Source organism: Meles meles, chromosome 8 (genome assembly GCF_922984935.1).
Source record: "Meles meles chromosome 8, mMelMel3.1 paternal haplotype, whole genome shotgun sequence".
Lineage (NCBI taxonomy): Eukaryota > Metazoa > Chordata > Mammalia > Carnivora > Mustelidae > Meles > Meles meles.
This window is the reverse complement of record NC_060073.1, coordinates 104,388,385-104,527,106: the sequence shown is the minus strand read 5'-3', so window position 1 is coordinate 104,527,106 and position 138,722 is coordinate 104,388,385. Positions and strand designations below refer to the sequence as shown.

At 57.1% G+C, this 138,722-nt stretch overlaps 3 protein-coding genes and 1 long non-coding RNA gene across 4 annotated transcripts; 2 read left to right on the top strand and 2 right to left on the bottom strand.

Moving 5' to 3' along the window:
* Positions 1-20,001: 20,001 nt before the first annotated feature.
* On the bottom strand, positions 20,002-40,374 carry LOC123948845. The gene is made up of 8 exons (XM_046015974.1): positions 40,275-40,374; positions 38,901-39,122; positions 37,603-37,668; positions 35,922-36,042; positions 34,954-35,029; positions 34,364-34,480; positions 26,488-26,669; positions 20,002-20,127 (listed from the first exon to the last, which is right to left on the bottom strand). The coding sequence occupies exons 1-7, from the start codon at positions 40,372-40,374 to the stop codon at positions 26,529-26,531; spliced, it is 843 nt and encodes a 280-aa protein (XP_045871930.1). The 3' UTR covers positions 20,002-20,127; positions 26,488-26,528.
* Positions 40,375-47,444: 7,070 nt separating this feature from the next.
* LOC123948304 lies at positions 47,445-53,414 on the top strand. Its single transcript, XR_006819960.1, has 5 exons — positions 47,445-47,478; positions 48,598-48,688; positions 50,679-50,804; positions 51,185-51,287; positions 52,893-53,414. It is a non-coding gene; the product is annotated as an uncharacterized LOC123948304 (long non-coding RNA).
* Positions 53,415-54,745: 1,331 nt separating this feature from the next.
* On the bottom strand, positions 54,746-117,933 carry NECTIN1 (nectin cell adhesion molecule 1). Its single transcript, XM_046015046.1, has 6 exons — positions 117,187-117,933; positions 70,296-70,646; positions 69,495-69,797; positions 68,953-69,070; positions 67,492-67,643; positions 54,746-59,047 (listed from the first exon to the last, which is right to left on the bottom strand). The coding sequence occupies exons 1-6, from the start codon at positions 117,263-117,265 to the stop codon at positions 58,500-58,502; spliced, it is 1,551 nt and encodes a 516-aa protein (XP_045871002.1). The 5' UTR covers positions 117,266-117,933; the 3' UTR covers positions 54,746-58,499.
* LOC123948844 lies at positions 117,504-124,359 on the top strand. The gene is made up of 4 exons (XM_046015972.1): positions 117,504-117,998; positions 118,320-118,629; positions 122,773-122,867; positions 123,956-124,359. The coding sequence occupies exons 1-4, from the start codon at positions 117,504-117,506 to the stop codon at positions 124,271-124,273; spliced, it is 1,218 nt and encodes a 405-aa protein (XP_045871928.1). The 3' UTR covers positions 124,274-124,359.
* Positions 124,360-138,722: the final 14,363 nt, after the last annotated feature.

Sequence of the window (138,722 nt, the reverse complement as noted above, 5' to 3'; positions counted from 1 at the left end):
GTGTGACTGTGTGCGGGCCTTGTTTGGGATTATGAGCTGCGTGTCTGTGGACAGACAGTTGTGCATGTGGTGCCTGTCACTCAATGTGTGGGTGCAGGTGTGTGTGTTCGCAGGTGTGTGTGTTCATGTGTAGACGTGTGTGAGTTTGCATGTCGATGAAAGTGTGGGAGGTCTGTTTTGTGATTGTGAGTCACTCGTGAGAGAGCAGATTTATATAAACACGTGTGTAAGTTATGTGGATTTGTCCGTGGATGGAAGTGTGTGGTGGTGTGTGTGGGTATGAATCTTGTGTCGCGCAGGTAGATTTGTGTGTGTTTGTGTAATGCTACCTGGGAATGAATGAGTGCATGGGTCCAGGTGTGTATGTGTGTTCTGTATGTTCTGGGAAGGAGGCACATCAGGGATTTGGGCCATTTTCTATCCCCTCCCCCAAGCCGTCAGGTCCTGCTCTCATTTGGTTCTAGAACAGCAAGTTAGAGAGGGAGGAGAACATGCTTTCAGCTGCCTGTCACCTGCCGAGGGAACAGTGACAAGAAAATGTGCTTGTTTATATCCAAATACCTTAATAACCATCAATTTCACATGTGTCAGGGGGAGGGGCGGGGACAGGCAGCGTTCAAGTTGAAGGACACACGGATATTAAACCCAGTGTGCCAGTTAATTCAGGAGTCCCCAGGCCAGTGCCTGCTGGAGCCAGACTCCCAGGCCGCCCAGAGATCTCGGAGCACCATCTCCATTTTCACTCCTTTCTCCCTTACATGCCTTTTAGCAGAGGCTTGGAATAACATTAATTTATCCAAGGCGTGCATGCCATAAGTTACTTTTTTAATTATTATGATCAAAATATTGCTTAAAATTGACGCCAGCTGCATGTGTTTCTGTCGGAGATCATAATTGCGATTGTAAATTGGGGAGCAGCTCGGAGCCGGGAGCTTCCCTGAGTAACGGCCCCGATACCATTATAGAGAGGTGGATAAAAATAAACCGGCAGATCGCGCGGCAAAAATACGCCAGTGCGAGTTAAAAGGATAATTAGCAGAGCAGAAAGGGAAGATGCCAGGCTCCCCGATCAGAGGCTCCCTGTCTGAAACTGGGTACTGTGTGGGGGTGGCGAGGGTCAGGGACAGGGGTGGTGGGGAATGGGGAATGGGGGTGGTGCAGAGCTGGGGTCTGAAGGGCAGGTGGGGAGTGGGGTCTTGGGGGAAGGGTAGCTGTGGGAGACTGGGATCTGGGGGGGAAGGGGTTGGAGGAGGGAGAGACAGATCGGCGGGGTTCCCTCTCCGGACCCCAGTTTCTCCTGTAAACTAGAGATGATAAAAACACTTATAGTGGTTCAAACCAGATGAGGCACGTGACAAATTTCCAGAACCCACAAATTCGGTATCTGGTTATAGGGTTTGTTACTGATGCGACGGGAGAGACTGGGTGTTTTTTGTTTGTTTGTTTGTTTGTTTTTACGCTCTGGGTCAGGAACTAGTTAGGTTGCCTTTTAAAAGAGGCTGCAGGGCTGAGACCAGAAGAAGGTTGCTGAGAGCACAATGACTAGGAGCACAAGCCTTGGGTTTCTTTCATTCCTTCATCCATTCAACAATATTGACTCTGTTCTGGACCCAATCTAGGCATTTGGCGAAGGTATAGCAGGGAGGGAGCCCCACGGCTGTCCCCACCCTCGTGGCATTCACATTCTAGTTGCCCATAAACAAGGAACATAATAAGTACACAGTGTGATTTTATAGAAGTGCGTTCTGAGGGCCAGTTACTTAACCCTGCACTATACAACCTGCCTGACTTCGTGGCACGTGCCATTGTCCCTGTAGTAGTACTAGAAATCACAATAGCTCCCATTGATGTCGCACCTGCCATGCGCCAGACACTGTTATTCTAAGCACTTGTGGGTATAGTAAGCTATTTAATCCTCAGAATGAACCTGCGAGGCAAGGAGAAAATGATATTTTAAGGCCTGTGGGGTGGACCCATGAAGCTGCCATCCTTCTGTCCCCGCTTCTGCGCCGTCCGTATCAGCTCTGTGTCTCTCTGAGCGTGAATTTCCATAGCTGAGAACGTGCCCAGCACACGAGAAACTGCCTGGGAGGTACTCAGTACTCAGTACTCAGTACTCAGTACAGAGCGTGGCTGGTAAGCAATGTTCACGATATGCTTGCTTTTGTTGGGGAGCAATAAGCCTTGACAGGGGCATGTCTGGAGACTGGCTGGGAGCCGAGAGAGGGGAGTTCCCACCCATGAACCATTAACCAGGCTCCTCATAGAGGGGCTCAGGCGTGTGAGTCACTGGAGGTCACTGGGAACACATGGCCTCTGAAAGGGGGCATGTGTTTTTTCCTGGGCTGTTATCAAATAAAGACCAAATCAGACTGAATCGAGGAAACACTTTATTTGAAAAGACAACCGCAGTGGGAGGAAGGGGCCTCTGCATCGCAAGGGTCAGACAGAAAGGGCTTTTTTTCTTTTAAATAGAGGAATGTAAACAAGACCCAAGAACCAGACAAGGGATGGGACAGCAGGTGGTCTGGATGGGAAGGTTCTTCTCTGAGGTCAGCCAATTCCTGGGAGAGGTGGTTAAACAGAGGGTTTGTTCCCAGGTGCTGAGGCTGACTCAGGCTGTGGGGGGTGGGCAGGGGGTCAAAGTCTGGGGGAGAGCTGTGGATCTGGTCAGGCCAGGTGAACAGGCATTTTGTTCAGATTGGCCAGTGGGCACAGATAGTTTGGTATATCATTTATGAAGCAGAAAGAGGCAGTTTGCAGGTGTTGTGTTTGGCGTTGACCTAGGTAAATAAGGGGTCATCTTTGAGTCTGATCTAAGTCATGGGGGAAGCATGGTTTCCTGCAGTGAGCCTTTTCTGGGAACCCAAAAAGGTGGGGATTTCTGTACAATTGCTGTTTTCCAGGAACGTAGAACTCAGTCAAAACACTCACTGACCACGGCAGGTCAGGGTGGGTGATGGAGAGAGGAGGCTGGTTGGTTGGTTCCTGATTGCCCTGGTCCCCACTTTGGATGGGGTCCCAGGTGGGGGACACGATGGAGGGCGGGAAACCATGGTGCTGGGCAGTTCACGGCCTGCTTGGCCTCCCCATCCTACCGTGCTTTGGCCCAGGTAGATGACAGTGGGGGGCTGGGAACTCAGGGGTCTGGGCCGCTCTGAACCACCCTCCCTATTTGTCACATGAGCTTCCCTGTATAACAGGAAGAGGAGGAGCTCTGCCCCCCAGGTCTGAGCAGAAGGCGAAGGTGAGAGCCCAGGTCCTACCAGGTCAATGGACACCGGCTCCGGGCCTTTTCCCTCCCGCATCCCTTCCCAGCAGCTGCCCCGAGTGCCAGGAGTCTGCCCTGCACTTGTCTGTGGTGCAGGGTGCAGGAAAGCCGAGCTGGTGCCTGGAGGACAGATGGAGGGGCGTCCCTTTGTCTGCAGAGCCCCCTGCGCTGGGCTGGCTGCCTCTCCGCCCCGTCCTCATCATGCGTATCTGGCTGTGCCAACTGTGGGCTGTTTTAGGGAGAGATGGATGCCTCCCCGCAGAGAGAGGGCAGGAGAGGAGCCTCGCCCCCTGCTCTTTCTTCAGGTTCCGCTCTCCAGCCTGAGCTGGCCCTGTCTCAGCTGCAGCCGCCTCCCCCTTCCAGGCCACCGTGGTACCAGCCGCCTGTCTTCCTGTCGCTCCCGGTGACTCCCTAATGACTATAATCAGGGTGTGCGCTGAGAAGCAGGGGGGACAGCGAATGGAGAGTGCTTCCCAGCCACCCAGTCCATTAGCGGGGTGGCCCTGGAGGCAGAGGACCGGGAGGGGCTGGGCAGGAGCCCCTGTTTCCTCTCCCCTTCTTCCCATCCCTCTCCCAGCCTCCTGCTCAGAGCTCTGCTCTAATTATAAATGGTTTGACAACTTTAGGCCAGGCCCTGTAATTAAAAATAAAGAGGAAGACAGGCAGCATTGTCTTCTAACGACGCCTTTAATTGGTGGAGTTAATTTTAACGGGGTGGCTTGGAGGAGGGAATTCCAGAGTTGGGGCTCTTGCTGATATCCCCATAACGCTCATGCAACCCACTTACCCATCTGTCTCCCCGCCGGAAGGGAGCTCCGCAGGGCAGGGGCTGTGTCTTTATTCGTTTTTATGCCTGGTGCCTGGCACACAGTAAGCACTTAATAGATATTTGTGGAATGAACAAAGGAGTGAATGGCCTGCTGCGAGGAAGACAAGCATCACGAGTGTCTAAGGGTGGTTTTTATCCCCCTCTCTGCCCAGAATTCTTACTCTTAGAATCATGCCTTTGGGTTAAGACATTCTTCTAGTCAGGGATGGTGACTTGGAACCAACAGAAAGAAAGCCAGTCAGACCAGCTCAAGGGACAGGGGAGGTGTTGGAAGGGCAAGGAGGGGGCGCCTGGGTGGCTCAGTCAGTTCAGCATCTGACTCTTGATTTCTGCCCAGGTTATGATCTCAGGGTCCTGGCATCAAGTCCCGCGTTGAGCTCTATGCTCATCGTGGAGTCTGCTTGAGATTCTCTCTCTCTCCCCCTCTGCCCTCCCCACCCTTTAAAAAAAAGAGGGGGACACAGCGGGGGCTGTCATAGGTGCCCCAGGGCAGGAAGGGAGCTGCGCGATTGGAACAGGGGAAATCAGGAGAATCAGGAACCCAGTCTCACCCCATCTCCTGAGGCCTCCCCACCAGCCAAGACTCCTCCCCAGGGTTTCCTATCAACCTGGGGACCAGACCCTCAGAGGGAGGGGACAGCTTTTCTCTTTTAACTTCAGCTCAGGCTGAAGTTAAATCTTTTCTTTTGTTCTCCAAACACGGCCAAGGACAGGCTGCTATTTTCAAATTTAACTGCATTTTTTGAAAAGATGGAGGGTAGGAATAGAAATACAACCAGCAGAATCCGTTTACTTGAATGCTAGGAATCCTGCTTGCATTCAAGTAACGGGCTAGTATGGGCTCACGTTTCTAAATTCCAAATCACATGAGGACCTCACCGAAGCCTCCCGAAAGCCTGGACCATTCTAAACTCCATCCCTCAGGTGAGGTCCCCACGAGGTGCTTTGGGCGGAAGTCACAAAAGCAAAACTGCCCCACTGTTTGGGAGAACCCCTTAGAACAGAGCAGTCACAGCGTAGACGCTCTGTTAATACACGCCATCCGATTTCCCACCAAGTGGAAACAGTTCAGCAGGCTGGCTTAGTTTCTCCTAGGAGGAACAAAGAAGTTCCCCCAAAGACAAACCTTTCTATAAATCAAGCCCTTGGATCTAATCCTCCTCTCATGCCCCATCCCTCAAGCCTCATCCCTAAATCCTGCCGGTATCCTAAGAGGCTGAATAATGTTTTTGAGATATTAAGCTGAAGTGCAAGGCAGGGCGCCCTGTACCCACTGCGTCAATGGCACCCATGCCTCCGGGGAGAGCAGCTAGAGCCCAGAACAAAGAAGTTAGTTGAGTTGTGCGATGGATTTGCCGACTTGAGGCAGACGCAGCTACAATAGCCTATGAGCAGAATGACTTTGATTGGCAAGATCTAGAGCTTAAGAGAGAAACAGTTTGGCTTTAAATTCCAAGAAGGCTTAGCTGATCACTGAATTTTAAAAACTTAACCATAGGGTGTTTAGGGAGGTGGTAGGTGCTTATGCACCGATTGAATTAACCTTTCTCCATGTGCAAACATCTGTAGGACTGAACCTTTATTCTCATTCGGGGCTTTTGACATTAGATTGAAGATTTAATGTGGGATAGTAGTTAACATTGTGCTTACACAGTAGCTCACTGCAAATGAGGCACCGGGTTGAGTGTTTGATGTATCTCATTTAATACACTCAGCAGCCTCTTACAGGGGCCTTGGGGCTGTCCCCAGGTTACAGATGTGCTCCTGTGAATTGCCTACCACTGTGCCTTGGAACAGTGCCTCTCTCTCTTTAAATCAGCCTTGTGACTTCTCTCTTTCACTGTGGCTACTCTAGTCCAGGTTCTTTTGTGTGCCGTTCTCTAGGGGAAGCTCTGTTGACATTTTGTGGGCTTGGGGGAGACCTGACCTCCCTCGTCCTGAGGCTTCCCGGGAGAGGTGATGATTCCCTCTTCCCTGCTGTATCCAGGCCTGCACACACTGATTTTTGTGCTTTATATGTAAGACTTTACTATCATTATTTGGGTATGTTGGTCCCTTTTAATTGCTCGCTCCATGAGTAGTGGGTTTTTTTCTGTGTCTCTGGCATCAAGCAAATGCTTGGCACAGAGTAGTGATCAAGGAACGTCTGGAAATAAAGGACTGAATGAATGTGTGAATGAAGACACAGTTATAACCCCAGGGCAAGGACTTGAGGGTAGTTGCCCAACACACAGGATAGCCCTCCTTCCTAGGAAGCTGCAGAGCCCAAAGAGGCGGAGAGCCAGAGTTTAGAAGGAGCGGTTGAGCCTCTTGTCTGTCCCCCTGCCCCCAGATTTCACTTAGGAACCAGAATGCCGGGGGATGATAGAGGCCACGGAGTGAGTCTGCCCTGCCCAAGGCAATTCGTGCCCTCCATCCCTGCCCCTTCGGAACTGCCAGAACATCGTGCACTGGCAGGAGATAGACAACGCAGAGCAGGAGGGGACCTTCTGGACCGAGAGGGCCTGAGATCCCTTCCCGCTGCTGTCCCTGCTGGTTCTGGCCTGTGGCTGGCATCCAGGAAATCCAGAGTGCCCCCAGCCTGCGGGAGGAGGGCTGGTGGGAGAAGTCGGGGCTAGCAGGAGAGGAGCACCTGCGTAATCACAGGTCACCCCACCCGCAGCGACTTCAGTGGCAAAGGTTGGAACGGCTGCCGGAGGACCACGGACAGCGAGCTAGCCCTCAGGGTTCCATAGACTTAGGCATCCCAGGGAGGAGCCAGAAACCCCAATAGGGACGTTGAACTTTGAGTCTGGAACCAACTGCCTGTTGACCCTAAAGAGACTTAACTTTTAAGAGGGAAGCGACTCGATTGCCTTTACTTGGCGGGAGTAGAGCTAGAGCTTCGGAGCTGTGTTAGTTCTCTGCCGCCGCGCAACAGATGATCTCAGCACAGGGTGGCCTGGCGCACCAATGACTTTGGTTGTCTTTCATGGTTTCTGTGCATCAGGAATCCAGGGAAGCCAAGCAGGTGAAGCTTTTCTCTGCTCGGAGACGACTGCAGCCACAGCTGAAAAACCCAGCGGCTGGGGTTACCCGAGGGCCTCACTGGTTCTGCAGCTCCGCTTCTGGAGTGGTGCGCTTCCGTGGCGGGCGAGTTGGTGCTGGCTGTTGATGCGAGGGCTCATGCCTTTCCATGTGCGGTCTTCATGGGCATCCTCGGGTATCTTCATGACACGGCCGTGGGCTTTGTCCGGAGCGAGTAGTTGAGAGGGACAGAGAGAGAGACAGATGTATCTGGTTACCATCTAGCTTTGAAAGTTACCTACACACCTTCACATTCTATTAGTTAGAAGTAAGTCACTAATTTGGTCTACATTTTGAGGACATTTGCTTTTTTTGAAAATTAACGTATTTCTTTTAGCGAGAGAGAGAGAGTTCACACAAGCAGTGGGGGCGTGGGGGCAGAGGGAGAGAGAGAATCTCAAGCAGACTCCCACAGAGCACAGAGCCTGAGGCAGGGCTCTATCCCAGGACGCTGAGATGGAGACCTGAGCCGAAATCAGGAGTCAGAGGCTTAACCAATGGCACTGCCCAGGTGCCCTGAGGACACTTTAAAAAACCACCACAAGAACGGAGTTCAGTTATAGGACTGAGCCACCCGGGCACCCCCATCCTATATGCTGTTTGATCTGACCTTTTCTGTCCACCCCCACTGCCGCTTCCTTTGGGTGGCAGGATCTCTCACCAAGACTATCACCGTCAGGGTCTCTCTGCCTCCAGCCTGTTTTCCACCCAGGGCCCAGAGCATATTCTTTCTAAAATGCAGACAAACCACATCACTCTCCAACTTAAAACTGCTCAGTGGCTTGCTTTTTGTTTTTATTGACATATAATTCACAAACCATAAAACTCACCATTTTAAAGTACACAATTCGGTGTGTTTTTGTATTGTCACAGAATTATGCAGCTATCAGCAGAATCCATTTTAGAAGATGTTCATCACCCCTGAAGGAGACCAGGTGCCCATTTGAAGTCACCTCTTTGGCCCCCAACGCCCGTAGTCCTTGGCCACCACTAGTCAACTCTGTCTCTGTAGATTTGCCGATTCTGGGCATTTCATCTAAATGCTCTCTTATACATGGCCTTATCTGTGAGTTCCTTCACTTCGCCTATTTTCAGGGTTCATCTGTATTGTAGCATGAAATGAGGACGTCATTCCTTTTTATGGCTGAATAAAATAAAATAGGCATGGTACGGATGAACCATATTTGGTTTATCTATTCATTAACTGAGGGACATTTGGGTTGTTTCCATTCTTTGACTATTATGAGTAATGCTGCTATGAATATTAGTGAACAGTTATATATGGACACATCTTTTCAGTTCTCTGAGGCATATATGTAGGAGTGGAATTGCTGAGTCATATGGGAACTCTACGGTCCTAGTGGGTGTAAAGTGGTGTCTCTGTGCTTTTGATTTGCATTTCTCTCATGGCTAATAATGTTGAGTATCTTTTCATGGGCTTATTGGCCATTTATATTTTTTCTTTGTTTATTCAAATCCCTTGCCCATTTTTAAATTGGTCTTTATGTCTTTTTACTGCTGAGTTGTAAGGGTTTACATCTCTATTTATATATGTAAGGGGTTTTATGTATGTATTTTCTGTATCCTAGAGCCTTACCAATGGCTTTCTTTTGTCCCATACGATGAACTTCAGTGCCCTTAGTCTGTCTGCGAGGGCCTTGCTGATCTAATCTGGTTTCTTTCCTGTGGTTCCATCTCCTTCCACTCCATTCCTTTCACTGATAATCTTTTTTCACTTCTTCCGAGAAATCTCTGTCGCAACTGGCTCTTTGCAGATACTGTTCCCTCTACCAGAACACTGTTCCCCCTTCTTGTCTGGCTAATATCTATTCATTCTCTACTTCAGGTTCCTCCCTGAGAGCTAAAAAGATGGGGATGGCAGGCAGGTTCTGCTGCTGAGGGTCAGTCTGTATATAGGTCCCAGCCTCGAGGGGACCCCTGGACCCTGGAGCTTTGGCAATAATAGTGAGGGCCAGGGCTCTGACAGGAGAGCTGTTCATTTCCTAGGGCTTCAGTAACATAGCACCACAAGCTGGGCAGCCTAACACAACAGAAATTCATTCTGTCACAATTCTGGAAGCCAGAAGTCCAAAATCAAGGTGGCAGCAGGGTCATGCTCTCTCTGAGTTTCAAGGCAATTGGTTCCATGATACTGTCTTAGCTTCTGGTGGCATCTGGAAGTTACTGGTGTTCCTTGGCTTGCAGAGTCATCATTCCAATCTGCTCTGTCTTCACATGGCATTCTGTCCTGTGTGTTTCTATTTCCAGATTTCCTTCTTCTTCAAAGGACACCACACATATTGGATTTAGGAACTACCTAACCCCGTGTAAGTTCATCTTGACACAGTTCCAACTGCAAAGACTTTATTTCCAAATAAAGTTCACATTCACAGGTTCTGGGTAGATGTTAATTTTGGAGGGTGGGGTACAATATTCAATCCAAAACATTCTACCCTGTGGTCTCCCCAGATTTGTATCTGTCTCCTATGCAAAATACATTCACCTGATCTCAACATCCTCAAAAGTTTTAACTATTATAGGATTAGCTCTAAAATCTCATCTAAATATTATCAAGTTGCAGAGCTCATCACATAAGTCATTGACATTGGGTATAGATGGGGCTCTGAGGATGAGACTTCCTGGGGCAGACTTTCCCTCCATTTGTGGAGACTAGAACACAAGTTATCTATGTCCAAAGTCCAATGGTGGGCCAGGCATAAGATGGACATTCCCATTCTGAAGGGGAAAAAATGGAACGTATAAGGGGTGGGGGATTACTAGTTTAAAGCAAGTTTGCCATCTAGCAAGGAAAGTTTCATTAGGATTCAAGGCCCAAGAATAATTTTCTGTGGCTTGATCCTTGCTCTGGGCCCTCAGGACTGGCTTTCCCCTTCAGGCCTAGGCCTCTGTGACTCTGCCTTCCAGGCCATTCTTCCTTCATTTTGTCCCCTCCTTATTCCTTCCGATCTAGACTTCTAGCATTTCTAGTGATATAAGATTCTTTAAAATCTGTGGGTCTCCAATGTATGTCAAAAGGATCCCTACCATTAGCCATGAGGGGTCTCCACAGATCCTTTCTAGATAATCACACCTCTATTCCTGGACTTCCTGCTGAGGTCGTCGATTGAATCCCTAGGTCACATGCCTAAAGTCTTTAGCAAAAGTCCTCCCGTCATACCCTTGGCCCTGTATCCAGAGTACACTGTTTGGATAGGCTGAGAATTTTCCACATCAGATGCTGGGAACAATTCATTCTTCCATTTATCTCTTTCCTCTTACGTTTTCCTATAAATGGCAAGGAGAAACCAGGCTGTGGCTCCACACTTTGTTTGGAAATCTCTCCACTAACTATCCAAGTTCTACTTCTCCATCCAGTGGTAGAATGCAATTTGACAAAGATTTCTTTATAACAAGGGTTGTCTTTCTTCCAGTGTTCAGTAACGTGTTCCTTCTTTCTTTCTGAGATCTCACCAGAAGTACCATTAACGTCCATATTTCTACCAACGATCTTCTCCGGCCACTCTAATTTTTTTTTTCTTACCTTAAGCCTCAACATTCTTCCAGCTTCTACCCATTACCCAATTCCAGAACCACTGCCGCATTTTTAGGTGTTGGTTCAAACAGCACACCACTCCCTCATCCCAAATGTCTCTTAGCTTCCCAGGGCTGTAGTAACAAAGTATCACAAGCTCCTTGGTTTAAAACGACAGAAATTTATCCCCTCACAGTTCTGAAGGCCAGAGGCCCCCAACCAGGGTGACAGCAGAATCATGTTCCCTCTCAGGTTCTAGAGAAGAATCTGCGACATGTTCCTCTCCTAGCTTTTGGTGGTAACCAGCAATCCCCGGTTTGCTGGCTTGTAAAGTCATCTCCCCAGTCTCTCTGTCTCTCCACACGGCCTTCTCTCCTGTAGGTCTTGGCTTCCAAATTTCCTTTTTCTTTTTTTTCAATATTTTATTTATTTATTTGACAGAGAGAGAGGTCACAAGAAGGCAGAGAGGCAAGCAGAGAGAGAGGGAGAAACAGGCTCCCCACTGAGCAGAGAGCCCGATGCGGGGCTCGATCCCAGGACCCTGAGATCATGACCTGAGCCGAAGGCAGAGAGAGGCTTAAACCACTGAGCCACCCAGGCGCCCCCCAAATTTCCTTTTTCTTAAAAGAACGCCAGTCATATTGGATTCAGGGCCCATCCTGTTTCAGTATGATTCCATCTTCACTCATTACATCTGCAAAGAACTTATTTCCAAATAAGGTCATATTCATAGGTACAGGTGTGCATGAATTTGGACACTATTCAGCCTCGTACGGGAGACCATTCCTGCTCTCAGGGAGCCCACGGTTGAGTGGAAGGGGGTGCAGACATAATGGGGAGAAGGCCATGCTGGAGCAGAGAGCCTTTGTGTGTGGGGGGGGAAGGAGGGTGTTGGAGGAGGGGGATAGAGGATTCTGAAAGGAATCTCCTCAGGCATGAGTTAGTAAGTTGTAAGGGAAAGGATGTGAAACCGACTTTCCAGGTGTGAAAAGAGCGTGAGTAGAGGCGTGGAGAAATGGCCCAACGTGGACAGAGAACGACCGAGAGTTGGTGGTGTTGGAGCACAAAGTGGGGGTCAGGGAGTGAAGAGAGGAGCCAGGGGCTGTGAGCTGTGCTGGTGTGGCATGTCTTGTACATCATGGGCCTTGCCCTGCAGGGGACGGGAGGTCAGAAGGTTTTAGGCAGGAAAGTGATCAAGCTAACATGTCTAGAGAGATGATTCGCACCTGCGTGGGATGGGTGGGAGCTGGCCAGCTGCAATGGACCCAGTATCTTGTGTCCCCCTCAGATTCCTGTGTTGAAATCTTAGCCCCATCCCCACAGTGTGATGGCCTTTGGAGGTGGGGCCTTTGGGAGATGATGAGGTCATGGGGATGGAGCCCTCATGATGGGATTGGTGCCCTCATAAACGACCCTAGAGATGTCTCTTGTTCTCTTTTCTGTCTGACTATGCTGCTCCAGCCTCCAGAAGGATGAGAAATAAATTTCTATTGTTTGTAAGCCACCCCGTTGTGGCACTCTGTTCCAGCAGCCTCGGCAGACTGAGACACCGGCCAGATGGTTCAAGGTTATTGCTAGTTCAGGCTAGAGATGGGAGCAGCCCCTTGTTGATGTGGATCTTGACCAGTCTGCATGGACTGTTTTTCCAGAGATAAACACTGTGGATCTGTACCACAAACTGCATTTTGCGGGTAGAACTTAGCCTTCATAAAAGGAAGGCAGAGAAAGACACCAGAAATTGTTTCCCAAGAGCAAAGGTTGGGTTTCCAGAGGATCTGAAGTCAGGATTGAATTTCCCAATGAGCTAGCTGGGCTCTACCTTGCATTGAGACATCCCAGGGTTCCCTTTCCATGGATTTTTCCAGTGGGAACCTCCTCCACACTCCTGTGCTTGCTCTTGCCTTCTCTGTCCTCTGTCAGGTGCAGTTTGTGGCAAGGGCTGAAACTTTCCAATAGCACCCACTCCGTAAGGAGCCCTTGGGGTCCAACCAGCCTGGGGATGCCCCTTTCTAGCAGGACTGTAGAGTGCGCCCTCGTTCCTAAGCTAAGCACATCCTCCGTGGGCCAGTGCCAGTTGGGAGCGGCTGGCCCCAAGCACCGCGGGGCTCTCTTCTCCCCTGTCCCCCTGTACCCTGGCTGTCAGCCAGCCGCTCAGCAGTCAAGGACCGCCTCCTTTTGGGACATGTTCAAGCAACCTGCTTCTCCAGTCTAGACAGAGAAGATACTCCATTCCAAAGGCAGCTGTAAATGCGAATTTTGGCTCTTAGTATCACTGTGGGTGGGAGTCGGAAGACCTAGGGGCCGGACAGTAGGACCGTCCCTGGGAGGTGGAGATGGAGGGAAGCACGGAAAGGCGCTGTCCAAGGCAGGTGGCGTTAGGGACGGCTGGGGAGTGGGCATTTCCTGCCTCTGGGCCCTGACACCAGTTTTCATTGATCACTCTATGGGGGAGACTTTGCAAAAGGTCCCCGCATTCTTGTTTTATTTCATTTTCTTTCAACCTTTCATTGTCTTTGAGGTGTTTTACAGCTCTGGAAATTGTAATGCAAATACTTGTTGTCTTCAAAAATGCCCCCTGGGTTCCCTGGAATGCAAGCTACAGTTAGCCACGGAATGCTTGAATCCCTCTCCCCTCAAATTCGTGTGTTGATGCCCTGGCTGAATTAGGAGCTGGAAACTGCCTGGAGGCAGGTAGGGGAAGGGAAATGAGGTCATAGGGTGGGGCTCTGATCGGGTAGGATTAGTGTCCTCGTAAACCGCCAAACCAGAGAGCCACTGCGCTCCCCTCCTTGCACACCCCGAGCCGAGGCCTGGGAGTATGGAGCCAGAATGTAGTCATCCATGAGCCAGAGAGACAGAGGGAGAGCTTTCCTCAGACACCTACTGTGCTTACCCTGGCTTTGGACTCCCAGCCTCCAGAACCATGAGCAGTAAATTCTGTTGTTTAGGCCACCCAGCCCGAGGTATTTTGGTGTGACAGCCTGAGCAGACAAGGACATTTATATTTGAGGTTCTTTTGAGTTTTTCTTTGAACCAATCTCAACACCTCCCTGATTCCCCCATTAACTAGGGAGTAAAATAAGATTTTGGAAACAGGTTGAGTTTCTATTTGTATATGAGAGCCATGATTTTATCCTTAAGACAAAACTTATCTTTGACAGCTGATGTTTGCCGATGCCTTCCATGGCCCAGGCGCTGTGCTGTTGGCTGGGGACACAAGGAGGAATTTAATAGGGTCTGTGTCCTCGAAGAGCAGGTGCCCCAGCGCAGAGGCAGCCGGGGAGGGAAAGCAGCGACTACTGGGAGCCCCAGGGCCAAGGCCGTGGTCGGGGGGCATGACTTTCAGGAGGACTTTAGGCAGGTTTGAGGTTTTCTTCATGTGAGAAGCATGAGTTTTGGGATCAGACAGGGCCAGGTCCAAGTCCTAAATCCACAACCTCCAAGTTTTGTTACTTCGGATGAACTAATTCTCTTCTCTGTAAAGTAAGAACGTGGTGTTTTAGTCTGAAACCTCTGTGAAGAATAAATGAGGTCCCGGGCGCACAGTGCTCAGCCGAGCGTCTCGTGCGTGCGTAATAAGTGCTCAATAAACACGAGTCTTGTCATCTTTTCTTGGCTGGGATTTCAGAAGTGCAAGGAAGGCCTCCGGCTCCTTTTTCTCCCTGTCAGAGGACACCTGACATTCCCTGGGAAGAGGAAAACCCTTTCATGACCCAGCTAGCGAAGGGCTTGCTGGGGGAACAGCTGGGGCCAGGGAACTCGGTGGCTGTGGCCCACGCGAGCATGTCATTTGCTGATGCCGGTACTTCGCGTGGAGAAGGTTCTGATAAGAGACACCCCTTGCCCGCGAGAGCCTTCGAAAGCCCTTTCACATCACCGACCTTCTGGTAAAATCCTTCCGGTGCCTTCTGGAGAGGGCAGAGCCCAGACCGGCACCCTCAGTTCGCCGAGGAGAGGACCTGGGTCCTGAGCAGCCACTCGGACAGCCTGCTGCAGGCTGCCTGGCTGGTCAGGGAGCCAGCCTCAGACCTGGGGCCCTGGACTCAACATGCCCTTCCCTCCGAAGGTCGGTTGAGGGGCGGGAGAGAAGGAAGGAGGGAGGAAAGAGAGGGAGGGGAAGGGGTGGCTCTCAAGACAGGAACACAGAGACCCTGCGCTAAGAGAAGCAGAGGGTGGGCTCTACCGGCAGGCGGTGGAGACTCTGAAGGGAGGAGGGCAAGGTTCTGCCATTGATAAACTGGGGGGCCGTTAACCATGTTGTGCCTTGGTTTTTTTCTTTTCAAAAAAGGAGATGGTGATGCCTATTTCACAGGGTTGTCATTAGAATAAATGAGATAAAAGAAGCCAAGTTGGCAGGCGCAGTTCTGGAGGAGGTCGCAGACTGCACAGGGGCAGGGACAGGTCTGTTGGTGAGGGGCTGGGCGTGGGGTGGGTGGTCTGCGTGGTGCGCTCCATGGAAAAATGAGGAAGCGGCGTGGGTCACGAACGCTGCTGTAATCACGGCGTAGAAACGGGTTTGCTGGTGGAACTGAGCCAGCTGGGGACGTGGAAGGGAGGCCAGAGGAGCTGGGTCTAAGCCGTCTTTCAGGAGGCTGTGGGGAGGACAGGCTCAAGGAAGAGCTTGAGCTCTTTGGGCACCAGGGCTCTGCTTTGAGTCAAGGAGCAGGGAGCCAGGATGCTGTGCACCGGGTGGGAGCTGTAGGCACACAGGTTAGTCCCAGAGGGTGGAGGGACCCAGAAGCCCAGGTCCATGCAGGCCAGCGGGGCAGCTCCAGGAGGCCCGCGCAGGGAGGGCAGGCAGGGGAAGCTTTGATGTGGGGGGTTCTGGGCGGCCCAGGAGGACCCGAGCTGGCACAGCATTTCCCGAGCACTGCTTCCCCATCCTCATCCTCCGTCTGGCTCTTGGTCTTGCTGTGGGGCCGGGACGGTCCATCGGGAGTCATCTCTGCTCCTTCTGTGACCCTCCTGGGACCACGGCTGGTGCCCAGGCCCAGCTTTCCTAATGGATTTCTGTCGGTTCAGATGTTTCTGACAGAGGCTGTCTTTAGGAGACGCTGGTGGGAGCCTCTGTCCCTGAGCTGCAGAGGTCTCTGGTCTGTCTCCATCTGAGCCTTCCCTTCTGCCTTCCGCAGTGCCTCTGCCCACCGTTGCTGGCTCCTTCCCATGATCCCCTATGCTTGTTTGACCCTCTCCCTTCCTCCAACCAAACCCTCTCTCCCTCACCCTCCCGTCCCTTCAGACCACGTCTTATCTTCCCCTTCCCACTCATCTCTTGCTGTCCTATGTTCCTCCTTCTCATTTACTTTTCAAGCCAATAAAAAATCGGCTTCCAGGTGTTAAGCCTCTGACTCAGGCTTTTGACACCATGGAAGTCCTCCTGTTGGATTCTCTGTCCCTCCTTCCTCCCCGCTGACCTGAATGGCTGCTCTCCATCCCCCCCCCCCCGCCCGTCCCCCCCCCCCCCCGCCCTGTCCCCCGCCACGGTCTGGTTGCTCTCCTGGGCCCCTTACTTCCCCAGGAGTGCTTGTGGGCTGTATCTGAGGCCCCCCTCCTCCCCCTCCCCAGGCTGCCCTGCATGAGTTCATCCTCCCCTTGACTTTAATTACCATCCATAGGCCCTTGACCTCAGGGCTGCTTTCCTCAGCAACAGCAGCGCCATACCCCGACATACATACGCTTAAGGACGTCTCTGCCTGGGTGTCTCCCAGGCACCTCCATCTCCCCGTGTAACAACTGGGACACACTGTAAACACTGCCCCCCCTTCCTGCCATGGTCACTACCTCAGTGAAGAAAGACCCAGTTGCCTGTCAGAAATCTGGGCGATTCCTGCCGCCTCTCTCTCCCACCCTCCAAGGTCAGTCCTCCTGTTGGATTTGACCCACTTGTCTATTTTTTCCCTCCTCCTTAGGCTACTGGTCTACCCCTGATCTCTTTCCCCGGGGCCCCCAGGCTAAGGTGGGGGGGGGGTCTGCCTCTGTTCCAGCCTCCTTCCAGGCTCCCTGCCTCCGGCCGTGCTCTGGCCTGCTGGTCGGCGCGGCTGGTCTGGGCTCCACGAGTGCCTCTGCTTTCCCTCCTGCAGGCTCCCTGACCTCCAAGGTTCCCTCAGCCTCGCCTCTTTGCAGATGAGGTCGTGGTTAAAAGGGGCGGGTCTGGGGCCAGCAGAACTGTTTCAAATGCACAGGAACTCTGTGATTTCTCTTAGTGTGCACACACTAAGCCTCAGTTCCTTCCCGTGTAAACGGTGGTCACTGTGTCGCAGATTGTTGTGAATCAAGCGTGTGTCTCTAGCTGCTTTTGCATTCTAGAGAAAGGCGCTAATGGCTGGCAGGGAGACAGGGATCCTTGTTTTGGAAAAGGACCCTTTTGAGGGTGACAGATAAAGCTCTCCAGGCAGCCCTCGCCCCCAGAGGAAGATGCGGGCAGAGAGAGCCAAACTGGTGTGGGGCAGGTGTGAGGGGCCCAACAGCCAGACTGGAGGCTAGAGGCTGAAGAGACAGCTCAGGAGGTGTGGGCGGGCAGAGGAGAGACTCGCAGGGACAGGAGGTCGGTGTTTAAATTTCAAGCTGTTTGCTAGCCTCCGAAAACGTCTAGCTCTTCTCCAGTTACTCCCATCTTTCAGTAAAATTCTCTTATAGGTTCTGCCTTCTGTCAGTAATATTTGGGGTTGGGGGGAGGGGGATGAAGGAAAAGGCAGAACCTCCCCCACCCTCTTCCAGGCAGCCTTCCTGGATTCTCCCTGCCCCCACCCCAGGTCTGGTTTCAGAATCCCCACTTCTGCAAGTCAGTGTATAGACAAAAAGACATGGACTCTGGAATTCAGAGCAAAATTGAGAAAGAAGAGGAAACCAGAGTGTGTGGGGGGGAGCGGGGGAGTGGGGGGGATTAAGAAAATGCCAGGTAATTCCTGGCAATTCTCAGGAATCTTGGAGAGCAGGCAGAGTGGAGCCATGTTAGAATATTAAAGGAAAGAGTGACTCAAGAGAGGGCTTCAGGAGCACGTGGCTCATTCTAAAGCTCCCGGCGCTGGGTCCAACACATAGGGCACTCTTAGAAATTTAGGAGTTACTATTCCTTTTTTTTTTTTTTAAGATTTTATTTATTTGTCAGAGAGAGTGAGCACAGGCAGACAGAGTGGCAGGCAGAGGCAGAGGGAGAAGCAGGCTCCCTGCTGAGCAAGGAGCCCAATATGGGACTCGATCCCAGGACGCTGGGATCATGACCTGAGCCGAAGGCAGCCGCTTAACCAACTGAGCCACCCAGGCGTCCCAGGAGTTACTATTCTTAAACAAACAAACAAACAATCAAACACCCCACATTATCTAATGTCCTAATTTACAGGTAGCGAGGATAGAAAGATCTCAGAAGTGCGGCGGGCACCAATCTGCTAGGGGAAGGTCATCTCCTTGCGCCTTCTCTTGCCGCCCAGTCTCCCTGGTGACTCTCCCCAAGCAAGGGATGGTCTTCCTCTCTCCGGAAATAGCCATTTTTGTTGTTGTTACTGCCAGCTCTAACTATTAACCAAATGTAGTTACAGTAATAACACTGCTTTTCTCCCTTGTGTCCCCACTCTTGTGCTGCTGAGCGCCAATCTTAAATGACTATTTTTCTACTTCAGCATGAGAAAGCTGGCTGATTTTCATGTGTGGTTTATGAAAATGGAATTACTATTTTTTGGTTCCATCATGTATTCCTGTCTCCTTCCTCCAATTATACTGTAAGCGCTTTGAATCAGGAATCAAACGGACAGTTCTCTTTGGATCCTTTTGTTTTAGGCACAATAGTGGCTCCGTAGTCGTCTGTTGCAACAGCGGGTGTTAATTCCATCCCAGGCTGGGCTGAGAGCCCACACTTGGGCAGAAGGAGGCTGCGATTGGCCCAGGAGCCCCTGCTCTGGCCTTGCCTGTGTTTTCAGGCCAGTATCCTGAGAGAGTCTTTGCTGCCCAGATGTGGTGGTGAAGAGGAAACTAATCATCTCTCTTCTGTCACCCCCTTTCCTCCTTCCTAACTCAAAACCTAATTTTAAGCAAGTACCCACCCCCCTCCATGTGCCAAAGGGAGAATCATAACTGGTCTATGGAGTCATAGGGAGCCCATTTCCCCTCCCAATGAATGATTTAGGCAATGGCCTAAATGTGGCCTAAATATGGCCAGGTGACATAATTCTGGCTCTGGAAGTGGAGGAGAAGACTGGGGCTTCTGGGAAAGATTCTCTCCCTTTTAAAAAGACAGAAGAAGAGTTGGCCTCTTTTTCTTTTAGAAATCTGAACCTAGATGTGATGGTTGGAACCGTGGCAGCCATGCTGTGACCACAAGGAGAACTGACTTGAAGGCAAGGTGCATAGACTAAGGCTAATGGGGGAGAAATATATAAAAACAAAACAAAACAAATAAACATACCTGCAAGCAAGCAAGCAAGCAAGCAAACAAACAGGACATTGATGTGGTCACATCACTGATGTGAGCTGAGTTAACCATCTACCAACTTAAGCAAATCCCCAAAGCTGTTAACCTCATTTTAAGTAGGCTGTCGATGAAATGGTTTACATGACCTACAACTAAAGGAGGAATTTCTAATCCCAAATGCATGTGACTGAGTTTTGAACCTAAATAAAGGATTTTATATTCATCTCTATTAAATTTAAATTTGGGGTTCTGATTTCACCTTACATCTTTTACAGACCTTTAGGATTACCAGTTTAGCTACAGAATACCTCTAAATTCCTTTCAACTCTGTCCCTTTTGATGAGCACAATTTCTTCATTCAAAGAATCGATGAAGAAGTTGGAACTAGGCCAACGACAGAGTTCTGTAAAACAACACTGCAAAGCTCAGGGCACCACGGTCCAGACCTTTGGAGCCCTCCTAGCGGCACCACACAGCCCATTGCCTCTCTGTCCCATTCACTTTTGGACAAATGTCTCATTGAAATCAGGATAGAGTGATTAATGATACAGTGACCCACCCTGTCTTATAATAAAAGACAGAACCCAGGTTAGCAGGCCGAGGCTGGGTCTGCATGTTTGCAGGTTTAGGACCTTCTCTGTACAAGTCTGTGTGTGTGGGGACACCTAGTCTGTTTGTGGCCCTTCTGCACACCTCTTGCAGCTGCACAGTTCTGGGTTGGGGGTGAGGACTGAGCTCTGGTTGGTGGGGGCAAGGCTTGGGGATGGGACGCTGGCTAGAAATATGAGTGATGGCACGAACTGCTTTTCTTGTCCAAGGCCAGAAAGGTTATATGGGTCCCAGATCCTTCTTAGGCCTCTTCATCCACACATTCCCTTCCGCTGCCCTGGCCCTCTGCTGGGCCATTCTCCTCCAGAGCTCCCTGAGCCTCTGTCAGGGTTGGCTTCATCTTCAATGGATCCCCGTAATGGATCTTTGGTGGGAGGGGAAGTGTTGGTGGGGAAGCCTTTTCAGCCCAGGGAGGCCTAGAAGAGATGGGGAATTGTAGGAGAGGAGGAGTTTATCCTATCTAGAAGATGGAGGCTTTCCTAAGCTGCTGGGGCTGACCCATTCCTGCCCCCTTTCCATCACTGTTCCCATGAGCCAGTCTGATCTGGTGTCCCTTGGCCCTCATTGGCCCAGGGGTAAGGAGAAGGTGGACTCGGAGCTTGGAGATGGCTGCCTCCCGGTCAGGGCTCTGGGGACTGTGGCAGTCAGGCCCCACTGCTCCCCCATACCCCCTGCCCTTCCAGGGTTTGGTAGCCTGTAGGCAGAGATGGCAGCCTTGGTCCTGCCCAAATGTCCCCAGGGCCCTCTCCGTCAGTGGCACAGGAGCATGCTCTAGAGATGGAGCCTGTGCCAGGCCAGGAGTCTAGAAGGTGGGAGCCTCTCTCTGTGGCTTCCTGGGCTGCCTCTCCCCCAGTGCAGGCAGGACCTGATAGGCACGGGACTGGCCTAGAGGCATTGTGAGCTTCCTGCCCGAGGAAGATCTCGTGGTCGAGGAGCCCCCAGGCCTCTTAGACTTCCTTGTTTATGACAGTGGGCAAGGGGAGCTAACGAGACAGAGGTGACCCAGGCTCTGAGTGGCCAGCGGAAGCTACGATCTGGTCTGAATTGCTTGACTCGTTTAGGGGATCTGCCCATATGCCTGAGGCGGTGAGGAGGAGGAAGCAGGAGCTTGCTATTTGAGTTTGGAGGCGATTCGAGCAGTTCTGGAAAGCTGGGGGAACTGCCTCATGGGGCAGGAGATGAGGGGCAGTGGTCTCGCCCTAGAGGCCTGGATGCTGCTCAGCTTGGGAGGCCAAGGGGGGATCAGGGCTGCAGCTCTGTCTGGAAGCTTCTGTGAGAGGATGGAGAGTGTGTGGTGGTAGGAGGCACACACACCTGCACACACTTGTCCTTGGAGGCGGGGGGTGGGAGGGTGTGGGTCACAGTCCTTCACTCATAAATTCAGCCCTGTCCCTTCAAGTGTGGGGCTGGAGGGAAGTGGAATCTCAGGGTTCTGTGGGTCTGGGTGGAGGGGACTGGGGTGCAGGATGAGGCTTCTGTCCTGGGCTGGCCTCGAGTAGCAGCTGGGGGCCAGGGTGAATATGTGAGAGGGGCCAGAGTCTTCTATGTGGATGGCCATTAGAGGCAGGTATGGAGCTCAGGGAGGTCAGTGAAGAGGCTGGAGGAAGTGGCCCCAGGGGTGACGGAGCGGGGGCAGGGGGGCAAGCAGCAACAGGAAGTGGTCTTCCCAGATGTGAGGATGGCTCTGGAGTGTTAGGGGCCTGGCAGATCTCATCCCAGAGTTCCAGGGAAAGAGGGGAGAGGCAGAGGGAGGGTGGAGGAAGGGGACTAGTGAGAAAGATACATACCGCATCTCCTCCCCCCTGCCCCCTTCCCCCGTAACCGTCTGTTGGGAGGTGGGTTAGGAGGTGGGTTAGCCCACATCCCTGAGCCTGGCTGGGACATCTCAGGTTCCCCAGGTCCCTGAGACCCCATATCCTACAGCGGCTACCCTAGTGGAGTTCACGCTGGGGGAGGCTGAAGTACATTTCCAGGGCTTTCCAGCAGGGGGAGCCCTGCCCCACCAACCCCGTTTCTTAGGGTCCACCAAGGACCAGGGCAGCAGAGACAGGGGAGGCCAGAGTGCCTCTGCCTAATGAGCGGTGGAGCCTGGCCGGCTCTGGGGAAGGCTTCCCTGCCCTCTCTGCCCCTGGCCGGCCCGGCCTGTCTAGTCTGGTTGGCCTGGGCGGCTCGTGGCCTCCCACTGTGTTGAACATAAGACTTGGGCCATTTGGCTCCCAAGCCCCTTCCAGGTGTGAGCCTGGGTCACCTGCTCTCCCAGGTCTAGAGAGGAGGAGGAACACCTGAGGTGCCGAGGGGTCCCTGGAGCAAAGGCTGTCCCCGGGAAGGGAAGGGAAAACTCATCAGAAGGCCTGGGAGCGGGGCTCAGTCTTGGGGGCTCCCAGTCCACACAGCACCACGAAGGGGTTTGTGGTGTGAAGTGGCAACTTGCTGCTCAGGGCGGCGCCCCGCCCTCCACTCGACTGCCCTGCCCTGGGCCTGGTCACCACTGGGCAGTGGCTGCTCGGGGCTGCCCTAGCATGTGGAGCTCAGGGGGCAGGAACTTCTCTTGCCCAGCCTCCCACCATCCCACAAGCCTGCTTTGGACAGTGCCCACTGCTGAGTGTGTCTGCTGAGGAGAGGGCCAGAGGCCTGACGTTTCGGGGGCCGCTCTGTGCAGTTCAGTATGGCGGCGCCTTGCCTTTTGCCGCTGTGTAAGTTAAAATGAAGATGAGGTAACATTATATTGAGTAACAGTACAGGGCTCGTGCCCTGAAGGGCACAGACGTGGAACTCATTTGTTATCACGGGCAACTGGGCAGCTCTGGTGTGGGCCCTCAGCACCTAGGGGACCCTGGTGTGTGTGTGTTTTGGGGGGTGGGGTGCTTACTGAGCCAGGAAGCTGGGAGGGAGCAGGTTGCTTTTCTCGGTGTGTGGGGGCAGGTGATCTGGAGGGTGGGATGCTGCCGTGGGGAGCCTGGGGACAGGGGGGGTCAGGGAGGGAATTCGGGGGAAGGGGGGCAGTTGTCCAGGATGGGGCCGGTGCTGGGCCGGGGGTGAGGAGGTGCCAGGGTCCCAGGCTGTGGGGTGGCCTGGCGGCTCCCAGCCCGGCCTGTGTGCCTCTGCTCTCAGCTTCCATATGCCCCCATCACATCCCTGAGCCTCTGTCACTTGCTGGTGTGACTGGGAGGCTCTGGGAGAGGCAGCCAGTGGCCCCGGCTGCCGGCTGCGGGAAGCCGTGTAGACTGCAGATCAGCTTCTAGCCTCCTGGTCCTGAGGGGCTCCGAAAGCCTCCAGCTCTGCCTTCTTGGTTCTTTAAAATTATAATGTATGCACAGCCTGCAGCCAAAGGGGGATTTGAAGCAGCTAACCCCTTATTTTACAAATGAGAAAACAAGCTTCAGGAGGCTTAGGGACTTGCTCAAGTCACGTCCTCCTTGAAGTTCCCTGATGTTCAGAGCCAAGAAAAGTTTCCTAAATGCAGCTTCGGCCTCTCGGCTCCACCTCTCACCCCATCCAGACGCCATCATCCCCTTGAGGGTTGTGGGGCCGGGCTGAGGCTGAGAGTGAGGACCCGGGCCAGAGGCTGGGCTGGGGAGAAGGGGCTGCCGGGCCAGGAGGGCCCAGGCTGGGCCGCAGGGCCAAGTGGCTGGGAGGGGGCGTGGGCTTCCAAGTGATCGCCACAGCCTGGTGAGGCCCCGGGCTGAGAGTGGGTTCAGATGGAGCCGTTCCTTCGGGGCCCAAAACTGAGATGTTTGGATCCCTGCCTTTCAGGGCAGCAGCAGGCCTCACTCCGTGGACACTTCTGCTCTTACCTCGACACATTCTCGTTTCTGGACACTTTCTAAAGCAGTAATATTCAGAGCAACAATTTATGAGCGGCTATTGTAAGACAGGCATAGTACCGGGTACTTGTCCTGCATCCCTTTCCTTAATCCACCTGTCAATTCCATAAGGTGTACAATAGCCCATTCAGCCATAAGGTGGCTATGTGTCAGAGAGGTTCAGTGACCTGCCCAAGGTCACACAGCCAGGACGGGTCTGGCTGTATTAGGTTTCCGGCTAGTTTTTTGAAACCCAAGCACTAGGAACTTTCCAACCAACACAGCAGCCTTTCCAGCCTGGGGCTCTGGCTGAGAACGTGCTTCCTGGGGTGCTGGGATGTGGGACTCTGGCCTGTCAGGGAGAGTTATAGTCTAAGGGGGGGGGGTGTTCCTGGTAGAGCCCAGGCTTTGATGGGGCAACCCAGCTTTGATCTCCTTTTGAAGTCCCGGCCTCTGGAACCGGCAGCTTCAGTAGGGTGAGCTCCAGGAGGGGGGAGATGAAAGGCCAGGAGAAGCCAGGGTGGGAGAGAGAAAGGAGGGGAGAGGGGGAAGAGAGGAGCCCGGAGAGAGCACAGATGTGTGAATGAGAACCGGGAAGCCAGCAGCTGGTGGAAGGGAAAGCGAAAGTCTGGTGGGGAAGAGAGATTGGGGAAACAGAAACCAGAAATGCTGTGGGCAGACAGGAACTGGCCAGGCCAGGGGCAGAGAAAGGGAAAAAGACTGACTTTGGCCGGGGGGGGGGGGGGGGCACGGGGCGGGGAGGAGGAGGGAGGAGGCGTGGGAGAGAGTAGCCTGGGAGGGGGGGCGTGGGCCGTTCTGCCCGGGAATCTGGGCTCTGGGGTGAGCCTACACAGTGAAGCCCACCTTCCCTCACCTACCATCTCCTCTCCCAGCAGAGGCACCTCTGTCTGGCTAGTTGGGCCACTGGCTGATTGTTGGTCAAATGATCTGGAGGCTCCAACAAGTTTCTGGCCAAGGTCTCATTGAAGGCATCAAATGGCCCAAGGGATGGGGTGAGAGGGAGGTGAGGTGCTCACCCCTGGAATTCTGGGGTTCATGGCCCAGGCTTGCCATGACGGGGAGGGTCTGCCCACGTGGCTGTGCACCTGTTCCTATCCGACATCGAAGTTCCTCCTTACTTCCCTGCCACAAGCAGGGAAGTAAGAACGCGTGGTGGGAAGGGGCCAGAGGCTGGGAGCTGGGAGAGGCCAACCCGCCCCGTCCGCCCAGCAGCCTCCTTCTCCTCCCAAACCAGAGGCTCAAGGCCCCGCCCTGCCCTGTGCTTTTGCTCTGCACTCCCACTCCCACTGCCTAGGTACCCGTAACCCAGCCCAGCGCCTTTCAGACCCAAACACAGGGCCTCCCTGGGATTTGACGGCACCCCTTAGCTCTGCTGGCAGTGCGAATGTTTGGGGGGGGGTGCCAGATGAAAGCTGATAAACCCTTCCCTGGCCTGGGTTCCTGCCAGGAGGGCCCAGGATTATACCCGCCCAATTCCCTGCACTTCAGAGAGGCCGGGAGGGCTTCCAAATTGGGATTTATGGGATTAATGCCCTTTTTTCCTGTCCCCTCCCCACCCAAGCCGGTCTCACTGCAAGAGACACACCCTCCTCCCGCTGCGCCTCCCCCGGCCCAGACCTCCCAAGAAGGCTCCGCTGTAGCTCTTCTGTCCAGCCCGTCCTCGGAGAGGGGAACAATGCCAGGTTCCCCAGGGACAGCCGAGCAGGGGCCTTAGGGAGGACCCTGTATCCCTCTGGGTCTTCGCTCCTCCATACCTGATGTGGGCTTTGGGGCTGGGTGAAATTCTGGCTGTAGAGGTGGCTGGCAGTGGACAGGGTGCTGCCCAGATGCAGCGGGGTGAAGAACACCCATGGGATGGTTGGGGAGCAGAGCCCTGGCCCCTCTGGGCCCCGGGACCCAGTGGAGGAAATGTTCTACAGGGGTGACCCGAGAGTGCCTCCTGGGTCCTCCCCGCCATGCCAGCCCTCACTGGCCTCCTGGGACTTTTCTCATGCTCAGCACCACCGTGTTTCTCCCGGCCAGTCCTGACCTTCTCCATCCTGTCCCTTTCTCCATCCTCCACCATCCTGCTCAAGCACAGGGCCTTGAGCTCAGGCTTGCTTACCTGCCGCCAGAGCAGTGCGCCCTCGGACTACAGTCTCCAGCCCTGTGATTCTAGCGTCTTAGTCTGAAGGGCCTTCAGCTTCCTTTAACCCCTCAGAGAGGCTCATATGTTTGCCAAATTCCTGGTGACCTTACTGTGTCCCTGATTCTCTGCTCCGCGGCTTCCATGCCACTCCAGGACCCAGGCTGCAGAGAGAGCCCTGCTCACCCACCCCTGCAGAGCCCAGCAGTTCCCCTTCCTGCCCAGGGGCTCAGGGACCCTCCACCCTGCTGGGAGCCCCTGGGCAGGAACTTGCCTTGTCCCTCTCTGAACCCGGAGCCATTAGCACGGTGCCTGGCACAGAACAGCTGCTCACTAAAGGTTGGTTGAACCAAGCTGCTCAACTGAGCCAAGGGAGATCAAGAGGAGATGGGAGCATGCAGCCTTGACCATGAGGCACCGTGATTAGCAAATAAAGTGGAGCACCCTCGTGCCTGGTGAGGCTAAGAGGCCACCCATGATGCTGGCAGTGAGGCGGCTGCTGGGAGAGGTGTGTGCCCGTGGGAGCCACAGAAGGATAAATGGGGACCACTGGAGGAGGAAGGAGCCCTTCCGGTTGGTTCTAACCTCCTTGTCTCACAGTTGGGGAAACTGAGTCTCCCAGAGGGGAAATGATAAGCTCGAGGTAACGGTAAATTGGTGGCGGAAGTGAGACTGTGTTCCAGCACCCCCGGGGCACCTGGAGGTGGGTACCTTCTCCTCCACATGCCTCGCCCACCTCCCCTGCACCCTCCAGCCCTCCACGCATTTGTCCTGCCGGGGAGGCGAGGAGAGGCCAACAGGGCGGGAGGGTGGTGGGCGGAGTGTACCTGTAGTCCGGAGGTGGGGCTGGGTGGCTAGGGGTCCTGTGCTAGGGTGGGCTCAGCTGGATGGTGGCATATTCCACAACCTCTCCCGGCCCCGGCATGGTGGTCCGTGACTCTGACTCGAGCTCCAGGGCGGAGGTCTCCAGCTCTGCATGGTGGATGTCTGTGTCCGTTAGGTGAGAGTCCTAAAAATGAGGCAGGAGGGGGCGAGGTGGGTAAACCAGGGACAGAGCGCCTCAGAGCCAAGCATCAGGATGAGATGGGGAGGTGTGGGAGTGAGGGAGAAAAGGGAGCCATGGAGAATTACGAGATATGGAGGGAGGGAGAGCGAGAAGCAGAAAAGCAGTCTGTCAGTGGCATTGGAGAAGACAGGGCTTTGGTAAAGGTGTTAACAAAATTGGTCACAAAGCATTTATATGCGCTGCTAAGCTGTGTCCCTGTGGATCGCTGGGGGACTTTGGGGAGGGCCCCCCCAGAGGCAGAGTGAGTCCTGCTCCTGGCCCCACCGTGGTTGGCTCCAAGAGATTATTTCTGCCCACATTCTCATTTTGCAGAGGGCAGAGGCTGAGGCCCGCAGAGGGGAGGTGATGTGCCCGGGGTGCCAGGGAAGATGCTGGCAGAGCAGCGGTGGCATAAAATGCAGCTTAGGGTCGGAAGACCTGGCTTTGAACTTGAGCTGAGCTTCTTGCTGTGGCTGGTGAGATTCGTTGACCCAACTGAGCCTAGTCTTTCATTTGTAAAATGGGGGGAAGCAAACGTACGTGGATTTGCACTATCATGGGAATCTAGGGTTCCAGCTTCTATCCTGAGCTCCTCAGTGGCACGGCATTACTGCTGATTCTTACCTGGATTTGGGAATTATCAGAACAAGAGTCATCTGAGGACAGGGGCTGCTGCTCTAGGGATGACTCACGCTGTGGCTAGGCCAAGCCCCTCTCCCTCACCCGGCCTGTTTCCCACTTAGCGAGGTGAAAGGGTAGCTCAATGACCTCCGAGGCCCTGCCAGCTCTTAGCTCTAGAGCCTTCCTCACCAGCTCCTCCTCCTCAGCTCTGTGAATGTTCAAACAGATGGACAGGTGGTCCTGTCAACAGAGCAGGGGTGGAGGCTCTCCCTGGCCAGGAGGGTGGGAGCCTGGGGGCAAGGCAGAGGGCTCCGCACCATGGGAGGCAGACCCCTATAACCTAGGCTGGTGCCCACTTCCCCTTGGCTGGGCTCCCTGCATAGCAGGGAGGCTGAGTGTCCTGATTTTAGTTCCTTTCAGCAACGCCCATCTCGTGCCCATCGGTGACCAGTCAGGGACACATGGCAGGGCTAAGATTAGAGCAATTAGCTCCTGATTTCCCAGAAGTGAAACTCACACCCTAACGCCTTTCCATCTGCAGCCCCCAGTGCTTCCAGAGCCAGCCTGGAGGCGAGGGGGGAGGTTGAGGGCAGAAGAGACTGGAGCCAAAAGGAAGGGAAAGGGGGCTGAAGAGACAGGAGGTCTGGCTCCTAAGCCCTGATGCGGGGCGCCTAGGAGGGCGGGTGGTGGAGGGATGGGACAGTGGGCTCAAGGAAAGCAGGGCAAGCTGCTGAGAGGAGAAGCTGCTGGAGGCAGTGCAGACCCGCCTCACCCCTGAGAGTCCCTGCAGCAGGAGGAGCTTGGTCTGTATAAGCGGAGACTCCCACTGATGGTGGGGTGGCTCGGCCACTCTGGGATGGGGTGAAGACCATCCCGCAGAGGTGGGGGATAGACACAGCGATCATGTCTATGTGGCAGGCAGACACTATCGTGTCCGTATGTCCACTGTGTCCGGTGGCGCAGCAGGTTGAATGGATGCTGCCTCTTGCCCTTCCCATCATGCGGGTGCCTTGCGACGGTGTTTCCAGTGGCTGGGAGGCTGGGGATGTTTGTACTGAGGTTACTGCTGAGAGGCCATCAGCGTCCAGAAAACTTCTCTATGTGGGCTCTTCCCAACTGAGTGCCATCTGTATGGAGCGGCTTGGTTCTGACCCCCGCTGAGGCCAGAGAGACTGGGGGTGACGGCAAAAGGTGGTTCGGGACCGTCTCACCCAGCTGGGTGGAGGGCAGGTATCCAGTTCATTCTTGAGTTCTGGCAGGGAGGGGTGCCCTGGATGCTTCGCTTTCAGTCTTGATAGAACTGTTTTCAAAGGTAGAGCAGTGACCTGACTCCTGCTTGGGGTGGGGGATGCCTCAGCGACAGGTCAAGGAGGCTTGCAGGCCAGGATCAGCTCTGGGCACTGGCTTCGCTCTGCCTCTGGTCCCCCTCCCATCCCAGAAGGCACATATCTCCCAGCCCAAGTTCGGGCAATGGGTAGCAGCTGCACCCTGAGATGGCCCCTGGGAAACTCAACCACTGGCCCCACCATGAGCTCACGGATGCCTAGGAGTTCCCAGACTCTGTTTTGTCTGAAGTGGTACTGACCATGGAAATCCACCACTCAGCTCTGCTGTGGGGGGCACTGTCTGGGGACACCCCAGCAGCCACCATGACAATGGCCGTGACCACACTTGCCCTGCTGTTCCCGCCACTGAGGAGCGTGGCCGGGCTCTGGTGTGGGCCCATTCCCGAGGGGCAGGACCTCTCTGACTCAGGCTGGAGGTTTCCCCACGGGCTTGGCTGAAGCTCTCACAGCCAGGCTGCAGTCTGAGATTCTCCCCACACGCTCCTCCTTCTTCCCCTCCCCTTTCTTGGGGCCTGACTGTGCCTGATGCCTGTCCTGGCCTTCTGTCCTCTGCCCGTTATCCTTCACAGGCCTTCCCCACCCAGCGAAGCTTTTGGACATCAAATCTTGTCTTGTTGTCCCTTCTGGGAAGTCTTGAGCCAACACAAGGGATGCCGGGAACGGTCTTAGAAAGTAGGAATTTGGGTCTGCCAGCTAGCACCCACTCTGAGGGGAAGGTGGGACGCAGCCCAGTGGTAACACAGTCCCAGTGGAGGCCTGGGAGGGCGTCCTGGCAGAGGGGTCAGCTACCGTGGTTCAGGTGTTTGAGACACACAGGAAACAGTGTCAGAGAAGCCGTGGAGTTGGCTGGTGGTTATTTCTGTGGGCCCTTGTAGAGAGATGATGAGAAACCAAGGGCCCCCGACAGTTAGAGGCTCAGTGTGAGAGCCAGAGGAACATCTTGGGGGGTTACGGAGAGCTCCCACTTCCTCCCACAGTGGAGTGGACCCGGCGGAGGAACAGACCCGGGACTGGAGAAGCAGCCTCACGGAGCTCCAGAGATGCCCAGCCGAGCCAGCTTTGTTGTGCTGAGGTCAGGGCTCTGGCTGGGGAAATCTGGAACTCTGCAGCTGAGGTGAGGGTAAATGGATGTGTCCCTCAGAGCACACAGGTGATCCGCCTGTCCCCCATTTAGGAGTGAACACCATTCCATATGCGGAGACGCTGGGAGGCAGCAGGCACCTTCCCCAGGAGCTGCCCCACCTCTGCTCCTGGCTGCCCAGCTGATGAGGGAAGATAAAGCCCGGCAGGAGCCAGCGGGGGACAGTGGACAGTGGCCTGATGAAGGAGGACGGACCACACCCAAGAGCGCATCGCAGCAGAAGCCTGGCTAGCCCTCCTGGGCTGGACTTTGAGGGTTTTTGACCAAATGGGCCAGAACAAAGACAGCATAAGCAAAAATGCATTCACTTGGCAGCACTTTCTCAGGACATGGGGTTCAACACTCTGGCAAGGACGCCAGGGAATGGTCCAGATCATGGGTAGGGGGCATGGCATTTCCTGTTGCAAGTGCAGAATTGGGATTGCGGTGCTAACACCACATTGGACCCTTGGTCTGTGGGACAAGAGCCAAGTGGAAACTTCTGGAACTGCCCCCACCAGCCAAGAGAGCCAATCAAAAGTGATGTCATATGGAGGCTGGGGAGAGACTAATGCCATCATGACAGCCCTGAAGGATGCAGGGGCGGTCCCTGTCTTAACTCCTCCGTCTGCCTTGCAGAAAGGAGCCCAGAGAATGCTGACTACCGTAGGCTTAGTCAAATGGCAGCCCGTCTGAATGCTGGGAGACATGCTAGTTCGGTGGCAAGACTTGGAAGGGCCCCTCTGGGGTGCTGGGCCCCCAGCAGGAAAATATATAGGTGCAGGGACCCAAGGGAAAACAGGAGCGCCCCCCCCACCCCCTGGCTGACGATCACTCCCAGGGGCCCGGGGAGAATTTCTATTTCCCATCCTCACAACCGTGGGCTCTGCAGGGCAGATGGCCTAGGGGGCTCTTCGTGTTCAGCCAACCCAGAAGGAGCCCTTCTTGGCGGGGCTGCTGTCCCATAGCAGGGAGGAGGCATGGAATGTGTGTGGGGCACAGGTGACCCCTGGGGCTTCTTCTCCTTTAATGGTGAATGGGCACGTGCCGCAGCCTGGCTGAGGAGGGCATGAAGTTTTGGGGCTCAGACCCCGGCAGGAATGAAGATTTGGGTCGTAGCCCTGGGCAAGCCCCCAAGACCTGCCGAGCGAGATGGTAGCCAAGTGAGGGGATGCTCGAGGGGGTGTGGAAAGGAGAGATGAGTGCCAGTTGTGACCTTGAGATCTACTGGGGGTATGGAGGAGCCCGTGGAGCAGGGAGCAGACCCCCGTGGTGCCAAGGTGGACCCCCCCATCCGTGGACACGCGCAGTTCAGGTCCGCTGGGGGCTGATCCACCACCGCGTGTGTGCTGAGCTCACAGTCCCCATCACTGTCCTCAGGCCGCCCCCACCAAGGACGGAGCGTGAGGGGAACTGGGTGCAGGACTCCTCCTGCAGCTGAAGGAATCCTCTCGCAGCCAGCTGCAGCTCTAGGACTCTTTCTCAGGGATCTGCCCCAAGCTTTTGTAGACCACGCTGCAGCCTGAGACGTTCCCGCCCAACGCCCCTTCCTTCCTCTCTCCCTTCCCAGGTGTCAGACCTGCAGCAGGGGCTGCTGGCTCTCCCTGCCTGCTCTCTCCTTGGTCCCTCACTGCCGCCCCCCACCGCAACTCTGCACATCTCATCCCGCCTTGGTGGCTCCGTCTTGAGAGACCTGAACCCACATAATGGTCATAGGACTCCTCGGGTGCCGTCTTCTGCTCCTGCTCCGGGCTTGTCTTCCCAAGGCGGAGGAGATGCGGGGCCCTCTCCACAGTGTCTTCTTCTCCCAGCTCTTCTAGACCTCTGCTTTGGAGCCTCTGGACGTCCTTCCTGAGTTCTAGCCTAGAGCCACCAAGCTCTGCCAATGGCACCTGCCACCTGAGCGGCGTCCTGGCCCAGAAACGCTGATAGAGGTTGAGGGTTATGCGGCAGGCTTGGTCAGCGCCCTAGGGCACGTGTGCAGCATGGCGATGGGGCCACCCAGGGTGGGGGGGGCACACCGAGCTTGGGTGAGGCTCTAGTTCTTGGCCCCCAAACCTCTGGCAGCCCTCCCATGCCCCTCCAGAGCCCTGCCTCCGTGAAGAGTACATGCACGCGGCTGGGCTCCCTCTCACCACTTGTTGGGCAGGAGAATTGATGACAACATCAATAACATGAGTTGTATACAAGCTGCCGTGTCAACAGCCCCGAGTGCTGGGGATAAATCCGCTCCCGGCCCAGCAACTGCTCTGCAGGCCAAAAGGAATTACACTTCTTTTGGCGAGAACACCAGTGTCTCCCCAGGACGCCAGAGCTGATCTCCCTACGCCACCCTACAGGCCACACTCATGCGCACCCATCCGCCTCAGTGCCCTAATTGCGTGGCCTCTGTTCAGGACATAGGGCGTCCCTGGCACCTGGCCCCGCCTGCCCGTGGCTGGTGGGTAGCAGCTGGCTCCCTCTGTTCTTTGTCCCAAGTGGTCTTACTGTGTTTTTCAAACGCACAAGCTTCGTCCGGGTTTCCCTCAATCCAGTATGAGCGCAGGCCAGGGAGGGAGGGCTGTTAGGGAGCGGATGGGGTCAGAGCCATGTGCTGAGGTCGGGGGCTTGTATGAGAGAGAAGGTTGCCAAGGGGAGTGTGTATTAGGGGTGTGGGGCTGAGGTGGGCTGTCCCGGGGTCGGGGGCTTGTAGGAGAAAGTACAAGTGTGCATTGTGGGGGGCTGAGGCGGCGGGACTATCCCTGAGCCTGGCCCCTCCCGTGCCCCCAGGGAGGGCTGTGCATGCCAGGCTGAGAGGGCAGCAGTCAGCGAGCAGGACTGAGAAGTCCTTAGTGGGGATTGGGGCCAGCTGCAGCTGTCCCCTTACATCACAGCGATTTTTATGCCGAGCCTGGCCCCCCTCTTCAGGGGGTCCCACTGGAGTCTTCCCTGATTTTCTGAATCAGTAACTTCCATCACTTACCTCTCCCCCTGTGCCTCAGCACCCCCCTCCCAAGACCTCCCCCACCCCCCAGCCCCCGTGGGCCATTTCTGCTTCTTCCCCTCTCTCCCCCCTTCTCAGGGCTCTGGCAAGTTTATGCACTCTAGGCTAGGGGCTGAGCTGAGGAATGAGGCAGATTTGGAGAATCCTGAACGGGGCATGGCTTTCTCCTTTCTGGAACGCTCGGCGTCTCTGCACTCCCTCCTACCTCGACCACGTTCAGGCCTGGGAACGGGGTTCTTTCTCACCATCCTCAGGAACGGGTGGGTGAGCTGAATCTCTGTACTTATTGTGCGGCCCAAAGTGACAGCCAATACCCAACTCAGGACACCAAACCCAAGCTCTGGGGGCCGCCTTGTGTGCCCTCTGGGCCCCCGGAGCTGAGGGACCGCCAGGCGGCAGAGCTGAGCATTCTGCTGTGGACAGGAAGCCCGAGGTCCTCCTCGGGCTCCACTGTCTTCAGGCAGACGCCCCACAGGTATGCGCGTCCTCGTGGCTGCTGTGTGCTTAGGGCCCGGACTGGGGAGCCGGAGGACCAGGGGTTGGAATAGCACTTTTCCCAGCGCTCGCTGGGTGATATTGGACAAACCCTCTCAATTCCACTGAGCCCCAGTTTCCACCTCTAGAAAATGGGGGCGACAACAGGACTCACAAGATAGGTTGGTGTGAGGGTTGGACAGAAAAGTGCTTGAAACCTCGCTGCAAAGTGCCTGGCATGCAGCAAATGCTCACACTGCCATTGTGGTCTCTTCTGGAATGGGCAGGGCTGCGCGGTGCATCCTGGGACACAGGGGTCGGTGTGCACCCCCACGTGGGAAGAGGTGGTCTAGTGGCTGTCTAAGGACTGGACTCTGTCCACAGTGAGTTCTAGCTCACATTCATGCCTCTAGGTTGGGGGAGGAACAATAAATGGCTGGTGGTCTTCTATGTTGGTCCTCTGGGCTGGGCCTCCTGGGAATGCTCGTTCCCTCCCCAGGGGCAGGATTTGGCATCTCAAGATGGACTCACTTTGGCACTTCTAGCAGAGAGGGAGGATGGCGGTGTTGTATGAAGACAAAGGCCTGGCTCTCCCACGGGTGCCAGGAGAGAATGTGTTATCTTTGGGCCCAGGTGGTCTGGCCTGGGTCTCTGGGCTGGCACCGTACGGGCGCCGCCCCAGCCCCGTGTCTGCTGAAAGGCAGAAGCTGTGGGCAGAGGCGTCAGCCATTCAAGCGGACCCTGGCCCTCTGAGCGGCTGGGAGTGGGGCCAGGGAGAGGGGCTGCTGCGGGTTTTGGGTGGTAGTTGGCAGGACTGGGGACTGGGTGCAGGGCACAGAGCTGGAAGGCAGGGCTTGGGGCGAGTGGGGGGGAGAGCAGGTTGTCAGGTTGGGACACCATACGCTCCTGCCCTGGTCTGTCCAAGCCCCGCTCTGCCCAGGGCACCTGCCATGTGCGAACACGAAGGACCACCCCTGCCCTCCCTGGCAGGTCGACAAGCGCCCTCCCTGCCTTGTCTCCTGGGCTGCCTGTGTCCGCTTCCCTTCCAGGCAGCGGGGCCCTGGCTGGGTGCAGCTGGGTTGGCGGCACCCTCCCGGAGGTTGGGGGTCCTTACCGGGGGGCGGTAGGCGGGGGAGGTGCCCAGATCATAGTAGGGGGTCTGAAGGGGCAGCTGCTCTAGCTCTTCCTGCTCTGGCGGCCGCGGGGGCTTCCCCGGCTCCAGGTGGAGAATCTGAAAGAGGAGGCGAGCGGCTACACAGTCTGTTCCCCCCGTCCTGCTCCAGGCAACCCTCCTGGACCACTCCCCCCAACCAGCTTGTTGCACACACCCCCATCCCGGCCTTCACCACGCTGGTGCCTGTCTGGGAGGAGGGAGGCACAAGGGACCAGCACGGGACCAGGCATCTGCTAGGTGCCTAAGGCTTTGCTTTTAATGAACAAATGCAGTGAGAGGCTGAGAGATGGAGGAAGAGCTGTGGGCCCTGGCTGGGGCCTGACGGTCCTAGTGTGTCATTTTGCAGCATGGGGAAGGGGGAAAGTCCAGGAGGTGGCCTGTCATCTAGGCCTGGCCTTTTGCGAGCTGTGTGCTGGGGTCCGTTTAGGGACCCGTGTACGAGGGAGGGCTCTGCCTTTGGGTTGGGCCCCACCCTGGGGCCATCTCCCATTTGTCCTCCCCACGCCCTCCTTCCAGGGACTCGGGCCCACCTGGATGTCCTCAGGGGCACGGTGACTGTGCCTGTCGGGAGAAGGCTCCAGCTTCTGGGAGGAGGGCAGGGCCATCCTAGGAGAACAGAATGAGGCTCACACACGGGGTTTCTGTTCCTGTCAGGCCATCTGCCAGTGAGGGGTCCCTGAGCCCCACTCCCAGGGTGGCCCCTGGGGCTCCGCCCCCAGGCAGGTCAGAGCCCAGCACCGCTGGGTGGAGGCTCCTGGGTACGTCTGCCCCAGCCCAGCCTGTCCCTCCCTCCAGCCTAGGTATGGGAACCCTGTGAGTCTCACGGGTCCTAGCTTGGAGGACAGCGGAAAATCCAGAGACTGCACCTGGGCTAGGACCAGGGTGAGGGGAGGGAGGCTTCCACATGCACAGCTTATGGGGGAACCAGAAATCTCAGACGGCGCAATAAATACTATTGTAATATAATATATTTAAAACCCAAATTAAGGGCACCTGGATGGGTCAGTGGGTTAAAGCCTCTGCCTTCGGCTCAGGTCATGATCTCAGGGTCCTGGGATCGAGCCCCGCATCGGGCGCTCTGCTCAGCAGGGAGCCTGCTCCCCCCACCACCCTAGCCTCTCTGCCTACTTGTGATCTCTGTCTGTCAAATAAATAAAATCTTTAAAAACAAACCCAAATTCAGGCAAAAATGCACGAACCAAATATCCACGTGTTGAAAAAAAGGTAGGGCTGGGGTTACTGGGTTTTCCTTTCGCCTCGTGCTCCAGAATAGCTTGTGTGGCCCTGTTCCTCACGCTGTTTTCACTTAACTCGTCGGTATTTGGTTCCTCATGGACTTCTGTCCTCACCCATGTCCGCGGCTGGGGTAGACTTGTGGGAGTTATTTAACCTATGGTCTCCTTGTCTGTAAGCCGCGGATCCTGGTCGCACACCTGCTTCTCTGAGCGGCCGCGGCAGTTGGGGGGGTGGGCAGAGGGGCGGGCTTGCCGACACTCACCCGCCGCTGTCTGCCTCCAGCCGGCTCTTCTGCGGCCGGCGATGCAGTAAGAGGACAGCAAGAGCCACGGCAAGGATGAGGACCACGGCCACGGTGCCCCCTAGGAACCTGGCCACGTGTCCTGGGCCCCCCCCGGGGGAGGGGCTTTTCTGAAGCCAGGAGATGAAGGGGGAGAGAGAGAGAGAGAGAGGAAGAGAGAGAAGATTCTCAGCGTAAGAGAGGGGGGCACAAAGCAGCAGAATCAGACCCTGAGGCAGTGCCCTGCCCTCACCTCCCTCAAGCTCCAGTTCTGGGAGGGGCTGCCCCAGTTAGGGTTGGGTAGACCTCCCATTCCGCCTCCCCAGGGCCCTCTAATCCCAGACTCCGCTCAGATCTGGGGATCTGGGGCATGGAGGTGGGGGTGGGAAAGGGGGGAACCAGGGCAGGCAGAGGGGTGCTCAGAGATGGGGGTCCCCACCCCCTCATTCTATCTCTGGCTCTGCAGGGAGGATTCCTGTTGAGGAGTTTAATTTTCTTCCCCTCCCTACCCAATTAAACAAGCAAATGAACTAATTGGTGCTTTGCCCTCACAGCTCTGGAGAGGGAGGGAGGACGGGACGAAAGATGGAAACTGAGATTACATGGGGACCCTGGGTTGGGGGGCAAACCAAGTCTGTCCACTGTGGAAGCTGAAAAACCCAGAGGGCCACCGTCGAAGCCCTCTGTCTGGAAAGGCCACCCTCTGTCTGGGGGCACCTGGCCGTTGCCCCAGGGCATTAGCCCCAGGGGTAGGAAGTGGGGCTGGGGGACAGGCAGCCCCTCTCAGCCGGCTCTGTGGTGGGTGGGGCGAATCACTCCGTCTCTCCGGGCCTCACGAAGAAAGGGTCCTGGGGGGTTGTGAAGGTTCGTTGACCAGTTTCTCAGTCTGAGCTGGAGCCACTGGCCGTCCCTGAAGATAAGAACACCGCGAGGCTGCTGGAAAGGAGCCTGAGCCAGGGAAGGGGGGTTGGAGAACAGGCTGCTTCGTGAGCGGCCCTGATGCCTCAGGTTGGCCTGCGAGACCACGGCTGCGCCAGACCTCTCCCTTCCCTCCCTCTGCTGGGCTCCATTTCTCACCTCTGCTCCTTCCAACGTGCAGGGAGGAAGAGACTGGTGAGAAAATCCTATGTACTTCCTCCCCTCTCTCCTCTCTACACCGTATTATATATAATTAAACACAAGAGCACCTGAATAGAGGCACTAAATTGCAGTTTGCAATAAACATCACGGAGCCAATTTTCCCGAAGCGGGATTGACAAGCACCTGCCTCTCTCTCTGTGCCATCCCGGGGCCCTGACAGAGGCGGGGTCTGGGGGAGACCTCCGCGCCAGCCGTGGCTCCCAGCGAGTCTGCAGCGTCTCCCTGGCCAGGCTCCTGTCTGTCCCTAGCATCTGTCCATCTGCAGCTGGAGGGCCGTGGCCCCCTCGGGAGGGCGGTGTCTGCGTGTGTGTGTGCGTGTGTGTGTGTGTGTGATGGGGACTCCAGAGACCTCTCCTTGGACCCTTGGCTCTCTGCCAGCACTGTCTCCTAACTGCCACAGACTCCCTGGGCCAGGATAACTGAGGTCACTTAAACCGTGCCCCCTTTCCTGCAAACTGTAGCCTCTCAGCATGGCCTTTCTTCTTTGTCCTCAAGCCTTCCTGCTTCTGCCCTGGCTTCTGACCCTGCTGCTGCTCCAGTTCTGCGGGCCTGTCCTGCTCCCCTGCACTGTCCCAGGCACTGTTGGAACCTGGGCAGCGGGGAGGCACGAGGCCCGGGCCCTGCCTCTGAGCTCTGCTGCCTCCCATTCCTCTTCCTATTCCTTCCACCTGGCCAGCAGCTCTCCGGGACAGCCGCTCTTTCCCGGTCCTGGTACCACCAACCCTGATCGATGCCACCAGCCCCCCCTGGCCTCACTGCCCCAGTCTGGTCTCCTCCAAGCCCTTCTCCACCCTTGAGCCCCAGTGATCTTTCTAAAAACCTCTTCAGGCCGCATCTCTGCTGAAAATCTTCCAAGAGACCCTCCGCTTCTGCCGGTGGGTGCAGAGGCCTCAGCCCCTCCCCCCTCAAGGCACTGGCTCCCGGAATTCTGTTTCCAGGGGCACAAGGCAAACCTATATCCCCATGTCTCTCCGCATAGCCGAGGCAGGCTGGCATCTCAAAGGGCTGGCTGGGGCAGCAGCAGGAAAGCGAACAGAGGAACACAAGCCTGTCTGGCTCATAGCGTTCAGGTTTCTCCCCTCCCCCAGCCAGCTAACACTGGGGGCTGGGGGGCGGCCCCATGGAGCATCTGGGCAGGAGGGAGAGACCGGTTCCCGTCAGTCCTGCCTCCCTGCTTCCAGGTGAGCTCCCCCTGGGGCTCTGGGGCCCCTTCAGCAGGAGAGGGAGGCAGCTGTCCTTGTAAGGACATGCTTACAGTGCAGACAGCGACATATGGTAGTGACACCGCGGATATGCCCGTGTGGGCATCAGGGCAAAGGGCCAAAGTGGACGGGATGCTGCGGGCAAGGCCACCAAGGGCCAGGGCCAGAGTGGGTAACTCGGGCTTTGTTCCCTCCCAACTGCCCTCTCTGCCTATCCCACCTTCACAAAATAGGAATGCCAGATCCCAAGAGCCCCGGGACCATGCCTGGTCCTTCTGGAGGGTCCCACCCTGGTGGAAGAAAGACAGGCGGAGGGAGAATGAGACATGGCGGCAAGGGAAAGATGAGAGAAGTTGGCTGGAGTCTGTGCCAGGCACCTGTGCTGATGTGGGGTCTGTCTGAGGCTCATGTCGAGGCTGCGAAATTTGATACTGGTACTCCCAGTGAGAAAAATGGGGCTCAGGGAGGTTGAGTAATTTGCCGGAGGTCACCCAGCCAGTTGGTGGCGGAGCAGGCACGGGAGCCTGCATCTGGGTGACGTCCTCTGATGAGGCTGCAGGTCACCTTAGTGGTCCCGGCCCCTCGTGTGGTGAGAAGCTGCGTTCCCTGCCCCCCTCACCAGACACATCCCCACTGGCCCCCTCGCCCTGTGTTGCTTTGTGTCTGAGCCTCCTCTTGACAGCTGTGAGGCGGGGGCCCCATGCTGGCCCCCGCTGGAGCCCTGGCGCTGGGCCCTCAGACATTCTCTGGTTACACCGGGACGAATCCACTCCCCCACACCCAGCGCCGCAGGCTTTGGGGCAGGACCGGTCACCTGCAGACAGCCGGGCCTGGCCGGGGCCTGGGAGAGCAGGGGACCTGTGTGTGAGCAGGGGTCAGGCCTCTAGAGAGCATCTCCCATGAGCCAGGCTGGGTGCCCGGCTGAGGCTGGTTGTGTTGACTGAGAAAGCTTAAAGGGGTCGAGTGCGTTGTCCGGAGTCCCACTGCCAGGAACGCCACGGCTGGAATCGAACAAGGTCGACTTCTGAAGTTCCTCGTTTTCCTTCTGTGGGCATGGCCTGGTCTCTCTGGGACACAGGAGCCCCCCTCCAGGCAGAGCGTGCACCTGCCTTGGCTCAGGCCCCAGGGACCAACTGCCTCCCGCTGGTTTCTGGGGCCGAGCCAGTGACACCTGTAAGTCTCAGTGTTCTCACCGGTCAACACACCCGGTTTTCCTGCCCTTAGACTGAGAACGCGAGATCACCAGTTAGGAGGTAAACACAGACTGGGTCCAGTCTGGGGGTGGGGGGCTGCAGGCCAGGGAGAGAAACCAGATCTGCCCTCCGCACCATGAGCAGCTCGGATTCCAGCCCACGTGCAATACCCCATGTCTGCTTCTCCCACCACCGACTCTGCACTTGTCATCAGTGGCCCTGACCCCAGCCCGTGCCCGGTGGCTTCAGAGCACACCCGCGTGCTCTACGTATCGCCCCTCAGTAAACATGTGATTGAGCAAGCAGCTCAGCAAACACGCCCGAGCGCCTTCTGTGCGCGGGGCACTGGGACGGGTGATGGCGGTCTCGCCTCTGGCTCATGGGGGAGTCAGAAGTGTACACAAGTAAGCATCCTATTTTGTGATTCCTCAAAGGAAGTCTGTCCCAGGCCCAGGACAGGCGTGGAGAAGAGAGTGGGTGGCTCCCGGAGCTCGTGGCTTCGTACAGGAGGAGCCTTCTGAGCCCAGTTTTGAAAGGCTCAGAGGAGTTTACCAGAAGAACATGGTCGGCAAGGTGAGGAGTGTGGCAAGGACCCCATGGGAAATGCGGGCTGTGTGAGAGATATTGCCAGTTCGGGAGGTGGCTGGGAAACGGGAGGAAAGGGGAGACGGACAGAGCAGGAATCTGGGGCAGGGGAGGAGCCAGACCCCACTCAGAGGCTTAGCTTTATCCATAGGTAACGTGACACGCTCTGTCTCCATACCCCGCCTGGGGACAGAGACACTGCGTTCTTGACAGACCAGAGCGCCCCTGTAGCCGCCTCTTCCCAAGCTCCTTGGGGCAGCCCTTGGCCCTTCTGCTCACAAAGCTCTCCCGGGGTAGTGTGCCTTCTGCTTGCATCTAGTGATGCGGGCAGAACAGGTGTTTCTGGGGGGCCAGGAGCTCGGAGGAGGCTGGGTGTCCCGATGTGGCCCCACCCAATGCCGGGAGGTAGGACTGGCTGGGTGGGGGAGGGGCTGATTGCATTGCCTCGGGCCCACCCAGTGGGTCAGAGTCCACCTGGCCCTCTCTCCAGCCCAGGTGGGCAGGAGTGGCTCCTTCCCGCCAGCCGGAGGCAGGTGGCAAGGGCTTGAGTGTGGATGCTCTGGATCATTCTCCTCTCTCCGGTAGGTCTGAAGGCAGCCCAGCTGCTTCACAGGGACCCGCGCATCCCTGAGTATCCGATGGAGGCAAGGCTCCCGAGACTCGTTTTAATCTTGTCGTTATAGGGACGCTCAACTTCGAGACTGCATGTCCCCATCCACCCATGATAGGTAGCTTCTGACCGCCCAGGCCAGGGCACCGCCGAGGCTGGGGCTGAGGGCAGTGGAGGACGGCAGGGGTTCGACCTCAGCCCTCCGTGCTCGGGAACCAGCAGCGCTGGCCCTGGAGCCCTGTGGCCTCAGCATCAAGATGAACCTCCCAGCTGGCCCCCTGAGGCCCTGCATGAACTCCTTGCCTGGCTCTTACATTGGAAGTTGTGGAAATCTCTTCCCTTTGCCCAGGAGCAGATGCTCACTCTCTTCCCCAGTTCAGCCCCCCCGAGCCTGGGTGGTGGGGGAACCCACCCAGAGGCCTGCAACGGATGCAGCCAGTCCGTGGCTGGCTGGCCATTGTGGCTTGGACTCAGCCAGGCCTCTGCCTTCTCCTTGCCTTGGGCTAGAGAGCTAGGAGGCCTGACTCTCTAGCCTAGGGCCAGAGGTGGGCCTGGGCTAGTGCTGGGGCTGAAGCTGGGGGACTGCGCTGTGCTTCAGCCGTGTGTCTGCTCGGGGGCATCAGCATTAGTGCAAATAGCCTTTACTCTTGACCACCGAATTTGCTTAGGTTCTGATCTCTGGTCACTTTGCGGTCACCTCGTTCAGACCTCCTGGATGGAGACCAGAGGCTCCAGATGGGCACCATCCCTCTTCCCTCCCGAGTCCCAGCCGCCTGTTCCTTTTGTCTTGGGCAGATGGAGATTACGGACGGGGCCTAGCACGGTGATTGGCACAGAGCGCGTGTAAGACATGGCCACTCTTTTTGTCATCACTAGTCAATCAATGTAAATGGTGGTGGTGATATTGGTCCCTGGTAGTTTGACGTCTTTCCCTAAGCTACACCGGGGGCCACATTGTCATGATGTCACTTACACAGTACGTGCACTTTCTCCTACATCGTCTCATTTGAGGCTTCCACCCCTTTGCCTCTGTTGTCAGATGGGTAAGTGGAGGCTCAGAGAAGGTCGGTAAAATGCTCAGGGTCACACAGCTCACTGTGATGGAAACCAGGCAATCTGATCTTCGGTGAGGGGCTCTGACCAGCCCCCTTGAGGACCTTGCTTGGGGGGGGGTTGGTTCGTGACCCCTGCTATCTCTGGTTGTAGGTTCATCTGGAGAGGAAGACATGGCAGCTCAGTTTTGAGACTTGAGCTTGCCATTTACTCAGCTGTATAATCTTGGGCAACTCACTCAAACCATCTGAGCCTCGGTGTCCTCGTCTGTAAAATGGGACTACCAACAGGTGTAAATGAGGTTCAGGCCTTTAGCACGGTACCTGTGACTCTTAGTAAGTAAGTGTTGTTTCTAGTAGGGCAGGGACATGTCTGCTCCTTGGGCATCTCCAGGTGGCTGGGGCGAGGGCCCCTTCTCTGATCCCACCTGTTGGCCTCTCAGCCTTGTCCCTCAGCCTTCCCTTGTCCCTTGCTGGTCATGATCCACAAACCCCAACTTGTCTAGGCCTGTGTGAGCTCCAAGGGGTCAGGGCCTCCGTGCGTGTGTGTGTGTGTGTGTGTGTGTGTGTGTGTGTGTTTACACATGTGGACAGTGTGAGAGACTGTGGCACTGTACTTTGCACGAGGTGTTCTGGTCATCTGGAATGCTCTCCCCAATGTCACCAGGCCTCCCAGCCCCTCCCACCTGCTCCTCATACCTTGAGTTGTCGTTAGGAGAAAAAAGGATGGCGCACAGAAGAGGCTAACTTTCCCAGAAGCTCACCACTGCCATGGGGTTTGTCTCAGAGCCCTCTCCAAGGTCAGGCCCAGCTGGAGAGAGTTACTGGGATTTCACGCACATTCCTGGGGGGAGAGGGACTATCTCTCTGATGGGGATCCTGCCAGGCAGGGACCTGACCCCCAGTTCTCTCTGAGGGAGGGGATGAGCAAGGGGTATCCAGCTGCGGGATAGGGCTGGGGGCATGGGGAAGACATTTATATCTGCCTCTCACCCCGCAGGGATGGTCTGGGGTATAAGCCGTGGGGGTGTGAGGGCTCTAACTGCCCCTCCCCTACTCCAGCATTCACACTGCCCCAGGTCTCAGGAACAGCCTGTCCCCTGAGCCCCCCACTGCCTGTTCAGGGGGGTCCATCACTCCCTCCCTGTCTTAGTGCTGTCCAAGGAGACCCTCACTCACCCCACAAAGCCCAGGGTTTCCCCTGCCTGGTTTGAGGATGTCCTGTAAGGGGCCACACCTCCAGCTCTTCCAGGCTTTTCTCCTCCTGGTGCCCCTCTCAACAGGCTCTGGCTCGGGGAGGGGGTTGGGGGGCGGTCCTCAAAGCACCCCCCTTCCAAGATATGTGGTCCTGGTAGCCTGGTGTGCTTGCCACATCAATCACTCCCCATAGGGCCAAGTCATTCTTCCACTTTATTTAGCTGGGCAAGCTGAGCATTTTTCAAAAAGAACGTTACTAAGAAAATAAGAACAGGCAATATAAAAACACAGGAGTGGCCGAGTTCATGGAGAACCTATTTCTTCTCCTAATGTAATTTGTCATCCAGTCACAGACTCACTAGAAATCTCTGAAGGTCAGCGCTGCTGGCAGAAAGCTTGGGCTTCCCTGCAAGGAAGTGAGGTGCCTGTCATGGGAGGTATGCTAGCAGGGCCTTGATGGCTCCTGGGTGGGAGACGATTTTGAAAGGTCACCACATAATGATGATTCTTTATAATCACAGAAGGGCAGGGTTTACACAGGGCTTTCACTTGTTTTCTCAGGTCTTTGGTATAATCCTAGGAAGCAGGCAGAATATGGATCGATGCCCCTTTTACAGGTAAGAAAACTGAGGCACAAAATCAAAGTGGCTTTTCCCGGGGCTCCTCGAGGTGCTGACTGCTCTCGCTGGGATTCACTTTCTGAGACCCTGGGAGCAGAGCTTCTGGGCACCTGTGGTTCTGTCCCCACCAAGCTGCAAGTAAGTTTGGGCCAGATTTGCAAGCAAGTGGGGCCAGAGGCGATGATGGAGTTAATGGGACCTCAGCAGGGACCGTGGAAGCATCACTTACCCCCAAGGACATGTTAGCATGACAGACTGGGGGTCCAGAAGCTGAGGGGCTGCCTGTCTCCCTGGGTGTGGTGCTCGTTGATGGCCCAGCTGTCTGTCCATTCTGGGCAAGGGGCCCTCTCTCATCCCAGGACCCCACATCGTGGCTTCTCCTTGTAGAAAGTCTCCCAAATCAAATATATATTGTGAGTAATCACAGCACAGTCTGGAGTTATTGAAATGAGAAGGGATTTCGATATGAAAATGCTTATGTTAAACTGTAACGAAATCTAATGGCTCTTCTCTGGGCCTTGCCAAGGTGGCAGGGGCAAATCTTTCCCACTCAGGAGGGCCTCTGGTTCTCAGATGGGGTGTGTGGGGGCGGGTTGGCAATGAGCTTCACAACCCGAGAGGGTGCGGAAGACTCAAGAATTCTGGAAGACACATCTAGGGGAGGTGGGGAGTGGGACAGTTTAGTTCTGGCAAGTTCTATGAGCAGCACTGTGAGCGCCTCGGGGAGAGATGATTGATTCTTCTGTTTTCCCCTAAGGGGAAAACAATCTCAAGAAGTGAAATGGGGACACCTGGGCTCCAGGTCCTCCGTGGAAGAAGTGCAGGAGAGCGTCTCATGTGCACCGAGGTTGAGCATTTGGGCGGACGCGTGGGGCGGGGTGGGTGGGCGTGGAGATGGAGGGTCCTGTGCACACGCTCCTTGACTGCGCCCTCCTTGACCCTCTCTGCGGCCCTCGAAGTGGGGGTTACCGCCTGCATTACCCTCCACGCCCCACATCACCAAGCTAACAAGAGACAGACTTGGAGGCTGCACCCAGGCCCGTGAGCTCCCAAAGCGTGTTCGCTGGTGTCTGGGCTCCGCTTCAAGACCCCAGAGCACGACCTCACACGACACTGCGTGGGTGCAGTGTGTTTTGCAAGTTACTAGCATTGCGAAACTGAGCCACGGTGGCATTTTGGTTCTTTTTAATGTGAAGTTCGGTACATTGCAAAGAGCGCTTGGCTTGGAGTCAGAAGGCCTGGGTCCAAGTTATGAGTCTCCTCCTCACCACCTGGGTGACTTTGGGCAAGACATTTAACTTCCTGAGCCTCTGGTTAATCATCAGCTAAATGGGGCCAGGAAGACCTGCCTCCAGCTTCCCTCCCCAGCGGCTCGTGAGAATCCTGGGGCACTGAGCTTCCCTTCCCGCAGGCCCAGGGTGCCTGCCCTAGTCTGTTTGGTTCCCGCTGCAAACAGTTACACGGAGGTGCTCCCGGGGCTGGGTTTTCGACAGGCTTTTCCAGATCACTTCCGTTTTACCAAGTCATCGTCGATACCATCTTTTCCAGGAAACCTTTTCCCTCCGCGAGCCCCGCCTGTCTCGGATGACTCCATCTGATACCAGACATGGTTCCCACAAGCTCCGTTGTGCACCACTTGGGGCTCCTGCTGCTTTGTGGGCATACTGAAACTTGTTTCAGGCCCAGGATCCCCCCCCTCCAACAAGCGAGGCTAGTGGGGCCCCCTCTCCTGGCTCTCCTCCAGGCTTGCCGTCAGGACACGGCTCTGCTTTTCAGAGTCTCTATGGTTGCAGGCGGTGGGCAGGGGGTACAGTGGTTAGAGACACAGCTTCCGAACACCTCCCCACCCCAATGTGCTAACTCTGTGTCTTGGGCAGCTCTCCTCATCTCTTCATTTCTCTGTCTGGGGCAGATGGCCATAATACTGCGTCCCTCCCAAGACTGAGGTGAGGGTCTAATATTATCAGATGCTGACCCTTCGTGGTATTTTAAGTCTTAGCTCCCACTGAAAGATCTTGGGTCCTTTTGTAACATGATAGAAATGTAAGGAAATTCTTACTGTTTTTAGCCTTCTGAGGCTCAGTTTCCCCATTTGAGGGTTGGGGCACATGATCTTTGAAGGTCCTCTGGTTTTAATGATTTATAATTCTAAAACGGGCCAGTGAATGTCTTGCTTGGGACCTGAGTGTGTGGTGGTTTAGGGCCAGAAGTGTAGGGCTTGGGGTGACACCCAGGGGCCCAGGCTTGGGGAAGGAGGACCCAATTGCTGGAAGGTGATGGCTGGAAGCATGCAAGAGGAGGGGTAGATGTTGGGTGGTGAGCCTTCCCAACCGGGCGGCCCTGTGTGCCGTCACTATCCAGAGCCTGTAGGAAGGCCAGCACCCCCAGCTGGGGAGCCCCAGTTCCCATAGGGGCTGGGAGGCCTCCTGAAAGAGCTGTGTGTAAGGGGCCGACACATTTCATGGATCGAATCCCCCAATTTTCCTTTCTCTGGAGGAAAATCCTGGAGACAGATAGCAGCCACAGTCTTTCTTGGGGAGGTGGCCTTCCCCTCACCCTGGGACTCCCTAAGTGGGCTGTCAGAAAAGACATTCTCACCCATTCTTGTTGTGATCTCCCAGTGGGGCCCCCTTCTCTGCTCAGCTCGGGCAGGGGCTTCACTCCTGTGTCGAGGAGTGCAGAGTGGGGGTTCTCCCCAGTGGGAAACGGCCCGACAGACGTCCGCCCGCCCTCCCACACAGCAAGCCAGACTCCTCCGGAAGCTGCCTTGACCACTATCACTCCAGACACCTGCTCTCAGGATCGACGACAGTAGATAGAGGTGAGATGGTGACCCATTGCTGTTGGGGCAGCCAAGGAGCTTCAGGGCACCTGCTAGCCCAGCCCCCGTGGTGTCCGGGAAGCTGCTCCAGGACAGGCTGCCAAGCTCCTATCTTCCAGGCTCTTTGTCCTGCGTGCCTATAGGCATGGACTCAGAGCTGAAGACCCTTGCTTGAGAAGTGACCGTGACGGAAATAGAGCCCAATTCCCGGTCTGGCCACTTCCCAGCACCAACCTGCCTCCTGCCTGCCACCCGGCTCTGCCTCCCAGCCTGTCCTTTCCACCCTGTCACAGTCATCCGCGGAAACCGCATCGAGGTGTGGCTCACAGGCCCTTCTTGTGAAACCGCGGGACACTTGCTTGCTGAAGACTCAATCCGGGCCGCGGGGGATGGTTTCCTGGCCAGCCTCCCCCCGTGCAGCCAATGGGGTGCTCCATGCCTCATCGTACCACACAGGACGTCTCTGTGTTGCGTCAGGATTGAAGTTGTCTGATGGCTGGCCCTTCTTGCTACTCTGGGACTCCCCCTGAGCACACACCATCCTCCCTCCTTCTCTGGCTTCTCCCCATCCCGTTCTGCCTTCCCAGGGCCTCCCCGGCCTCCAGAACAGGGACCTGTCTGAGGAGCACGGCCGGATGGACGCTAAGCCCTGCTGGGAGTGCACGACAGTGGGTTTTCACAAAGGGGATCCTTTTAAAACCCTGAATCTCATCTAGTCATGTGAAAACACGCTTGACATCCTTAGTTATCAGGGAAAGGCAAATGAAAATCACAAAGGGATGCCACCACGCCCTTGCCAGAGTGGCTGCCCCAGAAAGAACAGGGGGGACGCCACGCGCAGGTGAGGAAGTGGAGTCGCTCGAACACTCGTGAACCCCTGGTGGGGGCAGAAGTGGGCACAACCGCTTTGGAAGACGGTTGGGCCGGACCTGCGAATGCTCGGCCCCCTCCAGGTACACGGCGATCAGAGATGAGGGTCGCGTGCCTCAGAGTTACCTATAAGAATGTCGTGGCAGCTTTATTCATAGTTGGCCCCAACCGGAAACGGCACACCTCTCCGTTGGTGACAGAAGTAATACATGGCAGTGGGGGCACAGCGCAGCGGTACCCAACAAGCAGGTACACGCCTCGTGGGTACGTCTCACAGGCACCCTGCGGGGCGGGAGAAGCCAGACACCCCAGGAAGTGTGTCCTTTGTATGATTCTGTTCCCGTGAAGTTCCCAAATGGGGGTATTGTCTGGGAGGGAGCTTGGGTGAACGTCTCGGTGGGGGGAGCGTGACGTGGGTGTGTACGTGTGTAGTTGTACACTTAAGGTTTGTACATGCTCTTGTCTGTACGCTATTCCTTAATTTAAAAAACCATGTAGGATGCCTGGGTGGCTCAGTCAGTTACGCATCTGCCTTTGGCTCACATCATGATCCCAGAGTCCTGGGATCGAGCCCCACATCCTTGCACAGCAAGGAGCCATAAATACATACATACATAAAATCTTTTTAAAAATTAAAAAAAAATGTAAAGTTAAAGGCAACAAAGTGGTAAAACCTTACACGGAATCCTGGTAGGTAAAACAGAGGGAAGCTGAGACCCATCCTCTTTCTTCCCGCCTCAGGAGCCTCCTGGGGCATTTCGGCAGATGCCACTCTGGGGGACACACTGGGAGCCCTTCCCCTGGAGTAAACATGGCTTCAGGGATCTCCATCAGGGCCATGCCTTGGAGGGACACATCCCAGTCCTCCACGCCTGTGTCCCTCCCAGGAGCTGGGGGGTCCTGGGGGAAGATGCAAAGCATGGTGGTCACCTGTAGCCAGGAGGGCACAGAGCTGGCTCCTTCCTAGGACTTGGCATGTGTCCTAAAACCTGATGTCATTTCTGTGACAGGTACTGTTTCTCTGCCGCAGTTGGCTGCTTAGGGCAGATAGGCCATGGGGGAAAATAATAGTAGGAGAAAATTCCCGCCCAGCTCGACTCGACCGAGCACTCACTCTGTTCCAGGCGTTGCATTACGTCTTTACAAAGGGATGATTCTCCTCTAATCCCCGCAGCGGCCCTCTCTGGTAGGTGCCACTGTCATCTGCTTTATAAATAACTTTCTCTATATACAATGGTTTTTACTCATCTCAGCAGTCTCTTCTCAGAGCTCGAGTTCAGGGAAGGCCAGCAACTTGCCTTAGGTACACACAGCTGAGAAATGGTGCAACTAGGGGCGGACTCAAGCCTGCTTCTCTCCTTTCGCCAGGGCTTCCACAGGTGTCTGCTGTGCACAGAGCTGGTGATAGAATCATCTGAAAGGACTGCGCCAGGCTGAAACGCTGACCCCCCTCGTTAAGGTAAGTAGATAGCAGAGAAACATGAAAATCACCACATTTAGGGGAGAAAATAGCCCAAGTCCTGGGTGAGAGAGACCTTTCTAGGAAGTAGTACACATGAAAAGGATTCAAAGGTTTACTCATCCATCCATCCTCCCCTCCACCTATCCACTCAACCATCCGTCCAGCCATCCATCCACTCATCTGTCCTCATCCATCCATCCACCCACCCAACCACCTATCCATCCATCTGCCACCCATCCATCCATCCTTCCATCCACTCATCCATCCTTTCATCCATTCATCTACCCATCCATCCACTCAACCATCCACCCACCCACGCATCTATCCATCAACGTATCCACCCGTCCATCCACCCACCCACCCAGAAATTTAACCACCAGGATTGAGCCCACGCCACCCCGTGTTCTGTGTCAGCTGGGTTGACTATTATGGAGGTCAGCTGGGTTGGCTGTATCCACCATGTAAGAGGGAATGGGCCAGATTCAGGGAAGACATGCAGATAATCCCCCCACACCTTCATCTCCCATCCCCTGCTGGTCAGATCAGTTCCCAGGAATCATATTTTATCCCTGGTCCTCAGAATGAGAGGGAGCTGGTGCTGTGTTGTTGTTTTTCCAAACTGTGGAGTATCAGGGACTTTTTTTTTTTTAAGATAATTTTTAAGAGCGGTTTTAGGTTCACAGCAAAATTGAGGGGAAGATATAGATATTTCCCATATACCCTGTGACCCCATTATGCACAGCCTTCCCTACTACCAAAATCCCACCAGAGTGGTACATTTGTTACGATCCATTTTGTTACAATCAACAGATTTCTGTTGATACATTATGACCACCCAAAGTCCATAGGTAGAGGGGGTGGGGGAAAGGGTAAACTAGGGGTTGGGGATGAAGGAGGGCCCTTGTCCTGATGAGCACCGGGTGATATAGGGAAGAGCTAAATCACTGTATTGTACACCTGAAACTAATATCACACTGAAAGTAGCTGGAATTAAAATAAAAACTTAAAAAAAGAAAAAATTCAAGGTCTATAGGTAACCGGGATTTTTGATGTGACTTTGAGCGCTTGCTCTGTGTGGGCCATTGTGATAATGCTTTTCCGTAATGACTGGTCAGCTGAGCCCAGCCTTGAACCCAGGTTTGCCTGACTCTCAAGTTCAGGCTCCTAACAGATGTGTTGCTAAGTGGCCTGGTGATTATAGCAGAGGGATAAGTATATGAAGAGGTTTGGCCAGGACTAACCATCTGCAGACATTTGAAGGGCTGTCTTAGGAAGGTCAAGGAATTACCAAGGGTGAAACTTAGTGGAAGGAAGTTTTATCTCAGTAGAGGAGTTGCTCAATGATGGTGGGCCTAACTTGAGAGGTAGTGAGCTGCCTGTCATCAGAGGTAACTGGGATGCTTGAAGGAAAGCCTTACCTTGAGGGAGTTTGGGCCATTCCACCTGGTAGGTCTTCTGACTCTCACTTTGGTAAGTTCAGTTTGGTTCCACCATTATGGGGTACCCAGTGTGTGCCTGCCCTGGGGCAGGTGCTGGGGATGAATTAGATGTGCTCCCAGCCTTTAAGAGGCTTCCAGCATAGTGGGGGAAGGCAGCTAGTGGGTTCCAGTCCTTGCTGAGTCTTGTTGGCCATGGAAGCTCTCTTGGGGCTGAGGGTCCTGGGAGCGTAGCACGAGGGGAAGGTACTGGCCACTAAGGGGAGCGTGGGTGTGAGTTCGGGCTGAGGGGACCCCAGCATGTGGTCTCTGAGTCAGCCATCCCCAAAGGCCTCTCCCTGTGGAGCAGGATACCCTCCTCAGAGAAGGACTCTAGGGCTCCCTGGGGCCGGTCCTCAGACAGAGGCCTCTCCGGGCACAGGCTGGCCATCCTCCCCTCTGCCTCTCCCAGCGCATCCCCCAACATCTCAGAGAACTGTTACTGGCCTTCATTGGGAAAAAAAAAACCGCATCCACTTCCTCCCAGGTGGTAACAAGAGTCTCCCTTCCAGGAGGGCCTATTGGAGCCCCTGCCCAGTCTTCTACCTCAGAATCCTACTTTGCCTTCTGGCGTGGACTCAGACACAGGCGCCGAGGAACGGTCTACCTGTAGAGAGCCTGCGTCCCGAGGACTACAGGTACGTCCCCATCCTGGCTCCCTACTGTCCCCCACTGCTGTCACTAGCAGCCAGGGCTCAGGTGTCAGAGCTGAAGGTGATGATCATGGTCAAGGTGATTGACAGCCCAACGAACAGCACGTTTGGCCCCCCAGCTCTTACGTGCTTCACTCTCCAAATCACCCACCTCATCACCCACCTCGCCACCCGTCTGTCCGGTTTCCTAGCTCAGGCCCTGCTTCTTCCTCAGTGACACCGGGCATGGCTGGTGCTTCTGCACTATAGAGTCTGCTGTGTGGCCTGTTGACGATGCGCCCAGAGGCGCTGACTCCATTAATGGGGGCTGGGGTCTGGATGACTGATGTTTTTAAGTCCCCGGTGACTCAGGCATGCGTGTGCAGGGTTCACTTCTTCGGCTCAGTGGAGCCCGTGATGTGTGTTGATGGTCCCCTGGAGCTGGTTCCCCAGAAGGGCTGTTCCTGCGCCTCCCTGGAGGAGATCAAGGTGAGCTGGGGATGCGCAAGGATGAGGCCCTGTGCAGTGGTGCGCATGCGTGCTGGGGAGGGTGTGGTTGGCGGAGTGGAGGGAGGGAAGAGGGCAGTGCCTCAGCCTCTCCGCTGGGAGCTGGTGGTGTGGAGGTAGAGTGGGGATTGGCCCCCTTGATGGGTATATTAGGCTGTTAATCAGGGCAGAAAATTGGGTTTGGGGGCCACAGAAGTCAGTACCAAGGTAGAGCCCCAGGACTGCTCCCCGGAAGTGTCTGGCCTTGGGGCAGGGCCGAGGTGCCTCCAGGAGCAGGGTCTCCCCGCCAGCTTTCACAGAAGCCTTTCCTCCTGCACCCTTCCCCCGACCCACCTACCTCCCATTCTCCAAACGCACGGCAGATACCACCTGGGATAACTGAGATTTGTAATAAGAAGCATGTGTTTGGTCTTTGTCCTGGTTCCTGGCACAGAGCTCCTAAAACCCTTGGAATTTCCTAAATGATAAGCGTGATAAAGGTATCTTGATACTCATAAGAGATCCTTTCAACCACACCTGGGTTTAAGTTAATGAAGTTTGGAAAACACCTAAGAATGGGGGCTGGCTGCCAGGGGAACCAACTGTGCGATTAGAAGGTTGGAACTTTCCGCCCACCTCTGACCTCCAGGGAGGAGCGAGGGGCTGGAGATTGGGTTCAGTTATCAGTGGCCAATAATTTAGTCAACCATGCCTGTGTCCTGAAGCCTCCATAAAAGCCCAAAGGGACAGGGTTTGGAGAAGCTTCTGGCTTGGTGACCCCACGCAGGTGCGGGAAGAGAAGCTCCCGTCCCTTCCCACACCCCTTGACTTAAATGCTGCTCTTCTGGGAATTACAGCTTTTTCTAATAAATAGGTGATCTACTGAGTTAGCTGGTTTCCTAAGTTCTGTGAGCCACTCTAGCAAATTATTTGAACCCAAGGAACCTCTGATTTCTAGCCCGTGGGTCAGAAGCACAGGTGACAAGTTGGATGTGACCCTGGCATTTGGGGGGGGGTGGGCAGTCTTGGGGGACTGAGCCCCTAGCCTCTGGGATCTGATGCTCCCTCCAGGTCGACAGTGTCTGGATTGAATTTATTGCTCGGTGGCGTGCAAGAAAACGCACATTGGCAGTGGCATCAGAATCCTACCATCTTTTCTGCTCGACACCAAATGTGACTCCCACAAACTCCGTTTATAACCCACGGGGCTTCACACTGCTCCGTGAGCGAATTGAAACTGGTGTCGGGTCTAGCATTCTCCAGAGTTAGGCTGGTGCCACCCCCTTCCCTGGCTTTCTTCCCCTCCTGCTGCTTGACACCTGGCTCTGGGCCCCTGAGCTGGTTCAGCGCATGCGTTCTGATGGTCTGGTCCCCAAGCCTTAGCTTCCTCTCCTGGGTTCAGTTCTCATCGGGCCGAATGAGCATGTTGGGCTAGAATGATCTTTTAGAACTAACATAAGATGCTAAATTCTCAAGTTAGCCTGGGATCCTCTTCAACACTTCTGGTCTGAAGAACTCCTACATTCCTTTAGGCCCAGGGGAAACATCACAAGCCTTTCAGACCTTCCCAAGTAAAATGAAGACATTCTTGTTCTGGGCTACCCATAGGGCTTTACGCGCAGTTCTGCTTCGACCTGTGGCCAGCAGGCACTGGCTGTTTTTGGAATTTGGAACCCCTGGACGCTTGGAATTTTTTGAAAGCAAGGACTCTTGGCGGGACCATTACAGGAACTCAGGAGTGGCCTGGCCCAGAGTGGCCAAATGGATGAATGCACGTGTGAGTAAAACAATGAATTCCTCCGTTCATCAAGTTCATTCTCTTTGCCATCCTACAATCAGAGTGGTCGAGGTAAGAAGGAAGAGAGGCCTCCATGTTACCCAGAAAGGAGCTCTAGCTGCCCAGCTATCTTAGTCCCAGGACCACAGCTGAAGGCAGTGGTGGGGACACCCCAGGGGGACCTTAGCCACACTGGTGGGTCCTGTCCCCAGGTCACCTAGCATTTTGTCCTCTGGATGTGGGGACAGGGCTGAGGGTTGAGGTTTGGGCAGAAGGAGCCTAACGAGCAAAGTTCTTCCTGAGCCTAGCTCAGCTAGCAACTAGAGAGTGAGGTGTGCCCTGTACTCCTGGGACCATGGGGGAAGGGGCCGGATCTGGCTTCCCTGGCCCGGAGAGCCTGTGCCTGGGACTAATTGGCTAGCCCTCCTTCCGCTGCCGGGGAAAGTCTTGGCTAATTTGCCGGAACACTCTAGTTAAATGCCAATTAGGACGTTCTGTCCACTGCTCTTTTCCAATATATTAATAACGTAATTAAGCATTTATTGCCTGCGCAAATTAAAAATTAACTTAAACGGACAGCCTGGAAAACTGAGGAAGTGACCACTTAAACAACCAATTTGCATCTCATTCGAGAACCAGCATCTAAACAGTCTAGGGTGCTGGTCTGGCCTCCCAGTGAGGGGCCCAGCCAGCTGCCAACAGCTGCTGGCTCCTTCTCCATGCCTGATTCCTCGATTCTGCCTGCCCCCGCCTCCTCACTCCACTGGATCCTAGGTGTGGAGGATGGGCTTCAGCCCAGAGGAGCCGGAGGGCTTTCTAAGTGGCCACCTTGGCCTCCAGCATCCCCACCCCCCACCTTCCTCAGGGGCGAATGGTGTGGATTTCAGTGAAAGATGCTACTGGTGATGATGGGGGTGGGGTGGGGGGTGAAACCCCTGCCACTCCCACCCAGGACCGATTCGTCCTGCATTCCAGCCCAGGAGATGGGAAGCAGATGGTGCTGGAGTGGGGAGGGGAGGTGACCAAGGAAGGAGGAGCCCTTCCCTGCTACCAGCCCCCTGGAGAGATGAGGAGCTGGGTCTCTGGCAGAGAGAGCTGGCCGGGGACAGGTCCTGGTGCTCTCCTTGAAACAGAAGATGAAAGGATAAAGCTCCCCATCTCTCCCCTGTCCCCAGTCTGTCTGACATGACAGGTGTGACCGTGCTGGTTTTCTCCTCCAAACAAGAGCAGGAGGGGACTTGGCAGGAAGGAGCAGGACAGCAGGGAGTGGACGAGAGGGGGAAGTGTGCTGCTGTGGGGCAGGGAGGCAGGGACTAGGGCCAGCCGGGGTGGGGTGGGGGGGAGGGCTGCCTCAGCCAGCCCCCAGCCTCTCAGGCTGCGTGTCCTGAAGGCCTCCCCACCCGGGCCTGCCACTGCTGCCCAGTCTTTCCGGGGGTTGGGGAGGCTTCGTGGCAGCTTGTGCGCTGGGACGAGGTCTCAGGCAGGCCCCTCACACCAGGGGCGGGCTCCTAGAGGGGTCTGCGTCGCTGTCCCAGAAAACGCGGGCCCCTGGCGCAGGGTGGGGGCTCCTTTCCCTTCACTCCCCTGCCAACCTGTCTCCACCTTGACCCTGTCCCCACGCCCATGGCTGGGGACCAGGGCACAGCCACCGTGGGGAGGGGAGGAGTGACCCAGACAACCAGGGTTGTTTTAAACACTTTATTTATAAAAAAGTACATTTTTTTTCCTCAGTACATTTTTCAACCCATTTTTTTTTTTATACAAGTAAAAGGGGGTGATGCAAACACCCCCTGGGTCAGAACCAGGAGAACCTGCTGGGCCGTCCCTGGACCAAAGACGACACGGTGACGAAGAAACCGAAGGCAAGGTAGCGGGTTGCACTCAGAGATGAGGAGTGGCAGCTTCTCCTGGGTTTTTGTTTCCTTTTTTTTTTTTGTTATTTTTTGTTATTTTTTTTTGTTTTCTGGCCTAGAATCCTGTTCCTCACAGCAGGGGTCCGAAGAGCAGCAGCACCGGTGGGACAGCAGCAGCGAGAGGCCCCGGGACCCACAGGGCCTTGGCTCAGGGCCTGCCCCCCCCCCCCCACGCCGGGGCGCCCATGGCCAGAGCAGGGCTCTCTGTGGGTGTGGAGGCCTGGGAGGGTCCTGCCCGGTCCTTCGTAGGAGCGGGCTCCTGGTGGCCGCTGGGCTTCAGAGGTCTGTCTGGGCCCCTGGAGGCCTGCGAGCACCCCCCATCCCTGCCCCTCGGGTGAGCTGCCCACATCCACTGAACACCATTCCCGATTCCTCTGCTGGGAGGATGGCTGAAAAAAATGATTGCACCAGTGGCTTGGGCACGTAGGAGGAGGTTGGCAGAGGGGGCGCAGGTCCAGGGAAACGAGGCTCCTATGAGTCTCTCTAATGGCCTGAGCACTGGGAATTCCCCTCTCTCCTGTGGGGCTTTCAGCAGGACCAGCCCAGTCCTCTGCAGCGGCCGCGCGTGCGCACCTGTGTGTGCACCCGGGGCACCTGTGCTTGGGTCTGCTGGGGGGTGGGGATGCCCGAGCGTGCGCAGACCAGGTTGGAGGTGGCTGCGCTCGCCTGCTCATGACCACCGATCCCATGCTGCTGCTTTTCAGCTCCTTCTGATGCAAGGGGACTCAGGTGCTTTGTTTACACATCAGAACGATATCAAAATCTTAAAGAAATGGGGGGGGGGTCAGGGGGCCAAGAACAGGGAGGGTAACAAGAGGCAGGGCGACAACTGGGGGACGCCTTGGCACAAGGAATACCAAGTTTATTTCGTTTCCAGCAAAGGCAGAAGCTCAGCTCATGCTGGGGCATGAAGGAGAAGCGGAGCGTCCTCGTCTCTGTTGGGCCAGGCCTCCCCTCTGCCAGCGGGCTGTGTCAGGGAGCCTGGCAGCAGGTCCCACCTTCCTGCAGACTCGGGGTACAGAAAACCCCACCTCCCCAGGCCCGAGTGCCAACCCCTGCCTGCCTCATGCCTACCTTCAGCCCCTGGAGTAGCAGCTGCCTTGCCTGGAGTGCCGCTGGGCTCCCGGACAGGCCGCAGCCTCCCACATGGTCCATGCATGTGGCATGGGTCCCACAGTTTGTGCTTTGCTTGGGGGGAGGGTATGGAGGTGTCTTAAAGGGGACGCAGTGCTTTGGCTGGGCCCAGGGGCCCTCCTAAGTACATCATTTAAGGAGGAGCGGGGATGGGCAGTGCAGGATAAGGGAGACACAGGAGGAAGAGGTCTTTGTTTCACGTTTCCAGCAGACAGAGAAAGCCTCTATCAAGTAGGCCCCCGGGCACAAGGAGACCAAACAGAGGGGCCAGAGTGCCGTGAGGTGGGATGCAACATGGAGAAAGCCCTCTGCCCTGGGGAGGGGGGGAAGGGGGGCACTAATACTGCCAGGAGAAGCAGTCCAGCTCCTCCACCCCACTCTGCCCTGTGGCTAGAAAGACCTCAGAACGTTCTCCAGCTCTGCCCCACCCAGTACCCCCAGTGCCAAGAGGGGAGAGCTGCCCCAGGGCTGGCATGGCTTCAGACTTCTGCTACGTGGCTACTGGGCAGCCAGGGCTGGGGTGAGGGCAGTGGGGGCCAGGTGAGGGTGGCCCAGCTGGTGGGCCCAGGGTTGCCAGGGCAGAGACACGGCTGGGCAGGGATTCAATAGCAGCACCAGGGAAGGGAGGAGGGGGTGCTGGGGCTCCCTTGGGAAGCCTATGGCAGGGTAGGTCGGTGCCCGTGGGGCACAGAGTGGTCTGCTGCCTGCCCCCCCAACACTTGCCATCCCACAGAGCCCTGGACAGACTGGGTTGAGTTAGCTGGAACCCTAATGGGCGGGCATGAGCCTGCCTCTGCCATCCCAGGGTCTTTCCTATCCAGAGTGCTGGGGGGACCAGGGTGGGCAGATGGAGGAACTGAGGCACTTTGAGCTGGGGGAATGGAGAGGGCTGGGAGGGACCTTTCCCCCACTGTACACACAGGAAGCCCTCGTCTTGGGTGACTGGTGGGGACCCCGAGCCCCATTCAAGGAGGGAACCTGTAACTCAAAGGGAAAGCTTCCCTAAGGATCCCCTACCCCTTCCCCGTCCCAGAATGGAGACCAGGTATAGCTGAGCTGGGAGGGGAGAGGGGAAGGTGGTGAGGGGTGAGCAGGAGCTCCTGAATCTGGCTTCCTCGCGACCCCACTCACTCCCCTTGTACTTCCGGCAAGCCCAGGACATCTGCACTGGCCTTGGCAGGTGGGCCGCCCGTTGTACTCTCCGTGTGTGTTGGCAGAACTTCTGCCGTCGACTCCCTTCCCCACTGACTGGTGGTACTCGGTCACCTCTGACACCTGGACATGCTAGGGACCCCAGCCCTGACTCTCTGGGGGAATCAACAGTTACCAGCACTTGACAGGTAAGGGAGAAATGGGAGAAACTCCCCTGCTGAAAGAAGCATTTTGGGGCCAGCCTGAGCTCCTATGGTAGAGGCTCCAGGGAGCTCTGATCTCAGCTGTCCCTGGACACTGCTGAAGGCTGTCCCCATCCTCCGCTGGGACGGGAAAAGGCGGAGCAGAGAGGGGTGGGCTCCGGCGCTGTCCAGCCTGTGAGGGCATGTGGCCCCGGGGGAACGAGGGGCGGACATGAATGGCGAGTGTGCATATGGGTGTCTGTGTTATGCGTTGGTAGAGGCATACAGGAAGCGCGGGCCAGGGTCCACCCGGAGCCCCACTGCGTGGGGAGCAGATAGGGGTCAAGAGGAGAGACGCACCAGAGCTGGGCCAACTTCATTCTCCGTCAGCCGATGAGGAAAAAAAATGTAAAACCAACCTCGCCAGGAAAATACACTGCCCAAGGCCCTGGGTGGGGACCTCAACTCGACTCACCTAAGGAACAAGACAACCCTGGGTGCTTTGGAGAAGCCTCTCCCTGCCTCTCTGGTGCAATGGCCGTCTAGACCAGGGGCTAAGCTCCCAGCTGCTCCTGGCAGGGAGGACTGGGTTCCCTCTCCCTGGGAAAAGAGGAGCGGCAACTGGGGGTGGGGTGGGGCTTCTCCCCTGAGAGCCCCCCTCCACCCCCAGTGGGAAGGACGCAAACAGATTCCAGTGTTGGGGGGTGGGGGGAGGGCTGGCTCCCCAGACCCTGGAGGGGTGCCCAGGTACACAAGACGAGAATAGGGCTCCCCGCACAGAGGGCAGGAGGAGGGTCAGGGGAGAAAAGGTACAGCAACACCAAAGCCACAGTGAACACAACAGCATGGGGAGGGCCGGGGACGGGGAGGAAATCAAAACCAAGCCAGGTCCTGTGTGCCCTGGGCTCCCCGCTCCCCAGGAGTGTGGAGCTGGCTTTGGGCAGCTGGGTGAGTCTCTGTCGAGCTCCCGGAGGAGTGGGCACGGGGGTGGGCAGGGGGCGTGCGGGTGGGGGCTGGGGAGAAAGGGGCGCAAACAGAGGCTCAGGAGAGGGGGGGGCTAGACGTACCACTCCTTCTTGGAAATGAAAGACCCGTCGTTCTGAGAAACCATGTTCTCGGCCAAGTCCAGCTGCTCGGGGTCATACTGGTAGCCCAGAGTCCGGTCCCCGTAGCCGTCCTGACGGGCCTCCGCCTCATCCACGGTGAAGTAGGGCCGTTTGGCGTCCTCGTCGTATTTGGGGTGGGGACCGCCCACCTTGCGCTCGCCCCCTCCGCCGCCCTCTTCCTCCTCCTCTTCCTCGTAGCTGCTCCCACCCAGAGGGCCGGGCTTCTTCTCATCGTCCGAATCATCCGGGTACTGCAGGTTCTGGGCCATGGGCGGGTGGTGCTGGGGGATGCCCGCCTTGCTGTAGCCGTTGCCGTACACGTGCTTCTTGGTGCTGTAGTCACCCTTGAAGGTGTGCCGGCGCCGGCGCAGGGCCACCACAATCCCGCCGACCACGATCACCACCAGCAGGATGCTCCCTGCCACGCCCCCAATGATGGCCGTGGGCACCGGCCCGGCGCGCCGCCCGTGTTCGGGAGGAGACGGGGTGTAGGGGAACTCTGGGTGAGGAAAAGACATGGAGGGGAACAGTGTCAGTGTCTGTTCCTGGGGGGGAGTCTGCAGGAGTGGCAGGGACGCAAGGGATGGAAAGACCAGGAAGTGAGCGGGCCCAAGGCCCAAGGGCAGCAGGGTTCCAAAGGCTTCTTGGCGCCCCGCCCCTCCGGGAGCCCCGCCCCTCCGGGAGCCCCGCCCCTCCGGGAGCCCCGCCCCTCCGGGAGCCCCGCCCCTCCGGGAGCCCCGCCCCTCCGGGAGCCCCGCCCCTCCGGGAGCCCCGCCCCTCCGGGAGCCCCGCCCCTCCGGGAGCCCCCACCCTGCCTCGGGAGTTCCTAACCCCTCCAGGAGCCCAAGGTACTGCGGTGTTGCAGGTGGAGCGAGAGGAGACAGTGCTGGAGCCCCAGAGCTTCCGTGTTGGCTTGCTCCTTGGCTGTGGTGCCAGCTAGACCACCCCCATCAGTGGTGTGATAGCCACCAGTCACCGTCACAGCACTGCATGACGTAAGTGTGCGATTACTTTCTATTCAGTTCAGGAGGGGATGAGGCTTAGAGAGGTTGAATGATCTGTCTGAGGCCACCAGCCAATGATGCAACAGTTCTTTTGCATGGAGAGCCCGAGCCGGACACCTGCAGGTCACTGGGCGCCCACGTCTGATTTCATTGTGCTCCCTAGAGCACAGGGAAGAGGACAGGGTCCCAGGCTGGCCCCAGGGATGCCCTGTGTGTGCCAGAAACCAGGGCTGTGGTTCTTGGCAGCGGTCTGGCCCTGCAGAGCAAGGTGGGTGCTGAGGGCACTGCCAGCCTGGGCCAGGGGCAGAAGACGCTCAGTGTGGCTGTGCAGGAGTGAGGCCTGAGCGCATGTGCACACATGGCGGCGACGACGCGTACACACACGAGTGTGCGCCAGGGCACACCCTGGCCATCATGGCAGAACGTGCGTGCATAAACGTGCACCCCGACGACAGGGTGGAAAGGAGGAGGCAGGAGAGGTGGAGGGAAGAGAAAGGAAGTGGGGGGGGCGGAGGGAAGGCTGGCTGGGGGAACACCTGTGCTGTCCCTTCCCTCTCCTTACGGGGCCTTGGGGCCTTGGGGCCTTCCTTGCCAGAGGCCAAAGGGGCCGGAGGGGAGGCCGAGGGAGGCGGTTCCCAGCACCACCACAGGGTGGCACAGGAGACCACGGCTGACCCGGGTCAGGAGTGCCGTGGGCAGGTTCCGGGGGAGCCTGGGAGGGCTGCCAGGTTGTTCTAAGTCCTCCTCACTCAGGCTCAGGCAAAGGTGTATGGTTTGGGCATCTGTTCTGGTCTCTGGGAATCGGTTCCTGCCAGCTCACTCCCTCAGTGGGCATCACCCGCTCTAAGCGAACCTGCTCTTCCTATGAGCCCATTCCCTCCTTCCAGAGGGGAAGCCTGCCCCTGCGTGGGAGTGGGTGGGGTGCTGCCTGCAGCAGGCAGAAGCAGGGCCGAGACTCTAGAAGAGGAAAGGACTTCTGGGAGTCCAGGCTGGAAGGCCTAATGAAAACAGAGGCCAAAAGAAGGGGAGGCCATTTATCTGCAGTCACATGGCTGAGCAGGGACCACCCAGATGCTCCTGTTCTGGCTTTTCCACCAGGAAGGAGTTGGCAGAGAGAGGCACAGCCACTTGTCACCACTGGGTCCTCCATGCAGGTCACCAAGTGGCTGCCCAATAAATATTTACTGAGTATTTGTCCTCACCACCTACTTCCAGAACCGTTTCCCTGGAACTTCAAGCTTCTCCTGCTTCACTAGGTCCCATCTATTTACTGCCTTTAAAAGGGCTGCACACCTGCTCCCCCACAAAGTGGGAGTTGCCTCCACAAGGCACGCCCGAAAGGCAGCTATCCGGAACCTAGCCTCTGTGCTTTCACCCTGCCTGCTAACTCTTCAGTTTTCACCTCTAACCTGCCTCATCACTTCATCCATCCACCCCCTCATCTACTGAGCTATTTACCCCACCGGTCCATCCACTAATCCAACCATCCATCCACCCACTCATCTATCCATCCATCCATCCACCCATCCACCCACTCAACCATCCATCCATCCACCCATCCACCCACTCAACCATACATCCATCCACCCACCCACCCATCTACTGATCTACCTACCCACTGGTCCATCCACTAATCCAACCATCCATCCATCCACCCACTCATCTATCCATCCAACCATCCATCCATCCATCCATCCGTCCATGCATGTATGCATCCATCCATCCACCCACCAAGCCACCCAGTCATCCCTCTACCTACCTACCCCTCTATCCATCCACCTACCTATCCAGCCATCTACTTCTCTACCAATCCTTCCATCTACCCAATCAACAAACATCTATGAAGCATCTGTTTTGCTGGTCACAGAATACAAGAAACAGCCTCCCTGGGGAACCAAATGACACCCTTAGAGACAAAGCAGACAGTCAAGGACACTGGCAGAGAGGGGCCTCAGGAGTACAGGGGAGGGAGAACACTGTGGTCTGGAGTTAGCAAAGGCTTCTTGGAAAAGACTTATGCCAAGCCTTGAGGATGGCAAGGACTTGGAGAGGCCAAGAGAATAAGAAAGGCATTCACATGGAGGGACCTACCTTTCCTTTCAAAATTTTCCATCTAATCCTGTTGACTCTCCCGATTTAATATTTTATCACTTCATGCCAGGTTTTACTGTAGGAGATTCCTGAATCTCCCACCTCCATTTGGTCTCTGTGTCCTTTGAGTCGCTCTGTCCACTGTCACCAGGTTAATTTCCAGTGTGTAGACACTACCACTGCCTTCCTCAAAGAGTAGCAATGACATCTCCACTGCCCGCGGACTGTGCCAGTCTGGGCTCCAGAACTCCCATCATGCCACTTGATATTGCCTATGGCTAACTCCCCAGCCTCGCCGTCCAAGTTGACTCTTTACTGCAAGCCTCTGCTCGTGCTGTTGACCCTTCCAGGAATGCCCTTCCTCATTCCCTCGTGCCCATTTCCATCCTTTCAGTTTCTGAATGGCTAAAGTTCTTTTTTTTTCAGGAATGAGGAAGGAGGAGAGGGGTTGGGGAAGTGGCAGCCCATGATAATTTGGGACTGTTTCTATTCACTTATGTTATAGCTGTATGCAGTCTAAGTTCCACTACATTTATTTTTACGCTTTCTGCAACAGCAGAGATCCAACGAAAAAATAAAGCTCTCTGACGTTTTCCTTGACTAGACTGAATTTTTTGGGCCCCGCTAATCACGGTATGGTAGAGTTTGCTGTATTAACCTATTTTGTGAGAACAGCTTGTGTCTGTAAATTCAAAATCAGAGTAAATCTAGAACCTGACTACTTCCCACCATCGCTCCGTCCCTAATCCAAGCCACCATCACCTATCACTTGCATTTATTTTTTAAATATTTATTTGAGAGAGGAAGAGAGCGAGAGCTTGAGAGAACGAGTGAGAGAAGAGGGAGAGGGAGAAGCAGACTCCCCGTGGAGCAGGGAGCCTGACACAGAACTTGATCCCAGGACCCTGGGGTCATGACCTGAGCCGAAGGCACACACCTCACCAACTGAGCCACCCAGGCGCCCCTGTCACGTGCATTATTGCAACAGCTATCCAACTGGCTTCCTGATTCTTCCTTTCCCCTCTGGAGACCCTTTTGAACACAGCAGCCACAGAGATCCTGTCAAATCCGAAGAGTTTAAAATGGTCGACATGACCTGGGCCTCTCTGCTCCCCACCTCTGATTTCATCTCTTGCTTTCCTCCTGGCTCACCATGCTTAAGGCGTACCCAGGGCCTTGGCACCGGCTGCCCTGCACCCCGGCAGACTCTTCTCTAGATGTCTCATGGTCACCCCCTCACCTCCTTCAAGGTCTGGCTCAAACTTCTCATTGGGATCCCCTTCTCGCCGAGGCCTGCTCCGACTGCCCTGTTTCCAACTGCAGGTCATGAACCCTGCCCCAGCCCTTATGACCCTGCTCTGCTCTTCTTTTCTCCGTGTCGCTTTCAACAGGACCACGCGATTTTTCGAATGTGGTTCCTCTGTCGTTTGCGGTCTGTCCTTCTGCACTAAAACATAAACTCCAGAGGGACAGGGACTTGGCCTCACTGAGGTACTCCCAAGAACCTCGCCTGCCTGGCGGGTGGCCAGAGTTCAAGAGTATTTGTTGACTGGATTCTGTTCAGGCAAGGCTTGTCTTAGAGGTGAGCCTCTGGGTGTCTTCCCCCTCTAGATCCTTCTGTTTCACTTTTTTCCCCCTCCTCCTAAGCCCTAAGGAGGTTTACTCTTCTCTGAGGATCTTTTGGGAACAAGGGGAACCCTGGTTATTTTGGCTGCTTTGCGTCCAGGCCAGTCGAGGTTAGAAGAAGGGCTCAGGTGACCTCCTGGTGCTGCGGATGGACTTCGGACGCCAGGTGAGGGCGCAGAGGGAAGCGCTCTGGCCTCAGGAGATGGGGCCGGGAGGCCGGAAGAACTACAGTTCCCAGGGTGCACAGTTGTGGCCGCAGGGAGGGTGGGAAGGCCTGAGGTCAGGCTCTGGGAAGCCCTGTCCTCCCGAAGTAGCCGAAGTAGCTGTGAAGTAGCTGCGGCAGCTGTTCAGCGCGTCATCGGGCAGGGCCTTGTCATGCTGCAGCAGGACCTCAGCCCTTCCAGGGGCCCAGATGCAGCCACGTGTGCATCGATTCCCCCAGCACACTGCCATCCACCAGCCGGGCCTCCCGTGTGCACACTCAGCATACAGACAGGCGCCTGCCGGCTTGCCAGGGCACGTTTGCACACTCAGAGGCACACACCCACACTCACGCCCTGGCACATGCCGTTGCAGGCTCACATATACCCTCCGTTCCAGATGGACCCCGAAGCCCCACCAACACTTGGTCATGAGAACTCCCAGTCTAAGAGGAAGACCCGTTTCCTTCACCCTGCAGTGGTCAGCCCCAGTGGATGAGCCTGGGACGTCACTGGAAGTGGGAACTGGGGCAGATACCCTCCCTGCTCTGCCCCTGGAGTGGCCTGAAGACTCTCCTCCAGACAGCGCCAGTCCAGGGCTAGACGCTGCCCCATTTAGCCGCTTTATAGTCTGGCCAAGGCCATACCCTGAGCACCTCTCCTCCACACTCTGCGTTACCCCCAGAGGGAGAAGGGAGGGGAGCTTGCTGGTTGGTTTTGGGACTACAGGGCAGGGCTAGCCCCATGAAACTGCTCCTCAGCACTCAGATCCTAGAAATGGGCTCCTCTGAGGGCCCCAGGCGCTATGGACATGTACACACAAATTCTGGTGCATCTGTCCCCACCCCGGCCCCATGGCTGCAGCGCAGGCCTGCTGCTTCCCATTAGGGACACCCTCACTGTACAGCCCCTAACCAGTCCCCTGGTGCCATCCACGCAGCCTCTCAAATGCTTGGTCTAAGCCGCCTGCCTCCCCACGCTGTTTCTCTGCTGAGAACCCTCCAGAGACTTCCCTTTGACCACACTGAGAAAGTCCTACTCCTTCCATTCCTGCCCACTCGGCTCCCACAAGCTTCCCCTGCCTGTGAACCCCCATCCTCCATCACTGCCCACTCACTCATCCCTGTAGAAACAACTCAAATGCCACCTTCCCCAGGACCCTGGGCCCTGAGAAGCCCGTGCTAAAACGTGTCCGTGTGGGGGCAGTGACCTGCACATGCGTGCCCTGCACACGCCCGGGCCTTTGGCGCACACCCTGCTGCCCACCGCCTCCCCCCACACCCCAGCTGCTCTTCATTTTCCTCTCCAGATGCGCCCAGGGCAAAGCTATTACCCGAACGGATGGACAGGATGAAAAATTAAATTTCCACTTATCCATCTCGCTCATGCATTCCCTCCTGACTAGTGGGGCTTGGAGCCCAGGGCATTGCTGTGCCCCTCGGATGGGGCCCCCAGAGAGTGTGACAGACACTAGCTGATGCGGGATGAGGTCTGGTGGTATTGGCGGCGACTCGGAAATTGTCCGTGAGCCCAAGAACACACAGCTCTGAAAAGGCTCCGGCTTCCTGGCTGAGCCCTCCAGAGGGAATGCGAGAGCTTCCCTCCTTCCCTCGGGATGGCCAGTGAAACCGCTCCTGGGACCATCAGTGAGTGATTCAGTGAGCGTCATGCTTCCTCGGCTTCTGCCTGACTGGGCTGACAGTAAGAGTGTCCTTAGGCAAGGCCCTTCTCACCACTCCTGCGTGTGACTTTGGTTACCCCCCACCCCCTGGTCCTGCTCAGTACCTCTGGGGAACACAGGAGGAGAGGCTATGTGGCTCCTCCAGTTGGAGCCCTGGGCAGCTTGGTCCCCCTGCCCACAGGGCCAGCGAGGCCCGACCACAGATCCCATGCGGAGCACCCCTGCAGCCATCAGCACAAGGAGATGGCCTGCCTCCACAGCTGGCTTCTTTCCTCTCTGTTCTGTAGTCCAGGCCTGACAAGTGCCCCCTTCCCTTCCTCCCTGCTCCTGGACCTGGTGTGACTCTGATGAGCAACCCTGCACTCCCGGGCATCCCACATCTCCTGAGCTTTGGGAGAAGGGAGGCTCTACCTTTGCTGGCCCAGCCCTGCCTCTGGGGTGGGTAGCACCCCATGGCCCCAAAAGCCTAGAAGGGCCTCTGGCTGGTCCACTTATGCCACGGGTAGGACCACAGGGCAGGTGCGGGGGGGTGTGGGTCACTGCTCCCAGGTTTCTCAGTCTCTTCCCCTGATTTCCTGGTTCGCAGCTTCCCCAAAGAGCCTGAGTGGTGGAGGCCGACACAGTGGTCCCCCAGCTGGGGGGGGGGGGGGTGGGCCAGGGTGCTGGTGGCCCCCCAGTGGGGAAGGTACCGCCACCCAGGGAGGGCTTGGCGTGTGCGAGCGAGCAGGCATCTGGCCTGAGCTAAGTGTGATGATCTCTGTATGACACACTGACAGGCACAGCCACAGGCACACACAGCCGAGGCCCGTCTGCGTGTCCCTCCTAGCACACGTCTTGCGGCGGCGTGGTCATGCTCCCTTACCAATACTCCTCACTCCTCATCCTTGTCTGCCCCGTGGCCCCCACGGCCAGAGCTCGGGCCTCTGTGAGGCTCCTACTGAGTTTGGCCCACATTTTCCCCAGGAGCGGAGAAGCGTGTAAATCTGCCCTGACCTCCAGCTCAGACCCGAGCCTGGAGGACAGGCTGCCTTTGCTTTCCCGGGGCTCCTCCTCGGATGCTTCTACTACCTCAGCCAGTCAGAGAGCAGAGGGCAGGGCGTTGGAGAGAGCAGCAAAGGACCAGGGACACCACCTTCCCGAGCGAGGGTGAGGCGGACTGGCCCCGACAGCAGGTCGGCGCAGGCCCCACACACCGTCCGGCAGCTCCCTGGGCAGCTGTGCCTGGACGTACCCATAAAGGAGGTCTCCTCCCTTCTGAGACCCAGGCCCAGAGCTGAGGCCTCTCCAGGCCCTGCCGAGTCTTGTGTCTGCCGGCCGGTGAGCACGGTCCAACCACCCACACTCCCCAGCCTGGCTCCACGGCTCCCTGACGTCACTTCCTGCGCACAACACGCACCCTCTGACGTCACTTCCTGTCCATCTCAGTGTCGGCAGCAGCATGACACCACCTCCCTAGCCAGGCGCTTCTTTCTGTCACTTTCCTATCCTGGGACCAGCTCAGCTACAATGGTAAAGACACCCCCGTCCCGGCTGTGAACTTGTCATGGCACCTGTACCCCTCTATTGGCTTGTTTTGATCCTTCCATTAATCATGATAATGACAGAGATCGAGATCCTAATCACAGAGCACGGGCCATTTGTTGACAGACTGGTCTGCGCTAGGTACTCGGCCCACATTTTGTACGTTCTGACAACAAGGCTTCCGGGCACCTCGAGGACCTGTCCACGTCCCAGCTGTCTGACGCTGGCGCCCGTGATCCTTTCCTGGCCCGTGGCAGGCCTCCCCCAGAGCATCCTAGCTCCTGTGCTCCCTCCCTCGGGCCCGAGAGGTCAGGTGGCTGAATTTCCTCTTCTACACTGACACAGAGGAGATGCAGGGAAAACGGCGATTCAGTTGGGGGGCACAGGACCACCATGGCTCTGGGCTATCTCCTCGTTTTCCCTCCAGTGTCCCTGCTTGAGGTAAGCCTCACCTGGCGGCCCATGTGGGTTTCCTGAACTGCAGGAACAGAGGCGCTCCAGCTGCCAGCATCACAGGACACGGGCGGCTCTAACACCGCCCCCCACCACCCCCCGATCCCCCCCAAACATTGTCGCAGACGGCGCTTATTGCCTCCCTCCGACCCCTCTCTGATCGGGGGTCACCCTGTCTTGCACAGAGCCTTGTAACAGAGGAAACAGAAAAGCAAAGCAAGGCCAATGACCAGAGCTCGAGGGGGAATTGGAGGAGGAAGAGGAGACGTGATCTTCCTGCCATGACACAAGCCAGAGGTGGCGGACGTCGGTAGTGGAGGAAGCAGTGGGTGGGGAGAGAGAGGCCGGGCAGGGGGCAGCTTCCTACCTGTGATGTTGACCTCCACCTGGCCCGAGCGTGTGCCGATGGGGTTGGTGGCCTCACACACGTAGGTCCCTGCCAGGCTGTAGTTGATGGGCCCCCTGAAGAAGAGGGTTCTGTTCTGGGCCTCCACGCCCTTGGGGAGAGAGCCATTCAGCCTGCAGGGATGGGGAGACAGGGCAGAGGGTTACGACTCTCCCGAGCCAGAAGCTGCCCCAGTGTTACTCAACTCCTCCAAGACTCCCAGCCCTTTTGCTGAATGAGTAACGGGCAGGGTCTGTCTTGGAAGGAAGAAAAACAGCCCCAACTGTCATTTCCTGCATTTCACACTCAATGGTCCCAGCACTGAAATGCAGACAGGACCGGAAGGTACTTATCCCACTGAACTGATGAGAAACTCTAAGTTCACGGTCAAGGAACACAGCTCCTTGTGAGAACTGGAGCCCAGGTCTTTGACTCCTGGCACAGTGCTCTTCCGACTAGGCCTGGTTTCTTGGATTGCTAGTTTAGCAAGCTGCTCGCGTAACCCCCTCGCAGAGGAATCAAGTCCCATTTCACTATCTCACTGTCCTGCTAGACACATCACAGGTCTTTCTCCTGGGGAAACGCAGGGAACTGCCTCCTGAGCCACGAAGCTACGGTTCTGTTGGACCCAGCAGCTGCCAGGCTCACACAGCTGCCACCGGCAGGCAGGCCCTGGCGACCTGCACCTTCAGAAGCGCTTCTGGTTCCAGGAAGTGGATGGAGGGTGAGAGTGAGCTAGGGCAAGCCCGTGCCCTCTGCTTCCCAGAGAAAGAGTACAGACACAATGTGGCAGCCATCTCCTGGCCATCACGTCAGCCTGCTGCTTGGCTTCCCCACACCCATCTCTACGTGTTCCATCCAGCTCTCCTCTGGAAAGAACCTTGGCTCAGGCCATCAGAACCGACTGCAAGAGTGGACCAGACCCTCTGAGACTGGGTTCAAAGACTGGGAAGCCAGGAACCAGAGGACATAAGGGACAAGCACGCCACGAACACAGGCATGCTGGGCTGATGGTTGCCCTCTCCTTGAGAATCTGGGGGTGCTGGAGAGAAGGAATGGGAACAAAGAAAGATCTGGGATGCTCTAGAAAGCCAGCTTCCCTGGGGACACCTCGATAAAAATAAATACCGGGGGCTCGGGTGGGAGTGACTCAGATTGAGCTCACCAAAGGAAAACGACAAAATTCTTTATTAGGGAGAGGAAAGCAGACAGATCATGAGGGAATCCCCCTCCGGCAGAATGGTTTGTCCCACTGACCCTGCTGCTGTCAGATGTGGGGGTGTATGCACTCGGGGTCTCTCGCGGCCCCTCCCCTTCTCGCTGAGAAACCTGAACCAAGACCCTGATTTCCTCCCCACTTGCTGCTCCTGGAGGTAGGGTGGGATATCTCCCTGTGACTGGCTAGGACCCTGCCGGGAGCCTGACCCGCCCCAGAGCACTTACGTGGTCCAGTGGTACTCGGTGGCGGGGGGGTTGGCATCAGCTTTGCAAGTGAGCTTCACGTCTGTTCGCTGCAGATACCAGTTCCCATCAAAGCCCTCGATGGTCACCTCGGGCTCGTCTGTGGGGCAAGGGATGATGTTTGAGAAGGGGGAGGTCAGGGTAGCAGGGCTCGGGGTGAGGAAGCCTTGCACAGCGAAGGGAGGGTGGACAGCAGTGACATGGAACCAGCTGGGAGAGGGAGAGAGAAGGGGAGAGGGTGGTGATCACGGACCCTCAGAGCAGAAGAAGCAAGGGGACTGAGGAAAGGACGAAGACAGATGAGCCAAGGGAGGAGATGGGGGAAGAGAGGAGGGAGGCCAAAGCACCCCCAGGAAGAGAGAGGGAGGGGAAGGCTCGAGAGGCCAGAGAAAGGAGGGGCGGGAAGGGGAGAGCAGCAGGAGACGGAAGCAGAGGAGGAGGGAGGGCTAGCACGGGGGGAGGTGGGTGGGCAGGGGACGGCGGTGCCCACCCCGGGGAACCGGCCCGCCCCGTGCCCTGCTCACACTGCACGTTGAGGGTGAGGCTCTCTCGGAAGCGGTCCATGTGGTAGTTGACGATGCAGGCCAGGGACTGCTGGTGGGCTTCCCGGCTGGGCACCAGGCGGTAGCGGCTGATGACGGTCACTGTGCCGTTGGGGTTCCGGATCTCCTGGTACTCCGCTTCGCCCTTCAGACGTGTTTCCCAGGACACCACGCTGGGAGGCTTCCCATTGGCTGAGGTGCAGGTGGCCACCAGGACCTTGTCATCCTGCCCCTTCTTGGCTCGAAGCACCGCTTGGGTACCCTCCACCCAGTTGGTGGGTTTGGCTGTGGGGAAGCGGAGAGCGACATGGGACCAGCTCCATCGCCTCACCCAAGGTGTGCGGGCCCTGGATGCCCCCCGCCCCCCGGCCATCCTCGCCTCTTGGCACTTCTCTGGGGACAGCTTCACACCTAACCCACGTCCTTCCTGCTCTATGGCTGGGACCCGCTTCTGTCAAGCAGAGGCCTTCTCAGAGTCTCGGCCTGCTCTAGCCAAGGGCTCCTGCCCTCCCCGCGGTGTCTCCTTCCTGGCCACCCACAAAGCCCCCAGGTGGGACTCCGACCTGAATCCCGATCTTCAGCTCAGTCCATGGCAAAGGCCCTGCCCCCAACCCCCAGTGAACTATGGCCCCACCAGGCTGGCAGGGACCGTAAGTGCCACGCCTGGGGCTCGGGGCGCAGGCCAACCCAGGGCGAATGACGAGGCCACTGAGGCACAGGACGAGGATGGCCGGGCCCCGGGCTCCCCACACGAGCAGGGAGGGAGGGGTCAGGCTTGCTTACCCATCACGGTAAGATTGAGCTGGCTCTCTCGATTGCCGGCGGGGAAGGTGGCGAACTCGCAGATGTAGACCCCCTCGTCGTCCAGCTCCAGGCGCGAGAGGCGGATGGTGCCATCGACGAAGGAGGGCCGCAGGAACTCCACGCGCTCGCGGTAGGGGTTCAGCACCGAGACGCCCATGGCTGGATTGTAGATGGCCACATTCTGCTTGGAGCTGTTGGTGGCCTTCTGCCACGTGACCTGGGTGATCTTCACGCTGGGCAGCGGGTTGGCGAAGCTGCAGTGCAGGACCACGTCGGTGCCGATGAAGCCGTACATGGAGTCGTTCACCTGGACCACCTGGGCCTGGGGGCCTGGTCAGAGGACACGCAGGGGTGGTCAGCGACAGTCATGGGCCCCCGCCCGCACTCCCGGGCCGCCGCTCCCCTCTCTCTGCCGGAACTTCTCTTCTGATGCTGATCACAGAAACACTGATTACTGGTACTAAAAGCACTCTGGGCGATACTGAACACTACCGAGGAAACCGCGCTGCCCAGGATCCCGCCACGCAAAAATATCACCGATGATACTGGAGGAAGTGTCCTCTTCTACTTTCTTCTCTACATTTTCCCTCTATTTCTGTGCATGACCTTCCTTCCCTCACACAGAGCCAGAATCATACACTGGACGCACTGTTCCAGAAGCTGCCCTTTCCCCTCATGACACATCGTGGCTGCTGCCTCACAGCGGTAAACTCACACCGCCTCCCCGGTCTTGGATGAGGAGGGTCAGCACGCTGTCTTCTTGGGAGCTGCCAACCTCATCCCCTTCCCAGGTCTCAGTCCCTTTCTGGCAAATGGGGCATAAAATCCAGTCCTCCACCTCACAGCGTTTGCTAGGAGAACCCAGGGGGACTGAGGAGAAAGTGTGTCAGGAGACAGGAAGCGCTGCCCACTTGGCTCATGGTGGCCGCCATGAGGGCCATCCCCACAGGTCTTCTCCCCAGAGGCTGAGTGCCTATGGGCTCGGGCAGCATGACTCTGTCCCTCTCGCCCAGCCAGGCCCCCGGGGGGAAGTGGCTGCTTCACAAGGCGTGGCCCCCTCCAGCTCCTGCTCCTTCACAATCTCATTCAAATGTCTTGGCTTTCAACATCCCCTCATCTATATTCTTTCTGCCTCTCTGTTCCCATCTCTCCACACCGGATGCCTTCAGACTGTGTCAGACCAGGCCCCTCCCCCAGAAGGTTCTTCCCCTTCTCCACCAATGGATCTCCCACCTTGGGAAGCTTCACAGACCCTCCCCACCATTACAGATCTTTTCTGCCTTGGAATGTGGTCGTTCATGCCTCTGCCTTCTCCCCGCCACAGCCCCAGGGCCTGGCGTCTGGCACACAGTAGGTGCTCAGTAGACATTTGTTGCCAGAAAATTGTAACGGAAACCCGCGAGAATACAGACTTGCCAAGAGGAGGGAGTGATCGGTGGCATCAGATGGATGAATCAATCCCCCCCAGTCTCCTCCCCGCTGGCTTCATTCCCACTAGAAGGGCTTGTTCGAGCTTCGCCCGAACCCTGAACTTGGGGCAGCCATCCCCTCTGGCGGGTCTCTTCGGGGCTCATTCCTGAGCTCTGTTCCTGGCTGTGCCTCTGCACACTTCGTGTCGTCACATCCTTACTGACCACCATCAGTAACAGCGATGCCAGGCCCTGGGCTGATCCAGCAGCAGGGGGATGGCCTCGGTGGTCCCCCATCTGCCCCTGCATGGTGGAGACACACAAGCAGGGCACACTCTTCAGAGGGCTTGGAAGACCACGGCACGTGAAAGCTGCTCCCCTCAGAGGGTACAGGCTTGTCTCCTAGCTCCCGACAGCACCCTCTGCGCTTGGCGTATAAATACGTGCTCAGAAATGCTTGCTGAATACATAGGTCTTTGGCAACTTCCAAAGGCAAAGCAACTTGCCTTACTCTGGAAGTTTCCCTGATGCTCCCCACTTCTCTATGCCTGTTCACGTCCACATAGACCCTTCAAGGCCCACCTGGGGTACCACACCCCTCCCCTTCTCGCTGTCCTTTGGGCCCTTCTGTAGGGTTCTGACGTGTCCCGGGGCAGAGAGCACTGCAGGCTGGCTGGAGTCCAGCGGAGGCAGCAACCATCAGGGAGTCAGGAGAGCTGGGCTCTGTCCGGCTCCATCTCGAGCTGGCCTTGGGACCTGGGCCAGTCACTTCCCCCTCCTGAGCCCTATTTTCCTCCTCTATAGGGGAGCAGGCTGGACTCCCCCAGTCTCAGTGGTCCCTTCTGGCCCTGAGTCTGATTCTCCAAACTATGGCCCAGCCCCCCTGGGGCCCCACCCCAGATCGAGTCCCACGGTGAGGTCAGTGGGCCAGACAGCCCAGTGCTCCTGCTGACTGGCCAGCTGGCAAGCAGCTTGGCCCTAGGCCCTCCCGGCAGGGTAAGTGGGTGCTCCCTCCCCCGCTCCCCAGCCTTCACTCACCAACCTGCTGGAGGTTGCCCAGCAGGTGAGATAATGTGGGTATAATTGGGGAACTTTCACCACACAAAGCCAGAAAACAGGAAAAGCCAGTTGGGAGGGCTTGGGCCATATGCTGGGGGTTGGGGTTGGGGTGTGGGCACCAGGAGCCATCTGGGGATTGGTGCCCGGGCACGGTGGGGCTTACAGCGGGACATAGCCCACCAAGCCTGGCTTGGCCCTGGCTCCTGTCACTCCTCTGCAGGTGTGGGGCCAGGCAGGGTTCAGTGGGCCCCAAACACACTGCCATTCACTGTGTCTTCGGCAGTGACCTCACCCTTCAGAGCTGCGAATGCCAGGAGGGAAGATCGCGGAGAGCGGCGGGGCGGGCACTCGAAGAGGCTCGGGCGCCCCAGCGGCCCTGTCTTGTCCATCAGTGCCTAAGCAGACCGAGGCAGCTCTCCCCACCCTAATGCCTGTTTTGGGGTGAAGTCTCCTCTCTCCTCTCCAGAGGCAGCCCCATGGGGGCCAGTGAAGAGAGTGCTTAGTACACCTGCTTACGGCCTGCAAAGCCGGTTCTCCTGGCCCTTGCCCCTTCAGTCCCAGTGCCAAGCAGGCAGGCCAGAGTGGGGGAGGGCCTCTAAGGAGCAGGCCGGCTCATTTTGATGTTGGCCTCTCTGCCCACAGTCCACTGGGCACAAGGGAGCTCCTGGGATACAGGATTTGGGGTCACTCCCTGCTCCCAGCGGTCTGGAACTGGGAGGGGCTGGGGACACTGACGAGGTCTGAAGACCCTCCCTTCGCCCTGCACCCCACTCCAGGCTTAGGGACCCAGAACCCCAGCTTCTGGCTTGGGGCTGCCAGTCCTGGCCCGAGGATGCAGAGCTGGGGGAGATCCCTCATTCTTTAGACTGGGCAGACCGGGAGGCTTTCAGAGAGGGGGGTCAGGTGCGCAGCAATCGGGGAGAAAGATTTCCATGAAAGGGCAGAGAAAGGCCTGGCTCAGGGCAGTAACCCAGGAGCAGGGCCCTCCTCTGTGCAGGAAGAGGTGTCCAGAAGCCCCGGGACAGGGGCTGCAAACAGGAAGACATGCCTGTCCAAGTTTCTCCACCAACCACTCCGGTCCTGATGACCTGGAAGCTGACGCTTGTGTTTCCCGGATGCCGCCTCAGCTCCTCCCACCCTCTAAAGGGTCGCCCCATCTCCTCCCTGCTACCAGCAGCAGGTGGGCTCGTGATGAGTCAGCCAGTGGGGCTTTGCACTCTCCCTCTGTCATGTCCGAGCTATGAAACCTTAGGCAAATGACCTCTCTGTGCCTCAGTTTGTCCTGAGGTTGCAATCTGTAAAATGGGCCCAACAGCAGTACCCACCCCTGCAGTTGTTCTCAGGATTAGCCGAGGACACGTGAAATGAGAGCTTGGCACACTCCACAGAGTTACACGCGCGGCCGATGTTAGGAGCCATCGTCGTCATCACTGTCATCAGCATCCGTATCCCTTTCGCTTTCCCGGCACGTGCGTCTAGTGCGTTTCCCCGCGTGCGTCCCCCCCCCACCCCGGCCCCCAGCAGCCTGTGAATCCCTGAGTAAGAGGGAAGACACTCAGGCTGGCGTGTCGCCGAGGCAGGAACCAGGGCCACTAGATGGTAGCATCCTGGAGGCTCACTGGACCACGAAATACGTCATTTTCAGAGGAGGAGTCCTGGGTCGGGGGGCGGGAGCTGGGTCACTTGCTTGGGGATGCAGGAGAGCAGTATCCAGCCTGGTGTTCCTCCCGCCTTGCCTTTGTGTAAGGGACTCCCCCGTTCTCAGTCTACCTCCCCAAGGCATCATTTTGGGTGGTGTCCCTCCCAGAAGCCGCTCTCTCGCTCTTTTTGGTAAATGGCGGGAATACGCGTGACAAAATGCAGCCCCAGTGCCTGCAGGCCACCCTGCGCTGAGCTTGGTCGGGGGCGGGCAGGCAAGAGGCTGGGGGCTAGGGTGCAGTCCAGGGGCAGCGGTGGGGGGGGGGAGGTCACCTACAGGGCGTACAGAACAGGAAGGAGCCAGAGACGGGGGAGAAGGGTAGAGGGATCCCAGGGAGCCTCTGCCCTCGGCAGAAAGGTTCTTGTATCCCAGGGATATCAAGCAAGGTGTTTTTCTTTTCCTGACCCCAAGCACTGTCTATAGTCCTCCTGACCACCCTATGCACCCCACGGTCTGGGGCCCATGCGCCAGTGCCTCAGTTTCCCCATGAGAATTCAGGCTAGGGAGCTGGGACTGCCTTCGTGGCTTCCCAGAAGTGCTGAGCCAACAAGGCAGGTGTCAGGCCGGCCCCCTGAGACGTCACGGACCTGTAAAAGCCCCGAGCTCAGCAACAAAACACAAAGGCTCCTCAGTTGTGGCCGACAAGCCTGCTCCCCAGGGCCCGCCCGCCTGCCCTGCCTGCTGTGGAGCTAATCCGAGGCTGAGGCCATGGGTTCCCACGCAGTGGGGTGTGGCCCAGGATGGGGGGGGCACTCTGCTCTCCGTACCCACCTCGAGCGGTTTCTCTTCCCACCCTTTGAAACTTCAGACCCCTCTCTCCCAGGCCAGGCAGGCTGGGGCTGGGCCCCTGTGGGCGGGTGGAGGGGGGCACAGGCCAGGGGGGAGATTTCCTGGGATTTCTGGCACAGACCACCTCTTCTTCTGTCCCCCACCCCTTTCCTGGTGCCCTCAGTCAGGTGGACAGCAGGGGCCGACCTGGTCGGGGGAAACTGGGGCACACTGGGGGAGGTGCCCTGGGCTCCCCACCCAGAGCCTCTCACACCCAAATCCTTTGGGATCCATCTCTAGGGTCTTCCCAGGATCTCCTTCCCCACCACCACCCCAAAACTGGCAGAAAGGAAGAGGACATCCGGTTAGAAAGCAGCTTAGTGGTAAGTGGGAATGACTCACCTAGGGTTGGGGGGTGGGGGGGGATAGGGCCTTCAGCCGAAACCCTGCTGACTCAGCACGTGACCTAAAGGTTACAGGGCCCCTCCTCCCAGTGCAGCTACTTCCCCAAATGTCAACTCCCAGGGCTGGCCAGGTCCTCATTTTCTGACACCAAGGCCGATCCACATGGGGGAGAGGCAATGATCAGGAGGGAATCCCCCTCCTAAGGTCCCCTCCTCTGGGAAGGTTTCACCAATCAGTGTTGCCCAGACCCAATCGTCCGCCAGCAAGAACCCGCATGAGCGGGGTTCTCACTGAGGTCCTTTGAACGTGTCCTGTCTCGCATCTACGCCCCAGGCAGGTTTCCCCATTATTCGGGAGCTCTCTAGAGCCCGGGCTGCAACTCTGCCCTCCAGACTCCCCTCCACACCCAGGATGGGGTCCAGGGTGACCCAGCTCAGAGGGCTCAGAGATGACCCAGATGCAGCAGCCCACCCAGTCCTTGTCCCCATACCCCTATGTCACCCCTCACTGAGGTCCCTGCCTCCTGCACTGCAGGTGCTCTGCCCAGTCCGAGCGGGACCTGGGGGGCTCTCTCTGGGAGCAGTGCCTGCTGGGATGGCTCCAGGAGTCCTGGGGCCCTGAGTGCCTGCCTCACTCACCTTGCCAGCAGAGGTGATAACATCCCATGATCCCACAGTCAGGGGCTAATTGCTACTGTCCAAACCCAGGCGCCTCCACCCCTCAGCTGGGGTCACAGAAACTGCCGATGTTTTCTTCTTGACTGATGCCCGCCCCCCAACTCCCGACACAAAGCTGGTTAATGATGGGCTACGGGGCTGGCGCCGGAGCCTTGGGCGGTTGAGAGCCATGTGTGGGAGACGAGGGGGCGCGGCAGCCTGGGAAAAGCCCTGAGAAGGAGCCCAGGATCTTCCAGACAGGCTGGGCCGGCCCCGCTCCCCGGCAGCCTGGAAGCCCTGGGGTTGCGGTGGCGGCGGTGGGGGCTGCTCTGGCAAGTCCCATCTCTCTCCGAAACCTAGCAGGACAGGTTGGGGAACAGGGATGAATCAGGGAGCAGGGTTTTGCCTTCTTTAGCTGAGAAACAAGTGGCTGGGGACATCTGAAACTCTCCTACAAGTCTGCGGCCTGTTGGCTGCCCCATCCCCAAGGCCCAGGGCAGGGCCCATCCCGAGCAGCCCCCTTCTCCCCCTGGGCATCCCAGAAACAGACAGCCCCTCTCAGTGCTGCCCGCCTTCAGCTCTAGCCTTAGGACTCTGCCTGTCAGTTCTCTCTGGAATGCTCATCTTGCACCTACCACATTTCCTCTGGCCCGGTGGTGGGGAGGAAGGGGATGCACTGGAGACCAGGGGAGGAAGTCTCTGGGCCCCACTACTTGGTCACGTTTTTCTAAATGGCCTAAGGTAGGCAGTTCCCCTCCCCGGCCTCAGTGTCCTTTTCTGTAGGACCAGAGTGTGAATCCCACGCCCTGGAAGATAGTACTTTGGACATCACCTGTCTGGTTCTCTCTCTGCCCTAACTCTGCACCTTCCCTGGATCACACTCTAGAACTTTTCTACCAAGTGGCCGCTCTACCTCTGCATACGGCCTAGCTCCTCCAGGAAGACCTCCCAGATTAAGCGGAAGGCCAGGAAAATCTGCTCAGCCACAGAGCCGGGGCGTGGGGCTCTTCCATATCCACGCAGTCACAGAGAGCGGCGGACATTAGCTCCTGCTTGCCTGAGTTCTAGGCAACTAGGCACATATCCCAGTCCTCCGTCTCCGCTGGCCCCCATCCAGATGCCCCCAAGCCCCCTCCCACCAGCACATCCCTTCTCTGCATCACCCCCCACCTCCAGCAGAGTCTCACTTCCTTATTTTCTCAACACTCCCAGGCCGGGACGCTACACTCCTTCCCCAACCCCCACCCCTTTAAGTAAACCCCAAACCCTTCCATTGGTACCTTCGCACTCAGCGTCTCATTCCTGTCCCCTCGGCAGGCTGCAGTCATCACTTACCCCAGCCCCGCTGTAGCGTAACGCTGAGGCCCCATACCTGCCTCCGGACTCTACCCCAACCCATTCACCATGTTCTAAAACACAAATCATTTTCTACTTAAAATCCTTCCATGGGTTTTCTGCAGCTCTCAGGATCAACTGCAAAGTGCTTTTGGGCTCTGGACCTCATCTTGGGCGTTGGAACTTAGCTACCTCCTCTCCTGGCCCCCTCTCCTCTGTCCCGTGGAACAAGACTATCCTTTCCCTGGCATGTTACTCCCTCTGCTAAAAACCCATACCCCATTATCTGCCCCAGTCCCTTTCATCCTTTCTGAGTGCCCTTAGCCTTGATTTTGAGGAGGTGGCGTTCTGGGGCGCTCCGCCCTCCCCTGAGCGAGGGATCCAGCACGCAAGGGCCCCCTACTTGCGGATACACCTGTCACAGCAGCTCCCCTCTGGAGGGAAAGGCCAGTGCCTGGCATGCAGCAGGCATAGGGGTTCCGAGTGGTTGGTGGAGAAGGCCACGAGCTAGCTGGGGTTCCAGGCCAGGCTCAGCCATTTCCCAGATGTGATAACAGCTTCCTGGATACCGCACATCGGTCAACGGCAGGGCCTACCCAGGAGGACACTGCACAGCGTCAGCAGGTGGGGTAGGGGGACAGAGCTGGAAGGGGAAGCCTCACATCCACACCAGAGACAGGCAGGTCAGTGCCGGAACCTTCTCCTTGACTGAAACCAGGAATCTGTGCCCCAAAAGGTATGCCTTTCCCGCCCCACAGCCCCACATCCTCTGCTTGTTTCCCACTCGCCGCTTCTGGGTTCCCTTTCTCTCTCCTCTGCCCCAGTTCCTAGCACACAGCTCTGCCTCCTTCCTCACTCCACACCAGAGGTGAAAACTATCCTTCTCACCCAAGCAAGCCACTGCCAGAGGCCCTGCTCCCAAGGTCTTAGCCTGCGAAGCCCGAACGCCCGCAGCTCCACACCCCTCCCCAACACAGAGGGGCCGAGCCTTCTGAAGCCTGGAAGCACCCGGCTCTAAGTCTGGGGTTGACACAGGTCCCAGCTCTGCGGCCCACGCCAACCCCGTCTCCCCCGGCAGCACAGACGACACGTCTCCCAGCAGACACCCACGGGGCCAGGGCTCCCCTCAGCAAAGGAGCGTCCTTAATGACACATTTCGGGGAACGTAGGCAGCAGCCTCTTCAGAGAGCTAGTGTGGGGGTGGCAGAGGCTGGGGGTGCCACGAAAACAGAGGGAGAGTTCCCGCGGCCTCCCCAGGAGAACCCCTTCGAAGCTGGGTATCAACATATGTGTTGTCTCAGTCCTGGGGGTGCTGGGCTGACGTTCACCACCTGTTTGGAACTGGAAGCCTCCAGATCTGCCTCTTGCCAGAAGGCCTCTGTCGGACCACCCCAGTGCCCGACTCTGCCCACACCCTGTCCAGCTCTAGGCAGCTGTCTGTCCCCAAGCCTGGGGGCTGGGCCTGTGCGGGGAGGGGCAAGGCGCCGAGGGCATTGGGCAGTGATATCCTGCCTGTTTCCAGGGAGGCTCCTTCTAAGAGGGGAGGGTTGGGTGGGAGACCAATGGGGCTGAAGAGGATGGAAATTCACCCACAGGCACAGACTCTGAGTTCAGATGGGCCTGGGCTTGTGTGGGCTGCTTACTGGCTGTGTGACTGAGCAAGCTGCAGCAACCTCTCTGTGCCTCAGTTTTGTCATGTATGAAATGGGTACGTTATTAGTGCTGTTGCCCAGGCTTGATTTGAGGATTGAGTGAGAGAATTCCTCTAAGCTCTTAGCACAGTGCCTGGCACACAGGCATGCTACAAATGGGTTGTGTAATTGTTATTACAGTCTTGGGGAAAGAAGTTGCCTAGAACTCAGGCAAGCTGATTTCCACTCTGGCTCTGGAGCCACCGTGTGATCTGGTATAAGCCCTCGCTCTGGTGAGGCCATTGTCCCAGAGCGGAGGTCCTCAACCTTGACGCTACTGACATTTAGGGTCTGGTAATTCTTTGTGGTGGGGGCTGTCCTGTGTGCCAGTCTCTGCCCACCCTTCCTCCAATATGACAACCAAACATACCTCTAGAAATTGCTGGAAGTTCCCTGTGGGGCAAAACTGCCTCCACTGGCTTAGAGGAGAGGGCAGGGAGCTCGGGTGGGGAGGTACCGGCCCGTGTGTGAAGGATGTACAGGGCAGACCCTGCAAGCCAGGCGCATGAGGGGAGTGGATGGGGGGGGGGGGCTCCCCAGAGGGGAACTGTCCTAGGTCCTGGGGCAGAGGGCCCAGAGGCTAGTCGGAGCAGGGGTGAGCCTTTGCGCCTGGAGGGCCTGCAGTTGGCTCTACAGGAGGGATGGGAGGCGTGTGCTCAGGGAAGGCAGGTGGAGAGGATCAGAGGCCCCGGGGAGCCTGGAGCCGACTGCCGGGTGCTGTCAGAATGCAGGTTACAGAGCAGCACGTGTCCTTGGAGGACAGAAGGGCAGGAGACACAGCCCGGGGAAGCGTGGTTGGGAGCCTTGGACAGGGCGGCGGCGAGGCTGCGAAGACAACAAGGCCGTGTGCTTCTAAGAGCAGAACCGACGGGCAGTGTCTCCTCCGGCTGGTAAACCGCTATCATTCCGGAAGGTTTGCACCTCATTTGGTTCCTGCTTAAGTGAAATCCACAACATGTGTTCCCTGCATTAGTGGAGTGTTTGTGCTTAATTAGTGGCAAATTCTTTCATATTAAAGTCATTAAGTTTTGCCGTTTGCTCTTCTCACCCCGGGTCTGGGTCTACTTCTTTTTCCTTTTAATGTAGGCGGCGTGTCACAGGGGGTCCAGCCTCAGGAAGCATGCGCACGTGTGCTCCCCCGACACACATGCACGCGCGCGTGCACACACACACGCATGCACCACCCCTCCCTGGGACAGTCAGCCGCTGTGCCCGTCCCACCCTGGGCTGGCAGGTGTCGCTCCCAGCACTCCATCCCCACGCCACACTCCTCCGCAGGGACCGGCAGCTGTGCCTCCCACTCCTGGGGGCTCCCCCTTGGGCTGCCCTGGCACAGCCCATCCGGCTTTGGGGTGTGGGTCCAAGCGCCGCTGCTGGCGGGACAATAAGAAGCAACTGTGTCGCTCAGGAGGCCACACGCACATATCCCAGTGCAGATACTGGGACGGAGGGACGGAAACTGCCTCCTGAGCCTCCCCCCGGCCTCCCAGGAAGGCCTGGGTCTCAGCAGTCCTAGGGCTGAAGTGCAGGACCTCTGTGAAGATGCCCGCGGCCACAGCACAGCGGGGATGCTGGTTTCTAGACAGGAGGGCGGGTCGCCCGTGATCAGGGCCCCAGACAACCTCTTCTCTACCGGCATCCGACGTCGCCTGAGAAGCAGCCCTACACCTGTTTCATTTCTGAATGACTGGCACTAGCGGGTCTGGACCCTGCGGTGGGCCTGCAGCCCGAGGTTAGGTTAGAACGTCCGCAGGCTGGGTCTTCTGTGGCATCCCTTCCCTGCACAGATGCTACAGGCCTGCCGCAGGTCTGAACTCAGCACTGGGGACTCCTGCTGCAGGCAGCACCGGGACTGGGGTTTGGCGGGGGGATGGGTGAGGCGGTTGAGGACCCAGGAGGTACGGGGAAAGCTGGCAGTGAGCTTTCCTCAAGATGAGGCAGGAGCCCCTCCCCTGGCTTCATGCCCCCTCCTCCGTGAAGCCCCTCCCGGAGTGTCTCAGTTGCCACCACCTGGTCCCAGCCTCCAGCGGGTCGCACCTCCGCTTTGGGGCTGTCTCCACACCCCGTCTCCCCCACCTGCCAAAAGCCTTCCTTGCCACCCTCTGAGCTCTGCTCCAGGCTTCAGGCTTTCTCTGATGCACTGTAGGCAGGATTCAACCTCTTCACTGGGCACAGTCCGGGGAGCAAACAAGAGGAAGAGGCAGGCTTCTTCCCCGCCTGAAACTGGCAAAGGCTTGTGGTGGGTCACGTTTTCCCTTTGACCTTCAGCCAGAGCTGCCCCAGAAGCCTTGCCTGCAGGGTCTCCAGCGGGGGGCTGGAGCGGGGCAGAGGGGGCAAACCCTTCGTTCTTAAGCTCCCTGGGCTGATGGAGAACCCAAGCCCCGCAGAGGAGAGCACCTCCTCATGTCTCGCAAATTCAGGTGATGTCCGGGTAGCGTCACAACAGAGTGAGCGGGGGCTTAGGGAAAAGGGACGGGCGAGTCTTTCCATGTCCCTTCCATCGCTTTCAGAACCCCATCCCCCACCCCAACTCAGCCTGCTCTGGCTCAGCTGCCCCCTCCATCCCGATCCTCTCCCCAGTGCAAGGCTCAAGTGAAAATGGGCATTTCTCTTCCCAACAGAAGCCGCAGGTGCTAAATCGCTCAGACCCCTCCAACCTCTCGGATGACATCAGCTTTGGCGTTACCACCCCCACTCACTGTGCCCACCTCAGGGTCCACCCCGAGAAGCATCCTTCCCAACCCCAGTGTAAACCCCAACACTGCCCCAGCCCAATCTCAATGTCAATGCCAAACTAGACCACAAGACTGGCGCTCTGACTCTACCCCTAGTGCCAACCTCCTCCTGGCTTTAACCACAGAAAGCAGCAAAACCCTACGTGTGGCCATCACTTCCGCCCTAATCTCAGCTCACCCCAGGTCTGAACTCGGCCTCAACTTGGTGGCACCCCGGGAGGAAGGCGGTCTGGCTCAGTCTTTCTTTTTTCCTACCCAGTAGTCCCTTCCCCACCCCCCCCCACCACCTTGGGAGTGGCCACAGGAAGAGGGGTCTCCAAAGGGTCCTGACATCACGGTGCAGGGAGAGCCCGGGTCAGCTGGAAGGCCTCCCCTGTGTGGGTGAGTCTGTCTGTCAGGGGACCCGGGCTTCCCACACCAATCTGCTCTCCCTCCAGCGGCCCCGATGCCACCCATGGCAGGGCCTTGTGGACATGTGCAGTCCCTGGAAAGCCTGCCCTGGGCTGTGCCTTTCCCCGGTGCCCAGGAGGCTGAAAGGGGTGGTGGGCGGGGCGGGCCCACCCTTGGTAGCCTGTCCTGCTGCTAATTCCAGCTTCAGCAGTAGGACCCACAAACAAGTCCCACGACCATCCCGAAACCCAGCCTTCCCACCCGTAAAATGGACCTCAAGTGAGGCCACCTCATTTAGCTGCCGTGAGGATGGAGGGAGGGCGTCTGTATGAAATGACTTCCGGGGTTCTGGGGTCCTCGGGGACACAACCTGCCTGGCCTCACTGTGCTCCTGGCCTCAGGCTGTCTGTCACCTGGCCTTCCTCCCCTCCCTTCCCAGCGCGGCAATCATCACCTTCTTCCTGGCCAAGTGCTGAGGGGAGCAGGTCGCTGCCCTTGCCACAGCCTGTCTCCTTCCTGCCCCACAGGGCAGGGGCACAGGGGATGAAGGGACTTGAGAGACAGGAGCGAAAAACGCCAAGCCCCGGTCATTGCTCCCAGCTCTGCCCGCTCTCCCCCAACTCCCCTGTCAGAGCTTCGAGTGTGTGTGTGGGGGCAGTGGGGGGGTCTTTCCCGACTCTCCACTCCCTTCTCCCTGCCCTCCCTTTGCCCAATATGAATCTATCAGGAGCCGCACCCAGACCCGCTTCCAGCTCAGACTTGCTGGGGTTTCAGAAGTCACTGGGTAGGGGCCTGGCATGCCGGGACCTGTCTCCCGTCCTGCCTCGCAGAGGGTGTGCGCACGTAGGCAGCGGGGGACAGCGCCCAGCTGCAGGGGTGCGGCCCAGCCTCCGGGCCACCTGCTGCCCCTCCTCCCCTCTCCTTCCCATTCTCATGCCCTCTTTGCCCTGCCCACCACGCTGCTCCTCTTGGCCCTGAAAGACCCGGAGGCGCTGGTGGCAGTGGGGGTGTGGGGGGGAGGGGCTCCCCATGTTGTGCCATGTCTGAGGAGGGTATGGCCTGCCACCTTCAACTGGCCCAAGATGGTGTCTGTCCACCTAGCAGCAGACGCCGGGGGTCTCACTGGCTCCCCTCCCTCGCAAGAGGAGAACGTACAGGAGGATGACGTTCCTTGGGAGACCCTTGCCAACGGGTGGCAAGAACAGCTACCACGTGTGTGACTTAGCTGTGCCCGGCCCAGATGTTCACTCCTATTCACTCACTTCATCCTCACACAACTTCCGGAGCTAGGGAGCATGAGTGTCTCCATTTCAGTGATGAGGAAACAGAGAGGTCGAGTAACCTGCCTAAGGTCACACAGTCTACGAAGCAGATTCAACACGCGCAGTCTCCATGAGGCTCCTTTCCGGGAGAGGCTATGCTCTTCACCACACGGGCTGCCCGTGGCCTCCCTTTCTCCCCTTCCTGGGGAGACAAGCGGCCAGCACACACCTACCAAGCCCCAGAATCACAGGGAAGGGTGGGATTTGATACATGGTGGGACCCTAGCCTATTGGCAGCTTGGGTGATGGGGGTTGGATTAGGTTCCTTGTTGGGAGGGCAGACGTCAGCCCCTCATCCTGGCTCTGGGGGAGGCTGAGCCCCCGGTGCCTACTCCTGTCAGGGTAACGGGGCTGGCTGGGACCAGGGCATCCTCAGCCCACGGGATGTTTCTGGGCGCTGCAAATACATAAAACCTCCATTCTTCCCTTGTTCCCTCTGCCTCCCAGTCTGGGAGTTATAAATCTTAACTCCTAGTCTGAACTCTGCCAGTCTCTGGCTGTGAATCTTCCTTTTTCCTTCCCTGGGGTTCTCCAGCTGGGAGATGCTGGTGGTCCCATCTTCTCCCATTACCTCTGGGGCCTCGGGAGGACCAGGCAGGCCAAAGCTCGGGAAAGGCGAGTGACGGTTACCATTGACTGCAGCAGTGCGGCAGGCAGGCAATGAATGATAGGATCGCACCGAGTCTTTATGACCGTCCCATGAGGGGAGCCCCCTTGGCCCCAAGGCCAAAGAGGATAGTGATGGCTAACCTCTGTCTTTTCCCCAAACCTCAGAAATGTGAGGTCTTGTTCCCCTTTGTCATCCCTGCTCCTCCCCACCCCCGGCACGCACCACCCCGCACCCCCAGGAAGCGGGCAGCAGGTGCTAACCAGGAATCGGCAGAAACTCTCCACACCCCTCCCTGCGCAGGGGCCCGGCAGCCCGGAAGGGTTACGTTGGGGCCCACTCAGTGCCCCAGGTGGGCAGAGAGCGCGGACGGACAGCTCCCAGCCAGCTCCACCGGCGGGCTTCCCACCAGAGGCTGCTGGGATTGCATGTCAAATTAGCTTAATGAGTGAGGCCCCAGCTTTAATTGGGGCCCTCTGCTTTGCTGTGCTGTCTCCTGCTTTCATTTTTAATGCTGGGAAAGGGTGGGTTCTCTTCCTCACGCCTGTGCATTTTCACCCTGGCTAATGGCTCCTCGCTCAGAAAGGCCCCTACAATGCTAATTGGGTTTAATTCCTGGGATAATTAATGATTCTATTGAAAAACTGAAATGTTGTGGGTGAATTCTGGGTGTAAACAGATAGGAAAGTCAAAGGGACAGAGAGCCCAGAATGAGGCCTTGGGAGAGACTGGGGTTGGAGGAAAGGCTAACCTGAGAGTGTTTCATGGTGGGTTCCCGAGATGGGCACTGTCTGGCCTAAGAGCTCCCTGTGTACAGACAAGGACACAGAAGCACTGAGAAAAGCAGTACAACCAAGGGCTGCCAAGAAGTTGGTGGGGATGGGGACAGAAGGCGCTGGCAGAGCGAGGCCCGGGGAAGAACAGGGGTGGGAGTGTGTGACTTCGGCCTTCCATGGTTCAATAATGTGATAATGGACGTGAGGGCACCTGGGGAACAGCTATCAGCCAGACGTGGGCCTGTAGAAATGTCCTATGGTTGTTTCTCTGGTTGTGGTTACAAAAACCCTGCCTCTGGGTCAGCTAAGCAAATAGCTCATCAAGCCAAGAGGCAGCCAGGTGCAGAAAGGAATGGTGGTGGGCAGGTGGTAGAAGGCCCTGCAAGGCCACAGCCTCTATACTGTCTCTCGCTGTGGATCTTTCTCCTCTCTGGTCCTAAGGGAGACAGCTGGCTGGGGCGTCTCTTGAGGTAAGACCTGTATCTTTCCTGCTTGGCTCACACCCACGAGCCTGACCCTGAAGCGCGGGGAGGGGTAAGAGGTGGAAGAGACATGTGCCCCTTGAACTTCACGGTGACCTGCAGGTTTGGCGCCATTCTGGGGAGGGAGGAGATGGGGCTGGGAGAGGACTGGCTGCCGGGCCGTAGGGTGGGTCCACGTGCCCCCCCGGGGTCCGTGTCGGGGGCCCTGAATCCAGGCTGTCTGGCGGCCAATGGCACCTCACCCTCCCCGTGCCTGACTGAGCTCTTCTCCTTCCCACTCCTCCCTCCCCAGGCCAAACTTTATCAGTCCCCTCTTTCCATCCTGAGGATTCCCTCCTCTGAGTTTCTGGAACCCAGCCCTTGGGCTCCCCATCCTTACTGCAGCTTGCCGGGGAGGCGAGACACGCGCCATCTCCTGTCTGGACTCCTGGCAGAGAGTGCCCGAAGACGAGCGAATGTTTAAGGAGCACTCCCTGTCTAGGCACCAAATGTCCTTTCATCCTCACAAAACTCGCCCAAGAGAGGTCTTACTGTGGCTGCTGGGAAACAGACCCAGGCCGGGCAAGGGTCAGTCCGCGCTGCAACTGCCCAGCGGGTCTGAACGCAAACCTGATCTCGTCGCATGAGTCCTAGCTCTCCGCTGCCCCGGGCTAAGTCTGAGGTGGATCTGAGCTACTCATCAGCCTTCACCATCGGTCCCTGCCTGTGCTCCCAGCTTCCTTGCCTGTCCCTCCCAGGCCGCCACCCTCCACGCTAGCCACCGTGGGAAACACCCACCCTCACCGCCACCAGCTCTGCTCGGGTTCCCGGGGCACCGGCTCCGCGGGGTGGGGGTGTGGAGGACAGACAGTGCTGGGCTCTGGGAGACCGGCTTCTCTGAAGCCCCAGCACCCCGCACGGGGTAGGACCCCCAACCCGTGTCCGCTCAGCGACCTGCGAGCCAGGCTAGAGTCAAATTGCAGAGAGCATATTTGGGGGTTCGGGCTCTGTCAACTTCTCCAGTCACTGGGATTCTTTAATCAAGACTTCTCAGGAAGCTCAGGGTCAAAGGGGGGGGCAGGCTCCCCGGAGAATGCTGAGACCCTCTGTGCCAAGGAAGGCTTCTCCGTAAGAGAAAGGCCGAGAGGCCCCACGCATGGGAGAAGCAGCCAGCTCTGCTGCCCCCAGTGGGAGGCGGGAGGCCCCCTTCCTCCGATCCCCAGTCTGGCCAGCCAGTGTTAGTCCCACCGCTCGGCTCTTCCAGCCCCCTTTACCTTGATGACCCTAGATTCTGGAATGGTTTAAGGAAGGGGCCACCCATTTCTTGGATGCTGAAATGAGACCCAGAAGGGTGAGGGGACTGACTTGAGGCTATGCCATCAATTCATGAAAAGCCAAGGACACAATCCAAGTCTCTTGCCCTTTCTTTTACTTTCTGGGTCCCAAAGGGATGAGGAAGACAGACAGGCTAGAAACTGCCCCTGGCTGAGTGAAGCCTTCTGGGTCGGAGTCTTTGGAGGGTAGGCTGGTGTCCCATCTAGTGCTCAGGGACCAGGCTGGCCTAGACGAAGGAGAGATGGGCACCGTCCCTCCCCCATGCCGCACCCCCCACCCTGAGGTCTCGGCAGCCGCAGGCTGGGCCCCTTGGTGGGTGCGATCGGAGGTGCTCTGGAGTTCACCCCAGCCTGCTCCTCTGGGGAGGGGGTGGGGGAGGGACGGAAGCCTAAAGAAGCAGGTCAAAGCAAATCCTCCCCACGTGCCCCACCTCCACCGAGGGCGGGCAGAGCCAGAGCCTGTAGGACCAGAACCCAGGCGCCCTGTCCTGACACGTCCCGGGGAGCAGCTTCACTGGGAAGTGAGGGAGCGAGTCCAGGGGTTGGGGGTAGGGGTGGGCAGAGCAAGTGAGGGAGGACAGAGGCGGGCAGCAGGGGGCTGGGTGCTCTGCCTCACCTCAGGGGACAGGGGGAGCCGTGCTGGCAAGAGCCAGGGAAAGAGTGGGTTCTAGGGGGGAAAAAAGGGGGGGGGGTCATGAGGAAGCAGTGTTGGCTCAGCGGGTCTTTGGCCCCAGGCCCCCGCCTCCCTGCTCACAGGCTCAGACAGGTCCAGAACGCAGGGCTGCTGGCTGCAGAGAGGGGCAAGGTGAGAAGCCGCCTCACCGTCTGGGGAAGGACCTGGACAATGAGCCACAGCCAACAGGAGGCCTGGCAGGCAAAGGTGGGGGTGGGGTGGGGGCTGCCTGATCTCCCAGCCCCCTCCCTGCCTCCCACCAGGCCTGTTGCCCACCACATTGGGCTGAGGCCGCTGACTGCCCACAGTGGAGGTGGGAGGTGGGGAGGTTGGGGTGGGGATTAGGGCAGGGAGACGCTTTGAAACGAAGACAGCCTGGTGGGAACTGGTTCTTGACTCAAGGCAGATAAAGGGGAGGGTGGGGGATGGCCAGGGCCTGTGCTGGTTTTGTTTTGTTTGTTTTTTTTTTTCCTTTTTTTTTTTTTTTAAATATTTTATTTATTTATTTGACAGACAGAGATCACAAGTAGGCAGAGAGGCAAGCAGAGAGAGAGAGAAGCAGGCTCCCCGCTGAGCAGAGAGCCCTATGCGGGGCTCGATCCCAGGACCCTGGGATCATGACCTGAGCCGAAAGCAGAGGCTTAACTCACTGAGCCACCCAGGCGCCCTCTTTTTTTTTCCTTTTATGAGATGTGAACTCAAGCAATTAAAAATATGCATTTTATTTTACACAATCTGTCCTGCTTTGTCTCTTCATCTTTGCGCTAGCTCTGGTCCCCTCAGAATGGCTGGCATTCCGGGCACCTTTCGTCTTTCCTCTAAAGTGATTAGACCGAGTGTGTCCCTAAGTTTTTACAAGGCTCAGCCCACCTCCTCTGTAGGCTCCCTCAGCCCTAAAAACAAACACGGGTGGACAGTATCTGCGCGTCCTGCCTCCCAGCATTCTAGCAGCAAGTTACTTCCACCCCTGCTGATTGAACACCTCCTTTGTACCAGGCCCTGGGAAGGGTTTCCTGCTTAGGGTCTCAGAAGATTGTCTCTTTCATTCTTACGAGCAAGTACGGACATTCCCATTTCACAGAGGAAGAAACTGAGGCCCAGTGGTTGAGAAATCTGCCAAGTTACTGCACAGCTAGAAAGTGGTTGGCCTGAACCTGGGCTGCAGTCTTCTGGCTTTTGTACACCGCACTTCCTTTCAAAATGAAAACACTCCTTGTTTTTCTGTCTGCTCAGCTAGCCCCTCTCCAAAGGCCAGATTCCAGCTTTCTACACATGCAGTGTCTAACTCAGGGCCTCGCTGGCTGACATTTGCAGGTTCTCTGCAGCTCTGCTTAAGAGAATAGGAAGAGTTTCCCCGGAGGACAAGGTGGGCACCAGAGGTCACAGCCTGCCCGGGGTGGGTCTCCTCCCAGCCCGTTCTGGGAGCAGGGAAGGGAGCAAAGACTGGGGCTTTGGAGTAGCCGAGTTCTCATTGCGGACCCACTGGTGCCTGGACAGGTAGCGGGGACCACACCTGCCCAGCCCATCATGCTGCCTCAGGCACCAGCTGGCAAGGACTACCAAATGGACTTGGGCAAGAAAGCATGTACAGGGAAAGGCAACATTGTGCCTGACCCTCTGGGCCAGGGGGCAGCAGCAGAGGCATGCCCAGCCAGAGCTGCGGGCCAGAGCCTCTGAACCTCCCAAGCAGAAGTCAGAGAGAAGGGCTGTCATACTGTCTGTCCTCTGCCTCTGGTAAGGTTTTACCCTAACAACTTTGCCCAGCTGGCTAAGTAAATCTTTCCACCTAGTAGGAGATCCTACCTGGGAAACAGCTCAAATGTTCTACACGCTTCCCTGATGGGAGTTCTTCCTGGTGTCTGTCTTCAATTCCTCCTCTTGCAAAGGAAGCACACTCTGTCCTGGGGTGTCTTTGAGCCTGCTGGATCAGGTACCAGAGCTGCAGACTGGGCAGGTCCTCCTCTTAAGGAGACGGCATGAGGGGTAGGGAGGGGATTTGGGTGGCAGACAGACCTGGTCTGGGCTCTTCCACTCACTGGTAGTTGGGACTTAGTGAGCCTAATTCCTCATCTGTGAAATGGACTTAATATTTTAGCAATAAATGGCTACAAGACTTCAGTGAAATCGTGGACATGGTAAGTGGGACACAGAGGAGGTGATCAGGACATGGCAGCTGGTGTGTGGATACTCTGAGGTCACGGACAGAGCCAATAAGCTGAGATCCCTGCCCTAGACCGGGGCAGGCCCTTATCCTGAAGACCACCGCCACTCCCATCTGTCTGGATTCTGGAAGCTGCCTTATGTCCTCCTGCACAATGAGCAGCCTTAAAGCTCCACATCAAATCTCAGAACCTCAACTGCTTTTCCCTCCCCAATCGGCAGCCTCACTCTGGCCTAGCGTGCCTGGCCTGGACCTGGAGTCCTATGGCAAGTGGGGACCTAGGAGTGCTCCGTCAAGTGCCACAGTGTGCTCCCTGCAGAGGGTCAGTGGTGGTATCCTGTGCCTCTACCAGTAAGCCTCCTGGGTGGGTGCCAACACCCAGTATCCACACCATGGGCCCTGAGGATGCAGAGAGAGGAAGGACCGGGGCACCAGATGTTTGACATGGTGGGCCAAGGGGCTTCCTCCAACCTCCTTCTCCAGTTTTAGGAGCCTAAGAAAGTTCCGAGTGTTCTTACGGGAACTCTGGGGCTCCCTCACGCATCCGGCCAGCAGATGCCAACGATGCCAGCTCCTCCCTCTCTGTGTCCTTCTCGGCACCACCCAGGCCAGCCGCACCCAGCTCCAGTACCCAGCCCCAGTCCTGGAGGGCGGAGGCCCCCACCTCAGCTGCCTGCCACACCCCTGCTCCCTAGCATGCTGGCGGGCTGGCCCGGCCGGACCTCTGGGGTGGCTGGAGTCACAGGATGGCCAGGAGGGCCCCATTCCAATGGTTCTCCCTGCTTGCTTGTCACCCACAAACATGCGAGGGAGCGTGGCAAGAGCCTGGGGTAGGGCGTTTTGAAAGACACTTTACGGACTCACTGGGCACTGACTCGCCTAGGTCAGGAGTCCTTCACACACCACCTTCCAGAGCAGGGGCTCGGAGACAGCTGAGGAAGTGGAGGCTCGCAGCACCTGAAAAACCAGGTCCCCCGTACCACGTCCGCCACCACCCCGCTCACTCCTCCTGGGCGAGGCCTCCGGAACGCGACTGCTTTCCGGGAAAACCCAGAGCTGCTCTGGACCCGTCCCCTGCCTGTACAGTGGGGACTGCAGCCACCAGCCCACCTGCTCTTGCCGGCTTTCTGGGGACATCGACCAGGACAGGCTGTGCAAAGAGGGCCATGTGGCCAGATGAGAGGGGCCTAGAACTACTACTGTTCCACGATGGGGGGATGCGGAACAGGACTGTGTCACCCATGGGGGCAAGGTATGTCCTGAGAGCTTTGCCAGGAGGCCTACGGGGGTGGGGGTAGTGACTTGCCCCTGGACCTGGGCCCTGTGGTCTGGCCACCAATGGCCTATGTCCCATCCCATCCTGCAGGGACACCTCACTGTCAGGCTGCCAGCAGCTCCTCAGCCCGTTCTTGGCTCTGAGGGTCCCCGACATGACAAATTCATTGTGTGTTGATGTCATTTCCCTAGCACTATCACCAAGTTCATGAAAGGGGCGGGGCTGGGAGTCAGGAGACCTAGGTTCTAATCCTGATGCTGCCATGATCCAGTGAAGCATGTGACTTGCTCTGTCTGGGCCTCAGTTTCCTCATTTAAACACACATGAGCTAGTCCGCTCATGCTTCCTTCAGGTTCCCTCCAACTTGGCCTGCCTGGGAGTCTCTGCTCTGCAGCCAGCCCCCGGCAGGCTCCAGGTGCAGAAGGCAACAGGCTCTGGGGCCTCAGGGGCACGCTGCTGGGAGGGGGGTGTTCACTTCCCTGTTCCCGGCGGGGCTGGGAGCTGCTGGCTGGCAGACGGGGAACCTCGGGGACGCTATCGCTGTGCAAAAGGACAGAGAACAAGCTGGATTTTGCAACTCGGAGGGCCTGCAAACAAGGCGCGGCGAGTTGTCAAGGGCTTCTCCCGCACCTGGTGTAGGGGGTAGGGGGTGTCTCTCAGCGCTGGTTACTCGCTAAAATGACAGGGCTGGGCCCTGTTCTGGGACGAGGGCGGGTGCACCAGGGAAGCCGCCAACTCCACACAGTGAACCAGGCTCTTGCCTGAGTCCAGCCACGGCCAGCACAAGAGCTGGTGCTTGGGTAGCTGGGAGGCTCCCAGCGGGGAGACCTTGAACTCACGCCCAGGAAGTGAGGCGTCTGTTAGTAAGCAAGCCTTCCGCAGCTAGTCAGGTGTCAGACCCTGCAGAGCCTGGGGTGGGGGTGGGGAGGGGACACAGGCCAGGGAACCGAGCACTTGCACAGGCAGCTGAGTTCTGATTCTGCCTCTGCACTGATTCACCGTGTCGTCTCTGTGAGGGACCTACCCACTCTGGGCTTCCTTTCTGTCCCCCATGACACCAGAAACCAGTGATCACTCTGAACAACTCCTGAGATGACTGTCAGGGTCAACCCCAAATGCCCTCTGACCAGACAGGAACCCACCCACCTTTCCAATGCTGGCGTTCCATCCCCCAGCAGCATCGAGGGCTGACCGCACGGGGCAGGTCCTTGTTGTCCCTTTGCCTCCCCCCTCCCCAGCCCTGCAGGAGGCAGGCACTGACTCGGTCTCCCGGATGACATGCCAGGAGCTCAGACCAGTGAGTAACAGAGACGTGGTCCTGGGTCTCCTCAGTACCATCCACGAAGGGACTCAGCACCCCAGGGCAGTGGACAGGACGCCTCTGTGGGGCCCCCCTCAGCAGGGAGTCCCTAGAAGGGGACCTCGAGGACCCAAAGTCTGACTCCTGCAGACTCCTCCCTTCCTCCTGCTCAGGGGGGCATCTGCAGAGGAGACGAATCTGGGGGAGATGTTAATTAGTTCTGACAAATTAATAAAGAAAGCCTAATTTATTCTCCGGATCTAATTTCCTTCCCTGTGCTTTATTTTCCTGCCCAACAAGCTGCTTGCTCAGGAAACCGAGGGAAAGAGGCAGTGGCGGCGGGGTCATCGGAAGACGGGTCCGGCTCAGATGAAGCTGCCCCCTCCTGCCCCCTCCCTGCACCACCCCGCCCCTCCCCTCTGGTGCTCCGGGAAGCCAGCCCCAGACACTAAGCTGTCAAACCACTCCCAATTATCTCCCTCTATGCCCGCAGGCTTCAGGGGCGACAGTGTAGCAAGCTGGCGTTGACTCATTCTGTCACCGGCCTGCCCTGCTTGGGAAAATGCAATTTAATGAAGTCCAAAGGCAGGGCTGGGGCAGATGGGGTCCCAGGAAAAGGGTGGTGCTAGCCTGGGGATGGCAGATCGTGTCCCCTTTCTGCGGTCCTCCGTCCGTCTGATCGTAGGTATCTCATCTTCGGTGCTCAGCCAAATGCCAGCAGGAGGGGTCGTCCTACGCTTCCCCTGCCTCCACTCCTCTCTTCTGCAGCTCTGAGCAACCGAGGCATTGACCTTCCCCGTAAGGGCCTCTACCTCCCTTGGCTGCCCGCTTTAATAGCGTATGGTCATGACAGCTCGGAAATTCTTTCCGCTGTTTCATCTTGATCGCTTCTGCTGAAAGGCAAGTGCGTGTCCCCAGGCCTTTTGATACAGAAACCGGGAGAGGGTCAGCCGCCGCCAGACACTTCCAGGCCAGGGTCGGGGAAAGAGGCTGTCCCGGTGCTGGTAAGCCAGCTCTGGTGCTGGAGGACAGCGGGTCTTCCCTCTGGATTTGGGTTGGTCTGGGCCTGGCCTCACCACTCGCACCCTCCTGTTCTCTCTAGGTATATAGCAACGAGGCCCAGCTCCAGGCTCCTGGGTTCAAACCCCAGCTCGGCCACCGGCTAGTGGTAGGGCTTTAGACTGTGTTTGTTTCCTCTGTACACAAATGAACAATGGTAGTAACTTCCTCCTAGGTCGCTGGGAAGATGGACAGACTTGTGTGAGCAGAGCATCAGGAGTGGAACCTGGCACAGAGGAAGTGCTCAGCAAACATCAGCTCGTGCAGCCGACGCCGCTGTGCCTGCCAGGCCCCTCGAAGCCCCACGGTTCCTCTTGATGCCAGACCCCCACACCTGCTCTTCCTTCTTTTTCCTCTTTCTCTAGCGTCCCTCATCCTTTAAGTCCCCTTAGACGGGGTCAAAGCTCCTTGCTGTGTGTGCCCGCCAGGCCATCCCCTTTGGCCATTGCTACAACCGGTAAGAACTCACTTACGGTCTGTCCTCTCCCAGACAGGCCACAGCTCTGTGAGAACACTGCCGGTGCTTCCGGCCAGCACACCAGCACACCGCCAGACCCGCCCACAGCTCAACCACTCAAAGCCAATGTTGGGCGGCAGGACTGGGAGGCCAGGGGCCATCATCGCTTCTTATGCCCCAGTAGAAAGGGTCTGGGATGGGAGCAGTTTTGAGAAATGCTCCTGGCAGGGATAGAGGGGGCCGGTTCTGAACACAAGCTTCCCTGCCTGGCTCCATTCTGGGCCCTACGTGCCGGAGGCCCTAAAAGTAGTTGGGAAGGGTTTTCCTGCTGGATGCCAAAGAGACAGAGCAATAGCTCACAGCAAAGGCAGTCAGACAACTCTAGATCTCAGAGCCCAGCTGGCTCCTGGGAAATCACAGCACCCCATCTGGGGCCCGTCCTGGTCTCAGAGGGCCTTGGACTTGACCAAGTGCTGGAGGACCGCCGTGCGTCCTACACGCATCTGCCATGCGCCAAGGATGGGCCAGAAGAGACCGCACAGAAACAACCAATCTGCCCTTCTCGCTGGGCAGACAAGGATACTGGGGCCAGGCCCTGCCTAGTGGGACTTGGCCAGCAGGCGGCTGAGGCAGGGCTCCTAACTTTGAGGCTGATGCTCTTTCCCTGAAAGCGTGTGTGGCTCACAGTAGCAAACCCACTTTCTGTCCGATTCCCATATTTGATTCCCGTCACCCTGGATTTCTGTTAAAGTCACTGCCCCGTTCAGTGCTCCCAGTGCGGTCCCAGAAGGATCAGTCACATACAGTGCAAGGCGCCAGGTTAAAGCCAAGGTGTGCTAGGCTCTTCCAGACTGTCCACTCCGCTGCACCTAGGCCTCTTGTCCGAGACCGGTCCCTGATCCCCCCAAACCTCCCAGACTCTGCTCCTTCGGGAAGCCAGCCCATGGGAGTGCCACCAGCTTCTGGCTCACCGACCCTGCCTTAGCACCCACTGGAAGGAGTGGCTACTCAAGGGCACACGGCGGGCTTTCCTGGTTGCCATCATGTTTCTGCACGTGAGCTAGAGGGCAGGGCGGTCTCCCTCCTCCCTCTGGATCTTTCCCCTGGACCACCCCAGTGTTTCTGGAGATGGAGAGAACCCAGAGAAGGGAGAGAAGAAGGGCTTCCGGGCACAGAGGGCCGTCCTCAGTGTAAAAAGAGGTTCCCTGGACCCTTTTTCCGTCTCCCCATCCATGGTTTGGTTTCCTAAGCCATGTGAGGGCTCAGAGCAGGTCTGAGTATACCCCGGGGCAAGGACAGGCCCGGGAGGTGCCGAGAACGCCCTGCCACACACCCAGCTAGGAGCACTCATGCAGAAACGGGGCTGCAGATTCAGCTGAGTCCGTTGGCTTGCCAGGGACAGCAGCGAAGGAGTGCGAGGGGACCCAGCAGAGCTGGGACAAGGGCAGCAGGCGGTCAGCAGGAGCGAGGCCAAGGCACAGACTGCCCTTGGCGGTGGGTGGAGAGCTACTTCCAGGACGAGACAGCCTGCATCCCTGGCCCGAGGCTAGGGGAGGCCTTGGACATTCTTCCGCTCACAGCCTGGCGGGAGTTTCTGTGGCAAATGTAGGCAGGGACGGCTGAGCGCCTGCCATGCCACGCCAAGTGGGACTCTCCCTGAACTTTCCTCGAGTGTGAGACGGGAAAACCACCCTGGTCTCTGCAGGCTACAAGGGGGGCAGGGGACCATTAGTAGATGCTGTCACGCCATGCAGGAAGGGGGGGGGGGCACCTCCCGGGGGGCAGGGGCTGGTCAGGCTCAGCTCCTGGAGCACACTGTGGTGGGCAGGATTTTTAAGGAGACCATACGTGTGTGTGTACGTGTGTGTGTGCGTGTGCGTGCTTACAGAGGCCCATTTAAGGTAAAGGGTGGCCAGGAAGGCTTCACTGAGAGGGGACATTTGAGGCAAGAATCAAGAGCCGACCATGGGTCTGTCTTGGAGAAGAATGTTCCCCGGGCTGAAGTTCGAGGCGGCAGTGTGCCTGGGAAGTGTGGCTGGTGTGGCTGGAGGGGAGGGAGGCAGGGACTGGAGGAAAGAGCCCAGGGTCCTCTGGGAGCATGCAGAGAGGGGAGCACGGTGTGGACTAGGTCTGAGGGAACACGCTGGGATAGGAGGCAGGGGCGCTAGGAGGGAGGCTACTGCAATCATCCGGGACATCTCAGCAGCCTCAGCAAAGGTGGGGAGGGAGAGCCAAGGGCCCAGGGGTAGGGGCGGGGCAGAGGGGGCAGCATCCAGGCCTCAGGAGCCCACCTCTCCAGGTGAGACAGCCGGTGCACACGCCCTCTTCCCACAGACAAGCAGTTCTCCCATCCTGGGCCTGAAAGGGAGGTGGGAGGGGCAGGGGTGAGGAGGAAGGGCCTGCACAAAACAACGGCCTTGAGCCAAGACAAGAGAGATGCTTGTTCCCCTTTATTTATGATAGTTGTTGGGAGACAGAAAGCCAGCCCTCCCCCTCCCTCCACCTTTCCCTGCCATCCCCACCTCTTCCCTGGGCACAGGCTTTCCTCTGACACACAGAGATCAAATAACTTTTCACTCAAAGGGAAAGATATTATCTCCCCTTACAATTCAGCACCAACACCAGCAGACCGACATCCCCAGATTAAAAGGCAATTAGGCAGCTTTGTTTTTGCAGGGGCTGAAGGTCTGCCTGGCACCCTTCTTGGGAACTGGATCCCACTATGGGGAGGACCAGTGGCTCTGGTGACTCCCCTCAGAGAAGGCTGCTGGCCCCGCCTGGGTCCTACCCCCAGCCCAGCCCCCAGGGGCAGGAAGGACGCCGCCTCCCAAAAGAGAGACACCTCCCAAAAGAGAGACACCTCTGTAGCTTTTCTCTGCAGACCCTTGCCCTTGGAGAGTGAAGGCTAGGTGTGTGATCCCCCCTCCCTGAAAATGTAGTACTGATGGCTTTCAAGTCTATTTCAAAGAGATAGTATGGACCTGCCCCCGCCAGGGTTTCCAATCTTTTGGAAAGGACATAAAAGATGAGGAGAGAAGGGACCACGGCTTCTTCCCTTGGTCCACTGTGCTGATGGTGCACGTGGGGTCAAGGCCCACAGCCCCTTCCTAGCATCTATGTCCCATCTCATCGAATTTCCCCGGAGTGGGTGGTATCACCATTGTTTTCACGCTCAGTAGTTCAATATTCATAGATGCAGAAACCGAGGGTCAGAGAGGTGGGGTAGGTTGTCCAAGGGCTCAGAGCCAGTATGCGGCCGGCAACCCTAATCCCCCCGGGCCCTCAAGTCCTCCTCACGGGGCTGGCTGAGGAAGGGGAGGGTTTTAGAATCATCGTTTGCCTTCCTGTAGTTTCCGTTGGCCGAGGACAGTAGGATCTTGGCCAGCCTTGCCAGCTGGGGTGGGCCAGGGGACGTCCATCCACCCGTAAGTGGTCCTTGAAGGATGCAGAGCTTTTCATCAGGCACAAGTACAAAGGCCACCATGCGTACCTTGTCATAAAGCTCCCAGGGCAACTGGGCTTCCCCGCCCCTCCGCCCCTAGCCTAAACATCATTGTGCGCCTCCTCCCTCCCCCAGACTGGGCTCCCTCCTCCAGGATATTGTAGGCTCTCTCCTGCCTTTGGGTTTTTGCATAAGCCGTTGTGTCTGCTGGGGGTACCCTCCTCTCCTGTACCCACCACTGCCCTTTTCTAGCTAAGGGCCACACTCTGCTCTCTTCTGCTGTCCCCCCTCCTTTTGCCAAAACTTCCACCCCATCTCTCATGCCAGTGACCACGAAGGTGCTCCACAAAGGCTGTCTAACTGAGGGGACGACCCCTCCCCACCTTCTCTCACCTCTGAGAATCCATAAAGGCAGCTTTCAGACCCAGCCATGCCACCCCCCACCCCCACAACCGCGCCGCGCCGTCCAGTCCCTGCTAGGTCAGGTCGCCAAAACCTCCCCTCCTTTCCAGGTCCTTCTCCGGGGTCACCTCTCCCTGATGAAATCTACTGGCCCTGGCTTTCCTATTCCCTTCTCCCGTGCCAAGTGCGTACTCCAAGTCCAGCACCGTACCAGCCTCTCTTGGGCAGAAGTGACCGTGGTGGCGGCAAGAGGTGGGAGGGCAGAGGGATAAGAAAGAATAAGGCACTTTCTTTTCCTCCGGAAGCTCCATCCAGCAGGGAACTCACCCATGCAAACAAATGATTACTGAGTTAAGTGCTGTGTTTTGTTTTTTGAAACTATGAACCCAAAGCCACAGGAGTCCAAAAGGAGACATGATCCTCAGGGTGATAGCAGACAGGAGAAGAGTGAGGTTTTTAGCTGGGTCCGACCAGCAGGAGTCCCTCAGAGAGAGAAGAGGGAACCAGAAGAGATGAGGTTGTCTGAAAGCGTCAGCTGATAAAGGGTTCTGTCCACAAGGGTCTGCCTGTCTTCTAGCCACCAGAAACCACCGACACCCCTTCGCGGTGACACCGCGAGAGGGCACGGGACTGCTCTGTAAAAAGCGTCGGCCACAAAAAGGCCACACGGTGTGATTCCATTGATGAAAAATGTCCAGAACAGGCAAATCCAGAGACGTGCAAGCAGATCGCGGTTGGCAGGGCTTGGGGTGGGGCAGCTGAGGGGAGAACGGGGAGTGGCTGCCAAGGCGTACAGAGTTTCTTTTTGGGGTGATGGAAACATTCTCTGTCAGCAAGTGGTGACGGTCACCCAACTCTGTGAATGTACTAAACCCCACTGCGACTTTAAGTTGACTGTAAAGGGCGACTTTTAGGGCCAGTGAATTTCTGTCTTGAGAAAAAGAGCAGAGGCCATGGAGTGGGATGGATGGTGGGGAGCCAGAGCCCACCCCTGCCCTGAGGGAGGCAGGCCGGCCACTAGGAGGACTCCGCAAGGCTGCGGCACCCCCACACGGAGGGGTCCCCTCCTGGAGCCATGACCCGCTACTGCCTGTCAACTTCCTCCCTCCGTTGGTCAGGAGGGATTCTGCTGGGCTGGAGCGCAGGGGAGAGACCCTGGGACCACTGCCCCACCGGGGGCGGCTCCCCCTACCCCCACGGGCAAGAGGCGTGGCTGGCACCTTGTTCCTGGGACCTGACCAACAGACAGGTCACCTGACCAAGGCACGCCACTTATTTCTGAAGACAGGCAGATCCCCTGGTAATAGAGCAGGCAGGGAAGAGGCTTTGCCATAGACGGGGAAATTAGGGCAGAAAATAACACCATGAAAACAGAAGTGTCCAGAAATAGGAGGGAAAGAGGCTTGCTCACATTCCAGTGTGTGAAGACCTATCTGAGCTCCTGCGCATCTGAGGCGGTCCCGCGGCAGGGCCCCCCACATTTCTCTACTGGGTTCCGAGTTCTTCGATGTGCCCGGCATGTGGGGCTGGGCGGGGGGGATGGTCCTGAGTGTCCACAGCAGGGCTGGGAGGGAGCACTCATTCGCAAGGGCTCTATTCTCAAAGCCCTGTCGCCTGGAAGCTCTGGGGACTGAGGTTCCCTGGACATCTGGATGGGGGGGGGGTGCATCAGCCATCAAAAGTGGGTTGAAATTTCTGAGGCTTGTACAGTGGTGTGTGTGTGTGTGTGTGTGTGTGTGTGTGTGTGTGTGGTCCCAGTTGAAGGAGATTTTGAGATTTTGAGATGCCCGGATGGGGTGAGGAAGACTCTGGAGGCAGGGGAGACTGAGGCTTGAAAGTACAAGCAAACACCACAGGCTCTGATGTCCCCTGATTCCCCTTCCAGTCCTGGGGTGGGCAGAGGGTAGGGCCGGCTCCCCGGTCTACGCAGGCGGCCGGTGCTTATGAATGACAGCTGGAGGAACCCAAAGCAGCCTGAGAGAGCAGGAGGGTGACACCCGGGCTCCGGACTCCCTAGCTGGCAACAGAGAGCTTTATTCCTCCTCTGGGCTTGGGCCCCAGGGCAGGGCAGAGAGGAGAAGGCGAGCCGGAGCAAGTTGGAGGGGGAGGACCTCACTGATTTTTTCCCAGCATCCCCCAGGCCACTTCTCTCACCACAAACCTCAGTCTCAAGCCACTTGGTTGTCATGGAAACAGGCGGAATAGAACAGATGGTCTCCACTAGTCAAATTCCAATTAAACAGGGCAGAGATGGATCGAGAAGGGGGTGTGAGGTGACTAGGCCATGGAGGGCTCTGGCCCCAAACCCAGCCTGCCTGTCCCAGGCCACCCCACGATGAACAGGAAGCTCCTGGTCCCTTCCGGCAGACCAGGGGCTGGGGTCAGGACATTTCAGGAGGTGAGTTGAGAAAGCTGCCCGGAGGAGAGTCACCACACCGTCCCCTCTGTCTTTACCCCTTCTCAAAGGTGCAGGGGAGGGCTGCAAGTTGAGGGCACACCACTGTGGAGAGGGGCCGTGCTGGGGACACACGTTTAAATCTATAGGAACACTGGAAGAGAGACACACGCGTGCATACGTGTACACACAAATACACTTGTGCAACACAATCGTGCGTCCGTGTATACACACATACATATGTGCCCATTCACAGGCTCGGACACACTGGAAGTGTGGCAAAGCCATGAACCGGCCATGAACACTCTCACAACAGTACAAAGAAAATGCTTTGGAAAACAGAGTAAGCAATTATTTCCATTTATTTCATAAACATGCATTAAGAAAGTAGGAATTAGAAACACACACACACACACACAGACCTGCACACCATGCGGTTCCATGGAGGCTCAAGGACACAGGGCACGTTAACTAGTAGTGCAATCACTGTGCTATGGCGGGAAGGCTCGCCGAGTGCCATGGAAATACTGGGGAGGAAATGATGAATTTGGGGCAGGGGATTAGAGAAGAGTCTTGAAGGACGAGAAGAAGCTGGCCAGGCCATGAGGCAGGGCCCTCACCAAGCAGAGGGACAGCGGGAACAAAGGCCAGGTGGGAGGAAAGGTGGGAAGCAGCGTGCGGAGGGCACGAGCCCCTTGGGAGTGGGGTCTGGCTGCCATGCGCGGAGGCTTGCCAAGCACACACACCTGCCTGCGGAAACCACACACCCGTGCACAACTTCACACTCGCAGCCACCGAGCCCCCCCCCACCCCGTTCCTAGGGCTTGACGCATGAGAGATACCTAGTAAATGTTAACTCCAGGAGAAAAGATGCTTTTGTTTGCTGCAAACACCATGAGGTGGGTACAGGAGGTGTTGGGAGAAAGGGAAGCATCAAAAGTTTGTACATCTTGGCTATGGGGTTTACACAAAGTGCCAAGAACCCAGAGAGGTGTGCGGAAGAAGAAACCTCATAGCTTGCTAGGGGCTGAGAAGGAGGGAAGCCCGCCAGCTCCCATCAGTTTACTGTGCATTTATGGAGCGCCTACTGTGTACAAGGCACTAAGCGAGAGCCTGCAGAGATCTTAAGACTGAGTCCTCTCCTTCAAAGAGCCATGTGTCTGGGGCGAGGGAAGGAGAGAAAGTACTACACAGCACAGTAGGTTCTTGCTACCGTGAGACCCTAGACCAGTGGTTCTCAATTGGGGTGACTCTGCCTGCCGGGGGACACTGTGCAATGTCTGAAGACATTTTTTATTGTCACACGGGGGGGGGTGGGGGGTGGGGGGTGGGGGGTGGGGGAGGACGCTGCTGGCATCTACTGGGCGGAAGCCAAACACCCCACAGCGTACATAGAGCTCCACATAAAGAAGAATGATCTGGCCCCACATGTCAGTGGTGCTGGCTGGGGTTGAGACACCCGGTGTAGACCACGGAGCCTGTCCTTAAGCCAGCAGCCTGAGAGAGCTTCAAATAGAGCAGGAGTGGACAGGCGGCACAGGAATGGGGAGGAGCCCCCAGGATGTCTCAGAGGGTACGGGTCCTGGGACTGGGGAGGCGTCCTGTAGAAATGAAACCACTAGGAACTGACAACAAACCGGATACCGGGGATGACGGAGGAGTCCCAGCTCTAGTCAACGGTAGAATTTGGGTTCTATTAGGAAAGCTGGCCTGGGGTGCAGGTCAGGCCGAAATCGGACAGAACAGATTGGGGGATTGTTTGCTTAAGTCCAAAACCCTCCACAGGGCCTTCCTGGGCCCTCACATGGCCACAGGCCCCCATTCCCCATCTGCTCTTCCGTGGGCACCCCAGTATGGCCTCCCCCAGGCTGGCCTGCTCACTCTCCTCGGCCACTTCAGTTACTCCCGCTCAGACGCCCAGCCTCAAGGTCACTTCCCCAGGGCAGCCTCTCCCAGGTTAGGGCTTGGTGGCCCCTTCACAGCCCTGTGCATGCCTGAATTGGTCGGAAAATTCTCGAACTGCTCTGCACATCAGTCCAGCCAGCCGGGAGGACACCTGTTTGGGGTACCACGGTGCATCACTACCACGGTGCATCACTACAAACTCGTGGGAAGGATAAAAACAGGCAGAAGAGGCTCGCCCGGGCCCTGGCTTTGACCTTACCTCCTTTCCCACCTCCCTTTCCCTGCCCACTGGACTTAGAGAAACAGGTCTAGAAGGAGCTGTTCCGGCAGCCATCAGGGTGAGGCAGCACCCAGGACCCTGAGGGAGAGAGAGGCACAGAAGCCTGCACAACCCAAGAGGACGGTTTCTAGCAGTTAGAGGCGAAAATGTCACCCAAATACTCAAACTCAAGGACACACGGCCTCCCTCTCCTCCTCACCCCTGCACCGCTGATCCGCTTCCATTTGGGGAGTGACCTGGTCTTCAAGTGCCCCCCTAAGGCACACGAGTCGCAGAATAAAGCCTTTAGCCTTAGTTTGAGCTGCTTAAAGTACTTTTTCCCCCGACAGTACCTGGCACGTGCCGATAGCATCTGTTGACTTGCTGACCTCACCTCAGGGATGAGGGAGGCCTTCCCCGCAGGGTCACCCCGCGACCGAGCTGGCCAGCAGCAAGGTCTGCTAAGTGAGTCAGGAGGGGTCAGTGGCACTGCCCAGGAGAGCAGCTGGAGGGACTTCTGGGGTGGTCTGTCGCAGGGCCTGCCCTTCCAGCCGGAAATATCCAGGGGCGTCCAAAGAGCCTGTGGTGGGGAGGCTGGCTAAAGCAGGCCACTAATCTCTCTTGAAGATTAAATACCACACTCGCTTGCTCCTGGGGCCAGAAACCAGCTGGGGGAGGGGGCTGCCCAGGGCCGGGGTGTGGGTGGGGGAGGGGGAGGGGGGCTGAAATTGGGGAAAAACCCACCAATGATTAACCAGAGCTACTAATTATTAACCAGCTAGACTCTTGGACTTGAGAGCCCCATTTCTGGCTTCACCCCTTCCGTGTCAAATCCCAAGCACCCTAGAACTCTGCACCCCGCCCCTCCCTCCCCCCAGAGATTATCTCCAGCCTGGCCTTGCTCTTTATCTTCCAGTGACCCACCCAGTGGCCGTGGCTGGGGAATGTCAACCCCTACTCCCAGCCCTGCCCAGGGTGCTGGTGCAGCCTGGGATGACAGTGACGGAAACCGGATTTGGGCTAGGTCTGGATGACCCGAAGGCAGCCTTGTCCTTGGGATCCTGCCCTCCTCCCTTCTAATCCCAGCCCCCACGCCCACCCTACCCTACCCCCGGAGGGTAGCTCCGCCCCTTAGATCTCCCTGTTTAGCCTCAAGGTTTGGCAAGGGGGGCGCTCCCAAAGCTTCTGCTGGGGGGGGGTCTGATGATGGGGAGGGTGAGGAGGGTGGCAAGCTTGGGGGACATGGGAGAAGGGGCCCTGGAGCTGGGTAGGGGAGAGGCATGTTGAGGCTCCAGAAGGAGGCTTTTGGGGTTACCTTTAGGATAAAGAGAAGCCCAGACTCTGCAGGGACGAATGACTCCTTTAAGCCACAGCCAAGGGAATCCATGGCTAAGTCAGCCTCATCTGAGAAGCAGAGTGGGTGGGTCACTGGGGTCTGTGGCCCCGGGGTGCCTTTGGTGGCTGGATGGTGGGGACGAGCTGCCCACAGGGTGGCAGACAGTATCACAGAGTCTGTACCACAGGTCCGACGGCGGGGTGCCTCACCCTGCCACACGCCCTGGCTCGCCCTCCTAGTGCCGCGACTTGCCACGGAGCCGCTGCCCCATGTCGTGAAACACTAATGGGCAACAGGAGAAGCTGCCAGGAGGTCACAGCACGTGGGCATCCCTGCGGTGCGCTGCCTCCCATGGGGGACCCCGCCCATCCCCATGAGGGCACAGGCTGCTGGGAGGAGGAGGGGCTGCTCCCGCTGTCTCCAGGGTGAAAAGAAGCCAGGCAGAGGGTCCAGCTCCTCACCCCCTCCCCACAGCCCTCTCCGCTGTCCTCTCTGTGCCCGGAATCTGGGCAGTATGCTCCCTTTCTCAGGCCCTTCTCTCCCCATCACCAACTTAATTCCTTAATTCCCACTGGAGATAAGCGGATCTTTCACTGCAATTTATTGTTAATCCAAAGGAAAACAGGGTTCGGAAGGGGTGAGGGGGAGGTGGGGAAGCATGAAGGCGGCCAGCCCGCCGCTCTGCCTCCTCCCGGGTCCCTGGATGGCTGCAGTGGCTGCTGCGGGATCCCAGGCCAAACCCCCCCGGGGGCAGAGCAGCCTCCACTCAGGGGCCCCACACCCGCCGCTGGGGATCTCGACAACCTGGTTCCATGGAGAGCGCCTAAGATGGCACAGTGGGCTCAGAGTTGGCCAAAAGCACCCAGGGGAGAGAAGACCGAGAGTGGGGGACCCTCTGTAACCGCTGGAAGTATACCACACACCAGATCAGATGTGCTCCCCATGAGCCCAAAGGAGGCAGAGACAGGAGTCAGGGCAGGGGAGCGGGGGGGAGGGGGGTGTGTTGGGGGGGCGCTTCGGACATGCAGATCTCAGTGCAGAGAAGAAACCGGGGAACTCAGAGCTGACAGGGCTTCCGTGGAGGGTGCTGAGTCCCCTGTCATCGGGGATATTCATGCTGAAGCTGGATGTTCAACCAACCGGTGGGGATGGGGTTGAGGGGTTTTAAGTGAATGGGCGTTTCATTATCCCTTCTCCTTCCAGGGCCAGGTTTCTTCCGACTTCCCCTGTCTATCCTCTCCTGCCTTCCCCTGCAGGGAATGGGGTTACCCTCAGCTGACAGCCCACAAGGCCCCAGCTCCCTCTTCCTATCTCCCAGCCAGGCCAGCGTCCGTCCTGTGGGCATTAAGTGACAGCACCCTAGGGTGTCACTGGCTGTGTGTGAGGCCAGAGGGCAGATTCCATCCCTCCCTTGTGGGACTGGGAGCTCCAGGAGGGCCAAAGTTATGCTCAGTGCTCAGTCCCTGCTCCCCGCTCAGCGCGGGGCCCACGCGAGGCACTCATGCCCACACTGTCGAGGGAATGCAGGAATGGATGCCACCACACACCTAGGGCAGAGGGATTCCCCCAAGTGCAGGCACCCAGCATGTTGGGCGGCCAGAAGCCTGCACATGGGATTCGTTGGCTGAGGGCACATAACTCTTGCTTCCAGCTACTCTTTTTTTTTTTTTTTAAGATTTTATTTATTTATTTGACAGACAAGAGATCACAAGTAGGCAGAGAGGCAGGCAGAGAGAGAGAGAGGGAAGCAGGCTCCCGGCTGAGCAGAGAGCCAGATGCGGGGCTCAATCATGACCCAGAACCCTGGGATCATGACCTGAGCCAAAGGCAGAGGCTTTAACCCACTGAGCCACCAGGCGCCCCCCAACTACTCTTAAGGAAGAGAGCACAGGATAGCTCCAAAGAGCCACCAGCAGGCATCTTCTGGGACCATCTGGAGGTGGGGGTGATTTTCCAGGAGCCCAGGGCCTGCTTGGGTGATGTACCCTGCCCAAATGGCAAGGAACCCAGCTGAGGGCCCCTGCAATGTGCTGGGGCAGGCGTCCCAGCCCCGGGGAACCCACCCTCCTCTAGATGTGCGCTCCCTGGGCAAGCAGCAGCCACTAATACCCGGGTGGTGCGAAGACTGACTGTGCCAGGCACGGCGCTCATCACACTGCACGGCTGTCTACCGCTTCTCAGCCTCTCGACGTCGCAGGCCCACCTTCCAGGGGCGGGAACTCAAGTTCAGAGAAGGCAAGACACAGACCCGCATGTGGGCCCGTGTAAGCAGTACCAGACGGAGACCACTCGGCCCCCCCAACAAACAGGGGATTCAATCTGCTGGGGAGAAGAGTCCAACCCATTGTTTGGGATCCTACAGACAAAACAATGATCTGAGACTGACCTTCTGCATTCTCTAACTGGCGGTGGGGGGCAGTGCAGACCCTGCCAGGGACGGTCATGGTCTTTGCCTGCCTCTTTACTCCCACTTCCTGCTCCTGCCCCCAGTATCTAGGCTCTGCCCCTCCCCCGCAACTGGGGGAGAGCCCCCCACGGAGAAAGATGGCAATCCCGGTCTAATCAGGAGCAAACACACACACACACACACACACACACACACACACACACACACACAGCACGTGACCTCATGTGCGCTCTCGCATGCGTAGGCACACACACACACACACACACACAAACCATAAACCTCTCTCATACACACACAGAGGACATAAAAACACTTGTAAAGAAACACATAAAGCCGCACAAATTATCATTACGGCTTGAGCTGTGTACACAAGTGCCAGGGGGTAGGAGCGATGGAGTGAGGGTGGGAGAGCGGAATCGAGCCATTTCCTGGGCACAGCGGGGGCCCTGGTCCCCAGGCAAGCTGCCTGGTGGCCCTGTGGGACCCTGCTCCAGGCTCCCTGGAGGGAAGGGGGAGCCACAGAGACCCTTCCCCTGTTATCGCCCCCGCTGTAGTACTGGGAGGGGTGCTGCGGGCTCCCTCCCCCATCGCCACCCCCCCCACCCCCAGGACAGGCAGGGAGGCCCCTCCTCTGAGTCCCGGGAGGTGACTCAGGTTGGGAAGGGTGCCGGGTGGGCAGGGGCAGGCAGGGCGCCGTTGCCTAAGTTCCCCAAAGACCCATCCATCAATCGAGCGGAGATAATCAGAGTGCTCAGCCGGCCCAGGACACTGATTACTCTCCGGGCACCATAAACACAGGGCATAAATCTGGGAAGGGGCTGGGTAGGAGGGCGCCTCGGCAGCAGGGCTGGCCACCCTGCCTGGGAAGGGAGAGGAGGCCCATCCATCATTCTGAGAGATGCAGCTATCTAGGCCAACGAGATGAGGACAGTTCGGGGGGCGGGGGAGGTGGGCCATCATAATAAAATAATCCGGTGCACTGCGGCTGCTCTGCTCCGGTCTTATTTACACTCGGGGGAAGCCTGGCCCTGCCTCTGCTCCAATTTTTACCCAGGAGCCACTGCAGAAGGCTTCTGCCATTGACTCAAAACTCTCGAAGGACACCTGACCGTCAGAGTAGGGAAGAGGCAAAGGAAATGGCTTGGCAAAGGGCACAGGTGGGCTCCGTAGGGCCTCTGTGCGGACACGTACTTCGTAGGTTTGCACAGGGGTCTGATGGGACTTCAGGGCTCCATCCTACCCTTGCTTCCAAGCCCTTCCTGGGCACAGGGCAGACTCCAGCCTCAGGAACCAATCGCCGAGCTCTGGCCTGTGTCCGGGCCGCAGAGGCTCTGCTGTAATTCAAGCTAACGGAGCATGGGTAATCTAGAACAGCAGAGGGTCTAGGAGGAATTTCTCTTTGGCGTCGAAACATATCAGATGACTGTTTTGCAGCCCAGTTACCTTCCTAATTAAGCAAATCTGTGAGGCCTGAGACCACGTGGTGGCCTGCAGGGGTCAGGGTGTGCTGAGGGCAGCATCGGCCCTGGGACATCGTGGAGAGGACAATCCACCTGTGAGCTATCTGGAGGTCACTCAGTCCTCCGCCACCACCCTCGGAAGCGTCTTGATCTTTCTGCTCCCAAGGCCCTCTTCCCTGGGACAGTTCTCTAGGCTGTGTGTCTGCGGTGCCTCTGTCCCCAGCCCCTGCTCTGAACCTGCCTGGGGCAGAGGAAGCACCAGCCCTTTCATCCCAGGGGATCAAAGCAGCCAGTACAGCTGAGCATCCTAAATCCTCCCCACCTTCCCAGGTCGGGGCCCCTCCCTTGCCATCTTTTGGGAATCTCTGGGTGAGGGCAGGGGAGACCAGAACCTTCCAGAAGCTTAGGATAGGCTGACCCAGGATCAGCTTGCTGAGCTGTGGACCCACCCAGAACCCAGGGCCAGCCTGGGAACACCAGCTGGGGGTAGTTCCCGGAGGCTTCTTTGGGAGAAGCTATTATTACCCCTGGCCCTAGACTCACAGGGCAGTGTGGGAGGAGGCCCCCACGTGGCATCAGTGATGCCCCAAAGCTCAAGGGATGAGAGAGTGATGCTATCGAGACATCTCTCTCCAGCCCAGCCACATCGATACCCCCAAGACATAACAGTGACAGCAGCGGGACCTACCAGGAGGGTAATGATTGTGCTCCTAGAACCTGCAAGGCAGCCGAAGGATACAGCGCTGAACGACTCTGGAGACTCCGGCGATAAGCACTGCTAACTCCCACCAGCTTACCCCTGCACCATCAAAGGCAACAGGGGCGTAAGCAATATGCAGGGGAGGTGGGCATTCTGGACACAAGGTCCTGTGCTGCTCCAGCCTTGGCAAGCTGTCTCTCTCCATCACTGGTCCATCCAAGAGAGGCTGCTTAGCTAAGTGGTCTGATCATGGACATGGGGCCCGACTTCTTGGCTCTGCCACTTACTGGTTAGTAAGTCACTAGTGTGAGTATGGGCGGGCTACCTAACCTCTGCTGGGCCTCATCTGTCCACGTGTAAAAGAAACAGAGAGAAGAGAAGTATCTTTCACATGAGTTGTCAGGAACATTGTTATCACATGTAAGAAGTTTACGACAGTGTCTGCCCCCAAAGCATTCCCAACGGAAGTTCGTAATTACTATCATTGTCTTCAACTGTCCAAGCCACCCACCATGTATCCAGCTGGCATCTACTAGCAGCCCCTGATGTGGCCAAACCTGGACTAGCCCTGGGGACACAGAGATCCATCAGTAACGTACCTGGTCCCTTCGGAGCTCCCAGTCTCGGGGAGAAGAGAAACCCCGGGTCTGGATAACCATATAACAAGATGCGGAGTGGTTAGCGGCACGGGGTGGCATGGATGAGATGCGAGGGGGCTTTGGGATGGGAGAGGTCATCCCCAGCTGGAAGCGGGGTGGGTGTCGTTGGAAGGCTTCGTGACAGAAATGGCTCCATGTCCGTATTCAGACGAGGAAGGCAGGGAAACAGGGGCGCGCATACAGGGGTGTGCTGCTGGGCGGGCCTGGCATGCGGGCGAGGGCAGCAGGACATAAGTCAGGCAGGGGCAGCTGGCGGAGGCTCCCGGGCCTGTGAGTATCCTTCTCATGTGTGCTTTAGGTGCGTCCGTCCAAGAAGCCGCGGGGGCAGACGCAAGCCGGGAGTCAGGGGCCGCTGCTAGAGTCCCGGGAGCAAGGGCGTTGCAAGCAGTCCTTCCCGAGGTGGGGCCCACGTCAAGTGATGGCAAGGCTGGCTTGGCTCTGAGGCACCTTCTCGAACTTCCTCTGCCCTGGCAGCTGACGGCAATTGCCTGCCTGCAAGCCACCAGCACTGAGGGAGGGGGCACTTGGGGTGCTGCTCAGGGCCCAGAGAATGGAGCGCATGGAGGCAGCCTCACCAGTCCCACTTGGGGCCTGCACCCCAGGCCAGCGGTAGACCGGGGCCTTCCCAGGGAGCTCTAAGAGCCCACACAGGTCTCCACTCCCCTTGCCTCTGCAGCAAGGCTGACTCTCGTCTGCCCAAACCGACCAGCCCTCCTATCTCCGCTGACTCACTTGGCGGGCACACCAGCTCATGAGCCAAAGCGTGGGCTGGCCTGCGTGACCCTCCATGGGAGCGCACAAGTGAGCTCGTGTGCCCGAAGAACCAGTTCTTTCCTCCTTAAGACTGAGTTACCGAGACAGGGCAGGCTTCCCTTTGCTCTGGTCTTGTTTTTCACAGTGACTGAGCCCTGGTGGTATTCTGGTGATCGGCCTGTACGCAGAATTGCAGGGGTAAGAGAGATCAAGATAAAGCAGGAGGGGAAGGGGCACACAGGAGAGGAGAGGGGCTGTCAACAGGGACAGGAACCTGCTAGGCAAGAAATAATCCCATCTTTGGTGGGGAGAACCCCAAGGGGGCAGCCACGACTCCATCACAGTCACGGTGGGCAAGTTACTCCACCTCCAGGAGGGACGTGAGACCAGCAAGTCCCTGCCAAGTGCATCTTTAGGGGAAGAAAGATGTTTCCACTGTGGGGTCCCCAGGCTTCTGCCCCCACCTTCTGGGCAGAAGGATGGGCCAGTATTCAAGCTAGGGTGGCTGGGAGGAATCCAGACTCCATCTCTGCAGCTAGTACGCGTCTCTCAGACCTAGGGGCAAGGGTGGGCTGCTGCCTTCTGCCCCCCAGAGGCCCTCTTCCCCAGAATGTGGTTTGCTGAGCTTCTCCGCCAGCTCCTGCCAGACAAAGCACACTCCTAGGGACAGCCCCAGGGTGTGGGAGCTGTGTCCTTCTCCCCTTCAGGCAAGCGATAGAATTGGGGGGCTCAAGGGGACAGGAAGGAGTGTTTCCAACTTTGGGGAACACACCGTGTAGGAGGCCTTCCTCTTAAGCCCAGAGATCGAATTCAAACTCCCAATGGGACATTGGTGTGCCCACGGCCACTGGCCTGTTTTGCTTCCTGGGCCACGCCTGCAGCCGTGTCCCAGCGGAGCCACCCGCCAGCGGAACTAATGTCCTCTAATGAGATCCGGGCCAGAGTGGCCGGGCGGGTTTTATTGTCTGTGGCTTGGTAATGAGACTCCTCATAAACTGGGAATGAAACTGGGGTCTGCAAGGACCAGAGCTGGGTGGGGAGTGGGCCAGGAGAGGGAATCGGCTCTGCCTGCTAGATATCAGCCCCTTCCCCTCTCTGTGGCCCCAGGCCGGTCCACAAGCTCTCTGAGCACCGCTCTCTGCCCTCCCTCTGGCTCTGCGCTCAGACCTCAGGGCCCTGCCCATGGCTCAGGCCAGATCTCCAGGGCGTGATGCTCTAGCTTCCAGAAGGACACGCTCCGCCCCGCCCCCCCCCCCCCCCAGTTGTACAATTGCTGGGCATCATGTACTGTAGTGCCGACCTGGGCTCCATGGTCAGCTCCGGCTGGGCCACCCTCTGACCTACATCCTCTCTTAACCCTCACTTCCCTAGGGAGCTATGGCTTGTCGTAGGGGGAGAGCAGTGGCGGCTGGTGAAGTGCGTGACCATCTCACTGGACCCGTTCTATCGTGGCCCGGCTCAACCTCTGCTGTGTGCCCACAAAGCCCATTGCAGCTCCCTCATCTACTGGCCTGGGAGTCGAAGACCCGGCTCCTAACGTGGTCGCACTGGCTTGAGCTCATCAGCAAATTACTATGCTGACTCACTTTCCTCATCTGTAAAATGGAAAGGCCCAGGGATACCTTTCACGTGGGGTTACTGGGAGGATCCGCTGGAACCATGAGTCGTCAAGAGGGTCACATTTTTATTATGAGGGGTAAAAGGACCCCATCTGCAACAGGAGAAACTGGAAGGGCCTTTTCTGCCAGTGGGAAGCGGGGGACGCCAGGAGGGATACTCAATCTGGCTGCGCCATCATGCCAGATGAGTGGCCTGCTGGAGAGAGGGCCCAGGGGCCCGCCCTCTCCCCAAATGCGGGATTTTGAAGGAAGGCAGGGGCTGAGTCCCCGGCCCTCTCTGCTGCCCTGGCTTCTACCACAGCCAGAGCTCCAGATGGGCAACAGAGCCTCACTGGGCCATAGCCAGGGAGCGAGGGAGGTGCCCAGTGGGACCCCTGGAGACAGGCAGCAGAACAAAGGCTACACAGCACCGGCTGCGCGTGTGCCTGAGGCCATGACCACCAGGGTCGGGCTTATGCAGGTGCCTGGAACCCACCAGGCCACCTGAGCCCCCAGGGAGGCTGCAGCCCCCACCACTGTTTCCAGGTGGGGCAGCTCCTGGCTGGCGACAAGGGCAGTGAGGTCAGCACCGGGCGGGCAGTGGAGTGGCTCTTCCAGGGGAGTACGGAGGTGGCACTGCCCCCCTGGCAGATGCAGAGGGGGTCGGGACCACGCGGAGGGACGGAGCGCGGGAGCAGCCACCACTCTGCTGCCCTTTTATCACACGCCTGGCAATGCACTCAGCACTTTTCATCCGTTACTGTCGGTCTAATCTTTACAACCTCCTTGGAAAGCTGTACTCACAGAAACCCACTGTACAGATGGGGAAAACTGAGGCCTATGAAGTAAACTTAACCACGTCTACTCAGCAAGCAATTTGTGGAGCTGGGATTCAAACCCAGCCCACCCACTGCACTTTGCTGGGCAGCAGAGATGGGCGCTCTCCAGGCCATGGGAAGAGGAAGCAAGCTGTCTGCCATTCTCTCTTGACTAGGGCCTGGGATCACTGCTGCTGTCCTGCCCTAGAGACCATGAAAGACACAGATCCCGTGAGCTCCTGAGAATACGTAACACTGCCCCCGTTCCCTATCCAAGAATAAACCTTGGGATTATCCATTGCCCTAAAGAGCCTACAGCCTGCCGTCAGGAAGACTTTCTCTGTGTCCTTATTGGGTCTCTCCTGTTGCCCTAAGTTTGCCTCTCCTAGCGGAATGGGTCAGGGCTCAGACGTTAGGCTTGATGCGTCTTCTTTCCATCTCTTCTCTCTCCCCACCTCCCAAATCAGCACATACAATCCAGAGCTTCAAGGGTTAACTGTACTAAAGGGTGTTATCTCCAACTCAGGGCATTCCCTCTGCAAGGTGATCCCTGCTCAGATCTTAAGTTACCTCCTGCCCCAGCCAGCACATCTGCTGCTCGCTCGAAGACTTGGTCTCTATGGAGAGGGGTGGGCATCACCGGGAAGAAGCAACTGCCAGCCGACCTGGGGCACAGCGTCCTGGGCTCCCAGAATGAGCCCTCTTCGACTTCCACTAAGGGGGCTCCTGAGTTCTGCTGCACAAGCCAGGGTGTCTCCAGGCACATGTATGTTGCTGATCTAGGCACATGCATATGGTTCTGCAGGGTGATTTATGGAAGACCAAAGCCCACTCTCATGCCCCTTTTTAAATGCTCAGAGTATGCCACATCCCCCCGCCCCGCTCCGATGATCCCCTTGCTCCCCAAGTACTCACACTGGAAGCAAAGGTGCCAAATCGGTAGCTGAAAAACCTATCTCCCAGGGCCCCTCCCAGCCTTGCAGGGATCTCCAGAAGCTGGGGGACAAGCCAGGCCCCAGTGAGCAGCAGGTTCTGGATGCTATCTGCCTGGGAGACAAGAGAGCAAAGTCTCTCTAGGGGAGCCTCTCCCTGTGAGCATGCAGAGGTCCAGTCTAAAACCAAGGAAAGAACAGGAACAGCAACCAGTGTAGAGGCTGCTCACCCCACGAAGGACCTGACAGCCCATCTAGGAAGGAGCTAGCTGAGGGCAAATCCTAGGTCTCTCCCCAAAATCACCTCTTGGGCACTCTGACACCGACACGGGTTATTATCAAGGCACAGAGCCACTCACAAAATCCTAGTTGGAGAGACGTAAGTCATCAGTTACGTGTGAATATCCTCCTGATATCTATTTATGGCCCCAGTCCCCAGGTGATCCACACATTATCAGTGAAAAACATCTCCTAGCCCTCAAACCCATCTGTGGGTCTGCACGGGTCCAAAGCATTGTAAATTACCAACACAAGCACACAAAGCCTTGCACACGCGTGTGCGTGTACCCACTCAACACTGACGGTGAGACAACATGCAGACAGACTGTTGGAACCGTTATGGCCTAAGTCCGACAGCTAGCTAGGGTCCATCCCAGCCTGGCATCCAGGCCAACACGCAAAGTTAAAAAAAAAAAAATCCAACAGACAACACAATAACAGGAAAACAGGTGAACACATAGGCCCCCTCTCTGTCTGTCTCTGCCCCAGGTAGGAGCCATTCAAGGTACCAGGTTCACCAGGAAAGATACAATCGGGAAAATCGAAGGTAGATTCACACCTCCCTTGGGTGCTTTCTGTTTGTGCCGAACAATGAACATCAGTCAGCTGCTAAACAATGGCAGTACGCAGACACGGCAGCCGGGGCAGACCCTCTGCCCGGACCCCCCACCCCTTGCCCTGGCCCGCTGGCTCAGTCGTTAGCACTGGGGTTCTGCCGGCTGGTGTCACCATCCTGGCAACGTTCAACTGGGGCCTGGGTCAGGAAGTGGCCAACGAGGTAGATTCATTGTGCAAAGCTGGGTGGCAGAGAGGGGAACTAATACCACGCTTTTGGACAGCAATGGACCACGAGGGTCCCCCCCGCCCCCCGCCAGCTACAGGTATTCAGGCTCAGAGATGCCTTCTCAGCCGCTCGGCCAGGGCTGCGGGGCCCAGGCTCTGCACTGTCTTCTCTCCTCCAGCTGTGGCTCTCCAGCCCAGAATCTGATTCCGAGCCACTCTCCACGGCACAGCAGCCCAGGGACCGCTCTCACACATGCTGTAACCCCCAGGCCAGCAGAATGGGTTTAGCCACAGTGCCCAGCCCAGCAAGCCGGAGGACAGGGCTGCCTGTGAGGAACGGGGAGAGGGGGAAAGAGCCCAGCAGCTCTGACACTCCGAGTTTCGAAGGAAACAACCTTCTGGGAGCTCTGCACGGACTGCAGAGAAGGGGTGTGTGACAGCCGAAGCGGGACAGGTCTTCCGAGGGTGTGCCTGACACCTGGGGTGTGTGTTCCCTTTCCAGACAAAAGGTTTGGGGAAGCCAATTAGGGAGGGTGTGGTGTAGGTGGGATACCAGCTCTGCGCACCTGCTTCAAAGGCAGGTTCTCTGCCTCCTCCCCGGGGCTCCTCCTGGCCCTCTTTAGGGTGCAGCCCACAGTCCCCCTGGCCCTCTCCTGGGAGTTAACCTGTAGGAACCACAGACTGTTATCTCAGAAGCTCATGGGGCTTCACCGCCCAGACTGGGAGTAAAGTCTGTGTTGGAAAAACATAATTCTGTGTTTACACGTCAATAGCCAGATTGGGAGTGGTGTGGTTTTTGTTCTTTTTTTTAGCCAGGGGGCCATCATTCACACTGGGGGCTGCCCTCACCTGCTTTCCCCCAGAGGGGTCCTCTGGTCTGTGCTCCCTGACTGACATAGCCAAGAAGAACCCAGAAAAGAGCATCAGGCTGGCAAGTCCCCAGAGAGGAGCAGCACTCAGGAGGGAGCTGGCAGGGGGTGGGAAGCGGGCTGTGGGCAGCTGACTTCGAGCCTACTGGCCTCCATCTAAGTGTCAGATGGGCGCCACCATACCCTCCTGCCTCCCTCTGCAGGGGACCAGGGGCATCGGCAAAGGGTACAGGAGTGCTGGCCGCCCCTGATGCCCGACAGCCATGACAATGACAGTTGAGGCGCACTTACGAAGTGTCTGTCTGAGCTGGGGTTCTGGGTCTGCCTCCTACCCCTCAATCTGGATGTCTGGTACGGGGAGTATCTACACTAGAGCCAGGCTGAGGGTGCCATCTCCCTGGCCCCACTTCCTGAGCGGGGTGGAGCAGGGCAGGCGTCCAATGCCCCCTCCAAGAAGGAATTAACCACTGTGTATCACAAAGCTGGGGGAAAGAGAACCACCAAAGGAGGGAAGGTGGGGGTGAGTTCATTCTTTTCCCCCAAACCTTCCCACTCTTTGTCCGACCAGGATTAGGTTAACCCCGGGTGTGCCAGACCAACAACTCTCCCACAGCTCGCCTTTCCCTAAAATCCTGGTGTGGACGCTATGCAGTTAAGGGTTCCCAGAAGTCCAAACCCCTAGGGGTCAGAGGAGTCCTAGGCAGGGCCTGAGCTCCGTTCCTGCTGGCTTCCCAGCAGGTCCAGTGTGAGAGAAAGACCTTCACTCCCCATGAGCACCCTGCCAGGGAAGGGACTAGTCAGGACCCTGGAAATGGGCAGTGCCCCACCCCCACACACCTAGCAGGGCAGCACCCCACAGGCTGTAGGGGTGGGAGAACCCTTATGCTGGCTTCTATAAAGTGCTTACAATGCCACTGGCCACTCGGCGAGATCTGTGGAGCCCTGGCAGTAAGCTGGCGGCAGAAGGGGTACAGAACTGAATACGAGGCCAGATTCCTGCCTTCCAGAGGTGCACACCAGCCCGGCAACTCGGCAGCCAGCCGGGCAACCCCGGGGTAACACACTAGCCCAGGAGTCTGCGGCATCGCGGGCATCTCCAAGGAACTGCTGCCAACGGCAGTGGAGATCCTATATTGTCCCCCACGCGGAGCTGGTCTCTCTGTACTCTGACCCCTGATTCTGCCACCCTAAGGCCAGACCACGTGCTCCGGCCAAACCCCATCTAGCCCCAGCGGGAGGTCCTCTCAGGTTTCTTCCCAGAGGGATGGAGGAGCCCCCACCCCCACCTGGGGCCCCGCTGGTGTCACCAGCCACCATGGGTGTCAGGCAGCTTCCCCAGGGACACAAAGGGTTAAAACCGGGCGAGGGGACTCGGTAGGATTTGCCTCCTAAACGCATTTTCCAGTTGATTCCCCAGCACAATACGCTGCCGGCGGCCTCCGCCCCCACCCCACTCCACCCGTCAGATGGGCCCGCGCGGGCCACCCCAGGGTCGGGCGTCGGGTTAACCCCTCGGCCGCCGGCACCTCGAGGAAGGACACGAGGGGCATCCTCGGGAAAGTGGGTCATGCAGCCACCTGGCTGGCACCAAGTCCGCGGCGCTTCCTCCGGGAGGAGCCCCCAAACTACGAGCAGAGTTCGGAGGCGAAGTCCAGCCCGCGCAAGGCCCGGAGGCTGCGAGCCCGCGCATCCCGGGCCTCACCCCCCGGGAGAGGAACCGCAGGTGAGCGAGAAGCTGCCTCTGACGCAGGAGCGGGCTCTCGGCGCCCGCGTGGGGCTACGTGGGGCGGGAGGGGGCCCGAGCGCGCGAAGCCGTCTGGCGAAGGGGCTGGGGACAGAGACGAAGCCCCCCTGCCGCCCTCCAGACCCACAGCCCACGGGCTCCGAGACTGACGCCCTCCCCCTGGGTCTGTTGTCTCATACCCCAGACGGCGATTACGGTGATTATTTTGCATTTATGAAACATACAGTGTTTCCAAACTGCTTCCCGAGCTGAGACCTTGTTATTAAATAAATAGAACGCTATTACCTATTATTATTTTTGTGAAGAACTGAGCGGAGAAAGTGCTTTCTTGTTACACAGAGACGTGCATCCAATCGCTTCCCCGCAGGGCAGGCTGCTGGGCTTCTCATCCTCTCTTTCTCCGCCGTGCCACCCGCACCCCCCTCACCTAAGCCGTGACCCAACTTTTCTGGCTCCTTTCTCTGCCTATAACCCAGACGTGCCCGCCATCCAGCTCCCAGCCCCGGGAAGGCAATGGATAGTGGGGAAGAAAAAGGCAAAGGCGGAACGCGCTTACCTGGGAAGAAGAATGCGGTCAAGCCGAGAGCGAGTCCCCACCAGCGTCCAGCGGCGCCCGCAAGCCCCATCCGAGCCATCGGGGGCCGGGGGTCCGGCGAGAGGGGCCGCGAGGAGAGCGCTCCCCGCGCTCCAGAAACCAGTCCGGAAGACGAAGGCTGATTGCTGCCGGCCGGCGGGCGCTCCGAGGATCCAGGTCAGCCGCAGCCGTCAGCCGGGGCGGGGTGGGCTGGGTGCGATCCGCGCGGCCGCAGTCCGGGCCCCGGGCCGCCGGCGGCTCAGAGGCTCGGTGGATGCCCGCCGCAAGTTGCACGAGTCATGCCCCCTTCTCCTCCTCCGCTCTCCTCCCCGCGCCGGTCCCCGCCCTCTTCTTCCACGCAGGGCCGGGCTGGGGAGAGGGACCCACCCCCGGCGCGCCCGGCTGCCCGGCTGCGCGGCGCGGGCTCCCGGCCCCCGGCGCGCTCACGCCCTCCCGCTCGGCTCCAACTTGCAGGCGTCCATGGCCGGCCGTCCTCCGAGGGCGGCGGGCGGGCGGGCGGCGCGGTGGGCTCCGGGCCCAGGCGGCGGGCGGGCGGGCGCGCGGCTCGGCGGCTGGGGCGGTGCGGCTCCGAGCGCGGAGGGGCCAGCCGGGTGCGCCGCGCGTCCCCCCACACCCACCCCGCGCCGCCGCCGCCGCTGCGCTGCTCGCGCTGCCGGGTCCCGGCGATCCGCAACAATGTGCAGCTGCCCGGGCGCCGACTCGCGCCGCGCTCGCCTCTCTCGCTCTTTCTCTCACTCGCCGAGCTCCAGCCTCTCAGCCGCTCTCGCCGTGATGTCAGACCGAGGGGGAGGGGCCAGCGTTAACCCCCTCCAGGCTCCCGACGCGCCGCCCGCTCCCGCCCGGCCCTGGCCCGGCCCGGCCCGGCCGCGCGCCCCTTCCGGCCCCCGGCGGAGGCGGGTCCCCAGCGAGGGCGGCGGGGGTCCGCCGAGGCCCACTGGCTCGGGAGGCGCCCCTTCGGCCGCCTTCCCGCCTGCGCAGGGCGAGAGGGCTAGCCGCCCTCCTCCTCGCTGACAAAGGGAGGCAGTGACCCCTAGCGGCCGGCGTGGGGGGCGAGGCTGCTGGGTGGGGGTGGAGTTAAGATGGGGCGGGGGTAGGGGGAGAGTGGGCTGTGGAGGAGGGAGCGTGCAGTATGGAGACTACTGGATCTGGCAAAGTCCAGCAGGAAGGGCTTCTACAGGCCCTCTACTCCAACCTTGGCCCCATTTTACAGATGCGGAAACAGCGGCCCAGAGGAGAGGAAGGCCACTCGCTCAGGGGCACAAGGGCAGAAAGTGGCCGGCCGACTTGGAACTGGAACCCCACAGCCAGAGCTCCCCTCTCTGCATCACCTGAATGCTGAAGGGAGAGGCAGCTACGCGGGGACAGACGACGGGAAGCTGCCAGAGACGTCGGTGGTGGGCAACCGTGGGTGAGATGGTGCCACTGAGGTTTCTGGTCTTTTCTAATCTCCGCTCCCTTTGCAGGGTTTCCTTTCCCTGAAACTGAAGCCTCCTCCCCTCCTGAAACCAGCGGGAAATCGAGCTCTACTCCCTCTGGCAGAGCCTTGGTTTGGGGCGATTTGCAGGAATCCCGTGAAAGTGACCCATCCAGCCAGTGTCCGCGGCGGGGCAGGGACTCTCCGCCTCCCGTTCACCACCCACCACATCCGGGTGTGGTTGGCTTCCTGCCAAGGCGGCTGGGCCCTTCGGGGACCCTTGGCAGCCCCAAGCCTGTCCTCTGCGCCTTCCCTCTGGATCTCCTACCCTCATCCTCCACCCTGGGGGAAGGCAGACAGACGGACAGTTTCCCACCAGGGAGGAACAAGTTCTCCCCAGATGCCTGACCAGATAACACGCCCTTTGCCCATTGCTGCCGTTGTCCAGCTGGCAGGAACAGAGGGGAAGTGCCAGTCTCTTGATAAAATATAAATTCCAGTTCCTGGATGCAGGAGAAGCAGAACCAGGCTGGGCAAGGAGGGCACCACTTTCTCACTATTGGGGATCTTGCCCTGGGCCGTCTCTCATTTTCCTGCTGAAGTGGTCTAATTTGGCACTCAAACGTGGATGTTTGTGCACTCATGTACACGTCTTTTATATTTAACAAATATAATCGAGCTTTCTTTGTATGAAGCACTTTGCCAGACTTGGGGATGAGACACCATCATTGCCCTAAAGGCACACAGTCTAGTTTGGGGGGCAAAGAAGGAAGACAGATATAGAAACTGATGTTATAAGCCAGTATTTCCTGTGTGTAGTGTGTCCAGAGGTGCACACCCAGGATTTGGTGGGTTGCGGAGAAAGTGCCCTGTTCTGCCTGGAGTGGGATGGGGATCAGGGAGGCTTCTGGGGAGAAGGGACACAGGGGCTGGGTGAGTCATCTAACAGACAGACGTGTGCTGGAGTGGGGAGGCATTCAAGAGACTGGATTTCAGGTGGGGGAAGTCCGTAGGAGAAAGTCACAAGGACCAGCACCAGCTGGGTGAGTGGGACACACATGCTGGTTCTAGCCTGAGCCTTAGACTTGGGGAAGAGAGAGGCCTGTGGCTCTGTGAATGCCTGGATGCCCCCGGGGAGGGGGGGTTATGCTGGGGAATGTCTTATGAAATTTGATTCGTGGTGCCCACTCCAGCAGCTAGATACCTCCCCTCTGGCCCCTGGGTACTCCTAAGGGCCACGGCTGAGTTGGTTTATTGCCACGGCCTGAGACTCTGTCTGGTGCATTGTAGGAGCTGAATGGATGGGTCTGAGGGGACAAATCCAGAGGTACCAGTACCCACAACTTCTGCACTCATGTTCTCCTACCTCTTCACCCTTGGGTGAGGCTTCTCTGCTCTGCTCTTAAATGAGCTTCCAGAAAGGGCATGTCTGGGGGTTGGCATGGCTGCCTGCAGACGGATTGGATGGGGAAGATGAAGGCAAGGAAATGAGATAGTATGGTCATTCACTCATCACCTTTAAGCAAGCCCTAAAACGTGCAAAGCACCAACATGGGTACCAGTCGCGCGTGTGTGTGTGGGGGGGGTGGGTTACAGCAGACAGAAAAGAGAGCTAGGGATGACACAAAGGAAAATAAGATAGAGCTTGTTTACTCAGAGAGTAAACAGATATGTTTTTGAGTATATGCTATGCTAGCTACCGAGGGCACAAAAGCCAACAACCAAGACCTCACTCAAATAACCATCTTATAGCATGAAAGCTGGTCACTGCCAAAGACAGCCCCCAAACATGGCCATCTAGAGGAAGAAGTGAGTGCTTCTCATTGTGGAGAGCAGGGAAGACTTCTGGAAGAGGTGTCTTTTGCCTTAGGCCCTGAAGGGTAGATCACATTTGGACCAAGGGAGATCCAGGAGAGAATTTCCGTGGAGGGACCAGCTTGTACAAGAACATGAAGGTGGGAGGGGTTGGGGCTCCTGTGTGGGAACAGTGAGCAGTGCACGGTTGTTTTGTTTTGTTTTGCATTCTGGGGTTGTGTAAGAGAAAGGGACAGGAAAGTGCAGCCAGAAGGCAAAAGGTCTGAAAGATGCCCTTCAGGGGCGTGAAGAGGCAGGACCAAGTGTCAGGAGACTAGGCTCTGGTCCCTTAAGCGGGAAGCCTGGGACTCATTGTTGCTGCTTCTTCAACCACCATATTCTAATCCAAAAGCAAACACTGTTCATTCTGCTTCCAATATGAAGTCTAGCGATTGCTCCGTTTCTACTATTAGCATGCTATCCACATGCTCACAATTTCTGCCCGATCCCTGTGACTAACCCCCCCACCCCACTGCCCCCGGCCTGTAGAGCCAGTGCACACTGAAGGGAGGGAGTGAAACGTGACGGTTGAGCACTTGGGACTCTGGAGCTAGACTGCCTGAATCCTTAAACCGCCCCCCTCTGCTGCCTCGTAGCTGTGTGTCCTTGGTCAAATCACTTAACCTCTCTGTGCTCAAGGTCCTCATCTGTAAAATGAAGGGGAAGAGTAGCCCCTACTTTGTGGGATTGTGAGGATTCAACGAGTTGAACAATGTGAAGCACCTGGGCGCGTGTCTGGTGTATATACAGAACTGTGTAAGTGTTAGTCATCGCTCTAACTGAAACCTCGCTCCCCACATCCAATTTTGCTCTTCTCTGCCGTGGTGCCAGGGGGACATCTGAATCTTTACAGTCTTTATTTTGAGGTAATTTTGGATTTACCAAAGAGTAGCAAAGATGGAACAGAGTTTCCATGTGCCCTTCACCCAGCTTCCCTCCATGTCAGTGTCTTCTGTGTCCAGAGTACATTCGTCAAAACTAGGCCATTAGTACTGATGCGATACTATGCACCGAACTACAGAATTTATCGGATTCCTCATTTTTCTACCCATGTCTGCTCCAAGTGCGGGGATCCGATCCACAATATCACATTGCGTTTAGCCGTGGATTGTGTTCTGTTGCAAATGAGCGGGTCCGAATACCCGAGAATGCTTCCTTGGCCTGCCAGACAGTGGGGCTTGTGTCCAGTCCTCCTCGGGGTCTGTGGGGCTTCATCTCACCCAGCTCCAGGGCACAGAGTAGGGGCACCGGGCTTTCCCGAGGTTCCATGAGACCATTAAACTGGCATCCTTGGCCTTTGCACATGCTGTTCCATCTGCACGGATGCTCTTCCTTTTCCCTTTGGCCAGCCGCTTATTTCTGAGGGCTCAGTTTACCTGTGTTACTTCCCCAGAGTGGCCCCCTCTGCCCTTTAGACCAGGCAAGTCCCCTCCTATATGCTGTCACAGAGCCCTTGCATGCCGTCCCCCTTCTGTAATTGCTTGTGATATTTGATTCTTTCCTTCCCAGGCTCTCAGCCCCTCTAGGGCAGACCATGCGGGTCTTGTCTGCTCTATCCTTAGCACCTCGAATGTGCCTCACCCTTGGGGGGCACTCGGTGAAAATGTGTGGGTTGACTAACTTTCTACCATCACTTCTCCTCTCTGGGCTCCCATTGTCTCATCTCACAGTGAGGCGTTTAATCTGTTCAGCGGCTTTCCGATTGTGTTTCGAAAGCCCTAGAATTTCCTGGGGGTTCTCCACTCTCTGCCTCATTAGGAGCCCTGTTCAAGAGCACCTTGTTTTCATGCTCTTTCAGCATGGGACTTTTGAGGAAGGTCCTTTTTCATGATTCTGCTGCTTAAAAAGTTTGACTCCCCCGAACCCAACATATTGTAACATGATATATTCTGTACTGCGTCTATAGTCGACTTTCGATCAACATGGAGGTTGGGGTACCAGCTTCCCACATGGTTGAAAATCTGAATCCAGATTTAACCACTGATAGCCTAACTACTGATAGCCTACTGTTGACTAGAAGCCTTACAGATAACGTAAGTAGTCGGTTAACACATTTTGTATGTTCTACATATCATATGCTGGATTCTTACGATCAAGTAGGGAAGAGAAGATGTTATTAAGAAAATCATAAGGAAAAGGAGCTACCTTTACAGAACTGGACTGTATTTATTGAAAAAAAAATCCGTGTGTAAGTGGACCGGTGTAGCTCAAACCCATGATTTTCAAGGGTCGACTGTAGTTGCATGATTTCAGAACTCTGTGATTTTTTTTTTCTGCAGGCCTCAGTGAGCCATGGAGTGTCTCTGAACAGAGAAGCACTTACTGGGGGCTGCTGGAGCTGTGCTTTCTGGAGATGAATCTGGCAATATTGCGGGTAGGATGGATAGAGGAGGACTGGTCAGTGAGGGAGGAGGAGTGCACAGAGATAGGGTTGCTGTGGGAGCTAAGTGAGGAGAGAATTTCTTGCAGGAGGAGGTTGCCAGTAGAAACAGCTGGGGATCAGAAGGGGGTCGTTGGGGGTGCCTGGGTGGCTCAGGTCATGATCCCAGGATCCTGGGATTGAGACCCCTGTTGGGCTCCCTGCTCAGCGGGGAGTCTGCTTCTCCTTCTCCCTCTGCCTGCTGTTCTCTCTCTCAAATAAATAAATAAAATCTTAAAAAAAAAGAAAAGAAAAGAAGGGGGTCTTTGGAAAGGGTGGCAGAAACACCAGTGACCTGTGAGAGTGCTGTTGAAGGTGGAATCTGGGCAGAACCCGGATCAGAGAGGCAGGAGAAGCAAATGGAAGGTGACCAGCAGAGGCAGCAGGTGTCCGCCCTGCTCTGGGGAAGTTTGGTGGTGGACAGAATGAGTAACATGGCTCAGAAGCTTGGAGAGGCTTAGCACAACAGGGACCAAACGCCTTCTTTCCCCTCTTTTTGTTGGGAAATCCAAAGCTACTGAACATCTTGCAGGCAGAGGGGAAAGGGCTCGTGAACCGTGCGATCTGGAAAAACAAGTGTGAGGCATTCAAGAGGATGCCTTTCATGGAGCGGGCCCCGGAGGAGGTGTGGGCAGTGGCGCTGGGCTGGAGGTCAGCCTTGGAAAAGAAAGGCCTTACCTTTCTCTGAGCCTGGAGGCAATGTGAGGAGAGCGGGGAAGACAGAAGTTTTGGGGTGGAAATGAGGGAAGTAAATGATCAGGTCCGTGCAGCGAGGTCGGAGCTGACATTACCCTCACAGCGATGAGAGAGGTGACTTCAGACCTCGTAAAGGAGAGGCCAAAGGAGGTGCCAAAGGAGGCGGAAGGGAGGTGGGATTAGCAATCTTCCAAAACCTGAAGGGAAGAGGACCAAGGCCAGTCTGTGTGCCTTCCTCGAGGAGAATCAGCACCAGTAGGCATGTGGGTTGGGGAAGTAGATCTCGGTTTAGTCTGGGGAGGCTGTGGAGGGAACGACAATGGAATCAGCTCCCTGTGTCTTTTCAGACTGAGGCCCAGGGCCCTGTATGGGCGTTGCTGGCCGTGGGATTCTTGCCCTGGTGTGAAGAGGGGCCTGCAGGAACTCCGCATTCCCTCCCGGCTCCGAGGCTTGATGACGGCAGGAGTGATAGGCCACTCAAAGGACAAGCACGTGGACTCTCCTTTATCACCTCTCCCCCGGCTGGGGGCTGTGACCAGACAGAGATCGGCCCTGAGGAAGGTGCCACCCCCAGGAAACGATCCCAGAGCCCTCCCTCAGCCTCCACGGGCTCTTTCAGAGAGGCAGCTGTTGGGTTTGGACAAGACCCAAAGTCAATACAATAATGACTTCCCCTCCCGGCCATATTCCAGGCCCCTCTGTGTCATTTAGTAATTGGCTAATAAAGGGTACTTTGATGTGAGGGGGAGCCCTATTTAGAAGTCCCCAAGATCCCCCAATACCCAGAAATCTGCTGATAGAAGATAAACTCAAACATATATTACAGTGGTATGCCGAAAGGGGGGGTCACCCTTTCCTGTGAGCCTGGTCCCCAGTCGAGGGTCAATGGAGGCCGAGGGCAAGAGGAGAGGAGAGGAAGAGAAACTCTCTAGAGGAAGTATGGCCAAGCCCTAGCCAGCCCCAGAGAGGACCCGCTGGCATGGGTGCCCCTTTCCCTAACCCGTCAGGCCAACCTCACCCCAGGCAGTGGGAAACCACAGCGCCTAATTACTGTTATCATCACCTTGGTAGCTGTGGTGATTATGGTGGTGCCTGTGTATCCCATAGTGCTTAGCAACATTTAATTATTGTTATTCTCCCAGAGATCACTGCAGAGCCTCCCTATTGCCCCGGCTGCCATTGCTCTTGGGGACAATGGACCAGCTGAACACAGCTGCTCCCCAGGCGCAATGGTCCGCTACATCAGAGTGGTACCAAGATGGCTGACAGGCAGCCAGCCTCTCCCTCGTGGGCGATGCTGTCCCAGGGAGCTCCACAGCTCTGGGAGCGGGAGCTCTGAGCCATGGTAGAAGGCCCCGGTTCCACCTTGAACCAACCAGCTCTCCAGAAAGAAGACCCAGAAGGCAAACTAGTCTATACCCTGCCTCGGGTCAGAAGGCACTCCATGCATTCCTGCAGATCACCGTGTCCACAGTCCTTGTCAGCATTTCTGATTTGGGAAGCTTAAAAACTCAACGGCGCTCCTGGGAAGGGGGTTCTGCTGAAGACCTGCGTGGACCAGGGAGCTGAGACCAAGACACGGCAAGGGGCTGGGGAGGCTTCTGCCTGCAGCGTACCCCATGGGGAAGGCAAAGGGGAGGAAAGAGGAAGAAGATGCTTGGCGTCCCACCCACACTCCCTTCCCTTTGCTGGTGCCTTCAGTTTGGGGGTGGGCAGGTGTTGTGGTCAGGATAATTATCAGGATGTACTACTTGTCTAGAGAAACTGGATTTTTTTTTTTTTTTTTTTTTTTTGGAGAGCCCCATGGAAGTCAAGAAATGGAATTGATTGAAGGGGAAGGATGGAGATCTGGGGTGAGCCCGAGTCTTATGGAGAAAGCGTGTTAAGGACACTTGTCCTGGGTGTGTGGGGATGTGGCTGCACCATCTTCTCTGGGGGCACTGTGGAGCTGTGGGTCTTGACCTCTCTGGGCCTCAGGCCTTTTCAGGATCCGATGAAAGCCATCCCCCTCTGGCCAGCAAAGGGCATGCACGCACAGGATAGTAGTCACGTGGCAACCCCTGGAAGTCCAGCTGGGGCTCTGAGTTAGGAAGTCCTGCCGAGGAAGGAGTTCCTGGATAAGGAGGCAGCCCTGAGCCCAGACTTCGCATGATCTGGGCTCATGAAGGATGTTAGTGACATGATGCATCCAGGATGAGGAAAATCTGAACCATATTTCTATGGTGTGAACTAAAAAGCATGATACATAAAATGCATTGCAACCCTGTAAAGAAAAAGATGTTCCTAAAAAAAATGGGAAGGCAGCATGGAGAAATGGAAACAATTTGCAGGGGAAGTTTTTTTTTTTTAAATTTACTTTAACATCATTATAAAGTTACTTTAATACTAGATTTACTTTTTTCCCATATTATGTAAAGTGCTTTTCCTCCAGAAATGAGCTTCTGAATTTTATTTGATTTAGGTTAATATTAATGTCCTGTACTCCTTGAGTACATGCTTCTGGGGACAGCTGCTCCAGGAGGATGTCAAGTGACCTGGATGTGACATCCAAAGGGTAGACAATGCCCATGCAGGTCATTGAACTTGGAGGAGCGTTAGGGAGCAGCCGGGCAGGGAGGGGGTGTATGATTTGGAATCAGGAGTCCCAGGTTTGTGTCCCAGATCTGCCATTTCCTAAGTGTGGATGAGAAGGGTGACCAGTCTGCTCGGGACGGAGGGTGTTCCCAGGACATGGGGCTTTCAGTGCCAATGGGAACAGGGAAAGTTCTGGGCAAATTGGGGGATGGTCATTCTCTTCATGAGCCACTCTACCTCAGCTTTCTCATTTGTGAGATAGCGTTGATGACCTCCATTGTAAAGGTGGGGCATGAGGTTTCTTACTGAGGGATGGGATGTGGGGGGGAGAGGAAGGACGCAATTCTCCTCAGCCTTGAGGTCTGAGAGACCAAGAGCCCGTACTGATGCATGCTGTGATTTACCATGGAGGACTCGAGGCAACCACTCTCCCACAGAAGGCTTTAACAATGATTCACTAACAAATATTTGTGGCCCGCTTATGGCCGGGTACCATGCTAGGCGTTGGAATAAAGCCATGAGCTACTAAGACGTGCTCTCTCCCTTCCTGGGAGAGTCAATGGTGGGGGGGCCCAAGTCAATGGGAGGGGGGAGAAAGGATCTATAAAGAAGTGAGATAATAGGGGAATCTAGGGACCTATAGGAATGGCAGAGTTGTGGGGAACATTCCCTACTCTAGAGGGTCAGGAAGGGTGAGGGAAGCATTCCTGTGGAGGTGGGCTGAACCCTGAGGGGCGGGGACTGGCAAGGACTGGCTAGCCAGGGATATTCTATGGAGAAATCAGGCAGGGGGAAAGGCCACGAAAAGGCCCAAGGGTCCAAGGGCATCGTAGGACTGAGTAGTTGGGTCTGCCTGGTGCGGTGCAGGAGGAGAGGGGGAGAAGGGGCCAGGAAATGTGTACCAGGTTGTGTGGGCCTCATGCACTGCCTGAGGGAGTTTGGATCTAATCCTCGGAGCAGGGAGGAACCCCAGTGCGGGCGGAGCACAAGGGTGTTTCACGTCCCGTGGAAGTCAACCAGTATGACGCTAAGCCCCTACTGGTATTGTGCTGGTATTGGCATTCCTGGGCCAGGCCCCGGGTTTAGCTTGTTCTAGCCAGGTCCAGAGGACCAGGTCATTGAACTTGGTGCTAGCTCTGTCTGTCCTGCCCCCAAGGCCCCTGAGCCTGGCCCATCTGCGAGGCCTCCGGCACCTCCTAGTCTAGTGGAATCAATCTGTACGTTCCCCCAGCAGGGGCCCCACGGCCTGGCACAGACTGTGGCTCCAGAGAGCAGAGCGCTGGCCCCCTCCCAAGCATGCTGCTGTCACCACAGCGTGTGTGTGGGCTTGATGGCTGTGTGGCAATGAGCTCAGGGCACGTGGGGGTCTCCCGTAGCCCAGGCAGCTGATAAATAACGAATGATGACACCAATCGGTCCAGGAACAGGGAAGTGGGTGTGCGCCCATATGCGTGTGCACGCATACACATGCGAGCCTGCATACACTCAAGATTCACCGACATTCGTGCCCACGCTGTCGCTGAAACTCAGGCAAGCACACAGAGGGACTCCCTGCTGCCCGAGACAGGAAGAGGCCCACGTGACATTGCATTCATCCAACACCGACACATGCGTGTGTGACAAACGCTCTGTGTACAGCCTCACGCAGGTGCCACATACCTATGCTGACCCGCACCCCTCTGTCAAGGTCTCAGCACAAGGCCTGGCACACAGGATTATGATATTGCTTTGTGTTAACGGGATATTATATGAAGACACTGGAATACGTGCCCATGTCCCCATACACTCATAGACCCCCATACATTGCCCCAGACACTCCTTTAAAGGCAGGCGCAAACACAAGAGCTCCCTCCTTCTGCCAACCCAGTGCATACTTCTGTGTACAAAACCGGGCTCACTCTCATAGATGTCTGGGTTGCTCTAATTCACTCTCGCAGTTGCACCTATACAAAATCACAACAACAACAGAAATAACAACAACAATAGCAAAACCAGGCTGGGTGATTGCTTTGTATATTTCAAAGGGCTTTCCGGTCTATAATCTCAGTGGAGTCTCACAGCAGCTCAGAGGAAGGTGGGTGGACTGGGCATTATTACCCCAGGTTTATGGTTGAAGCAGAAGCCGGAGAGGTGGAATACACCATCTGGAATGCTGCCTGGAACCCAGATCTGACTTCTCTGCAGCGAGCCTCCCCCCGGGACCCCTGGGTTTGTTTGACAAGGTCCAGCTCGCACTAGAGAAAGAAGCAAGCAGGGCACTGGCTTGCTGCTGGATTCTGGATTCCTGGTCAAAACATTTCCCGGAGTCAACCCTGGCTGAGAAGTGGGAATTGGAGGCTGATAAAGGGAAACCGCCATCATTAGGAATCCCATAAAGTCTCATTTACAACTCCAGTCAGATGAAAGGAGCAATTGACCGCGTTGGAGGGAAAAGCAAATACCAATCTCCTTTAGGACTGCCGTTTCCGACAGCTGATCCCGGGAGGGCAGGAGATCCTGGAGTGGAGTGGGGGTGCCTGTCCCATCTGTGTGCTCCCCAACTCTGTGCACTTCCTCTCCCCTCTGTCTGGGCGGGCCTTGGGGGTCCAGGAGCTCTGGTTCTTGGAGAAGGGAGAGAGAAAGACAAAGAAGGCTCTCCCCCTCCTCCAGAGCTCCTCTCTCCCCCCACAGTGGAAACCTCCCTCTGTGCTGCAAGACACCCAGCACCCAGCCTCCTCTTGGCTGCGGCAGAAATGGGGACCAGGCTGCCAGTCCCCTAACACCTGGACTGCCAGCTCCACTGAGGCCAGGCCCTTAGGCATGAGATCCAACAACTTTGAAAGGTGAGGAGGACAGCTTTTTTCAAAGCGCTCTGTGGGGAGGTGGCTTGATGATAAAAGGATAGACGGTGCGATCATTCTTTTTTTGCTGCTTTTGCTGCCGTTTCTGATCTTATCATCGCTGGTGACTTAGTTGCTGCATCTGCCAAGTGGAGAGATGAGGACCACCCTTACTCTGCCAGGACGGGGACCAGATGAGATGAGGGGTGTGAAGCCCCCTGCACTGTGCCCCGTGGGGCTCCAGGGTGTCAGCCGCCTGCAGAGTGCCTCCGTGGCCAGGGTTGGAGGGCTGGCGTGGCAAGAGGCGCTCCCCTAGCCTCCTGGGTGTGCCGGCTCTGGCTGGGAGGGAGGGACAGGCAGGGAGGGGACATCTGTTTGACACTCTTGTCAGCATCCGTTACCTGGTGTGTATTTTCCCAGGAGCTGATTACATTACAGCATGTGTTGATAAACATTTGGAGTTGGAGCGGAGTGGAAACTGAGCGGAATGCTAAGCGGATGGAGGTTTGGTCAGGAGAGGCTCAGAAAGGGCTGGCTGTGAAGAATGGGGGGTGGTCATGGGGGCCCCAGTCTGGTGACTTCTCAGCCTGCTCTGCCCCTTTCTCCTTCTCCCTATACTCCCTGCTTCGGCTGGCAGCCGGGAACCCCGACTGTCCCAGAGGCAGTGCTTTCCAGCAGAAGAGGTGTGGGATTTGGACTTAGGCAGTTGTGGGTTTGAATCCTAGCTCTGCCACAAACTAGCTCTTGGCACTTTCGGCCGGTCCCTTAACCACCCTGAGACTCAGTCTCCTCTTCTGTAAAGTGGGCTTCACGTACACCCCACAGAGTGAAGATTGAGAAGACACCCACCATGCCTGGCACATAGAGCTCGGCGCTCAGTGAATACTGATTCTTTTCTCAGTTTCCCTAGAGGAAAAAAGGCACCCTAGCCTGGATTGCGCTTTGGATGTTAGGCAACTTTACGTTTACTTTGGACTAAGGGGAAGTGGGCTCATGTTTTTCATAATGCAACCTGCCTACCTCTAACCCTGGTTAGGACTGGTCAGGTGACCCAGGGCGACTGGAATATTCCACCCTATGTCTTTATATAGCTGTGCACTTAGGACGGCTGAAGTGTTATTTGTTTAGTTATCTGCCTGATGCCGTTCTCCCTCTCTAGTCCCCAAACTCTCTGAGGACAGGGATGGTTGCCTGGCCACAAGTGAATGCTGGGAGCCTAGCCCAGTGCCTGGAGCCAGAAGGAAAGCCTGACTCTCATCCATCTGATCTGTTCAGAGCAGAATGGTCAAGACAAGCCCTCCCAGAGGTCTGTGGTGTCTTATTCCACACTTGTTTCTGAATTCAGAGCACTGGCTGTACTTCTCATTTGGCCTTTGGAGTAACTTTTCCTGTGAGTATCTCTTGTCTGTTTGAGATTGTGAGTTTCTGGTGGACTGGGGGTGTAGACCTTCAAGATTCAAGAGGACACGCAACTGAGCTGAGCGCAAAAGAAATCCGACAGACGTGCCTAAAGGAGGGAGAGATGCTGCTCCTTTCTCCCTCCTCCACCTCTGCAAGTCCCTGCCTAGGCACCTGCCATCGCAGCCCATCTCCAGGTGCGCTGGTGACCTCAAGGCTGCCCTCTGGGCTGCCTGCAGGTTGGAGGCGCACGACTGCCCAGCGCCACCTAGCGGGCCTGGGGCCGGGGGAGAGCGCGTCCCCATCTTCCCAGGCCTGCGGGTACAGTGACTGCCCCACAGCGCGGAGTGGGGAGGCCTCGGCCACCGCCCTCTCGGCCCCTTTCTCCAACTCCAGAGCGTGCAGACCCTCGGGGAAGCGCGCTTCTCCCGGGTTCCGGGGAGCCCTGGCCTCGACGGCAGCAGTTGGGGTCCTGTGCACCCGCCGGGGTGTCCTCGAGGCGGCCTCCCACCCCTCCCCCTGCACTTCGTGTCGTCGTTCCAGTCTTCTGCAGCCACAAAGAGGCCATTGATAGGGAAGAGGAGCCGAGCTGTGTTAGGAAGGCGGGGGGGGGGGGGGGGGGGGGGGGACGCGCGCGCACGTTTAAACACACACGTGCGCGCGCCCCGCCTCCTGCAGCGCCCGGCTCTCTTGGGGGGCGGAGGGCAAGGCGGCTGTGGGGCTGGGCAACACGGCCTGGGGAAAGCTCTGCGCCTCGCCCCCTTCTCCTTCTCTGCCCTTCCCCCAGTTTCTGCAACCACCAACCACCTCTGAACGAATCCTCAGGGACTGGTTCATCCCAGAGGCTGTCCTACCTCCCCATCGCCATCGCCCCCCCCCCCCCCCCACCATGTGCTGTCCTCTCCCAGCGAAGATGTATACGTGGCACTTAGGGGCCCTTTTTAATACCAGGCGAAGCCAATATTGTTAGGAACGAAGAACCGCTGTCACAGCTGCTGCAGAGACAAATAATACGCAGTAATGCATCCTGGGCTGATAAGGCGGTTTGGCTGGGCGGCTGCTCTGGTTTATCAGCACGGGTCCTCTCTGTAGAATGGCTTATAGGTAGCACACGGCACCCAGAGGGAGGCTGGGGAGCCGTGTGCGGTGGGGTGGGAGACGGGAGAAGGCAGGGGCAGGAAGAGTTCTGCGGGTGAGGATTCCCTGAGTCTCTCCTCTTGGCCGACTCCCGGAGAGTGGAACTGGATTTGAGCCTGGGCTGCCTGGGCTGGAGGCAGGGCTCCTGACCCTTCTGCACTTCACTGATAAGAAAATCCTTACCTCTCAACATATCCGAATCCTGGGCACCCTGACCCTTTAGAGGACTGTCCCAGGTACCCTGTGTTGCCTGGCTCCTGGTCCCTGCCCCCATCCTGTCTGAGAGTTGCAGAGCTGGGCAGCAGTGATGGTGTGGGGGGTTGGCAGGTGGTGCCTGTAAATAGAGAACTGGGAGTGGCAGGAAACAGGCTCCTTGAAATCCCACTTGGTGCCTCCCTGGAAGCTCCTGCTTGCCACCTGCATACTGGTGTGTACACAGAAATCTGCGGGGTGCTGGGGAGGGGCTGGGCCAGGCTACTGGCTTGCCAGGTTGGAGACACTCCCTCCTAGTCCTGGAAGCTGTTGGGGAGAGTGTGCCCTTGTATGTGTGTCCCCATTGGTGGGCACGGTTGCACCCATGTGGGTGCCCAGAGATGTGGGTTTATTCATATATTTGGTCTATCTGAGTTTGAAAGGACTTTGGAAAAGACCTCTCTGATCCCCTACCCCATTCTGCCACATCTCTGCCAAATGCTTATCTGGTTCTGCTTGTTGCTCCCAGTGACAGGGAGCTCACTACTTACCAAGCCAATCCAGCCCTGCTCTGTCAGTTGGAATACTGAGATGGAGACCATGCCAGGTAGCTTAGACAGTGCCCTCCCCCACCCTCACCCCCAACTGCAGGAAAACAGGGCCAGGATAAGGTGTTAAGAAACAGCAGCCCAATATAGTTACAGCCAGTGTTTGCTGAGTGCTGGCTATTAGCCAGGCCCTGTGCTAAGTGTGGCACAAACACCCACTCTCAGGATCTTCATAACCTCTGTGAAGTCATGCATGATGTGATCTAATTGTATTAAAGAGGAAACTGAGGCAAAGAGTAGTTAAGGCCCTGCCTGAAATCTCATAGGCAAGAAATGGCAAAGGCGGGTCTCAAAACCAGGAGGTCTGGCTCTGCCTGAGCTTAATCGCCATATTGTAATCGCGGGCACCACCCAGAAAGACAGAGAGACAGAGAGAAAGGGTGTGTGTGTATCTTCCCCAGCTTTTCTGGCTCAGTGGTATTAGAAGGTAGTGGGAACTCTGGACAAGAAATTAAGACATCCAACTTATATGGACATAGGGGCCATACTCGCAGTGACGCAGCATGGGATAAATGTGGTTGGTGGATGGGAAATGAATGGGGGATGATCTGTATTTACATTCCACACCAGCCAAGGTTAAGGAGGTACACAGTTCAGAGAGTTTTATGTTCAGTTTTATGTCTAGACAGAGTTTGGGGTGAGGTTATCACTTCTCTTGTAATTAGTGCAGGAAGGCTTCCCCCCCGCACTGCTTTCAGGAGCTCTCCTGCTGTCTTGGCTTGGCCATCTGTCCCCAAGAGTGAGGCATGGGTAAAATAGCTGAGGGAATAGGCACAAAATTGGGAATCAGGACATCTGCATCTTGGGCCTTGGGTCTGCCCCCAGGTTGAGGTGTGACCTTGGATAAATTACCCTCCCCTTCTGGGTCTCCACGTTCTCACTTCTAAAATGAGGAGTTAAGACTTGGGGGTTCATCAGGCCCCTTTGGTGGGTATACTCTCTGTAGTCTGTCCAAGAGGGCTGCTCTGCACAGGTGGGCAGGTTGTGCATTGTGCAAGGCCAGCTGGCCAAGAGGTAGATGGGCGCTAAAACCTGGCCAATGCTCTTCTCACCAGGCTGAGCAGTGGTGGGGCATGCGTCCACCTGGGCAGAGGGGCACTTTTTCCTAATTCGTGCAGAGGTACCACGTGGGTCAGTGGTGACCCTGTGAGGTGCCCACACAGATCGGCTCCCTGTGGTTGGTCAGAGTTGGGGTGGTGGTGTTCAAGGGAATTTCTCTATCAGAAAGTGAGACCGTAGGTTGGGGGCCTAGGGGGAGGAACAGAAGGAGGCTCCATGGCCCATGAACTGCCCCTGAATGCCGAACAGGGAGCAGTGGGCAAGTGCCTTCAGGAAGCTGATCTGCAGACAGAAAGGGAGGCTGGAGGGGGGCGGTGTAGGAAGGCAGGTCTTGGCCGGCAGTGGGCGGCCACATGGGATGGGCCCTGGGGTTGAGGTCAGGGTGTCTGTGGGAGCAGTGGCTCTCCCTGTGCCCTTGTCCCCTGAGATGGGTCTTTCTGTGGACATCGTTGGGCCGTCTGGTGTCTGCCCTGGGCTCAATCTGGTCCGAGGCTGAAGACTGTGTGTGGTACCAATTTGGGCCTCACTGGCTCTTGAGAAGGAGATCTAGTAAGGACAGATTTCTGAGGCCTCTCAGTATCCAGGGAGAGTGTGGCATGTTGCCAAGGGGGAAAATTGGGGGTGAGGAGGAAGGGGAGGTATGCAGGCTTGGGGGGATCGGAGAAGGGGTAAGCCTCACTTTCACTTGGCTGGGGGAGCAGCTGGGAGTGAGCGGACGTGGGAGCGAGCCCTTTCTGTGGGGGAACCCACTGCTGATCACAGACCAGGCCTCTGGAGACCATCTCTCTCCCCCGGCCATCCCACCTCCAGCCAGGGACAAGTTCGGGATGGCAAACCATGAGAGTGGCCAGGCCTGTCCTGGGGTGTGGGGGTGAAACAGGCACCATTAAGCCCCAGAGTTGTTCTCTCTATGGGGCAACTGTAGGCGTGGCCTCATAACCAGACCAGGTGGGCACACCCCACTCTCCCGGGGAGGGGCCCCCCACTGCTGTTCTTTAAAAGAAAGAGAACACAGGGAAGCCAGTCATCTGCCTCTTGCTCACAGGGTGGCTGTGCCAAGTGACATGGTTCCGGGCTCCCTGGATGCCTTGCATTTACTTTCCAAAACTCAGTGAGTGTGACCCCGGCTCTGCGAGGGTCTCGCTGGGGAAGCAGCTGCACCGGGGAGTGGAGGGAAGCAACACTGTGTCCTCTGCCCTGTATTAGCACAGTGGTGATGGCAATAATACTGAGAGCACAGAGCTGACATTGAGTTCTGACGGCCTGCTAGACACGGTTCTAAGTGCTCACGCTCTAGGATGTATGAGTTTCCTGTTGTTGCTGTAACAAATGACTACAGACTTAGCGCTTTAAAGCAACAGACATTTACCTTGTCGTTCTGTAGGTTGGAAGTCCGACACAGGTCTCACTGGGCTAAAAATTAAGGTGCAGGAAGGGCTGCGGTCCTTTCTGATGATTCTAGGGGTGAACCCACTTTCTTATCTTTTTAAAAAAATTGTATTTATTTATTTGAGAGAGAGCACAAGCGAGAGGGTCCAGAGGGAACAGTAGAGGGAGAGGAAGAAGCAGACTTCCCACCGAGCAGGGAGCCCAAGGTAGGGCTCGATATCAAGACCCCAAGATCATGACTTGAGCTGAAGGCAACTGCTTAACCAACAGAGGCACCCGGGTAGACCCATTTTCTTACCTTTTATAGCTCCCACAGGCCGTGTTTCTTGGCTTGTGTCCCTTGCCTCCGTCTTCAAATCCAGCAACACAGCCTCTCCCTGGGGTTTCCTCCACTGACATGTCTCTCCTAACACTGCCTGCTCTTAAGAACTCGTGTGATGAGGTTTGGCCCACCTGCACAATCCAGGATAACCTCTTCATCTCAAGGGCCTACTTTAAATGCCTCCACAAGGGGCGCCTGGGTGGCTCAGTGGATTAGGCCGCTGCCTTCAGCTCAGGTCATGATCTCAGGGTCCTGGGATCGAGTCCCACATCGGGCTCCCTGCTCAGCAGAGAGCCTGCTTCCCTTCCTCTCTCTCTGCCTGCCTCTCTTGTGATTTCTCTCTGTCAAATAAATAAATAAAATCTTTAAAAAAAAAAAAATAAATGCCTCCACAAATTCCCTTTGCCACGTAATGTGACACAGTCGTAGGTCCTGGGAATTAGGGCACACGGAGACCTTTGGGATCCATTATTCTGCTCTCAGAGCATGCTCTTTTATATAATGAGGCAATGAAGCAGGTAATGCTATTACCCCCATTTAAAGATAAGGAAATTGAGGGGCACCTGGGTGGCTCAGTGGGTTAAGCCGCTGCCTTCGGCTCAGGTCATGATCTCAGGGTCCTGGGATCGAGTCCCGCATCGGGCTCTCTGCTCAGCAGCGAGCCTGCTTCCCTCTCTCTCTCTCTCTCTGCCTGCCTCTCTGCCTACTTGTGATCTCTCTCTGTCAAATAAATAAATAAAATCTTTTTAAAAATAAATAAATAAATAAATAAATAAATAAATAAAATCTTTAAAAAAAAATAAAGATAAGGAAATTGAGGCACAGCAAAGCTAAGTAATTGCCAAAATTACCTTGTCAGTATTTGGGATTCAGACTAAGGCAGCCCGACTCCAGACTTATACTTTAGTCACTGACAAATGCAGGACCAGAGAGCAGGTGGCCGAAGACATCCCAGCTTGACATGGTTGGTGTAAGGTCAGGTCCCCCGAGATCAGCCAAGCTGTGGAGCAACATACTGAGCATCTACTATGTGCCGGGCCCTGGGAGGGGCTCTCAGGAGGATGGGACAAATCTCTAGTCTGAGCCCTGGGTCTAAGCCTGTTCTCTTTCCACATCCTATTGCTGTGTGTGTGAAGGGAGGGGCCCTGTCCCACGGAGGTTAACTGGGAGTAAAGGATCGTGCTCTAGTGGGCTTAGGGCCCGGGGCTCTGGGTGAGTCTGGGTGGAGGACCGGATTGCCCTGCGCCCCATAGGACCCTGCTAGATCAGCCCAGCTCCCGCGGGGGCTGGCTCACCAGGCCGACTGTTCCTGCCCATCCATCATGATGGGGAATGGGCGCTCAGTGAGCCTGGGACCTGCAAATCATGGAAATTAAGACCAATTAGAGGGGGAACCAGCAGCCCCTTGGCAGGGCTTCCGGCCACAGAAGCGGCTCAGGAAGTTTATAGATGTTTCCTTCTATTTTGTGGTCCAGCTGGGAGGCAGAAACATGCCAGCTCAGCACAAGGCCTTGTCTAGATGCTTCTGAGCAACTGGGAGGGAGGGCATCCCCTTTGCAGGATCTGCGGTCCCTCTCCAACTCCCCACAGGCCTTGCTTTCCCGTCCCCAGGGACCCTAGAGCCAGCCTCTGGGCCGTGGGTCCCTCCTAGCTACACACTGAGCTCCTTCTCTTCCTGTGTGGCTCTGTCCTCCACTGGAGGCTTCTGGAGAATCAAGCTCCAGGGTGGGGAGTGGGGAGCAGGGGAGGGAGAGAGACAATAGCAAGTCACCTTGTAGGGCGGGCAGCAGGCTGCTGGGCCTGCCCCTGCTTGTGCCCCTCTCCTCTCCCTCTGTGCTCCCGAATCACCCAGCCAGAGGTGACGGCTTCCCACTTCCCCACCATGGGCAACTCCTGAACAAACCCTTCCCCTGGTTTTGTCCCCAGGGAAAAAGGGACTAAGCTCTCAGGAAGTGTGCAGACCAGAGTCCTAGGGACCTCATGGCATTCTGGGGGCAGTGGCAGGTCGGTGCTCTGGGCTCAGGGACAAAAGCAAAAATAATTCTCCAGCTGCTGGGGTTCTTGCCGGACTTTAATCATTGCCCCCTTGCCCTTGTCCTTCACCCCGTGCCCTGTGAGGAAGGCTGAGACGGGCCTGGGCACCGTGGAGAGAGGGCTGGCCATGAAGGGACTCCAGGAAGGCAGAGACCTCTCTGGAAGGGGGGGGGCAGGAGCATTCAGGACATAGGTAACACTGCAAGGGACATCCCTTGTCCCCACTCTGCCCTGGGGTCTTTTTTTTTTTTTTTTTTTAAGGATAGGCCCAGTGTACTGCGTTGAAGTTGCCTTCTGGAGAAAGACCCAAGTAGAGAGGAGGGGCCGTTTTGCCCAAGGCTTCTGAGCCAGCCATCAGCTGGGGCTGGCGACAGGTCAAAGGGCCCGGTGGCATGTCCAGGGCTGACGGGAGACAGCCGGACAAGGCCATGCGCAGGTCCTGGTTTGCGTGGGGGAGACAGGAGGGCGGTGGAGGGCAGGGCCCAAGGGAAGCGGATATCTGGAGACATGTGGGTGAGAGAAGCAGCACCGGGAGCCGCACAGGCTCTGCCCAGGCCCAGGTGGCTTCACGGCGACCCATTGTCTGTCCCTTCCTTAGCAGGCTGGGCCTGCTAAGTGTGCTCCCAGCTCCACCATTCGGCGACTCTCTTCTCGGTGTCTTTGCCTCAGGACTCATCGAACTGGCCTTGGGCCCCTGGCTTAACCTCTCTATGCCTCAGTTTCCCGACCTGTAACAGGCGATTAACGATAGCACCGACCTCAGAGGGTTATCATGTGGTTGAGTGATTTTAATTTACGGTGGTCCCTGCCATAGTCAGTGTGCTCTAAATGTTAGCGATTACACGACTGATTATTACTCATGTTATTAAAAAGACCGGATGATGTTGTTTTAAGACTGCAGCGTCCAGAGTCAAGCAGGCCTCGGTCGGCGTCCTGGGTGTTCCACTAATAGGAATGTGTGATTTGGGAAAGTGGCTTAACCTTTGGGAGCCTCCGTTTCTTTATCTACAAAATTGGTCCGACCATAATCTCAAGGTCGACGTCCTAGAGATGCCGTGGAGATTACACGAGACAGCGGAACACACGTGCGAGCCGAACTGTAAAGGACCTGGTACAGTACGTTGCTTTGGTTTCCCGGCTGAAGATCAGATTTAGGACAGTCTCTAAGGGCGAAGGAAGGCCACCTGACAAATGGCCGTGACCTTCAGAGCGGCCAGAGTATGCCAGGAAATTCCATAGGAAGAGTGTCTGCTCTCGGCTGGACAATGTGAGGGATCTGATCAGGACTTGGGGTTCTGTTCCCAGGCTACTCCAGGTCCAGAAGTGGGGCGGTGGTGGGAGCAGGCGATGGGGCCTCAGCCCTGCCTGGGCTTCTCACACGGAGGGCAAGCCGAGACTCCACCGCGGCCAGCCCTGTGAAGGGCACAGACCTTGGTGGGCGTCTGCTGAAGGTCAGGGGCGCCCGCAGGGTGGTCAGGCTCAGAGGAAAAGAGCGAGATAAACCTCAGCCCTGAAAGCGCCTTCCCTACCCGCAAATCTGTTGGGTTCCCTGTTCCATGCTCTAAGACTTCTCTATGCTTTG

What these genes read in the sequence shown, in the direction of transcription:
- LOC123948845 (XM_046015974.1), bottom strand. Translation starts at nt 40,374, where the DNA reads ATGCAAGCAGAAGGCACACTACCCCGGGAGAGCTTTGTGAGCAGAAGG. An exon ending in GCGGCTACAGGGGCGCTCTG is followed by an intron (nt 39,123 to 40,274) that starts GTCTGTCAAGAA and finishes CTGCTCTCCCAG; the next exon opens with GCCCCGGCCAGGCCCGGCTG. An exon ending in AGAACTGGAGCAGCAGCAGG is followed by an intron (nt 36,043 to 37,602) that starts GTCAGAAGCCAG and finishes GGGGGGGCCCAG; the next exon opens with GACACGTGGCCAGGTTCCTA.
- NECTIN1 (XM_046015046.1), bottom strand. Translation starts at nt 117,265, where the DNA reads ATGGCTCGGATGGGGCTTGCGGGCGCCGCTGGACGCTGGTGGGGACTC. An exon ending in GCTCAATCTTACCGTGATGG is followed by an intron (nt 69,798 to 70,295) that starts GTAAGCAAGCCT and finishes GCTTCCCCACAG; the next exon opens with CCAAACCCACCAACTGGGTG. An exon ending in CCTCACCCTCAACGTGCAGT is followed by an intron (nt 69,071 to 69,494) that starts GTGAGCAGGGCA and finishes CTTGCCCCACAG; the next exon opens with ACGAGCCCGAGGTGACCATC.
- LOC123948844 (XM_046015972.1), top strand. Translation starts at nt 117,504, where the DNA reads ATGCCCCCTTCTCCTCCTCCGCTCTCCTCCCCGCGCCGGTCCCCGCCC. An exon ending in TCAGCCGCTCTCGCCGTGAT is followed by an intron (nt 117,999 to 118,319) that starts GTCAGACCGAGG and finishes GGGCGGGGGTAG; the next exon opens with GGGGAGAGTGGGCTGTGGAG. An exon ending in GACGTCGGTGGTGGGCAACC is followed by an intron (nt 118,630 to 122,772) that starts GTGGGTGAGATG and finishes TTTTTTCTGCAG; the next exon opens with GCCTCAGTGAGCCATGGAGT.